A 144,179-nucleotide genomic window follows, 5' to 3' on the forward strand; every position below is an offset into this window, starting at 1 on the left:
AGATTGTGTTATAAATTGAGGATTGGGGTGGGTTTCAGCCTAAGATGTCCTCACAACATAGGAGCTAAGACATCTCCAGTTGAAAGAGTCTGTGCTTCAAACCTGAACCACCATTCTATCTCCACTCTGGTGTTCTCATATTCCCATTTTGCCCTTAATATTTGGGAACATGAAAAGTGCAAAGAGGGGACCTTTGCAACAATCTTTGACATACCAGGAGCCCCCAAATAAGGTGAGTCATGTCCATTAATATGAAGGTTCAGTCTACAAAATGACTTAGCTGTAATCTTGGTAGCTCATATCCATCTTGGTGTAATGCTCTATGTGAGTTATGATGAGCTGTAATCACCTTTACTTATAAATTGAATGGGATATAGAGACGGTTCCAAATCACAGGAGAGGCGTTTTGCAACTCTGAGCTTGCTGCCTGATATGACACTCAGAGAATTTAGAATAGGAGCTTTTGGTTCTTGTGCCATATCTTTACTGTTAATTTTTTTCTACTGGAGTTTTAAAAAGTCAAAACTGCATAGGGTGATTTGGTTGCCGCACCCCACTGAGAAGCTGAGAAAGTAAAAGGTAAGAGGGTGTAGCCTTAGGCTTGTAAGGGGGATGTGAGTGACGTGTGTCCACCCACAGCAACTGTTCCCTGAAGTTATGAATCATATTGTATTCGACTCCTAATTTCAACCCAGGAAGGGAAAGCCACTAAGCACTATTGAAATGTTTTGTTCAGAAATTTCTCAGAGAGAGGGTCCTCAAAGTGCTTTGTGGGATAATATGCATTCTAATTGGCATAGTTAAATCACTGCCATAGAATTGGCATGGTGCAACACCAGTAGGAATACATTCCATTAGAAAATAGTCCTTAGGAAAAAATGTCCACTCTAGTATCCAGTCACACAGAAATCTCTATTTGTTCTATTTAATAACCTCAGGAGAAGGGTCATTCTCACTGGATTTTCAATTGCTTGGCTAAAGAAATTAGTTGAAAAGTATAAATCCAACCTGCTGATAGTTTCTTTATCTGCCCACACCTAATAATTGGTTTGACTGATTTTCCTCTTTACATTGACAGATTATTTACACTTCTATGAATTACAATGTTGCTAGGGTCTTTCTTTGTAAAAAGAAAAATTTGGAGGTTAGAACTGTCCAGAGTCAGGCCAGAATGCAGTTCCACCAACACTATCCTTATCTGTGTAATACAAATTTCTTACAATGGCAAGGTAATGAATTATCATGGATCTTTGAAATATCATGTTGATGTAGACAATAGAGAACCATAAGGAAACGATGGCATGTTAAATAAAAAGGAGTGTGAAATTATATCCAGATGATGTGCTCTGGTTTAGATGTCCATTCCAAACTTTGGGTGAAATGTAATTACTTGCCCTTGTAACAGTTGTAAGAGCTGGGAATGTAAGAAATGATTAGTCATGAAGGCTCTACTCTCATGAATGGATAAATACCATTATCATGGGACTGGAACAGCTATCCTGGGGGGAGACTCACAACAAAAGAGAAAATGCAGCCCCCTTCTGCCCTCTTATCCTTACCATCTGTCTTCAGTTGGCTTCCTTGCCCTGATGCCATGTTATGACACAACAGTAAGAACCTCTGGAAACTGTTCTAAGCCTAAAAAATATTGGCTTTAGGATTTATAGCTTCTTGTTTGCTTTGGCAGAAGACTGCCTTCCTTTCTTTCTTTCTTTCTCTCTCTTTCTTTCTTTCTTTCTTTCTTTCTTTCTTTCTTTCTTTCTTTCTTTCCTTCTTTCTTTCCAAATACTGGGGATGGAACCCAGGGGCATTCTACCTCTGAGCTACACCCCCAACCCTATTTTTTAAAATCTTTTTTATTTTTGAAACAGGGTCTCACTGAATTGCAAAGAAACTCTCTAAGTAGCTGAGGCTGTCCACGAACTGTGATCCTCCCGTCTCTGCCTCTCGAATGCTGGTATTACAAGCATGGGCCACCACGCCCCAAGCAAGACTGCCTTTCTTGAGAGAACTGAAGATAGTGACCTCGATGCCCCCTCACTATCTAAGCTATTTTTTCCTATTTACTACACCTTTTGCTTGTTTTGCTGAGGGTGGAAAACTGCCCCAAGGAGGGAGTTGAAGATAGCAGCCTCTGCGGGCTCTTGCAAAAACTGGGAGCTAGGTAACACCTTATCTTCTAAAGCATTTCTAACACAATGCTCTACTCCTTAGTCAGAGATAGTCAACGATTTAATGACTCAATCTTAATTCTGTAAACTTGTGATAAAAAAAAAAGGCTGAGTTTTGCTTGTGGGGATGGTTTGGGTCTCTTCTTTTCCCACTCTCACCTGGTCAAAATCAGCAAAAGTCTTGAGAGCATTTTATTTTTCATCCCAACATTTCATGCCCCACTGGTATAAAGGCTGGCACCCTCACCATACTCTATGGACTTCCCAGCCTCCAGAACCATAACTCCTGTGGTTCATAAGTTACCAAGCCTGTAGTATTCTATTTAGCAGCAGAAGACAGACTAAGCCACCATGACTTCAAATGCATATACTGGGCATATATAAATGTGATTAAAGAAATAATACAGAAAAAAGAAACAAAGTTGGTTAAGATGGTAGGATTGTGAGAGTTTCCACCACACCTTTCTTTCTTTTGTTTTCTACCAAAATGCTACTAAATTACTTATGTAATAAACATGATTATGAAAGTATTCAGTTAGGTGCAAGAGAAGACATATCATGAGCCTAATGAGGTATAAGGTACAGGTTCCTTCACACACAAGGGCTCTGTGAGTGCCTGGGTTGCTAAGAGTTATAGAGAGCTCCAGGTGGAGAGAGTAAACTGAGTGATAATCAGGAAACATTCTTATGTCAGCATTTCTGGTAAATCACTTGTAGAGATCGTAGAAGAAAGGCACCTAATTCTCCAGCACTCCTGTAATTTGTCATGATATCATTTCTCATTCTAAGTAAATATTCGCTTTCATGTCTAATTCTGAATCTGTTTTTTTTTTTCTTAAAGAGGACTTCTATAATAGTACAAGTGCTGTGTCTCATGAAATTTGAAGGTGCCTTTGATTAGGTGGGTTATCAAATGCTAGCTGTGAAGTGTAAGATCTAGCACAGGTTCTCCTCCTTGACTTTTCGCCAGAACCATTGTCAATGCATTGGACAAAATGCTGCTGTATGCCATGCTTCCTACTTCACCACATTTCTCAGTTTCTATTCTGTGTCCTCCTCAGCCAGACTCATTCCCTTAAGTCAGGAGAAAAGCAGCTTGAAAGACTAGTTCAGAATCTCAGGGTAGGAAAGAACAGTAAAGGTTGCAACCAGGCCTTCTGATGGATTCTCTTGTCTTCAAGAGATCCCTGGGCCTGGGCTAGAACTCTGTGCCTGATGTAACACATTAAATCCTCTGATGTACATGATGTATATTCACCAACACATCAAAGTCAATCACTAAGCCAAACATGAGAATGAGGGAGGGGGAAGGAATTGGGGAAGGACTAAATGAGTGATGTGTGCATGTGTGCCTCCACCATCTTGTACCCCATTAAGAAGTATGACTACAATGCACCAATAGATTTTTTAAAAGGCTTTTCTTTGTCTCCAGACAAAACTGGTCTATTGCTCTTGACATTACTCTATACCCACAGGCTCAGTAGTACAAGTCAGAAACTTTCACATGAAACTGACAAAAGCAAGTAAAAAGCAAGGAACTTAAGTTGTTCCTCTACTTCCCTGACAGGCACTCTGTTAGGGGTTTTAAACATAGTATTTGATTTAATCTTCTCAATTACTTTCAGAGATAGGTATTATTAATTCTTTTTATTATTGTTATTGTTGTTACTATCTAGGGTTGCCATATTTTATAAATAAAAGTAAAGGATTCCTAGGCAAATTAGGATTTCTGATAAAACATATTTTTATGAATATTAAATGTGAAAATGTGAAATACCTTGTTCTTAAATAAGAACTACTGGACCCTCTTATTATTTCCATTTTGGAGCTGAGGAAACTGAATGTCAGAGCCCAGCAAGTAAGAGTGCTAGAATCCAAGCCCAGGTCTTTGGCTTTGAAACTCTTTTTTTGCCTGGCGTGGTGGTAGACACTTTTGATCCTAGTTCTTGGGAGGTTGAGACAGGAAGACCACAGGCTTGAAGGCAGCCTCAGCAAAAAGTTAGACTCCAATCAACCTAGCGAGACACTGTTTCAAAATAAAAATAAAATAGGAATGGCGGTGGAACTTGGAGGTAGAATACCCCTGGGTTCGATCTCCAGTGACACACACACACACACACACACACACACACACACACACACAGTTTTATGCCCTCCTACACTATATCATTTAATTATAATATATCCACCTCCCACCTATCCCAAGAAAAATAGGATATTAATCTTGTCTTAGGGAGGAGTTGCCAAAACTATAACAAAACAAATCTATTCTCAGCTGAGAGGAAAGGCCTCAGGAAACTACTGCTCCATGTATTTGACATTGTGGACAGAATTCTTGGTGAGAAACCAGAAAGATTATTAGCCTTGAATGAACACAGGAGTTGTCTTTGAGAAAGAGGTTAGAACAGGGGACCGGGAGCCCCTTCTACTAGCAGGTCAGAGCTTTGTCAGAGTGGCACTGGTGAGGAAGGGGGCTGGGACCTTAGTGCATGCCTTCGTACCTGGGTGTCCCTGGAACCTGAACCCACTCATATTTCCCATCACCTCTCCTCCCCTTCTACATGCTGCAGAACTAATTGCCCGCCTAATTGCCAAAACTAATTGCCATGATATTCATTGTTCATCTGCTCCCTTGTCTGGCTTGAGCTTGGGCAGGTGGCTCCCGTGAAGGCAAGGATGGAATCATTCCTGCTCTGGAGACAGGGTGCTTCAGAGTAATGGCCCAGTGACTGTTTTGCTCCTGAAGGTGGACAAGGGAACCAGCTTCCTCATTGCAGAGGGGATGATACTTGTTGGCAGGGGTTCACCTTCTGGTTTCAGACGGGGTTGCTTTGACTGTGAGTCAGTTAAATTGTCCTTCTCTGGGACTTTCCCCTTTTTCATTGAGAGCTTAGAATTAGAGCTGCTGATTAAGAAATTGAAATCCAGAGCTGAGTGTGGGGGCGCATGCTTGTAATCCTCGCGCTTGGGAGGCAGAGACAGGAGGACCAAAGCCAGCCTCCCTGGCTTAAGAGGCCCTGTTTCAAAATAAAAATATAAAATAGGTCTGGGAGTGTAGCCTGGAGGTAGAAAGGTTTTCAGGAACCCCAGTACCACCAAAAAAAAAAAAAAAAAAAAAAAAAAAAGAAAGAAAAGAAAGAAAGAAAGAAGCTGAAATCCAGAGATGTGAGACTGCTTCCCCCATGCCACACAGCTTTCTAGAGGCAGATCTCTATCTGGGACTCAAATTTCCCAGCTTACAGCCCATGATTACTTCTACTGCCCTATCCTGCAATCACTGCAGTTACACTAATTATTCTTTTACTTTTCTTTATAAACATGTATAGACCACTACTGAGTGGCATTTGTTTATTGGCAGCTAGAATAATACTTATTAATATTTATTGACTTGTTACAAATACTTGTTTGAATACATGTTAAGCCTTTTCTATTTTCTCCTCATGTAAGAGTGTGTGTGTGTGTGTGTGTGTGTGTGTGTGTGTGTGTGTGTGTGTTAGCAGTGCTGGGGATTCTACCTTCGAGCTACACCCCCAGCCCTACTTTTTATTTTTTATTTTGAAACAAGGTCTCACTGAGTTGCAAGGGGTCTCATTAAGTAACTGAGGCTGTTTGTGAACCTCAATCCTCCTGTCTCAGCATCCCAAGTACTGGGATTACAAGTGTTCTTCACCACACCTGGCTTCATGTAATTCTTTTTTTAAAAAAAAAATCAATATTCTTATTTTAAACGTGAGGAAACTGAGGCACAGGAAGGTTAATAACTTGCTTAGGCCTGAAGCCTGAGCCCCATCTGCTTCCTCCCCCAGGACCTTGTGGAGAATCTTTCTGACAGCTTTTGAATTCTGATATATGGAAGAACTTTTGAGGACTGTTTGAAGATTGATTCTGGGGCGACTTGAAATAATTCAACCAGATACAAAAAATATTATGTTACAACACAAGTGGATTACAACACTAACTTTCGATGAAGTCAGAGAGTTCAGAAAGAATTCATGGGATACATTAGGCAGTGGAAAAGACAGTGGGTTGGGGCAGAGACCCGAAGCTTACTTCCGCTTCCCACACTAGCTAGCTGTGCGGTCCAGGGAGGACCTCTGTGCTTCAGGTCCTTCAACTCTGAAATGAGGGGTTAGTTTCCTGGTCTCAAAGACCATCGCCATACTATGGCTCTCAGAGGTCACACCCAAGATAGAAGCACACAATGGCAGGGGCTTGGAGTGACCTTCAGGATGGTTCCAGTGCTGTAAATAAGAGTCTCATTGTTGGTTTCTTGGTCTTCCGTCCCCTCCTCCTCGTGACAGAAAGAATAATAAAAGCAGTGGCACTATTGTGTGAAATAAATGTCTTCTCATTCAGGAGAAAACTATGGTATACACAATAGTAAATCATTTGGAAGCTCAAAAAGTAATTAGTTGTATAATTAACTCATCGAACTGATAGGAATTATGATAAAGGAGGTCTAGGGGTTATAAGTAAAGGTTTAAAAAGCAAAATTTTGTTGGCTGGAAAAAGGAGCATTAAAAGGTAATTAGTGTACAGGAAAGTTATTTTAAATGGACTTATAAAGGAAGGTCTAGGCACAATTAGAAAAACTTGAGGGTAAAAGCAATACCCTCACCCCTGTCTGGGTGAGGTACTGGGAACTGAGTCCAGGGATATTTTACCCCAAAACTGGATGCCCTCCTCCCAGCCCTTTTAAAATTATTTTTTAAATTTTGAAACGGATATCACTAAATTGAAGAAATTGGTTTTGAGTCTGCTTGCAGGTATGAACCACTAAGCCTGGTTTGTCACTTCTTTGGGATAATTTTATTAGATTTTTTTCCAACCTTTCAACTTCCAAAGCTTTACATGAGAGAGGTGTGGTCAGGTGTAGATATATAAAAGTAGAAACCTTAGCAGGCTATGCTGGGCAGCCAGGTAGTGCTGGACAACTCTGGGGAAGAGGCCAGATGATGTGGAGTTGATGGTCTAATCTACTTCCTGCTACAGGATCTTGAGTCTGGTCTGCCGGAGCCAGCCGGCAAGAGTACGGGTTCTGAAGTGAGGCGTGAGGATGGAGAATTTTAAATTCTAACGAGGAGGAGCCTCCAGCCTACTATCTCTACTGGTCGAACCCTGTTTGTGGGTCAATATTTCCTACGGGTCGACAACTATGCCTGGGTCAGTATTCTCTGTTGCGCCGACACTCCTGGCCAACGCAACTTCTGGGTCAATCTCATCTTTATTGTGCCGATGCCGACGTTGTTTTTCCAGAGGTATTTATACACAGCTACAGGTCAATCAACATTCTCATGCTACCACCACCAGAATACAATAAAGACCAATACAAAATACATCATTACAGATAGGCCAATCAGTACCCTCATGTCATCACTACATCCTCTCTCAGACCTCTTTGAACTTTCCATAACCCCAAACCTTGTTGACTCTGGGCGAAGGACAGTCAGCTGAGTCAGAGACACTAATCTAGGGGAAGGCCTTAATGGCTCCCAACACTGGTCCCCTCTCCAGGACTCAGTGTCCTCCTACCTACAGGGAGCTATGGGATTAAACACATCTGATGCCTCAGTATTTGCCTTTCTAACTAACTGTAGAGCATGAGAAAAAAAAATAGTCAGTAGTTTTATGTGTAATTAGTCATTAGGGTAACACCCAGGAAATCTGTTTTAAAAACGGTGCATATTGGGTGTAACACAATCATATTTTAGCTCTGAGAATTTTTGCTTATAGAATCAATTCTAGAGTAGTTTGATGTGCTCTCATCCTCAAGAGGAAATAAATGCACATATTCTTCCACCCCTATTTCCTGTTTTGTTCATGGGAGTGCACACAGTTTTTTGGCAACTCAGAATGCTGACCACACAAAACCCAAAGTCCAAAGCCTTGGGAGCAGTAAGGATTTAGAATTCTGGAAAGACTGGCCCTTTCTCTGTCATTCAGAACTACAGGTTTTCAGGTGGCCACACAGAAGAGAAAAACATTCTGCTCCTTTTTGCAAGTTCATGAGACAAGCACAATTGCTGATCTTACCGTCTGGCAATCTGGAAGCTGGAAGGTCCAAATGGAGGTGTCAATAGGGTTGTTTCTTCTGAGGCCTTTCTCCATGGCTTGGATCGGAGTGTCTTTCCTCTGCATCTCTTTGCTTTGTCTTCCTTCTATACATGTCTAACTCTGTCCAATTCTGATTTTTTATACCAGTCTTATTGGCTTAGACATTTTTGTAACCTCATTTTAATTTGATTAATCTCTGCGAACACCCTTTCTCCAAATAAGGCTACATTCTGAGATGCTGGGAGTCAGGACATCAACATATCTTGCTTAGGGGGAACAACTCAACCATGTCCTGTAACGTGCCTTACAAAAGGGGATTTTCTATCACTGCCTGCTGCCTGGAGTCCGTTCAGGCAGCCATCATTTACCTACATGCAAAGGAGAAGACAGTTCACCCTGGGCATTTTGCTATGGCAGCAGGAAATTGCAACCACAAACCATCTGAGAAAGCACCTGCATAGTTCAGTTGTGGCTGTAAACTACATTTCTTCCCAGCACCCCCTGGCTAAGCCTCTCCATGTTGGGGATAAAGAACGTTCAGCATGGCCACAGAGAGAGCCAAGTTAGAACTCCAGCTGCAGGCTGGGTGTGCCACATGAAGTAACTGCCCAGTGGTGGGGAGCAGAAGCCGCCTATCAAAGGGAAACATCTGCTAGAGTAAAGGTCGAGGGCTCTGCCACCACCATTAACTATTATTTCAGGGGAGGAAGTACCAATTGATTCACACTGTCATGAAGGATACCGCGACATCCGGGATGGTGAGCAAAGTCCTACAGAGATAATTAGTCAAGGAATTAGTTCTGAGGGAACCAGAACGTTTGGATGGAAGGACAGCCAGTAAGGTGGACGAGGGACATGGGAATGGCTGGTCCCAATGCCTTGTCTCATTCCAGATATGCAACCTGAGATCTGCATACATGTGCATGTGTGTATGGGTGTACATGCATACTTTTGCATGTGTGTGTATGTCTGTGGGTGACTAGATAGAGAAGCATGGGGAAAGAGAAGGACAAAAGTATTAAAATCATAACCAGAAATACCTAATTACTACACAATGTCTATAGTCATCTTTTCCAAACTGCAGGTTATGGCTCAAGAATTGGTTGTAAAATAAGTTTAGTCACATAGGGGTTTTTAACCTGGGGATCATTAACAGTGCCTCCCCTACCTCCATCCCCAAGAGGTTCATGAATAGGTCTGTATTTAAATATAATTAATTTCCTTTGAAATCCTTTGGGTTTTGACTTAGCTGTTTATTTTATTTTTAAACATGTCTGTATGTATTGCATGTATGTATTTGTGCAGAACTAGGGATTGAATGCAGTGCCTTGTGCATGCTAGGCAAGCACACCAGCACTGAGCTACAAGCCCAACGCTGTTTTATGCATTTTACTTAAAGAAAGAATCTATAATTTTTACTGCATTGGGTAGAAATTGATATGCAAAAAGATTAAAAATCCCTAGGTGAAAACTAGCACCATAAAAAGGTTATTAAGATAGAAGAGGGTTAAAATGAAACACAAACATTTGAGTCCTACATACAATGAGGGTAAGTGTGGCTCTTTGAAATTTTTGTTGTGGGTGTACAAATATCTATGTGTGCATAAATATTCATATGTATGCATATCTATACATTTATATGCACATACATTTAAAACAATTGATATTTACTGACCTTCAGGCTCTTAGACATTAGGGCAAAGACTATATCATCTATTTAAAAACTTACCACTCACACTTAAGGGGGGGAGGGGCCTCTGCTCTTATGCAGGCATTTATTTGCCTTTGTACACTCCGCACAGCCACACTCCAGCCAGCCTCCCCCTGGACGGTGACCAGCTGGCCCTGAGCACAGCCCATAATGCGTTGGCTGGATGGCTCTCTGCCTTGGGGAGGCCTGAGTTAATTTGAGTGCCTCAGAGACACAGTTGATTTCTGTGGCTACCAAGCTCCAGGAAGTGTTAGGAGCAGAGGTCTTGCTTCCTGGGTGGTGTGCCTTCCAGTTATTGCTGCCAGAAGTTTGTTCTTGCATGAAAAGAGAGCAAGGCCACCTGAAGAGACAGAATGTCTCCCATGGAGGGAGACGGCAAAGGGAGAAAAGAAAAAGTGAAGACAGGGAAGCCGAGGTGAGAGGGAGCAAGAGTTCAGGGAAAGGAGAGCCAGGTCAGAGAGAAGAGAAAAGCACAAAGAAAACCAGCAAGTGTTCTGGTAAGCCGCTGACTAGGAGAAAGGCATAGCTCTGGTCTGTTAGCCACCTGCAGGACTCACAGCATCTGGGATGGTGAAACTCAAAGACAAGGAAGTCCAGCAGGAAGAGCAACACAGACAGACCTTGGAACCAGGCCATACTGCTATTAGTGTTGATCCGAGCGGGAACGTGGCTGCCCTGTTACTGAACTGTTGCTAACTTATCAACATATTGTTAAAGGAAACACATATTTCCTTGGTTAATTTAGAAAATGTAGACTTTGCTAGAGTGAGAACTTTGCTCTCCTCATTTCCTAAATTAGCACAAGTGCCATGATATGAGCTCAAAAAATATTTGCAAAGGGATGTTAGTTGATCGGAGGGTAATCGGTGTTTCAAATTACTTGAAATAATAAAAGTAACACTAGTGACAACTACATTGACGGCCACATTTAATATATTATGTTTAATAGCTTAGAAATCAATTTTGTGGATACTATCTCACTTAAACCTAGCCATTGTTACCGTCCTAATTTTAAAGATGAGCCGCTAGTCCATCGCCACTCTGTGATCAGCATCTGCAATTTTAGTCAATGTTCTCTGACACCAAAGCCAGTACAGCGATTTGCCCCTTCTGGTATGCTGCACATTTAATGTAAATTGCTTTGTAAATTTAAGTAAGTCTGTTTATTCATAGTAGGTGTGTTAATCAGCTTTGCCAAGACTATGACAAACTGTCTGAGATAATCAGCTCATAGATAGGAAAGATTTGTTTTGGCTTACAGTTTTTGGCGATTCAGTCCAGATTGGTCCTGTTGCTCTGGGGCCTGTGGCAAGATAGCACATCATGGGGAGAGTATGTGTTGGAGCGAAGCTGCTCACCTCATGGTGGTCAGGGAGCAAAGAGAAGGCAGGGTCCCACAGCCCTCTTTGAGGGCATAGTCCTAGTTACCTAAAATGTCCCATTAGACCCTGCCTCTTAATACTTCCACCACCATTTAATAGTGCCGTGGCTGGGGACTAAGCCTTTAACTTATGAGCCTTTGGGAGACACTCCAGATCCAGACAAGGCAGGAGGTATATGTATCAGTTTAGATTATCTGAGAGGCAGAGACACTAGTGGAGTTAGGAGCACATGAAGAAGAGGGGGTCACACATGTGAAAGATGAAGGAAGGTAGCAGAATGGGATAAAGGAGTGAGCTGGTACCCACGGGAAGAGGCCTGGAAGGGAGCAGAATCAAGCTAAGGACACCTCAGATTGTGATGCACATCAGGTGAAGTCTTATAATGGGAGTTCTGGGGCTAAGTCAGCCTGCAGAAGAGCCCTCCTTTGTGTAGAAATGGCCATCCATGGACCCACACATGATGCTCAGTCAGCACCTGGATCAGCCCAGGAAGTGCAGGGCCTTGGCTTGGAAGTTGAGTTTGATTCTGTTGCCGGTTTCAGCTGACCTAACTTCTTGCAGGTGAAAGGAAAGTTCTTTCTTAAAGGGAGGGGCAAGTGGGGCACCTTTGCTGGGAGGTTGTTTTGCTTAGTATATTCTGGCTTGCTAGTTAGTAAACTCTGCTCGACACAGGGACTAAATGTCTCAGTTTGAAAATACTAAATTCCTATCTTCAGGGTTAAGAGAAGAGAAAAAGATTACACTAGGCTGAGCAATTAAAATTTGTTTTTGCTGGATCAGGTCAACTGTTACAAAAACACAGGTGTTGAGACTCCATTTCTCACACCTATGGCAGACTTGGCCAATTGATCAGAACGCACTTCCTTATGAGTTGTGTTGTCTGCCTCAAAATTATCCTCAACATAGTGATTCAGACAGCCACTACCCATCTATCAATGTTGGCGCCTGAGATGAAACTAATTTATCATCTCAGCACTAGGTAATAAGGGCAGATATAGGTCTTTGAGCAGGTGTGTGTGTGTGTGTGTGTGTGTGTGTGTGTGTGTGTGTCCCAGCAAGAGCATGAATTTGAGGGAGAGTTAATGAACACTTGAATTTGTTTACCATTTAAGGAGTTATGTTTTCATTTAAAAAATTATACATCTGCTTGGATCCAAAAAAATCATTTCCCCAGAAGCCATATTGTAAATAAGGTTTATATACCAAGGCCAGCCCTTAGATCCCTACTTCCCCATATATGCATATTGGTGAAAATGCTGTGGGATCCTAACAAAACCTCAGTCGTCATTAACCTTAATGAATTGGAGTTTATTTTCTCTCTCATAGAAAGCAATCTGTAGGTGGGCAGCTGTCAGCACAGGCTCGGGGTCTCAGCAGCACGTCCCTGTGTTCTGTTGCCGTGTTCCTCATAGTTGCAGAATGGCCATTGTGGCTCTAGGCATTGATTCAGTGCTAGAAGTTGGAGGTGGGGCACCCCTACTTGTCAGGAAACAAAAGTCAAAGTAGCTTCCCCCAAAAGACGTCTACTTATATCCTATGGGCCAGAGCAACATCACATGACTGTCCTTAGTTTAAAAAAAATAGAAAAGTGCATAACTTATTTCTCAGTCTCTGGTGGGTGGGAGGAAGGGGAAAAGTGTTGGGAGTGGCTTTTGGGTAGCTGACCAGTGGTGAATGACAATTAGACCCAAAAGATAGCAGTGATGCATCCTAGATGCATTCTAGAGAGTCTAAAATGACTCTCAAGTGTTTTTGAGTCTGGACAAAAAATACCCTGTGTTCACTCTTCTATATTCATTTCTACTTTCGAGTGAAAAAAAAAAAGTCAGGCGTGGTGGTGCACACCTGTAATCCCAGTATTTGAGAGGCTAAGACAGGAGAATCATGGATTTGAGGCCAGCCTCGACAATTTAGTGAGCCTCTTAGAAATCTAGTGAGACTCTGTTTCAAAACAAAAAATAAAAAGGGCTAATGGTGTAGCTCAGAAGTAGAATGGCACTGGGTTCAACGCCCAGTACCCTCCCCCGCTATGAGCTTGAAAAAAATAATGAATGTTTCTGTACATTTGTTGAATGAGGATGAATTCTATGTATATGTGGTTTTTTGGTTTTTTTTTTTTTGGTGCTGGGGATTGAATCCAGGGGCAGTCTACCTCCAAGCTATAATCTCAGCCCTATTTTACTTCTTATTTTGAAACAGAGTCTCAATAAGTTGCTGAGGCTGATGCAAACCTGTGATCCTCATTATATATATATATATATATATATATATATATAATTTTTTTTTAACAAAGTAAATTTGTATTTTGAGTTTCAATGGAGTTAGGTTTTAAAATCTAATGAATAGATCATTTTAAGCCAAAATATTTTATTTTATTTTTATTTTTTTTTTTGTTGGTACAGGGGTTCCTGGAAGCCCTTCTACCTCTGGCCTACACTCCCAGACCTATTTTATACTTTTTTTTTATGTGGAAACAGGGTCTCTTAAGCCAGCGCGGATGGCTTCAAACCTGCGCGATCCTCCTATCTGCCTCCCAAGCGCGGGGATTACAAGTGTGCACCACCACACCTGGCCAAGCCAAAATATTTTAATACATTATTATTCACCATAGGATTAACCCAGCAACCTGCCACACACTAAATTTGAATGTAAAGTTAATGAATAATGAGCCGGGCGTGGTGGCGCACGCTTGTAATCCCCGCACTTGGGAGGCGGAGACAGGAGGATCGCGCGGGTTCAAAGCCAGCCTCACTGGCTTAAGAGACCCTGCTTCCAAATAAAAATGTATTTTAAAAAATAGGCCTGGGAGTGTAGCCTGGAGGTATAAGGGTTTTCAGGAACCCCAGTACCACCCCCCCCCAAAAGTTAATGAATAATGAGATATACTTAAAGCTAAGAGTGACAGTGTCTGAAATCTCCAGCCCACTCATCTTAGCAACATTCAAAATGTACAGCATATTTACTAAAAATTGCAAAAGTTCCAAACTATTTCTGTATCTCTGAGTCACATACCAAAATTAACAGTTCCTTGGTGATATACAGTCTTCTTAGTAGAATGCAGAATTAAGTCCTTAGTAGACTCTAATAATTTGTTAATTTTAGATAATGATACCATATTTTAGTAGTCCTTAGTAAATACTTAGTAGGTTGCTAGAAAGTAGCTCTTCATCATATGCAAAAAATAAAATCTAAGATTTGCCTATCATTTGCTTCCAAGAACTGAATAAAGGAAAGTTGGAGATCAGTTTTTAATCCATCCAAATTATAGAGTACTGGTTTGAAGCCAACAACTGGACTTGAGTTTTTAAATATACTTTTTTGTGCATTGTAATCATACAACATATTGAGGTTTAGTATGACAGAAACAGATGTGCACATAACACCTGGTACATTTCACTCTGGATCCTGCTCCATTCCTTTCCTCTTCTCATTCATAATATTACAATTGAAATGGGTATTGGTAGCTTCACAAACGCACATAGGATTGTTTGAATGGTTTTCTTCATCAAGTATTCCTTTTCTTCTCCCATCTTCTTCTCCCTCCCCAAGTCCCTTTCCACTATTTTTTTTTTTTTGGCAGTACTAAGGATGGAACCCAGGGGCATTCTACCTCTGAACTACACTCCCAGCCCTATTTTTTATTCTTTATTTTTAAACAGGGTCTTACTGAGTTGCAAGGAGCCTCACTAAATATCTGAGGCTGTCCGCAAACTGTGATCCTCCTGTCTCAGCCTCCCAAATGCTGGGATTACAAGTGTGCGCCACCACGCCTACTGGCATCTCTCTTAATTTATTTGAACTCGTTTTTTCCTTACCAGTTTCTCCCTAACTTTCACATACGGGAGAGAAAATATATGACCCTTCATTGTCTGAGACTGGCTAATCTCACTTAGCATAATATTTTCTAGTTTGACCCATTTTCTTGCAAGTGACATCACCTTGCTCTTCTTTATGTCTGAGTAAAATTTTATTGTGTATATATAACACAGTTTCATAACCCATTCACCTGGCTGACAGACGCCTAGGCTTGTTCCATAGTTTGGCTACTGTGGAATGTGTTGCTGTAAATATGAGTGTGCATGTATCACTATAATGTTCTGATTTCAGTTCCTTTGGAAAGATACCCAGGAGCTGGACCATATGGTGATTCCATACCAAGTGGGGAATTAGGAACTCTTACACACTGCTGGTGGTATTGCAAGTTAGTACAGCCACTGTGGGGATTGATGTGGAGGTTCCTCAGAAGGCTGCATATGGAAGCCCTGGACTTGGGTTTCATTCCACCCCTGACCACTTGGGGTCAGTCTCCTAAGTCCTTCCTAACCCAGTTTCCTCAGAAGACTGGAGTATAATATAGAAACACCTTTACTTACAATTAGGTTGTAAGTTAATCCATTTGTGGGGAATTCCAAAGCAGCTAAGCTTGCAGTCCCAAATGCACTTCCAGGAAGAGTAGTATGAATCACTTTCTCAAAGCTTTTACTTAAGCGTGGTAGTCTTCTTGCTCATACATGCTGTTTCACTTGTGGAAAAGAAGCCGTTTGTGAGAAAATACTTTTTCTGAAACAAGAATTATTTATTACGAAGGCAAATAGATTGTAGAAGCAAGCACAGAAATAAAAATAAACAGCCACATGACGGCATGCTATATATAGGATGTACACTCACCAAGTTGAGGTCAGTAGCATCTGGCAACATGGCTGGGAAGTCCCTGCCCACAGCCCACCACCATCTTTCCCATGGGTGAGTCCTCAGGGAGTCCTTAAGTGGGGCACCTGGACAATGCAGTCCTTAGGGTGTGTATTTTGCATGCACAGCACAAACCCTGTGAGGCTAGTTAATTCCATGTTTCCAGGGAAGTGGCCAGCTTTCCTGAAAAAGGAAAAATCGCCACCTGAAGTGTTTATAATACCAAATATCCCTAGGTTTGTTTTACAGCTGAATTCCCAGTCTTTCTTGAGGTTTTAGATGCTGAGGATTGGACAGTTTTTTAACTACTTGTTTATGCTAAGGGTTGGCCAATTTATTAACTACTCGCTTATGTCAGGGGTTGGACAGTTTATTAACTAGCCATATACCTGTTCTGTGCTACATATGTCTAGATGATAGAATAGTGTTTGGCATAGGGAAGGCACTAAAAATCTATTTCTTGAATAAGTAACATCCCCCTTCATTTTCATTTGTCTCTACTAGAAGTTCATGGAGGCAGGTAAGCGCCCTCCTTAGGGATCTCCCGGTGTTCTGGGACACTTGTCTGATGCCTAGGCACCCATGGAATTAACTTGGAGCTCTCACCCGTTCAGTGTCTAGGTGCACATCCAAGACGAGGTCTTGCACTGTGTTGCTTTGATTCCTTGCTGATATTGTCCATTGACACAAGCACAGAATGTTTATATAATGCATGGTGTTTTACCTTGAAAGCTATTTTTCCTCTTAAACAATTCATTCTACATTTACATAAAACATTCCTTCTGTTCCCAGCACTCTTTTGGTTATTCGGTTGCAGGTTAACTCTTCTTCTTATACTGCTATTAGTGCACTGCAATTATACCTCATAGTGAGGTGATATTACCATGCATGCAAACAGCTCCTGGTGTACATCCCTCCACATCCCACTTTGCTACTCTCTCCTCCTGCCCCATATATGCTAGTAAAACCAGTACTTAGACCTTTACATATTGCCAAAGCGTGACTTGAACTATTTTCTTCCTCAGTTCTTCTTTTTACATTCCTCCTCCCTTCCTCAATCCCCTTCCATTCATCTACTGGTCTCTCTCCACATTTATCATCACCTTTAATTTTTACAAATTTCTTCGGTTCCCATGGTAATCGTATATCTCAACAAAGACTTAACACTTGCTGGTTTTCTACTTCTGGGACCTGATGTGGTTAATAATGCTTGGGAAACAACTTCTCAAGTTGTGACAACTCAACGAAGTGCAGAGATAGAGAACAGTGCATTTGTAGAGTCCGAAATGCAGCAACAGCTATTCCAACATCCTTGCTGATCTCATGCATTGTACTCTACAGAGTGTTCTGCATCTACCTGTGAACATCCACAGGTCTAACACTGGTAAGCAGAACAGAACGTCTGTAACTGACTTATTTTCTGTACATGTTTGCTATTAAGATAAGATGAACTTGCCTTGTAAATTATAAAATGTTATTCAGATTTTTGTATTTTCATGAAGCATGCACTATTTCTATTGTTCCATGTTGGAGCACAAGAAGCAGATCTTTGTCCCACAGTGAAAGAGGCAAATCTTAGGTTCATTAATAGAAATACTATAATAGACTATGTGTATACATGTGACTATATACCAACATCAATCTGGGTACTTTTTTTATATTCTTTATTTTGAAACCAGGTCCTCAATTTGGGTACTCTGTATTGGGAGGGAGAGAAATGTGGAGGGGGGGCACCAAGAGCACGTGCACATATGCCATTGTTGACATGATATACTTCATGATGTGAGACTCTAATGTGCCAATGGAAGCACACATGCACAAAACAAGAAAGTGGCAACTGTAAGTTGAATCTCCTCTCCACTTCAAAATGAGCGCGTGCCCACGCACACAGGTACATGCGTATACAAACACACAAACCATGCAAGAGGGTAGAGTGTTCCTGGCTCACAGAGTAATAGAATCTTCCGCAGCAGTAAAGAGAGTCGAGGCAAAATTACTAGTTACTGAGAACTAGTGAACTCTTCACTTTTGCAAGAAGACACCTCTGGCTCTTTGCTTAATAGAGGGCACCTTTCTAGTCAATCACTTGACAAGAGCTCTGAATTGGATTCAGGAGAGACACAGGTTGAGAGTAGGGTTAGAGGTTTTTATTGCATCTCAAAGTGCCTGCATAATTACACAGTGGTGCTTTTTAGTTGAAAGCTCATCTGGATAATACATGCCAGGCTCATGTACCGGCACTGCTGAGGAAGTGGAGGTGGTGGCATATGCTATTCAAACAGTGGGTGACCAATTCTTAATGCTGAGTTTTCAAATTACACTTACAAACAACGTACACACAAGGAGGGGCCATAGAGATAACCTGTAATCCGGCAGAGGGCAGATTTTTTCTGCCAACCTTGTCTTAGTGAACAACTATCTTAGACATAGCATCGGATTTTATGAAGATATTTTCCTCTTACTTCCCTTTTATTGTGGAGAAGCCAAGTCAATGATGAGTGGGATTTGGAAGCACTAGCTCAAGAGGAGAGGAGGCTCTAGGCAAAACTGTAATATAGGTGAAATAATTGCTGTAGCCCAGGTCTTGTCGCAGAGTCTTGGCACTAAGCCCTCTTTTTACCCCCCTGGGCACACCAAATTTCTGTAGACACAAAATCCCCCACAGAAGTGGCTCCTTGCTCCTTAAACAGAGCCCTGGGATAATCTCTCTCTCTTGCTGACACCTAAAGTTTAACAGTTCTAATATTCACTCCTTTGGGGGGGGGGGATGTCTCAGCTTGTGGGAATTAATCTGTGCTAATTTACCCAGAGTTCTTATGATCTAAAATTATTATTTTCTGGGTAAGTGTTTTGCATTTTAACAATAATAAATAAATCCCTTGCTTCAAAAGAATGACATGATAGGTTTGTTAAAAATAATGCTTTCTGTCAGGCATGGTGGCGCACACTTATAATCTTAGCATTTGGGAGGCTGAGGCAGGTTCACGGACAGCCTCAGCTACTTAGTGAGGCCCTTTGCAGAGACCCTATTTCAAAATAAATAATAAAATAGGACTGGGAGTGTATCTTGGATGTAAAATGCCTCTGAGTTCCATCCCAAGTAACACACACACACACACACACACACACACACACACACACTAATGCTTCCTTCAAAAAGCTTCTCCAGCCTCCCTCCACCATGTGGGTTAGATGTTTTCAATAGTCTCAATGTACTTTCTCTGGCATGGCATTTGGCACTCATCATTGTGGTTACCTGTTTATCTGTCCCTTCCAGCTCAACTTGAGCTCTGTATGTATACGACCTCATGTGCATTTCTATACATGTACCATTGTGCTAATTCCCACCACCCCACTCTCTCATTACTCATTAAAGGATGAATGAATGAATGATGCTGAAGTCTCCAGGAACTGTAGAAAAGTGATGGGGTGAGGGAGAGGAAGGGAAGGCCGATGGCAGATGGCTTTCATGGATGCCTCCTACTTATTTTATAAGCCTAGAGAGTCCTTGGACAATACCACTTGATGATAACAGATTCCAGCTCACCTCCAAGTTCCACGGAAGCCCTCTAGGCCCTGAATGTGAACAGTTAAGGACCATAGCTTTGATCTGCTACAATCACAGGTACCATCATAGACAGAAATTGTACAGGAAACATTGTGACAGCTGTGCTTTATCGAGGGAAGGAGTTCATTGTTCAATTTGAAACCAATATTGAAATAACTTCTTCCACTCAAAGGAGCAGAACATAAAAACAAAAACAAAATATCCTCATTTCCAGAGTGATGACACCAAGTGTTCAGATAATAAAGAGAAAGAAGACTTTAGGAAACAGAAATAAGGAAGGGAAGCATTTTGAGGGCATGGCAAGTAAAGAGCGGCTGGGGTTTGGGCTGGGTGCATGGAGGGCAGGGACTCCTCCTTAGCAGCACTGTGATAAGGGCTCTCAAGGTAAAATGAACTTAGGGGAAGTGGAACACTGGGAAGAGAAGTGGCTAAGAAGAACTCTGCCTCTCCGAGTATGCGGGGACAGCTGAGCTGAATTAATACAAGACGAGAAGGAAGGTTTATCCCTGAATCGTAGATTGTTCCATTAACCTTTCCCTTGGGAGTCTTCTTGAGCTCTTAGTGAGGAGCAATCATAAGTTTATATCAGAGCTGAGCCCCGTGTAGCATGGAGTTTAGCAGTGTAACTGTGGCCAAGGCAACGGCATGACCCGAGGTCAGTACTTCTCAGAGATATGGCACTCAGGCAATTTCGGTCCCCACTATTTCGTCCTTTCTTTTCCTACCTTTCTTTTTGTTTCCTTTAAGTCTTTTCTCTTCCTTTTTTCTCTTTTTTGTCTTTATGATACTTCAAATTAAAGAACCTCTTTTGACTGCCACAGATAAATATATATGGACTAGGTGGACCAATGAATGAGGTGTTACACACAGTGGCTAAAACCTAGTAAGAGCACCTGACTTCTATAGCTCCATTTCAATCTAAGTGTTACCTGTGTTATATACACACAGTCTCACCTCACTCCCCCAGCAACTGTACTCTATAGTAATTTTATGCCAGTTTTGGATAGAAAGCAAATTCAGTCTACCAAATTAATTTGATCAATGACAGTTGGAATAGAGAACATGACTTTGAAGTTCAATAACCTGGCTCCAAAGCCTGTATTTTTCTCGTCTATTTTGGAAGATCATAGGTACTAAGTAGGTTGAAATCAATGCTGCAGTTAGTGTCTGGCTCAGATGACGATGCAATGTCCTCACTCATTATGGAGTACATTTCTCCACTCCGGATGAGACATGGCTTAAAAAACTACAAAATACAACTGAGGACACAGGAGCTAATCATGCTCAAGTTTTAAGACTCCAGTGGGATCTGGAGGAAAACACACCAATTGCTGTGCACATGTATATTTGTATCACTTTGATATAATTTGTTTGTATCATTATAATATATAAGTACAATGCACCAATTAAGATATATTTAAAAAAGAAAACAAGTCCAGTAGTTTCATTGTGGTGTTCTTTTTCCCACTGGCCTATAGCCAGTGGATGCAGTGGCCATGTTCTGTGGAGATCTCAGCTGCAGTCGCTGATCCCAAGTTGAGGTCTAGGGCTCCAAGGCTTCAGTAGGTTCCTGTAGCCCCCTGCCTACCCATGTGCCTCCACAGTGTCCCTGCCCAGGTGAAGGATGAGCTTCAGCTACCATTTCAGACACCTATCCCTCCTACTTCTCTGTCTTTGACTTACACTGTGACCTGGGACAGGATCAGAATGATGATATATTTTAATTTGCTCTTTTAGCCAAATTGGATGGTGACAATCAGTAGGTTTAGAATTCATATATGTCAACACTGTGGAGTACTTTGGACCTCACCAAGAGGGAGATATACAAGGCATTGCATTTAGAAATTGTTTAGGTGCAGCAAATGGAGGGAAGCAACATTTTGCTTTAAAAAAATCACAACCCCTTATTATGTGCAGCACACAATTTAACAGGTGTGTGATTTATTCATTTATTCACAGCCTCATGGACTAACCATTCCATCACAGCACTATTGTCTGTGAGGCAAAACACATTGACAACAAACTGAATCCACTTCTCAGAGAGACCCAATTAGACAATCTCCAGAAATCCTTTGCTTCCAGTTGAAAAAAAAAAAAAAAGGTTAATAACCACCAAAATGGTGAACATAAAGAAACTAAGCTTTACCTCAGTAAAGTACTTTCCATCTTTGGATTTCTGGGTCATCTGTAAGCCATCTGTGAGTGCTTGATATGAAAGGGAAAATACAAAGCGTGTCTGTTATTTTCATTGGCAAAGCACCAGAGTGTCTCCATTTGCAACCAGCATTGCCAGTGGCCTCCTGGGAAGGTGCTGGAGCCCTTCCCCTTTCTGCTTACACATCACTCTTGTCTTGGAAAGAAGATTATTTTACTGGTTGGTGAGGCTAGGGAAGGCTCTACACTTTGGCCACATCTCTTTTCTAGACAGAGTTAAATGTTTATAGGTCATTGTTATTTTTTTTCTAGGTATCTCAGACCCAAGCACTTAGGAGCTGTGCCTGCCCATTTCCAGTCTCCATGGGGTCATCTTGTCATGGGTAGATCCAGCTAAGTTCTTATTCTTGCTTCTCCACTTGTAGGTGAGTAATGAGCCATGTTCCAGGGGATTTCTACGTGTGAATGTGGAGCAGAAAGAAAGTAGGTGTATTTCCTGAAAGCTTTACCAAAGAGCCCCGTGCTTTCTGGCTCATTACCTATAGCTGATACCATGCTTGAAATGTGAGGTGTCATCCAATCCAGACTAACCACACGGAAGGCTGATGCCCTGCACTGATATTCTGCTTTGTTCTTACCTACATGAGAATGGAAGTTGAGGGTCAGATGACTGATTTTTATTCTGCCTCCCAAACTTCAAGAGAAGGCAATGAATCCTGAAGGTCAGGGTGGCAAGGAGCCCACAAATGGGGAAGGCAATATTGTCACAGTGGGTGTATACCTAGTGGTGCATGTGGAAAGATAGCACATTTTAATTTCTGTCTGTCTTTAATACAGACATTGTCCTAATTAACAAAATATAAAAGTTACATTAGAAAATTATCCGTAAGGCTATAATGCTATTGGCACAATGAGAAATGTACAGTTAATAAGTTGAGACAATAGCAGCCTAAAGACCTTTCAAGACATTTATACTCAGGAAAAAATGTTAGAGGTAGATATAGTCTATTGAAATACTTCCCAAGCCGGGCGTGGTGGCGCACGCTTGTGATCCCAGCATTCGGGAGGCTGACACCGGAGGATCACGGTTCGCGGACAGCCTCAGCTACTACTTAGTGAGGGCCTCTGCAACTTAGTGAGACCCTGTTTCAAAATAAAGAATAAAAAGTAGGGCAGGGGGTGTGGCTCAGAGGTTGAATGCCCCTGGGTTCCATCCCCAGATCCGCAAATAAATAAATAAATAAATAAAGTAAAATAAATACTTCCCAATCTGTGAATTTCAGGTAATTCTATTTTTCCCTTGAACAAGCATTGCGTATTTGCCTTTGATTGATAATGGCCTAGGCTGGCAAGCCCTTGACATTCAACCTGTGACTATCTTAGTATTGGGGCTGAACCAAAAGAAATTCCTGAGCAATGAAATGATTTTCACTTACCGAGACAAATTCACTTTATACTTCCTTCAGCGATTCATCAATCTAATGAGAAAAATAAAAGCTATCATAATAATGAGAATAGACTTTTAGGAGCGTGAGCCAATATCAATACTTTATTTAATAATGTAAATTATATTGCTATACATATTTGGTTTCAAACCAAATTTGGTTTTAATTAAGTTTTCTAGCTATGGAAGTCTCTCTTTTTCTTCCTTTTTTTCAACACACACACACACACACACACACACACACACACACACACACACACACCTTTTTCATAAAGCACATGATATATTCAACCAAATCCTAGTGTCATTGGACAACATTGATGATACATTCCTACCTCTAGTATCATTATCAACATATCAATAAACATTTGTGGAACATTCTGAATGCTGCTCTTGGTTGGTTTTTTATTAAGTAACTATATCACTAAAATATATTACATACAAACAATATTTATTGATATTTATCCTTAAACAATATATATTTAGTTGATATATAATATCACTAAAAAGTAATAGTGATTGAGAATACTTGCAAATACATACTTTTTTGTTGTTGTTGTTACTGGGGCATTCTATCTCTGAGCCAGCACTTCCAGCCCCATTTTATTTTTTATTTTGAAACTGGATCTTGCTATGTTGCCGAGAGTCTCACTAAATTTCTGAGGCTGGCCTACAACCTGCAATCTTCCTGTCTCAGTCTCCCAAATTTTGGGATTACAGGGATGCACCATTGTGATTGTGCCAAGATGCAAATATGTAATTTTAAGGCAACATAGTGACAAAATATATAAATAACAAAATTTATACCTGCATGACTGGAATTATATAGCAGGCCACTTTATAATAGGGCACATTTTTGCAGTACTAGGGATTAAACCCAGGGGCATTCTACCTCTGAGAGACACCCCCAACTCTAATTTTTTATTCTTTATTTTTGAAACAAGGTCTCACTGAGTTGTGAAGGGCCTTGCTAAGTAGCTGAGGCTGTCTGCAGACCACAATCCTCTGATCTCTGCCTCCCAAATGCTGGGATTACAATGGTGTGCCGCCAAGCCTGAAATAGGCCACTTTTTAAAATTTATTTTTAACTGATACATAAAGTCACAAAATACACACTGTTAATGGAATACCATGTAATGTATTGATACATACAAAAATTGTACCAAATTATCTAAACCAGCATTCCCCTGCTATAATCTATAATACCTGATCATCATAGATAACTTTTAGGAAGATTTATTTGCTCAAAGTTTCCTTGGAGATTTTGAATTCAATTCATGTGAGACAGGACCATGGAGCCAGTAAGAGGATTCTGTAGCTCCTCTATCTAGTTCAAATGTTTAAAAATTGGCTACCTCAAAAAATTAAAAATAGAATTACCATACAATCCAGCAATCTCACTACTGGATATACACCCAAAGGAAATGAAATCAGTACATAAAAGAGAAATCTGCAAGCCCATGTTCACTACATCACTGTTCACAACAGCCAAGCAAGGGGAACAGCCTAAATGTCCATTAAGAGATAAAGAAAATGTGTTACATACACACAATGGAATACTATTCAGCCACAAAAAGAACGAATCCTGTCACTGGTGACAAACACAGATCGAACCGGAGATAATTATGTTTGATGAAATAAGCCAGGCACTGGAAAACAAGTGTCACATGGTGACACACCTACGTGAACATCTAAAAAATGCCTAGCTTGAAGAAATTGAGAGTAGAATAATGCCTACCAAAGGCCAAGAAAGTGGGGATGGAGTTTAATCAGTAGGTGCAAAGTTAGTTAGAAAAAAGCCACAAGTTCGGTGTGCTATTACACTATAAGGTGTCTACAGAGAACAGTAGTGTGCTGTACATTTCTAAAAGCCTGAAGAAATAATTCTGAACATTTTCACCATCGGTGGTAAATGTTTGAGAAGATAAATATTGTTATGTATAAGTAGAGAATAACCCGTAAGAGCTGAGGGTTGATATAGCTAAGTTAGGAAGGTTGTAATCTCATCAGCAGATGAATTCATTGTGATGGATTTATCTGTGTGTGTGCCAGGGCTGCTAGGATGTGTCTGCAGAAGGTGGGCTCCTGGGGGTGCAGCCTTGGGGATTATATATGGTTCTTCCTCCCCTTTCTTGCTCTGGGCTTTGGGCTTTCTGCCTCCATGACTCCATGATGTGAGAACAAAGCTTCACACTCTCCTTCCTTCCTTCCTTCCTTCCTTCCTTCCTTCCTTCCTTCCTTCCTTCCTTCCTTTTGTGGTATTGGAGATTAAAGCCAGGGTCATTCTATCTCTGAGCTACTTCCCCAGCCTTTTTTAGTTTTTGTTTTAAAACAAGATCTTGCTAGGTTACTGAGAGTCTTGATAAATTGTTGAGGCTAGTCTTGAACCTGTGATTCTTCTGTCTCAGCCTCCTGAGTATTGGGATTACAGGTGTGTACTACCACACGTGGCTTCTTTCTTTCTTTCTTTCTTTCTTTCTTTCTTTCTTTCTTTCTTTCTTTCTTTCTTTCTCTCTTTCTTTCTCTCTTTCTCTCTCTCTCTCTTTCTTTCCTTTTTCTTTCTTCTGTAGTACTTGGGATTGAACCCAGGTGTCTCCTACCTCTGAGCTACACCCTCAGCCCTATTTTTTATTTTTTTATTTTTGGTGGTACTGGGGTTTCTGGAAGCCCTTCTACTTCTGGGATACACTCCCAGACTGATTTATACTTTTTAAATTTTTGGAAACAGTGTCTCTTAAGCCAGCGTGGCTGGCTTCGAACCTGCGCGATCCTCCTGTCTCCGCCTTCCAAGCGTGGGGATTACAAGTGTGCTCCACCATGCCCGGCAAGCCCTATTTTTATTTTCAAACAGTGTCTCACTGAGTTGCAGAGGGCTTAACTAAATTTCTGTGACTGGCCTGAAACCTGCGGTCCTCCTGTCTCAGCCTCCCATAGCTCCACTATGCCCAACCTATTTCTAGGGTAGGAGATTTTAAGCAGCAGGCATCCATAGATTTAAAAATATTATAAAATCCTTGATTTTTTCCAGTCCTGTCCACCTACCTTGAATAGGATGCTCTGGGCATCCTGTGTGTCAGCAGTAATCCCCCAGCCTCTGTATCTGTGGTTTCTGACCTGCTATTGATCTATTTCCAACTTGTTCTGCCTGTGCTTTATAGTCTCTTACTTTATATCCTCCTTTAGTCACTGGGCCAGTGACGGGGCTCTCTCAAGGCCTCTTGGCCTCTCCTCTCTGGCTGCCGTAGGAGGGATAACCAGCCCTAGCAGGCTTTAGATGTTTGTTAACCTAGTTTCTCTGCTGGGCAGATTTGAACAGTAGCAATTTCGGTCATCCACATGGTCTTTCTTTCTCCTTCTTTATCTTGCTAGAAGTATTAGGTCCCCTCAAGTTTTAGTCCTGAGTCCTACCTCCTAACTCTGTGCCCTCTCTGGGAGAAGAGAAGGTCATATTTTTTGAGTAGTTAGTGGGGGTGGTTATTAGATACTGAGAACCAGACTAAATGTTTTAAATGGACCATGCTGGTTAGTACCTCTGATAGAATTAGAAGGTTGGGAAAACTATTGTCTTCATTTTATGGAGAGGGGAAATATGGTTTAGAGTATTTGAGTCAGTTCTTCATGGTGGCACAGCAAGGAGATAGCAGAGCCGGGCTGCAAACTCAGGCAGCATCACCTCAGGACCCTGCTCTGAGTCAGGACCCTGCGTCGCCATTGGCTTGTATGGAGATATCTAGGTGATCTCTTCCACAATTAAGTTTCAAAGCATTGATTAGTCTGCCTTTTCCCTGCCTGTCCAAAGTCTGTCTCAGAAACACTTCACACTAAACACATCCAAAAGGAAACTCCACTACTTCCTGCTCTGGACATGATCCTCTTAAATGCTCCATCAGTGAAGGGAACCATAGATGATATGAGCCATACAACTGGGCATGGCCACCGGCTCCTCCACCTCCTACAGTTCTGAATCCAATTCAGTATTAAGTTGTCTCTGATATCTCTGAAGTATGGCTCAAAGCAGTCCGTTTCATTTCCAAAGTAGTGCCCATTTCCAACCCCATTGTTGAAGTTCTCAGAGAAACAGAACCAATATGATATGTGGAAATATAGAAAGCTGTGCTTTCTATATTTATTCAGGCAATAATGGGGACTCAGTTTTATGATCTGCGCTCTGCAAACTGGAGGCTCAGGACAGCCAAAGGCTGAGGGTCTGGGGACTCAGAGAGTCAATGGTGTAAGTCACTAACGGCCTGAGAATCAGGAGCACTGGAGCCTGGAGGTCAAGCAGAGAGAGCAATTTCCCTTCCCTTGGCCTTTTAGTTCTTTCGGGCTCTCAGTGGAGTGGATTGGCTCATGCCCACCCACACTGGTGAGGGTGATTTTCTTTACTTAGCCTACAGATTCAAATGCTAATTCCCTCTGGAAACAGTCTCACAGACATACTCAGAAATGTTTTATCTGAGTATTCCATAACATGAATAGAAACATGAAGAAATAACAATCAAAACCCCTAACTGGTCCTCTCACATCCAGCCCTGGTCCCTTCATTTGGTCTTTACACTGCAGCCTGAGAGGTCTTTTTTCTTTTTCCTCTTTTATTTTTTTTTTCCAGTACTGGGGATTGAACCTAAGGGCCTTCTCCCTCCGAGCCACACCCACACCCCCAGCCCTATTTTTTTTTTTTATTATTTATTTTGAAGCAGGGTCTCACTGAGTTTCAAAGGGCCTCACTAAGTAGCTGAGGCTGTCAGCGAACCATGATCCTTCTGTCTCAGCCTCCCAAATGCTGGGATGACAAGCCTGCACCACCATGCCTGGCTCCTAGACCTATGTGTTCTTTATTTTAAAACAGGGTTTCATGAAGTGAGAGCCTCACTAAGTAGCTGAGGCTGGCTGAGAACCTGTGATCCTCCTGTCTCAGCCTCCCAAATACTGGGATGACAAGCATGTGCCACCACGCCTAGCTCTGAGAGACCTTTTAAAAATGCAAGCCTGAACATATACACCCCTGCTTCAAGCCGTTAATGAGTCTCTTTGTTCCTAAAGAGCAATGTACCTAGCATACTTCCCCTCCAAGTCTGGCCTCTGCCCAGTGTTCCAGACCTCTGGGTCAGCTTCCCTTGATTTCTGCACTCACGTACTCATGCTTTCTTCCTTTTGGGAAACTTTATTCCACTGCAGGGCCTTTACACATGTGACTTCCGCTATCTGAAATGCTTTTGACTTTCAGGTCTGATAAACTTTTGCTTCTTTCTCAGTCCTTTCATCTCACTTCAGTTTGGCATGGACACCTTTTCTGGCCCCTCTCCTGGACTATGCCAAGCTCGTCTGTTATGTGCTGTCAAAACACCACGAACTCTCTGTCCAGGACAGTACAGTTTGTGATTATGCTGTTGTTTATGCGCTTATTTACTCAATGAATCTGTTTTCCAGGGAGTTCTAAATGCCACAAGGACAGGGGCAAGGTCTGTTTTTGCTGAACCATGGTATTTACTTTGAAAATCTGTGATAAATATTCAGATAACAGATTAAATGGTGACAACTAAGTGTCTTTTGGATAACAGGCCATACTCAAGTCTAGGGTGACTAGCTTTTTTTTTCTAGCTCAAAACCTCACTTTTCTAATGAGAACTTTCAAAGGTACCCCGAATACCTCATTGTAGAACAACACTCTGAATGTGTCTCTGGAAAACTCTTAATTTTCTCAGTGGAATGTGGTGAGAACCTATTCCTTGGTCCTTGTGTCGCTGGTTCTGGAACCTTGGCCCCACTGCAGAATATGGCAGTGCGAGCCAGCTGCTCTAGGTGCTGGCTGCAGACCCCCTATGCCCACCCACCATGCCGACCTGCATCTCATCAGCCCTTCCCAGTTGCCCTCTTCCACTCCAGGTCAGGACTGACGAGGTTGGGGAAATTCTTCAGACTTTTTTCCCCCTCCATCTTGGATTTTGTATCTCTGAAGCTTATTTCAGAGTGGGGATTTGAGAGGAGGGAGGTCTGTGGAGATGAGTAGGTGGTGGTGTCAATAATGATGGCTGGCTAATTTCTGGACCCTGGCAGAAGGGGAATTTGTGAAGATATGACATGACATGTAAACTGTCTGGAAGAAAGAATGAGAAGCAGTGGGGTTTGTATGGAAGGATGAGATGCTGATGTATGCTAGGGGGAGTGAGGAAATGCCAGGCCTGCTAGTTCTCATGTTCTGGGACTGGCCTAGAAGTCTGCATCTTAATGCAACCTCAGCCTATAATACAAAGACCAAGTACAAATTCTGATGTATTTGGTCTTTGTATTAATACATCAGAATTTGTACTTGGTCTTTGTATTATAGGCTGAGAAAACACTGGCATAGAAACACCTTTTAATCAAACCAAAGTTAACATTCTTGAAACAAAAAGGAACAAAAATTAAAACCCCCAAATGCCTTCTGCTCTTCTCATCTCGACTAACTTGCTTTACACAGCACAAACTCATGCCATCACGAAACTGATCCTCCAGTTCCTTCCATTAAGGTATATTAATGGGTATCATTATATTTCTGTGTTAGGAAGCATGGAGGAGGAGTTACCTGTTTTTCTTTGTGAGTCTCAAAAACATCTGTTGACTAACACCTGGGGTCCTCTGGAACAGGTGTGTGCTAGAGATAGCATTGGTGAAAAATCATATGATGTCAACCTAGATCAAAATTTGCAGCCTGTCATTCCTGCCAAATGGGTCAGTTGAGATGGGAACCATAATATGAGCAGATGTGTATTAAAAAATTTAGTGGAGTGTCACAATTTAAGAGTCCAAAATTATACAGGGGAGAGCCAGTTTTGAACTATCTGGGAACCTCATGTTTTTCTTCCTTTTCATTAGTTCTCATCCCTTTCTTACTCATCACTGATGCAATAACTATTTCCAAACATTTTATAGCAGTGATAAAAATTAGGAAGTCATATAAACAAAATAAAACAGTTGTGTAAGTGGAGGAGAGAGTAGTTGGAAGAATTTAGATTGTCATTTTATAGATGAAGAAATGGAAGCCCAAGGATATTGGCTAAGCCAGGAGATAGGCTGTGTTATCATTTATTCTTTTTAAAACTCAAAGAAGTGCTAGAGTCCAGGTTTTAGGTGTAGTTCATTATTATTTTTACACAATCACAGCATGTTCACTCAAAGAAATCAGTTCAGTGGTCAATGATATTGTTTCTATTACAATGGAAGTTGTTTGACATGGGCGCCTTACTGTGTTGTTGTCTATTGTAACATCTGTGTATAAAATAGTGCTAGACACATTCTGAGCACTTGGTAAGTCTTAAGAAGGCCTGGTGGCTTCTCCTTTTGTGCTAATGAGAAGCTTAAGCTGGCTCTTATTGTTTGAATATAGGACATCCCTTGGAAAAGCTCATGTATTGGGAATTCAAAAATATTCAGAGTTGAAATATTGAACCATAATGTCTCTAAATTCATTGGTGGTCTCATCTGTTGATGGATTAATAATCTGAATGGATTTAGAAGTAGTAATGCAAGCAGGTGGAGCATGGTTGGAGGAGGCGAGTCATTGGAGGTGTGGTCTTGGGGACTATATATGTTCAGGGCCCCCTCCTCTCTCTCTGGATTTTTGCTTCTGGACCTCCATGGTTTGAAAGCAGTGTCCCTTTATGCACCCTGCCACCACTGCCTGCTTCAGAACTGATCCTATGGACTGAAATCTCTAAAACCATTAGCCACAATAAACCTTTCTTCCTCTGAGTTGCTTCTTGTTGGGTATTTGATCACAGTGATGGTAAAACTGACTAATACACTGGCTATGAATTCTCTCTCTTTGATGGAGAGTCCATGTAAAGACACCACACAACAAGGAATACTGGGTTGAATAGTCTCTCTCCAAAATTCCTGTCTACCAGAACCTTATTTGGATCTTATTTGGTATTAGGGTCTTTGATGATGTTATTGAGTTAACATGAGTTCAGATTACAGTAGATGGGCCCAAAATCAAGTGGCTGGTTTCCTTATAAAAAGGCTAAATAAAGACACACACACACACACACACACACACACACACACACACACACACACACATACGGGAAAAAGGCCATGTGATTTCAGAGGCAGACACTGGAATAATGCTGGTACAAGCCAAGGAATGTCAAGCTGCCAGAAGCTGGAATGAGTCATGGAAGGATTCCTTCCTAGAGACTTCAAAAAGAGCAAGACCCTGCTGATGTATTGATTTTGGACTTTTAGCCTCCAAAACTGTGAGAGAATAAACACCTGATATTTCAAGATATCCAGTGTGTGGTATTTTGCTACAGGCATTCCTAGGAAGCTAATACAAAAGGAGAGCCTTGCAACTCTATGGAGAGGGGAAAAAGGCTAGCGGCCAGCATTCTAGGTGACTGTCTGACCACAGTTACGTGAAAGATCCTAAGTCAGACAGAAAGAAATGTCAAGGGGCCTCAGGCATGTGAGCATCCCAACATGTGAATGTCACAGAACCTCTAGCCCAGTCGAGCCCTCAGATGACTGCAGTCTCAGCTGTCATCTTGTGGAAGAAGTACAAGGGGCACAGGAAGACCCTGGTAGAAACTGCTACCGTGGATGCGTGACTATTTCTAAACTGGAGTGATGTGGATCTGTGGGACCTCCAGAGGTGGGTCTGGAGGATGCCACAGATGCTGGAGGTCAAGTAGCCAAGTGCCCTTTTAATGACAGGGGCCTGTGATTTGTGACAGGTAGAAATGGTCCCATATTGTTTCAAACACTACAGAAGGGCTGAGGATGATCAGAGTTGGGGAAATATCTTTATGTTTGGGAAATAAAGGCCTGGGTGAGAGATGAGAAGCAGGAAGCATATTGATACAACTAGAATCTGGGCTGGAGCATGAAGCTCAACAATAGGTGCATAGATGCAGTATCATCCTCAGATGCAAATATAAAGAGATCCAGAGACCTGCTGAACACTGGGAGGTAGAGGAAGGATGGGGACAGGAAAAGAGAAATTCATTGCTAGAATTTTATTTTATTTTATTTGGTACTGGAGATTGAGCTCAGGGACATTCTACCTCCAAGCTACCCCCTCCAGCCAAATTTTTTTTTTTTTTTTTTGAGACAGCGTCTTGCTAAGTTGCTGAGGCTGGCCTTTAATCTTCCTGTCTCAGCCTCCCAAGTATTGGTATTACAGGCATGTGCCCCTACTCTCTGCTCATTGTTAGGATTTAATGAGAATGCATTTTTGGGTTTCAGAATAATCATTTTTGATAATTCTGGGGGAAAGAATTCCAGACAAACATGGAGGTGAAATACGATACGGAAGGTGATGTTAGATGCTTAGTGGGTTTGGATGGGGGAAGAAATTGAGTTCTAGTCACCTTAATTATACACAGAGATGCTTTCATTTAAATTAAGGTTTATTTAACTAACAGGATGGAAATGAGTCTGTTAGAAGGAATCAGAACTCTTTAATAAAAAGGGAGGCAGAGGCATTGAGTAAATTTCATTAAGGGTCAGAGATTAATGTATGATTTGAAGACAACAAACATGAATTTATTCATTTAATCTCGGTATTAGATGAAAAGGGTTTTGAAATCAAGAAATAAATTCCTATAGGATAAACAAATGAGTGCTACTTTATTTAAATTCTGCATGCAAATAGATGCAAAAGGATATGCTAAGAGGACATAATACTTAATCTAAATAGATAAAGAGGATTAAGACAAGTTTGGATACATTAGTGAGTGAAAATTCATATCAGATTAATAAGGGATGATGCTTAATATTTACCTGTTTATTTTTCATTTGTATTTTATTGGGCTTAAATACTTAAGAATATGAAAGTTTATATAGTAAAAATTTGTCCTCTGGTCCTAGAAAACATGGAGATGGAGTTCTTGTGTGTCTTTTCAAAGATCTTAAGAATGCCTATTCAGAATCCAGGCATTGTGGCACATGCCTACAATCTCAGTATTTAGGAGGTTGAGACAGGAGGATCGCAGATGTAAGGACAGCCTCAGCAAGTAGTGATACTCTCATCAGGATCGCCTATCAAGATCCTATTTCCAAAAGCGTGGTGGCACACACTTGTAATCCCAGCATTTGGGAGGCTGAGACCAGAGGATCACGGTTTGCAGACAGCCTCAGTTACTTAGTGAGGCCCTCCGCAACTTAGTGAGACCTTGTTTCAAAATAAAGGATAAAAAATAGGGCAGGGGGTATAGCTCGGAGGTTGAATACCCCTGGGTTCCATTCCCAGACCCACAAAAAAAAAAAAAAATGGGGAACGAATACACACACACACACACACACACACACACACACACACTCTACATATTCAGGCAAATAGAAATATACTACTTGAAGGCTGGGTGTTTGTCTTACTTTCTTCTTTACTGCCATACCCCCCATAGTAAGACAGTTCCTGGACTATGGAAGGTGTTCAGGAAGAATAGGTGAAGCTGGGTGTGATGGCACATGCCTATAATCCCAGTACTTGGGATGTTGAGACAAGAGGATCTTAGGTTTGAGGACAGCCTCAGAAATGTAGTGAGACTCTCAGCAACCTAGCAAGACACTGCTTCAAAGACAAAATCTAAAATTAAAAGTGCTGGGGACATAGCTCAGAGGCAGACTTCTCCTCCTAGGTTCAATCCCTAGCGCTCTCGTGCACACACACACATGTGAAATGACTAAAAATAGTGACCCCCACAATTTTTAAGCAAACTTTAGCATTCTATATACCCTTGAGTAGGTGCATATTGCTTTTTTACCTTTATTGATATATCAAGATCTTGTTTATCCTTTTTTAGAGCTAAACTATGTTCTATTGTATGAATGTGCCACAATCTAGTCAACCAGTTTCTATGATGGATACTTAGCTTGTTCCTAAGCTTTCAAGATTACAAATATTAAAATTAATAATCTTGGGTGGTTTATGTATTTGTGGAACAAAGTTTCTAGAAGTGTTAAATCAGTGTTAAGATGTCATGCCCATGTCACATAATGGTGACAGAATTCTTGATCAGATGAGCCGCTAATCTGACCGACACTACAATCAGTCATTTCAGTGGGCATCGGCGTTGCCAGTGACAGGTGTCTTTGGCTTGCTTTCTTAAAAACCTGGAGAGATTTTGCAGAATGAGTAGCAGTGCAGTGTGGGAAGCAGTGACACTGATCTGTGGAATGATCACAGCAAAATCAACGGTGAGATCTCCGCTCTTGAGTGGCCACTGCTGGGTCTCCAAGCTGGCTCTTTCAGGAGAGGTTTAGGTTTTCATGCCTGTGTGTAACGATATTCATCTGTGTTTTTAATGTTTTTCAAAGGACAGTTGAGTACCCAGGCCGGTACATAATGGCTTCTTTGCCCATCTTGCTTCATCACAGCCTTTCATTTTCACCTTACCCTCGGGGCTTTGATCATATTATTTTGGTCAGACTCTGATTCTGAAGGCATCAGGCTGAAATGACAGACCCCTCTTAGTTTATCTCAGCATTGCTTCTTACAGGGGAAGGCAAAGCCGAATCTGGTATGGGTGATGGTGCTCAAAGCAAACAGTCCCCGAATCCTTAACCCAGACACACATGATTCTTTCCATGCTTTATTTCTATCTGAAATGTGGTGATAATGACATACGCCCCACACTCTTGGAGGGTGTGGTGGTGAATATTAATGACATGAGCTTCAAAATGCAGTTTGAGCTCTTTGGGCCTGCAGTCCCTTGTAAAATTGGGATACAGAGTCAGTGAGATGAAGGAGCACTTTCAAACCCTGGCTATTTTTCATTATAGACCACCTTGAGAACCTGGAAGCCTCCCATTCCAACACAGCACCTAGGACTTCCATGAGAGTGCATATGTATTTTTAGTATTCTGCTTTATCTTCCTTTGTACTAACTGCCGGGGACTGTGGCGAGCTCATTCACTCAGCATATATGATTTAAATGTTCACTCAGTTCTGGTGGAGGCGTGAGTGTCAGAGGAGCCCTGGGCTGTCAGCCAGGAGTTCTGCTTTCCTCTGACTCTACCCTCACAACCTGACTGGCCTGGAGTAGGTCACTTCTCCCGAGCCTCAGTTTCCTTTTCATTCTGGCCCATGCTTTTCTGTGGCTGAATGGGGAATTTCAATGAGCACAGATGCACAAGCATGCTCATTAAAATAAGGTCCATTAGAGATAAACTTATTAGTATTGTCTATATAGGGCACTTTCTTGAGTTGGAAAGAAAACTAAGATGGGAAACAAGGCCAGCGCACCTTGGCCACAGCTTTCTATCTTCAACTGAGCTATAGGCCAATAACACATAAAATTTCTACCACGATATATCAAATAGACTGTGCAGGCCTATATATGTATAAATTATAAGATATATTAAAATATGCACATATGGATATAAAATATAAGCTGTTGATGCTTCAGTCACAACAACAAAATCTTTTCAGCTGGCTCACATTAAATGGTGTTGGGGGAGCTGGGCGTGGTGGCGCACATTTGTAATCCCAGCATTTGGGAGGCTGAGACAGGAGAATCACGGTTCATGGACAGCCTCAGCTACTTAGTAAGGTCCTTTGCAACTCAGTGAGACCCTGTTTCAAAATAAAGAATAAAATATAGGGTTGGGGGTGTGGCTCAGAAGTAGAATGCCCCTGGGTTCCATCCTCAATACCAAAAAAAAAAAAAAAAAAAAAAAAAGTTGGTGTTGAGGGACGTGTTTTTCTGTTTCCAGGAAGAGTCAGGAAAAGTTGAAGAGCTCTGATATGAAAGGGCCCAGAGCCCTACCAGCATGCATTGGATTCCTGGGGGATAGTCCCATGGCATTAGGAAACTGGTACAGAGTTTATTTCTGGAGCTCTAGGAATGCAATGAGAGAAGAATAAGCTGTTGGTTTTTTTTTTTCCTTCTGAAAGGATGGGTAAATGGGAGCTGGTGATACTGATAGCTGTAGTGCTGACTGTAGTCCAGCAGGAAGTAGGAATTCATTAGATTCCACTCAAATGCCTACTGGGCTAAGCAGGATGGGTCAAAATGTAAAATGGGTGAGACAAACGTTCTTAGCATCCAGTATTGTTTCATTTGGTATTTAGAACTGTAACTGCCTCATTTCAGGAAGACAGTAGGGAGCGGTGAGGCCTGAAGTACAATGAAGTCCATTACTGTGTTTGATCTCATTGCCGCAGGTGGGAATCCAGGCTCTGAGTTGTGGTCTTTTACTTTTGAAGTCTGTGATTCAAATTTTTATGTGAAATTTTTCTTATTTGAATATGAGTGTGTGTACACATACTCATAAATATACAACCACAGATTGTTATATGTGACAAACTGGAGTGTTCTTGGGGATCCCTGGACCCTCTAGTGGTGGAGAGAGGTGGTATCAAGCCAGGAAAGTCACCCTAGTGGCCTTGCTCTGGGGCAATACTATCATGAGCCCCTCCTTCCCTGCTTCTCACCTGGAGCTTAGTCTGACCTCTAGCTGCTTCTGGGCCATACAATAAAAAACCTACCAGTTCTACAGACTGGTAGTTGAAGAACCCTGCTTTAGAACTGTTTTAGATTTCCTATTATGTTGTCAAATACCATGGTTCCCCTGGCCCTAAAAGAGTTAATGTGTATAATGGGACTATGCTTTGAAGTCCATGTGAGTATCTAAGTTGAACTACAGCAGCCATATTATAGGAAAGGTAAGCCCATGATGTGGAACTAATGGTTATTTCTATAGCCATAAACGCCAGTTCTTTTAATAATGAGAGGGGAAAGGTAACAGGCCCATGATTAACACCTTTGCACCTGTAAAACGGTAGCGCTGAACTATGACAGCTGAGCCACAGACCTCTCATATGAACTGGTTTGCTCCAGTTGGAAGGGTAAGTAGTACCAAGTATTTTGTTGGTTTGCTTCTTTCTCATGCTTTGCCTAAAATTTCTCAAATCCTAAGCAACAGGAGAGGTGTCAGCTAGGACAGAAACCACAGCTAGGAAGTTGGAAAGGGCATTTCAGTTCAGCTGATTACCTCACCTTCTCACCCATTAAAGGGCACAGCCATAGACAGTCTACTGTAAAAGCTGACTTAGAAACTCAAAGCTTAATTCTTCCCATTTCTCTCTCCTCATATAGAAATCACCTGCCTTCAGTTTAATCAAACCTGTTTCTGTTTTGATTAGATCAAGAGACTAATAAACCCAGGTGTGTGACCCAGGGACAGGGAGGGTGGGCAGAGGGCGGAGGTGGCGAGACTGAGCATGCTCAGAACGTCTAACAGGAGCAGCTACTCACATCCTCCAGTGTCATCCCGGCAACATCCCCACGCAGGAGGCGTTGTGACCTTCATTTTACACTGAAGGGAATCTTCTTTTTGAAGGAATGTTCCAATTACAAATCAAAACTAAAAATAAATGTGATACACAGGAAATGAGCCAAGAAAGGGAAAGGAACATCAGTTTAGCTACATTCTTAGGTGCCTTTAACTGAGCTGAGGAATCCTTGTTAATTTTCTTCCTCTGACCAGTTCTTAAGAGGAAGCATTTCCAATCCTTGGTCCTTTTCTCAGTCTCTATCTCTGAACCATCATACTCTCTCCAGGCTTGAGGTTCAGCCTCCAGGTAGACAATCCCGTCCCTGTTCCAGGTTCTGTTCTAAGCTGCCCTGGCTGCTCTCAGTTAGCTGCCATGAACACGAGTGGTGATGAGTGGTCACTACTTGGTGTGTGCTGGGGCCTGTTACTCCAGCCCCTTCCACAGTCCCAGGAGGTATAGGACGAAACAGCATCTGCTTGACCCAGAAGGTATGAGGTGAGGCTGCAGGTAGCACTTCTGAATCTGCAGTGTCGTCTTATTGTAAAGCTCCTGGGCTGCTGAATAATTTCTGATGACCATAAGAATTGTATGGCATTCTCTCCAAAATGCTGGGAATTTACCCTATATTCTTATCTACTTCCTATTTCTTTACTAGCCCAGATCCCAGGACGACCACACCTTGCTTTCATTTTCTACAATCTGTATTACCTGAGTTCCTGCCTTTGGAACCATACCAAACTCCATGCACATCCCTGATTTGCTACCACTGGGTTGAGGCTCTAAGGCTGACACTTCCTCATTCTGAACAGAAGTAAATTATGACAGCCCTTGGTAGACCTGACCTTTGTTCTGTTGTCCTTATTTAAGGAAATGGAAGCTTGGTCCATGTTCTCAGATACTCTTTTAGCTTCTGGTCAGTTTGTCCCACTATCTTTCTTCATAAGTTATCTGATACCAACTTTTGGCTAAGGTATCTGTAGCAATCTACTTGAATGTAGCTACCTGGATGTTTCCAATATACTCCACCAACATTCGGGTCCCTCCTGACTTCCCTCTTGACCTTAAATCTGGTTACATTCCTGTGTTTATTATGTAAGAAGGGTAAACAGCAGCATACATGACATAGTATAGTAGTCAGCCATGCTTCTGAAGTTTTTTGGCTGTTTCTTTGTAAAACCATGAGTGATATCTTCTGTTCCTCCCCTCCCCAGACTCACTCTCTCTCTCTCTCTCTCTCTCTCTCTCTCTCTCTCTCTCTCTCTCTCTCTCTTTCTGTCTGGAAAGTATTTCTAGCTTTTCTGCTAACTAGCTGACTTTGATAAAAAAATTTTCTTCAAACAGCTGTGAAAATTCATAATACACATATGAAATTCCTTAAAAAGGTAGGAGCCACTCAATAAAGAACAATTATAAGTTAAAAAGGTTTTTCATTATGACTAACTTGACTTACTATTGTCCTTCTATATCATGTATCATACACATTCTAGGACTCTAGAGTATGGCCTTGTGTATGTTACTTAGTTTCTCTGGATCTCACATTCATGTCTGCAAGTGGAAATCATACCTCCCACATTTGCAAACTAAAACTTTACCTGTGGTCTTACAGGTAAAGTGGGTGACTCAGAGCCTGCACACATGGTGAGCACCATTTTCATTGTGACAATCACTGTGCCTTTTTCAATGTAATTTCCTCTTTGCTGCTTTTCTTTATATTTTGAAAAGTTCTAGAAAGCCAAGCTCAACATGTTTTCTCACTGGGTTCCACTGCACATAGCTCAATATATTTTATTTTTTATTACTTTATGCCCATTTTCCTTACCCATTTTTTCTGCTTGAGTCCTTTGCCTGGCTTTCCCAGCCCTCCTTTTTATCTTCCCTCTTCTCCTAGTGTTCTTTTAACACATCTCTCTACTTGGCCACCCAGTCCCACAATGCCATTCCATAACCCAGGACTCTGCCTGGGATGACTTTTTCCTTTTTTTTTTTTTTTTTTTTTTTTTTTACTACCAGAATCTCACTCCTCTTTCAAGCGACAAATATATGAATTTTTTTATTTCTTAAAGTTAGAATTACTTCCTTTCTCTGGCTTTAATAACACTGTTTATCTATTATAAAACTTATCATTATAACATTGTGTGTGTGTGTGTGTGTGTGTTAGGGGCTGAGTAGTAGGGATGTTCTACCACGCCCCAGCTCTATTTTACTTTTTATTTTGAAGCATGGTCTCACTAAGTTGCTGAGGCTAGCCTTGAACCTGTGATCCTCCTCTCCCAGCCTCCCAAGGACTGGGATTACAGGGGTGGGCCATCATGCCAGGCTCCATTATAATTTTTTGATTATGCATTCATATCTTTCCCATTGGACTGTGAGCTCTTAGAGGGAAGGATTATGCCTCATCCATAGTTGGTTCCCTCAGCATCTGTCACTATTTTCGAAATAGAATAATTATCCATCAACTGATTGTTATATCTGTACTATATAGATGTAAGAGGCCAAGAATGTGACAGAAAGTAGCTCTCCAGATCAGCAGCACCCTTTGCAATGCGTCTGGTCTGCTGAATGTCTCCCAAGAGTGAAATGAAGAGATAGTTTAAATTTCTTACGATCTCTTTCTGCAATAAAATACCGAGGTATGAGCATAAGCAGAAGTTACCATTTAATGAGTAGGGAAGCCCAGAAAGCATAAGAGAACCAGGCAAATAGGTCAGTAAAACTAAGAAAAACCTACTAAACTTTGACTATGATTTTTAGTTGGTCTGTATAATGTAGAATTATATACATTATTGAAATTCATGGTTGTTGAAAACTGTCCAGTTTCATTGTCTGCTTAGTCAGGTCAGGGACATTTCCTGTTATCAATAGGAAGTTGCTATACAATTAAATGGATCAATGATGCAGTGAGCTAAATTAGTATTTTTATGGTCAAATAATTGGATTACTTATGCATTGTACATTATTTCAGTTGTACAAGTGTGATCTTCAAATCTATCGTGTAGGGAGATTCCTAGGCTGCCTTAGCCTATTGATTTGAGAAGCAGTAAACGAAACCGGTGATAGTTAGAAATGCAATAAAGTAATACCAATAAAATGGTTCAAGGAAAGCACATTTGACACACTGAGTAGCTTTATGGAGACTTAATGATTTTGGAGAATAATTTAAAAATCTGGCCTAATTCAATTAACACTATAATAATCTACCTTAAAATATGGTAGAATATTCTGTGATATATTTACTGTGTTTAGTTTTGATCATTAAAACATAATAATACTTGTTACTGGTGGTGTGCTGCTAGTAAACTAAACTGATTTTCTATTTTGTTTTGCTTTTGTTTTTCAAAGTGCCTATTTATAGAACTTTTCGTGTTCCATGGTATAAATTCTCTCATAATGGGCTGTTCTTAAGCTATCAATAGTTTAACTGGCCCTCAAAGTTTCTAGCAGACTCTAACACAGTATTACAAATTATTGTAAATCCTAGTGGGGACACATTGAGAAATCATGCAATTTTGGATTAGAAATATTTTAAAATATTCTAATCTTACCCTAACTTTTTTTTTTTTTTGGTGGTACTGGGGTTCCTGGAAGCCCTTCTACCTCCAGGCTATACTCCCAGACCTATTTTTACATTTTTATTTGGAAACAGGGTCTCCTAAGCCAGCGTGCACGGCTGGCTTCGAACCTGCGCGATCCTCCTGTCTCTGCCTCCCAAGCGCGGGGATTACAAGTGTGCGCCACCACACCCAGCTTACCCCTAACTTTACAGAACTGTTTTTGGTAAATGGTTTTCCCTTCTACTAACAGATTGGGTTTAGAATTGATGTGTCTAGACTCCTGGTACAGTTTTCTATGCAGAAGCCTTAACATAGGGGAGAGGGGAAGAAAAGATATTCATTGGACATGAATGAAAGCATGACTTTGCAGAAGATTAAACTTTTGATGAGTGATGTTCTAAAAGACATGCAGAAAATTATTAGCTGAGTATTGTGATATAAGAAAAATTCCATATGTGATCTCTGTCCTTGGGGTCCTGGCACAATGCTTCTTAAACCTCTGTAATCATGCCTAAACAATGGAGGCTTTGTAAAAATTCTAAATGAAGAGGTTTGGAGAGCTTCCAGGATGATAAACACATAAAAGAGCCGGGACATGATGTGCCTGAAGAGGGCATGGAAATTCTATGCCCTTCTGATACTTTTACCCCATGTACCTCATTGTCTCATTTGATTTTTTGCTGCCATAACAGAATGCCACACACTGGCTAACTTAGAAACAATAAAAGTGTATTTGGTTCATGGTTTAGGAGGTCAAGATGTTCCAGAGCGTGGTGCTGGCATCTGGCTAGGGCTTTTATGCTATGTCATAAAATGTGTGACTGAACCCTTAACCTGAGGGGTCTGCACTAACTTTTGGTAGTTAGGATCAGAATTGAATTGAATTGAATTGTTGAACAACCAGTTGGTGTTTGGAGAGTTGGATCATTGGTTATTGAACTGGAAAACCCCTATATTTTTGTGTCAGAAGTGTTAGGGGTATAAGCATTTTTTCTTTTAAGTGAAAGACCTGGCATTGGAATCAGGATGTATAGGTCTCCAGTAGGGCATTCTATAGACAGGAATGGAAGTGTCATGCACAGTCCTGATGTGGGATATGGACAGGACAGGATGAGTGGGAGGAACTGTGGACATGACATTCTCACAGGGCCGCTCTCAGCTACACTGACAACCATTTATCAATGACACACTTTGTAATTTGGGCTTACACATGGGCAAGTCACTTATTCTTCCTGGGCTTTGATTTTCTAATTTTTTTTGAATGACAGTTTTTGCTATTCATCCAGTGCCCTCAGTCATCCAGGGCACTTAATAAAAATCTCTCAAGGGCATTTGCAAGTTTGTGAGACTGAGATAGGAGGATCGAGGTTTATGGACAGCCTCAGTTATTTAGGCCCTTTGCAATTCAGTGAAATCCTGTTTCAAATTAAAAACAAAAAGTAGGGCTGGGGGTGTAGCTTGGAGGTAGAGAGCTCCTGGGTTCCATCCTCAGTTTTGAAAAAAAAAAAAAATCTCTGAGGTGGATCTTAATGTTAAGGCAATCCATAGTCCACTCTTTAAGAAACAGTACTTTATATCCTCTTTAAAGATCTCTTTAGATCTAACATTCTCTTCACTTGTTACCAGGGAAAAATATTTAAAATAATTACTTCTTAGAGTAGTTCTTATATTAACTGTATCAAAGTTACCGGAGGAGTTTCTCAGAATTTCTGCAATCCCCTCCCAATTGTCCCTGCCATACCTATTAAATAAGAACTGAGAAGAAGGGAGCTGAGAACTTGAGTATTGGGAGAACTTGAGTATTGGGTGGGGAGGAGGTAATGGGGATTGAACTCAGGGGTGTTCTACCTTTAAGCTAAACCTTTAGCCCTATTTTATTTTTTATTTTGAAAACAGGGTCTTGCTAAATTGCTGAGGCTAGCCTTAACCCTGCAATTCTCCTGACTTAACCTCCTAAGTACTAGGATTACAGATATTGCCCAGTAGATTTTGATGCGCTACCAGTTAGGAACTTCAGAGGTAGCTCTCCCAGAAAATGTTTTGCAGGGCAAGGAGACCCTAATCAGGTGTTAACTGTTACTGAATCCGAAAATCAGGTATGCAAAGGAACTCTAAGCCTAGCTAAGAACTTCTCTTGTAAGCAATGGGGAAGGGACAAGTGACAGCATCACTGTACTAACCAAAGGTCATTTGGAAAGTGTCCTTGTAGCACCTAGCGATGATGAAGGGGCAGAGAATGGAGGAGACTAAGGTAGGCCTGAAATAAGGTGCTGGAGGTAAGTCAGCAAATCACAGATTTAAACTTTGTGTATCCATCACAAAAACACAGTTATGGCAACCTAATGCTTGAGAAGTTATTATTTATGTGTTAATATGAGAATGGCCTTTGCTCTCTTTTCATCTGTGATTTAAATTCCAAAAAAGCCGGGCGTGGTGGCGCACGCTTGTAATGCCAGCATTCGGGAGGCTGAGACCGCAGGGTTTCGGTTCGCGGACAGCCTCAGCTACTTAGTGAGGCCCTCTGCAACTTATCGAGACCCGGTTTCAAAATAAAGAATAAAAAATAGGGCAGGAGGTGTATCTCAGAGGTCAAATGCCCCTGGGTTCCACCCCCAGACCTGCAAAAATAAATAAATAGATAAACATTCCAAAAAAGGGCTTGTGCAAAAATAAATCAATAGATAAATAAATTCCAAAAATGGGCTTGTTGATAAGAAGGGAAACTTAAAACTGTTTTTACTCTTTAAAATTCTATTTTACTATTTATTAAAATTCGATTTTACTTTTAAAATTCAACTTTATTTCTTTTTTATTTTAATTAATTAATTCATTTTTATTGGTATATTGTAATCATACATCTTGATGAATTCAGGGTGATAAAGGAATACATGCACACAGTACTTGCTGAGCTCTCCCCAGTTCCCACCTCACTCCCTCCTTCTTTCCACCTTACAGTGCTCAGCACATGATTGGCTTTGATAAGTTGGTGTATGGCCGTCATATCCATTGAAGTGTTTCCCTTTTCAAGTCTTCCTCCTCCCTTCCCCGCCCTCAGTTAAGTTCTCTTCTTCACTAAGAAACTAAGGTTTCTTCTTTGTCTGGAGTCTTTCCCGTGTCCCAGTTTCTCCCTAGCGTCCACATATTAGAACATCTGACTCTTCACTTTCTGTGACTAACTAATCTTACTTAGCATAATAATTCTCCAATTCCATGCATTTCTCCGCAAATGATGTAATTTTATTCTTTTTTATAGCTAAATTGAATTATATTCTGTATATATTCCATAATTTTGTGATTCATTCATCTGTTGTTGGACACCTTGGCTAGTTTCATAGTTTGGTGACTATGAATTATACAGCTATAAACATAGATAATGCATGCATTGTATGGTAGTATGGTTTCAATTTTTTTGGTAGATACCCAGGGGTGATACAGCTAGGTCATATTATGGGTTCATTTTTATTTTGGGTGGACCCTCCACACTGTTTTCCAGAATATTTGTAGTAATTTGCAATCCTACCAACAGTGTGTCAGAATTGCTGCTTCTCCACATCCTCACCAGCATTTATTGCTGTTTGTGTTTTGAATGATTGCCATTCTAATTGAGCTTATGTAAAATCTCAGGGTACTTTTGATTTGCATCTCTCTGATTAATAATGATATTGTACATTTTTCATATATTTATTGGCTGTATTTCTTCTTTTGTGATGTATTTAGTTCATTTGCCCATTTTTGGTTGGTTTTATTTTTTGGTGGTAAGTTTTTTGAGTTCTTTGTATATTAGATATAAGAATTCACTTTAAAATCAGGAACAAGACAAGAATACTCACTATCATCATTCCTTTTCAATATGGTCCTTGAGACTCTAGCCAGAGGAATAAAGCAAGAGAAGAAAATCAAAGAAATACAAATCTCTATTTACAGATGACAATATCTTATACTTAGAAGACCCAATAAACTCGACCAAATGACTTTTAGAACTGATTAAAAAGTTCAGCAATGTGTCTAGATACAAAATCAATCTAAAAAATCAGAAGCTTTTTTTTATATGTCAACCATAAATACATTGAAAAATCCAGAAAACATTTCCACTCATAACCTCAAAGTAAAACAAAATAAAATAAAATACTTAGGAATAAACCTAAAGGATAAAAAGGTAAATGATCTCTATAATGAAAATTATAAAACATTAAATAAAGAAATCACAGATCTTTCTTAGAAGGTGGAAGCATTTTGGATTAGCAAGAATAAATATCATGCTTTTATGTTATTGGATTAACAGAATAAATATCATCAAAATGGCCATTCTCTCAGGACTTCCGGGAAGATGGCGACCGAGAAAAGCGGGGCTTAAGAGCCCTGCTAACAACCAATCTCCATTACCACAAAATCAGCGCCTTTCATAACCAGAAAACACCATCACCAGAGAAACAAAACAATCACCAGGCTCCAGAGAGAAAGCAGACTGAGAACAGAGCTCAGAGCTCAGAGCCACAGAGGAGATACACCAGCCTCACGCCTGAGGACGCGGCAGCAGCGCCATACTGCCGGCGGCAGCGGCAAATTCACCAGACTGCTAGCGCAAGCCGAGGTGAGCTGCTGCGGAACAGCCAGGCAGGATCTTTCGGCACAGGGAGCATCTAAAGCTCCCAGTGGCTGAGCTCAGCACACGCTGCAGGGACTCAGAGTGGAACTCAAAACCTGAGAAGAAAAAATACGCCAGCCTCACGGCCGAGGGCATGGCAGCGGTGCCATATTGCCACCGGCAGCAGCAGCACAGCAGTGAATTCACCGAGTCCAGTACAGCTACATCTGCGTACTCAAGAACAGTGAGTCAAATTGCGGGCCACAGAGGAGAAATCCGAGTACTGTACTCCCTGGGACTTGACCCAGTGGGGGAGGGGCGGTGACAGAGATATCACACCATAGGAGAACGTGCAACCTGGCACCCCCCATAGTCTAAAGCAGCCTCTATCGACTCCCTGGGTTGGAGACTGTGTGATACATTCCAGTAAAGGAGTAGTGGGGTCTGAGATACTACAGACTCGAGATCCAGAGCACCTTAAGCGAAGTCATAGTGACCCAAGGGAAGAACCCAGAGAAGGCATAAACTTCCGAAATCATGGGAAAGAGGAATAACACTGGAGCAATGAATGCCCACAATCCCACAACATCAGAACCCGATAAAACAGAAAATCAGAGATTTCTAGAAGATCAAATCAGGAAAATAACTGTAGAAATAATAGAGGTGCTTCAAAAAGAATTCAGAGAGAGCCAAAAAGAGATAAAGGATGCAATTAATGAAATAAAGGCCTCAATTCAAAGCATGAACAACCAATTAGACCACATGGAGAACAGAATCTTGCTCTTAGAAGATGATCATTCCAAAAATGAACGCATAGTTTCTAATCTAGAAAAAAATATCCGACAGGAGGAATCTGGCATTGAAGAAATATGGGCCCATTTTAAGAGAGCTAACCTAAGAATAATTGGAATAGAGGAGGGAAAAGAAAGTGAAACCAAAGGGATCAACAATCTCTTCAAGGAAGTAATAGCAGAAAATTTTCCAAACATAGAGCAAGAGGTTGATACACAGGTCCAGGAAACTTATAGAACTCCCTTTAGTCAGGATCGGAGAAGAGGATCCCCACGCCACATAATTGTCAAAATGACCAATGTGGAAGCCAAGCAGAGAATCTTAAAGGCAACAAAAACAAAGGGCCAAGTGACATTCAGAGGCAAACCAATTAGAATCACTCCAGACTTCCCAAACCAAGTCATGAGAGCCAGAAGGGCTTGGAGTAACATATTCCAAACTCTGAAAGAAAACAACTTCCAGCCAAAAATTTCCTACCCAGCAAAACTTTCTATCAAATTAGATGGAGAAATAAGAAGCTTCCATGACAAACAGCAACTGAAGGAATTTATGTCTTCAAAACCAGTGCTAGAGAAAATACTCAAAGAGATTAACTACAAAGAAGAAATAGGTAACACACACCAGAACCAGAGAAACAAGATTTTCCATCCAACAGACAACTAAGATTGGTTATCTGTGGAGATTCATTATTTATGTTAGTCTTTTGCCTATTTCTAAATTGTACTGTTTGCCTTTATTGTTGTTAATTTTTAGGATGTCTAGTTGGAATATTAATATACCTTCAGATATAGCATTTGGAAATATTTTATCCCATTCTATTAGTAACTTTTAACTCTGTTTACATTGTCTTTGGATATACAATATTTTTTTATTTTTTAGGGAGTTTGTATACTCTTCTGTTGCCCGTGCCATTGAAATCATATCCAAGAAATCACTGCCAATTTCAATGTTGTGAGGTTTTATGACCCAGATTTTCTCCTAAAAGTTTATAGTCTTAAGATTTATATTTAGGTCTTTTATCTATTTTGAGTTAATATTTGTATATGGGATTAGGTAAGGGTCCAATTTTATTCTTTTCCATGTAAGTATTATTTTTCAACAATATTTAGTTAAAAGATTAATATTTCCACCACCAAATGTTCGTGGAAACCTTGTCAAAAATAACTTGACAATATAGGGAAGAATTTAGCTCTAGGTTTTTATTTAACTCTAATGGTTTATATATCTGCCTTTAGAACAGTATTACACTGTTTCAATTATTATAGCTCTATATGGTTTGAAATCAGAAAATATATATCTTCTAGCTTTGTTCTTTTTCAAGATTGTTTTGGGTATCTTGAGTCCATATTCCATATTAGGATAGATTTTTTCCTGAAAAATAAATATATAAATATATGATAGTTCCACCTTAAAAAAATAGAAAAAAAATTCTCTGGTAAGAAAGAAAGCAAAAGGAAATATTGAAATGTTATCTTTAAGTCATCAAAAGCTTGGTATCAGACAAATGAAACTGTTATGTGAAATTATCATTTTTAATTTTGGATAAATTGCTATAATACTAGATGTCAACCACTAAGCCAGTCATGGGAAGGAGGGATGGGGAGAGAATGGGGTGGGGATCGGGTGGGGGCTGACTGGGCGATGTGTGCATGTATGTCTACAAAAGTTTGTATCCCACTAAGATGTATAAATACAGTGCACCAATAAAAATAATAATAATACCAAAAAAAATGGCCATTCTTCCAAAAGTGATCTATAGATTCAATGCAATCCCCATTAAAATACCATGGTCACTCTTCACAGATCTAGAAAAATCATTCCTTAAATTCTATGGAAAAACAAAAAACCGAAATAGCCAAAATAGTTTTCAGCAACAAGAACCATGTAGAAGGTATCATAATACCTGACTTGAAACTATACTACAGAGCCCATAGTAAGAAAAACAGTATGGTATTGGCACAAAAGCAGATACATAGACCAATGGAACAGAATAAAAGATTCAGAAACAAATCCACACACTTACAGCCAGTTCATTTTTGACAAAAGGGACAAAAACATACACTGGAAAAAAGCCTGTTCAATTAATGGTGTTGTCAAAACTTCTATTCACATGCAGAAAAAATGGAAATAAATAACACTTTCTCACCCTGCCATAGAGTCAATTCAAGATGGATCAAATACCTTGAAATTACACCAGAAAGTTTGCAGTTATTTGAAGAGGGCATAGGACCAACACTCCAACATATAGGTCTGGGTAAAACCTTCCTCAACAAGACCACAAAGGCACAAGAAATCAAAACAAGGATTAATACATGGGATTGCATTCAATGTAAGAGCTTCTGTGCAACAACTGAAACTAAACTATCAAGAACCTCAACTGAGCCAACAGAATGGGAGAAGATCTCTGCCAGCTACTTCTCTGATAGAGGACTAATATCTATTTCTTCTTTTTAAATATAAAATTCAGGATTTGTGACTTAGTTGTTAGACACATGAAGTTTAAAATGAGATAAAGAAGCTAGGACAATGATTCTATTTTGCCACAAATAGAACTATATGTTTTAGCTATTATAATTGCAGTGTTATAATAAAGACTGCTTTAAATAGTGCGTGTGTGTGCGCGCGCACTCTGGAAATTCATCCCAAGGCTTCCTACATGCTAGGCATGCAGCACTCTACCACCCAACCCATTCTCCCCAAATCTTTTTGATTTATATAAATACTTTTAGGAGGAGAATTTGGCCTTATAATCCCAGATTGTCTACAGAATGTTCTAAATCATCAGAGTCTATTGTATTATAAAAGCACAGGGTGCTTAACAATCACAGGGGAGAGTTATGAATCAGAGTGGCATGTGTCTCTTTGTTTTCTTACGCAGACCCAATGGATCTAACAGAGTTGGAAAATGACTCCAGACCTGCATATCATTTTCACACACTCAGATACCTGAATCTTCACTTAACGTTTTTTTTTTGTGTGTGTGTGTGAGAAAAGGGACTATAATCAAACATTTGTAAAAAATAATGAAACCACATTATTTCTTGCAGATTCATAATGTAAGCCAGAAATCTTGACAATTACAAAGCTTAGCATTTATCAAATTTCCCTTATTAAATTTTTTTTGTATTTGTGTAAAACCCATGGGAATTGCTGCCCTAGATAAATCGTAGGGCAGTAAAACTTCAGTAGTCATCAAAACCTGCTCTTCTTAGTAAGTAAATAAAATGCTAAGTTTAAGTTTTGTTCAGCGGCCCACAGAATTTTATTGAGAAGATAATACTATTTCAATAAATTGATGAGCTTTTTGGTTCTAGAAGAGGCTGACTTTGGTAATAGAGCATGCCATCTTTAAGAACCATTATTTATTAAAACTTTATTTTGAAATAATTTTATACTGCTAGAAAAGTTGAAAAAGTACATTAGAATTTATATCTTCCTCACAGATTTTTAGACTCTTAGCACTTTATTGTAGTGTCCTTATTTTTTTAGAGTGACTTGTAATGATTTGTCAACTCTAGTATGTCTCACTAATTTTGTATGGAGCACAATGCTAGACTCTTACTAGTAAGATAATTGAGAAATAGCATAGAAAATTGTTTAGAAAAAAGATGAGTATTCTTTTTCCTTAATGTGCATTAATTGTACATGTTAGTAGGATATACTGTACTATCACAACTCATCTATATAACATGCACTAATCAAACCAGGGTAATTATCATTTAACTGTTACACCACACTTGTCATCCTCTTTTTCTTTCTCTGTACATGTTTGAATATATAAATACATACACACATTTTTGTTCCCCAAACTATGTGAGAGTAAGTTGCTGTCATGATGCCCCTTATACCCAAATGCAGTATTCGTAACCATATATATATATATATATATATATAGTGGGACTGGAGATGGAACCCAGGGTTATTCAACCTCCGAGCTACACCCCATGCCCTAATTTTTACTCTTTATTTTGAAAAAGGGTCTCACTAAGTTGCGGAGGTCCTCACTAAGTAGCCGAGGCTGTCAGCAAACCGCAATCCTCCTGTCTCAGCCTCACGGATGCTGGGATTACAAGCGTGCGCCACCTGCCCGGTTGAAATGATTTTAATTTTATATGTTTATACATGTATATATTATGTATTTGCATATTTGAAAAATTAAAATGCTATTTTCTAATCTAAAAGAAAAACACACATACATACACAGACATACACTTTTTTGGGGCAGGGTCCAGACTGCAGTCATCTGCTGCATTTAGTTGTCATGCTTCATTAGTTTCCTTTACTCTGGAATAGATCCTTGGTTTTTTTTTTTTTTTTTTGACCTTATCATTTTTTTGAAGAATATAGGCCATTTTGTGCAAATCTTTCAATTAAGATTTGTCTGATGTTCTATGATTAAATTCAGGTTATGAATTTTTGGCAGGAACTACATAAATGTGTGCCCTTTTCAAAAAGTATATGATATCTATTTGTTCCCATTACTGGTGATATTAACTTTGATCACTTAGTTAAAGTGGTGTCGGCCAGGTTTCTCTACTGTAGTTATAATCTTTTTTCTCTTTGGGAGTATCTTAAATATTTGAGACTATGTAAATACCCTGTTTCTCATCAGCATTCATTATTCTCACACAGACAATTTAACTACGGTCTTTGTGGTGATTTTTCAAATCCTGCATTCGTTTTACATTAGCTGCTATTTTCTTGTAATGAAGAACTTTCTTATCTCCCCATTTATTTATTCCACTTATTTATAGATATAAACCATAAGCTTGAACTTATGGTTATTCTATAGGTTGTAATTCATTACTATGATTCATGATTAATTTTGATGCTCAAATTATCCCAGGATCTAGTTGTGCTCTTTGACAAGTTCCTTATTTTCTGAAAGAGCATGACATTTTTGGCCCATTTGTGCTTCCCGTGCCCCAAGAAGAAATCAATAAAGAAATGCTTTTCTAAAAGGCTTTTTTTTTTTTTTTTTTTTTTTAGAATTTAGGCACCAACATCGGAGAGCTAGGTATTACACATAGGTTCTTGGTAGGTTGTCACTGCCTCTAAGGCCCACTCAGAACAGAACTAGAAAATATAGATGTTTATATGTGTTTATTTCTACATTTAAAATATTTATACTTTTAACCTATATAGGTTTATTATAGTAACCTTTCTATTAAAACAGTTCATACTCATGCAACAATTCCAATCCAATACCACAGGGGAAAAAATGTTAACTTTTAATTACTATCTTGAAACTATTAAAGGCACTCAATCTTAGAGTAATTAAATTCTTCAAGCTGTAGACTAGAAGCTAGAAGATGTCCTGGAATTGCATAATTCTAGTCATCTACTCATCCACTTTCTAGGTTCCTGGAAATTTTCTATGTGCTGAGCATTTGGCTAGGAACATAGAAGTGAAGATGATTTGTGCTACTCTCCAGCAGCTCCATCTTTTAGGGAAGAAGAAGAAAGAAGAAAAGAAGAAGAAAACAATTCAAATGCAGTATAAGTTTTTTATTCCAGGTGTACACAGTGTTATAGAATAAAAGACGAAGGGGTCCAAAGCCCAAAGTGAGTAACACTGGATTACTTCAGAGAAGGAAGTAAAGATAGGCTGTTCTATCCTGGAAAAGTCTTCATATTTTTGTGAATTTGCACATAATAGTGTACTTTGCTTTGGAGCAAAAATAACATTCTTAAGGGAAGCTCTGCCACAATAATAACTATGTAAATAGCCTACATAAATAAGTTCCTACAAACAAGTGTTATGTTTCACTTTTTCTTCTAGGTGCCTCCCAGTAACCAAAAAGGAAGAAGACAATTTCAGACATTCATACACTTCCTATTATCCCACTATGGATCTTTTTAATCTTTTTAGTCTAAATAAATTGGCTTGTTTGTCAATGTATTGATTGCCATCCTTTGGGGTAATAGTTTCTATACACTGATTTTATCTCCTCTGAAGTTAGAGCTTGAAGGAAAAGTGTGTGTGTGTGTGTGTGTGTGTGTGTGTGTGTGTGTCTAAAAGATTTTTTTTTTTTATAATAATGTGGGTGATCTGCTTTGTGATTCCCTAACCAGTTTTTTTCTAGTTCTGAAACTGGTACTATAACACTACTTATTTCACCAATGTAGAAATTCTAATCTAGAAAGTTCTCAGTCAGATATGGAAGTGAAGACCAGAAGCACCAGAGGCTGCATAACCTGTTGTGGCTCTTTCTGCAAAACGCTCCTGAGAAAAGCTGACACCATAGGCAAGGGCAGAATGGAGACGTGTGGATACTCTCTCCTCATTCTAGGAGTGGAGGCAAACATGACTGACTGAATGAATGGCCTTTGTCTATTAATATCCAAATATTAATAGAGATAATGAGGTTTTCTTTTTAATACTAAAAATGGTAATTCTAGGTGATGTAAAGCTAAGCAAGGGTACATAGCATGGGTTCCTGTGAAGAATCCGATCACCCGTTTGTGGCTGCCTCTGAGCACACAAGCACTATGGTCAGTGCAGAGGTGGACCAAAGAAAGAGGGCCGTCATGTGTCAATGTCCAAGTGGAGATAGCAGCAGTATCCATAGAAAGCAGGAGTCATACATATTGGCTTATGCAAGGAATGCTAAGAAAAATGAGCTTCCAGGCAGGAGTTTTAACATAGGTAATGATTAGCCAAAGCTTTTTTGAATGTGATAATTTTAATTACTTTATTAAACATATTCAATGTAAAGGCTTTAACCATTCTAATCACCATGATACAATGTGTGTGGTTATATGCAAAAAATACCCAGTGAACATGCTTTATGAGGTATAATTGTGTTTGAAAATCTAGGCAACATAAAATATAATTTGACATAAAAAAACAAATAAACTTGAAAAACAGTATGCTTTAATAAGAACCTATTGCTGCCTCTGGGATAACGGTTGCATGCATGTCCCTAGTCATGTTGGATTTCTCCTTCAGCTTTGATTGGAGTAATGTGTGTTCCACAACACCAATCCTAATGTCCATCTGAATAGTTTCTTGCTTCAGCTTTGTTAAGCTCTGTTTAATCTTCACCAAAGGAGCTGCAGGAAAAAATAGTATGGCATAAAAATGTTCATTTGGATTATCAGTTTATTATAGAATTTTATGACATTTTCCTCACTTTGTCTTAAGCCAAAAATAGGGTTAAAAACAGCCAACAACTCACTGACATTCACATGGTTTTGTGGTGGTATTTTAAATACCTGAGACTTTTAGGATGGGGAATCATGCAATATTTAATGAACTGAGGCTGAACTTTATAACTTTTCTGGAGGAAAAGATGCTAAACATATATTTAAGGATGTATTTGACACGATTTGGGGGCTAGTAGGAAAGGGAAATAGACTTATCATTGAGATATAGATAATGAGCCTATTTCATAATTTTTTTATTTGACATAGGGTGTTGCTATGCTGCCTAAGCTGGACTTGAACTTCTGGGCTCAACTGATCCTCCCACCTGAGCCTTCCAAGCATCTGGGACTATACATGCTCACCAGCGTGCCTTGTTAAGAAAGCCCATTTAAAACACATTGCAACAAATTCCCTATATATCTCACTAAGAAAGATCACTCAGAATGTATCACTAGAATAGGGCATCGAAAAGTCTTTGGTAATCACCACTGGCTCACAATAGAGGATGATTAGTAGATTATTAATTCTTCGCTATTTGACCCCTGCCTATTCAGGTTTTCTGGGAAGGAGAAAAACAAAACAAATAAATGAACAAAAAAGGTCACCGTATCATTTCCTTAAATGAAATTTGGGCATATACTTAGTGTCCTTTTGTACATAAAATAGAAAAATAAAGCTCATCTGAAGAAAACAGAAAAAAACATTTTTTAATTATCAGAAGAATGTATGTATGTAAATATTCTCCAGCTCTATCTCTGAATAAATACAACTTAAATTTAAAAATACCCTAAATTATAGTTAAAAAATTTACTATTCTTCTCAGCTGATTTCTAAGGAATACAGACATCATTATTAGACATCATTTTTAGACCATGTTTCTCTCTTGAAACAAATAATGAAGAGCTCACTTTACAAGCAGACTCCCTATTTGTTAGGAGCACACTGTTAAGCACTTGGTTAAGCAGGTTCCCCTAGGAGCAGTCCTCTCGCTCACTGCTTCCCCTTGAACAGGCCGCACTCACCGCCGTCGGTCATGCTGCTGCCCTTCTCTTCCATTTCTTGTTTTACCTTTTCCAATTCTTCTGTAACCTTTTGTTGCAAACAAAGATTTTCATGAGTGCTGAACCTTCAACATTTTTGAATAAAGTATTGAGAAAACTATTTTAGATATTATACATAAAGGAAAATAAAAATATTTGGAATACTCTGGACATAGTTCAAATAATAAGGCATGCAAGTACCCAAAGCTTTTCATTGTCTAAGAATGCTCATGATGCTTAACTTCACCAAGCTACTTTCACATTAGCTTTATCGTGTGACATTACAGAATAAAAACTAAGCTGCTTTATGCACTGAGCATGTAAACTGTGCAATTACTTCATAGCATTTGCCAAGCCATTCTCTAAAAATTAGCTATTAGTTAAAATAGTATAAGTATCCCAAAGGGATTTTTTATTTCTAAAGGTTTTCTAGGTATCTTTCTTGATATTGCAATTCTATAAAAGATTATGTCACCTTTTTTTTCTTTAGAACTCTAAAAAAAATCCTTATATCATATGGCTATATATAAAAATGTTCTATTGATCTATCCAAAGGATGAACTCCAACCTCCAAGAGGCATACTGTGCTGTGTCATATTGGCTCTTGTCTGTAGTCTCAAGATTTTACTATTATAGTCTTTATTAGCAAAATTTTGAATTAGCTTTATAATATAGGTAGAAAATATAATTTTTAAAAGTTTTCCATTTTTCATATAATTTAGAACAAAACCATAATTAGTGTGACTTAGTAGGCTTTATTTGTTATCATATTAGTGAGTAAAAACTTTCCTGGGAATAAAGTGCTCATCCAAGTACAGCAAATTAATTTCTTTCAGGCACCTGAAACATTACAACTGGGGATAACTACCTACTCCAAAAGAACTAAATGGTTCCCTGGACTCCCTTCAAGTGTTAATTTACCTAACATAAGTGAGCACTTTCCTTCCACATAACGTTTTATTTGCCTTAGAAGCGCCACAGGATTAGAATATAAATATTTCTAATGTTATATTTTGAATATTTTTAAATAAGTATTCCTAAAAATCTTATAAAGAAAGCTTAATTATTTAATACTGTCAAAATAGTACAGTTTGTAAAAATTATACTGGATTATAACTAAAGACAGTTTTATATTTTAGTTCTAAAATGGCTTCTGTCCTTGCTGCTAGATTTTTCTTGCAATAGCCTCGGGTCATGCTTTTCTTACAAGATCATGAAAATAAATGCAGTGATATTTTCAAATATTCTAGAAGTTCTTGAAATGAAGAGGTTATAAGCAACTCTGAATTCTAAGACAGGTATATCCAAGATCACACAAGAGTTATCAATTATTAAAAAATAAACCTTATATCTTACAAGTTAACATTAAATTTTGTTACAGATTCATCCTCAGTCAGGGTTGTACCTAATCTTCTATTAATGATAGCTATTATGTAAAAATAAAGATTAAAGAAGGTTATCAGTGTGCTAATGTAAGCAGTTACATTTGAAATTATTTTAATTTAATATGGTAACTTCAGGCATCTTATTAAAGCAAGAAAAGGATAAATAATTGATTCACATAAGAAAATTAGAGATTTTCGAAGCTAGCTGAAGCAATTATTGGAATATGCAGTGTCCAATGGTCCGATGGTTCTGAAGGCTGGGCCCAGCTGATGGGGAGAAGCACAGCAAGAGCTGGGTACCTCAGACAGGAGCCTGGTTCTTTCAGTTACTCCTCCATTTCCCTGCTGGTATCGCTCCTTTGCCTGAGGGGAAAAACACTTTGCTTAGTGTCATATCCAAGCCAGAGCAGATTACTTAAATATGACCTCTTGTGTTTATAATTTCTGCACATCAGTTTATGACACCCCTCCTCTTTCCTTGTTTGGGAATACATCTGTGAAAGTGACATTTAACTGTAGCTATTTTATGTCCCTAATACACACCATGTATTTAACTCAAGCACTATAAAATGATGAACTACTTTAACCTTCACATACTGACTGTGTAACTTGTATGGACATGGTTCACAATAAAAACTGTCCCTAGCTATTCCTATGTAGTTTAGAAGAGAGGCTCTTGGTCACTCTAATTTGCATGCTTTGTAGAGAAAATTAGTTTTAAAAATAGAAAATAAATCAAAGTAGAGCATTAAGCTCAGCAATTAATAAGGATTAACAAAGAGTATGACAGTACAATCAACTGAATAGATTCTTGGAAATTAATCTAACAATCAATTATTTAATATTAATGCTAGAGACATGGCAACTTTAATCAGAATTTTACAACATTTTAACATAGAACTATTCATGAATAGATGAGTATATAGAGAAATAATAAATTAAACAGATAATACAATAAAAAGTGAAAATTACTTTCTATTTGGCCTTTGAGAACTTCAAAAAGTACAGAAGTATCTCAGATTTTTCTACTTTTTCTTCTTCTAACCTTATCTGCTGAAAGAAAAAAAGATAGTCTTTCTACTGACATTTGCTAATATTCTTACTAGGCTTCAGGGAATGGCGGGCATAAATACAAAGTTGTTAGAACCCTATCACTCGGACAAAAATAAACTTTTTTCAAAGGCTAGTGGTTTTATTTTATTTTTTGGTTAAAATTCTGAAACTCTGAAAGAATGAAAATTTTGTCTCATTTCATTAATTAAGCTGCTTGCCTCTGAAGCAGTCTTGCTTTCATGTTCCTTATTATGTGGCTGTAAGCCATGATGGCAAGGACTGTCTTCCCCCTGACATGTGTACATGCATGCTATTCTTCCTCCTACGCCTACGAGTAAATTAATAACAGACTTAGACATAAAATGAAGTGGCCTGACAGACACTCTGTTCCTATTCTAAAACATGTTCTCCAACACATATACTCTTTCTTATTTAAAACAAATCAAGATGTGTGTTTAAAGACTTGTGGGGGATAACAATTTCTAATCCATATAAAACGGAAATGAGATCCATTGCCTTACTTTGTCTCCTGAAGTGAGTAGAAAATCAATGTGCTGTTGTTTGTGAAAAGCATTTCACAATTCTCAAAAGAAAAATATGTGTCAAGCTTAGGGATTAAGGTTACGAACTGGGATACATCCCTGGAAAGCATTCGTAAATTACCTCACTCAGCTGGGCTTGAGCTGCACGATATTCTTGAACCAAGTGCTCAAGTTGATTGTTGATGTACTTTTCTCGGCTGCCAATCTTTTCCAGAGTCCTGCTAATTTCATTATGGAGTTTGTCTAAAAATCCCTAGAAATTCCAAGGAATGTTAGTGGATAAAAGAACTCACACATATATTTTTCAAAAATGTTAAATGTGAGTTAAATATCTCTCAGTTCATTCTATAAATAATCAACTGCATGTGAAAAAGCACTTTTTCTTTTTTGTGGTACTGGGGTTCCTGGAAGCCCTTCTACCTCCGGACTACACTCCCAGACCTATTTTTACATTTTCATTTGGAAACAGGGTCTCCTAAGCCAGCGCGCGCAGCTGGCTTCGAACCTGCGCGATCCTCCTGTCTCTGCCTCCCATGTGCGGGGATTACAAGCGTGCGCCACCACGCCCGGCCTGAAAGAGCACTTTGTAATTTCAATAGCAAAATGTTTATGATGAGAAATCTTTTAGTCACACTTTGAAAAATGTTTAAAAAAGAACCTAATTCATTTCCCCTTATGTATATGTAAAATTTATATGATAATTAGCTTTATATAAATTTTAAAGTCAAAGTATATAAGGGAATAATATGACTTTCCTATAGTACAAAACTAATTGGAATATTCTATTTGGAAGTAGATCCCTAAACTGGGTGCTCTAGTCCAAGATGTGTAACTTCTTACTTAAGCTTTGGTTTTTTATCGTGTCTTCTAAAAGACCCTATTTTCTGGCATGGCAGAAAGCCTGGAAAAGCTGTAGGTTCTAGATAATGTGGGTCAAGTGTTCTCTTAATCCTTTGGAATTCAGGGGAAAGTGATAGAATATCTCTAAAATATCTATTTTATATATGTACATATATATATCCATAAATTACATATAATAAATATAGTATATTTAAAATATAAGTAGCTTTTATAAAAGTTAGCTTTCTTCATTTGGTTTAAGTAGTGGAATTGTGGAAATATATTATTCAATTAATAAAGGCAAGGGCTGTTATCATTTTTTCTTTTTGTTCTCCTATAATAGGTGTTTCACAGGTGAGTAAATCCATAATGATTCATCTGAAGTAACTCACATACCTTGGTCTCCTTTAGAGCAGATTCAATTCCACTCTTGTGCTGGTGCATCTGGTCAACATGGATTCTCCAATCCTGTTGGCATAAAAGCACAGAAGAACAAAGTAAAAAACTTTTCTTTTCTTTCTTTCCTTTCTTTCTTTCTTTCTTTCTTTCTTTCTTTCTTTCTTTCTTTCTTTCTTTCCTTCTTTCTTTTTCTTTCTTCTTTCTTGTGAAACCATGCCCTTTATCTTTAATAATTTGCCCTATTGCAGGTGGGAAAGTCTTACATATAGTTTGCAATCAGATTTTAAAGAAATATGTGTAGAGCACTTTAGGATAAAAGGTTCTAAATAAATGTAAATTATTCTATGTGTTCACAGAGTGAAATCTGATAATTTGAATTTAAATTATTTTTGCACTGCTGGTGGTTAATATTTATGACTACCCATCAAGATGAAAACATTCTACTTACTAGAAAAGAAATACTTGTTTAAGCAGTAACAATTATGTTTGCCAGAAGCAACTCTCAACTCAAATATCATATATCAAAGATTAGTTTATCTCTTGGAAATTAAAATGGGGCTCTCTTTTTCAGTGAGACTTTTAAGTCTTTTCCTTATAAAGGAAGTCTATAATCATTACTAGAGTTCATATAGTCTGAAATACTGTCTACTATTACTAGACTTATTTGAAATCTACACCCAAATTTATATTCCCTACAAAATATCTTCAAAATATTTCAGATTATTTTAAGTAAAAATTAAGAGAATTGAGAAATACTGATCTGTCTTCATTAAGAGAAAAATATTATGGTAAACTAAAGTAAGTGATGCAACTAAGACATTTCTGAATACCATATATCTGTTGCATGCTTTGATGCCTACCTTGCTTGCTACATTATCTTGTGAAGAGAAAAATTTACTGTGGATTACTTTCATTCTACCAATTGCTTAACTTTGAACCAGGCTAGTTGACTACAGGGTAAAACAAATCTTGGGTATTTCAAACATACCAATTATAAAGCTACAATATATTAAAGATGCAAAGGACCTTAAGAAGCATCTAGTAACTGGGCATGATAGTGCACACTTGTAATCCCAAGTGTGAGGCTGATCCAAGAGTATTGTAGGTTCATGGCCAGCTCCAGCTACTTAGTGAGACCCTGTTTCAAATTAAGGAATAAATAGTGCTGAAAGTGTAGCTTGGAGGTAGAATGTCCCTGGGTTCAATCCCCAGTACTGCCAAAAAATTAAAAAAAGAAGCATCTAGTATCATCCTTGTTGTTTTATAGAAAAGCAAACAAAGGTCTAGTGACAAAGAGGGGATGCCCAAAGCCACACACAGTGGTGTACTTGGATCAGAAGCAAATTGTACTAAATCCCACACACCACACATTGTCAGTTCAGAGTTAAGTAAAGGGCAACTGGCTACTTGACATTAGTGAGGTGTTAGGACAGGGAAGAAATCAGCACTTTCATTACCCTTGGACATTTTTCTGTCTCATGAGCACAAAGTATCTTAGAATATGAGAGCTGGAAAGGACTTTAGAGATCATCTGCTCATCCACTTAGCAATCATCTAGCACAGAGTTTACATTTTACATTTGAAGGGATCATTCACCACCTGTGACTATGACTAGACAGATTTGGCAAAGGAACAAGACCCTTCCAAATCAGCAGTCAATACTGGAAAACAGAGAATAAGCAATGGGTTGGCCTCTATGATTGGACCAAATATAGTTAAGCCTCAAATGGAAAGCTATTTAAGTTCAAGTCACCTCCTTTATGAAAGAAAAGTATCATTTAAAAATTTTCTTTTTTTCTCAATGGCAAAGTGACTGCTTTGCAGATACAGCACTTTGAGCTCGATCCCCGGTTCCAAAAAGATGAAAAAAGAACCCCTTTAAATTTCTTAAAAAAGTGCTATCCTGCTTGGTTCCAGAAAGAATTTCAGAGGGTTTAAACATCAAGCTCAAGTATTTACATGCCTTCTGTCTCCTCCTATCAGTCTGTTTGTCTTTGCCTCTTTTTCTCTCTAAATATATGTAGAAACGCACACACACACACACACACACACACACACACACACACACATACACACACATACTCATTTCTTTATTCATAGTAAGGGATCTATTTAAAATAGTTTGTGGAGCCAGCAGTAGTAGTACATGCCTACAATCCCAGTACTTAAAAGGCTGACAGAGGATTGCAGGTTCAAGGCCAGTACACAGATTTAGCAAGACCCTGTTTCAAAATGAAAAGATAAAGCCGGGCATGGTGGCGCTCGCTTGTAATCCCCGCGCTTGGGAGGCAGAGACAGGAGGATCGCACAGGTTCGAAGCCAGCCGCGCGCACTGGCTTAGGAGACCCTGTTTCCAAATAAAAATGTAAAAATAGGTCTGGGAATGTAGCCCGGAGGTAGAAGGGCTTCCAGGAACCCCAGTACCACAAAAAGTAAAAATAAATAAATAAATAAATAAATAAATAAATAAATAAATAAATAAAAAGATAAAAAGGGCTGAGTATGTAGCTCAGTGGTATACTGCTCCAGAGTTTAATACCCAGTACCATAACAAATAACTAAATGCATAAATTCGTAAATAACAAACAAATAAAATATATTAGTTTGTGGTCTAACATATTTCTATTCAATATTATACACAAATATATTTTTGCATGCACTGATAGTTGAAACATTTTGAGAGAAGCAACCATGAATGAATTATCTGTACATAACTATGATTTATAGTAATGTAAGACTCCACAGAGGAGCTGGGACATCTGTGGAGTCTTGAAACATGAATAGTACTTGAACAGGATGAAATGGAGGAAGAGAAAGAATGTAGCATAAAGAGGAAAATACACAGGGGACATGCAGCCAAGGCTGGCTAAAGTACAGCACACAAGGCTCTTGGAGTTGGGTAGTGAGGATGGATGATGAAGAATAAAGAGGAGAGGGTAGATTAAATTAGATCAAGAGACTTTCCTATAGCAACTGATGAGTGTGGATTTTTTATCACATACTCTAAAATAGGTTGCTATAAAATGTTTTTGTTTGATTTTTAAAGTTGTCTGTGTTTTGCTGGGTGTGGTGGCACACACTTGTAATCCCCGTGCTTGGGAGGCCGAGACAGGAGGATCGCGCAGGTTCAAAGCCAGCCGCACTGGCTTGAGACCCTGTTTCAAAATAAAAGAAAGTATAAAAATAGGTCTGGGAGTGTAGCCTGAAAGTAGAAGGGTTTCCAGGAACCCCAGTGCCACCACCAAAAAAAAAAAAAAAAGTTGTCTGTGTTTTGATAAAGAGAGGGACTTATTAAAAAAGTTAAGACTGAAGACAGGTTGGAGACCAGTTAGGAGGCTGTGGAATAATCCCATTAAATGAATTAGCAGGGTTTGAACTACACCAGTGCTTCTAAGAGTGGAAGGGAAAATATATTCAAGGAATATTGCAGAGACAGAACTATCAGGACTTGAAGACTAAGAGGAAATGCGAGTGTGGGGTGGCTGAAGAGTAGGTGGGGAGTAGAGAGAGAATCTTTAGGGCTTCTAATGAGGAAATGAGAGGACGGTGATACTACAGTGTGAAAAAACAAGGGAGATTTCAGGGAAGCCAAAATTATTGTGGAATTTGGTTATGAACTTTTAAATTTGATAAGCCACTGGACATTTGCGTATTCTTATAGCCCATCAAAGTGGAACACTAGTGATGATTTATAATGATTTGCCAGGCAAATCTGATCATTTACTTTATTAAAATCCTGTAGATGGACATACTTCCTGATGTACAAATATTAAAAATGTTATTACTATTTAATTCAGCATTTTCATCTCTAGAAATTATTCTCCCCAAATAAATGGGAATACTACACAAAAATTAATGTAAAAGTTTCTGTAAGATAGCAGAAAGCAAGTATATAATAGAAAACAGTTTAAATTAATGTAGAATATTCATTCCGTTACTAAAATTAATATAGTACGAAACCAGTCTTATAAAGCACAAAACCAAGTAAAGCTCAGTGATACACTGTTTGGAGACATACACATGTAAAAGTGCTTAGAAAAAAGGAAAGAAGCTAATGACAGTACCCAAACTTGAGGAGGTGGTTATTGGGGGTGGGAAGGGGCAACAGCAGAGATCATATAGACAACTTCAAAGTTTTGAAGTGGTCTAAATCTCAAGGCAGATAGTGAGCTTGTTTTATTATTGGGCTTTGAAACTGCCTATGTATTATATATTATTGTTAATATTATATGCTAAAATATTAAACTCATGCCTTTAAATATTTAATAATAAGCAAATTATATGCTTACCAACATATAGCTTCAAAAGAGTATTTGTTAAGTGCTCAATTTAGTAAAAATTATCATTTGTGTACATGTGCTATGGATGTACCTGTGTATATTTATGTATTAACACAGGGATTTGAATGTGGGATGTTTTTAAATTTCTTTATCCTTTGAAAAATCCCCAAATTTCCTACAAAGGAATTTTAATAACTTTAATTATCAGAGATAAAAGAAAAAGAAAAAGAAAAAAACCTTTTTATGATACCCAAGAAATTTTTTAAAAGGGCTCTAAGATAGCTATAGTGGAAAATAAAATCAAACAATTATTATTGTGATATTTTAAAACATGCATAAAAAGACAAAGCATATAACTTTTGAAGAACTACACAAGTGAGATGGCTAAAATCTTTGCAAAGATTTACAGTAAAAATAGAGAAATATTGGGTTTTAATGACATTTAAGAACTTGAAATTTGGATATTAGCCCTCTATCAGAGTGTTGGCTGGATATACAAAGAGCTCAAAAGACTCTACACTAGCAAAACAAGTAACCCAATCAAGAAATGGACAACTGAATTGAATAGATACTTCACAAAAGAAGAGATACAAATGGCCAATAGATACATGAAAGGATGTTCAACATCATTAGCCATCACGGAGCTGCAAATCAAAACTATACTGAGATTCCATTTAACCCCAATCAGAGTGGCAAGCATAAAGAAATCAAATAACAACAAATGCCATTGAGGATGTGGGGAAAGAGGAACTCTTTTACACTGTTGGTGGGAGTGCAAACTAGTTCAGCTACTATGGAGATCAGTGTGGAGATTCCTTAGAAAACTGGGAATGGATCTGCCATATAATCTGGCTATACCACTCCTGGGTATCTTTCCAAAGGGGTTGAAATCAGAGCACTACAGTAACATATGCATACCCATGTTCATAGCAGCACAATTTTTAACAGCCAAAATATGGAACCAACCTAAATCTCCATCAACAGATGAATGGATTGCAAAATTATGGGAAATACACACAATAGAATTCTACTCAACTATAAAGAACAGCAAAATCATGTCATTCACAAGAAGATGGAAAGACCTGGAGAACATTATGTTAAATGAGATCAGCCAAGCACAGAAAGAGAAGGGACATATGTTTTCTCTAATATGCCCAAACTACGGACCATTAGGAATACAGGAGGGACTCCGAATAATGGAGGGGAAACCTCAGCAAAGCTGGAATGAAAGGGCAGTAGATGAAGAAGGCTGAGGTTGATTAATGGAGGAGCTACATTCGAATATGTGTAAAAGTAAGAATGTAGCATGGTCAACCTGGACACTCACTGTTGCGAGGGTGGGAAGGGGGAGAGGGCATCAAGCACACTCTGAATGTATTCCATTTTCAATATGATCCACATAAAAATAAATGAATAAATAAAAATTTAATTAAAATAAATAAATTAAAAAAGAAGTTAAAATCTACCCAAATCTCTGAAATAACATTACAAGGAACTAATCAATGTCAATAGCAATACTAACACTAGGAAGAATGCATTAGGTTATGATGCACTTTTATATAACGTTCCTTGTATGAGACTCACAAAGGTTTGTTGAGGTAAGCAGATATTGTCATCCTCATTACTCACTTCTACCTTCCCTGTAAGAGAGTCACAGATTAGCTGGCTGGCTGTGGGAGGAATGCACATCCCCACTCCATCAATGCTGCTATCCTATGCTTCTCTTTAGCCAGTGGAATGATGGTGGACATTATCTACACCAGGACCATGTAGAAGCTGCAAAAGGCATCCTTCCACAAGCTCTCTTATTCTTTCTTTCAGCAACAATAAAGAGCTTTCCCTACTCAGGGGTTTTTCAGTTTGGGCCTGGGAGTAAGAAATAGGGCGCCCAGGTGGAGTAAAGGTATGGGAGAGCCACACATCAGCAGACATGTATCTTGAGTGAGGGTATGTATTATTGTTACTGTTACCCATTGTGATTTAGGGGTTGTTATGCAGAAAAATGGACTTCACATATTCATAATGATAAATAAAACTAAGAATCAGATTAGCTAAATGACTTTTTTCAAAGGCTCCTATCTCCAAAATGGAAAGCATTCCCAAACCAATACGTTTTTCACATATTTTATAATGCTCTTCATTGTGATAAAATGGACTACCAAAAAAGTTTTAAGGTAGACTGTTTTGTTATATATCAAGTGAGATCATGTGGGCCACTTGTATTTAGTAGTCACCTAAAACAAAGTGCCACATGTTCATTAAGTATCATTTCTCCCCTCTATTGAAGATGGGTGTTTCACTTAATCTTACATATTTTCTCTTAATGGAATTGAGAAGACTAATAATGACATAGATTAACTTTAGGCTTTCTATTTTTAAAATCTCATAATTCTTTCAGTTATGAAGGCAAACAGCAAAGGTATTGTTGTATACATAATCTTCCTCACCACCCCAAATTCTTTATCACGAAGTAATATTATGAATCTCCCTTTTTTGGAAGCTGGATAATTGTGATGAAATATCTATAGATGGTGATTCACAAAGCATTCCCAAAGCCAAAATCTATGAGATCTAGTTGCAGCTATTTAGGTGATTATCAGGACTCTGTTTTTTTTTTTTTTTTGAGTTTTGCTTCAACACATTATCTACCACCAGACCTGACTAGTTTCTCTTGCAGATGCAGATATATTTGGTGTTTCCTGTCTGAATCTCCAACTCAAATTTCATTCATTATTATTTATAAAATACCAAACTCCCCCTTTAAAATGCAAGCCAAGTTTGAGTTTATTTATGTGAAGATAGGCATAGTGCTAAAAGATTATTGATTAAAAAAATTAGATATCACAGTGGCAACTTTGTGGGGTTTTTTTTTGGTGGTACTGGGGGTGGAACCCAGAGGCTTTCTACCTCCAGGCTATACTCCCAGACCTTTTTTATATATTTTTATTTGGAAACAGGGTCTCACTAAGTTTCTGAAAGCCTCACTAAGTAGCTGAGGCTGGCTTTGAACCCGTGCGATCCTCCTGTCTCAGCCTCCCAGGCACGGGGATTACAAGCGTGCGCCACCACGCCCGGCTCACAGTGGCAACTTTGAAAAAAATAAAGAAGCCAAAGAAGGAATCTTCCTGTGCACTGGGATACTATTTTTCCAGGGTCAGGAAAAATGCATGCCAGAACACAGCTGATCCTAGTAGTTTACAAGGTCTACTGACACTTTTTACATCTTAAGGAGTAGAAACAGGACTCCAATGCTCTAATATATCTCAAAATCACTTTTCCATCACAAAAATGTTGTGTTCTGCCATACCTCTATCCTTTCACCTCTATTCTCATGGCCATTTCCCCAACTTGGTTTTCTGTTTTGCTATTTTATTTTAGTGAATGTAAAAATATAAGTTTTTTATTTATTTATTTATTTATTTATTTATTTATTTATTTAGGTGGTACTGGGGATGGAACCCTTCTACCTTCGGGCTATACTCCCAGGCCTATTTTATATTTTTTATTTGGAAATAGGGTCTTTTAAGTCAGCAAGGCTGGCTTCGAACCTGCGCGATCCTCCTGTCTCTGCCTCCCAAGTGGTGATTACAAGCGTGCGCCACCACGCCCGGCAATATAAGGGTTTTTTTTTTTATAGGTTCTATCCAAGCCAGCTAGTTCAAGTTATTCTCTTAGGCCTTTATTTCAACTCAGAATTCAATTTCTTTAGGAATTTTCAAGATCAGTCAAATGTATGGAGAAGTCCTATATTTTCATTTAACAGATTGGGTATCAAATTGAAGTTGTTTGATGTTTACACTGTCAATCATTAAATGAAGTGGAAACCAAATGTCCTTTTCTCACAGATTTTCTATTACATCAAGTAGACTCTTTCATTTTCTTACTTTGTCACCCAATTTCAGTAAGAAGCACAAGAAATTCTGATAACTATCAATTCAAAATTTCACAGTAAAGAAAATATTTATTATTTTAGTTGTTTTGATAAAGTATAGATGCCAGTGAAATTGCTTCTAATTTGCTACAGACAGACAATCTAGATAACCTTGGCAGATCTATCTCTAAAACAAGGATAAATAAGTCCCATTGAAGGATTCATGGGACTTGCCTATAAATAAATACATTCAGTTTTCATTGTGTGTAATACATGTTTTGGCTAGTTAGAAATACTTTCTATCTCTTTACTTTGGTATAGAATAGTATAACAATCATATTCATCTCAAAATCATTTTAAATTTAACAATGATAACTACAGTACTACCATTCATGGAATACTTATCATATGTTAGACACTAAGCTAAACACTAATTAATATATCATCACATAAAATTCTTTAAAAATTCTACTGAGCTGGGAGTGGTAGCACACACTCGTAATCTCAGTACTTGGGAGGCTGAGACAGAAGAATCGCAGGTTCTCGGCCAGCCTTAGCTACTTTGTGAGGCCTTTGCAACTTAGTGAGACTGTTTCACAATAAAGAAGAAAAATAGGGCTGGGGGTGTAACTTGGAGGTAGAATGCCCTGGGTTCAATCCCCAGTACCACAAAAAAATATAAAAATTCTACTGAGATGAAGAAATTAAGACTTAACTCTTATTAAATCGTTGGCCCAAGATCACAGAGGTAAGTTCATAGTAGAGCACAAACTTACAAGAACTACATCATAACATGAGCTGCAGTAAAAATAAATAAAAAGTTTGAAGGGATAACTATTAAAGTTAACTTTAGTTTTATTAGTGCTATGGTTTGGGTCATAAATGTTCCAAATTGTCTATGTGTTGGAGGCCTTTTCCTCAGACTAGCACTAGTGGGAGGAGGCGGAAACAAAGAAATTGGGTCTAGTTGGAGACCTTTGGGTTTGTACCTTGGAAGGAAGAGTGAGACTTGGATCTTTTCCTCTTTTTATGACCCAGTCATGGGGTGAAGCACTTTGCTTTGCCACACACTCCTCATCATGCCAAGCTACTTCATCAAGGTCCGATAGCAATACAACCAATAAACCATGGACTAAACCTCCAAAACTGTGAGCTAAAATCTTTTCTCTTCAGAGGTTGATTATCTCATATGTCTATTGTAGTAAAAGAAAGTTAACACAATTTATAATATTTGATTTTTATTAAGATGAATTTATATATTAATTGTAAAAATGAATTTAAAATATTCTTAGGATAAATATAAATAATTAAAAATGTTCTCATTAACAATTAACTAGGCCAAGATGGGCACATCAATGAATTTTCGCCAAAAGTTAAAAATAAATGATAGTTCTACACAAAATCTACCAGATAACAGGGTTGGGAGAGTGAGAGGAAAAGACAGCAACTGCCAATTTGTTTTATTAGGCCTAAATAACATTACACCAAAACCTGACGAGGATACCTAAAACCAGAAACAAAACAAAACACCTTTAAAACAAAGAAAAGATCAATACTTTTGTAAATAGTCATGTGAAAGCCTTAGACAAAAAAATAAGTGCATCAGATTCAGTCATATATATAAAGAGGATAATTTGTCACGATCAAGTTCAAGTTGCATTTATTTAAAAATGCAAGGTTGATTTAATGCTCAAAAATCAATCAGAAAAAGAGTGACATTACCAAGTTGGCTAATGAGAGGTGCCTGGCATACTTCCCTCTACACAAAGGGATCAAAATAAAGAAAAATGAGTGTTATTCTGCTAGAATGTTTGTGGAAAAGTGCCAGGGTGAGAGGGATGTGGCAGAGATGCCATTGAGCACAGAGATCCAGGACATCTTTATAAAGCAAGGAATAGGGCATGTAGCATCTGCTGTCCTATTTCCCTAGTCAAGATAAAGCCTGAAGCTGGGTGTGGTGGCCCACGCTTGTAATCCCAGCAATCGGGAGGCTGACACCGGAGGATTGTAGTTTACGGACAGCCTCAGCTAATTAGTGAGGCCCTCCACAACTTAGTGAGACCCTGTTTCAAAATAAAGAATAAAAACTAGGGCAGGAGATATAGCTCAGAGGAGAATGCTCCTGGGTTCAATCCCCAGATACACACACACACACACACACACACACACACACACACACAAAGCCCGAGCCAAGAAGGGATGCAAACAAAAGAAATGAGTTAGAAGGAGGCCCCCAGAATTCCCCACCAATGTCATGAACACTTAAGCATTTGCTAAGAAGCCTACATTCTTCAGAGGAGCTGAGCCCAATTTGGGAAGCTACTGGAGAATCTACACTATTGCGATAGAAAGAGTCCAGACAACATTGTGTTTTCTCCTCTCCCTCATTGAAATCCTGTTCATTCCTGTACTATGAAGCAGCCAGGTGGCCTTCTTGAGCGACTTGGCCTCCGAGGACCCTGGAAACAGCCATTGAGCCACCCATCTGGCGACAGCAAAGACCCCATGCAGCCCTTGGACACTGGCAGCTGCCATGCTGAGAATGATTAGTATGACCTGGACCTGTTCCCCTACGTACTGATAAACACCTTGCTTCCGTTGTCAGAAATGCTGCATCTGCCCAGGACGACAAGCATGGCCTGGCCTTCATTCATCCCTCACACACTGATGAGTAACCTTACTGAACCTACTATACCAGGCTTGCCTGGGACTCCTGAGCAGCCTCACTTCTGTGAAGTCTTCAGAAACTTCATACTCCAGCTTCATTGCTGTGCACTATGCCCAGAGCCAAATGGCAAATATGCCCTGCCTAAGAGAGCTGTATTCTAGCTGGTGGAGCAATACCATGTACTTGCAGCTTAGGCCACTGAGACACCTTTCAGGCATTGCCAACATTAATTATAGCTGAAAAATATATACAGACTACATTATTATGTCCATCTGGAACCAAAACCAAGGCACCCTACATAACTGACATCCTAGGACACATTGCCAAGAGAAATTCTTTTGCTATGAAAGTCACTTTATAAAATTCAACTGATCTACCTGATACATATATCAATATATAGACACAAGAAGCATGAAAAAGTAACAAAATGCCTCCAAAGGAACACAAAATATTTCTAGTAGAGAACACCCAAGAAAAGGAAACTGATTGTCTTATTGAAAAATAATTAAAAATAATTAATAAAAAACTCAAACTCAACATAATAAAATATAGAAGAATACATATGGAAAATTCAATAAAATAAAGAACACAATTCATAATTTGAAAGGGAAATTCAGCAAAGATAGATATAATTTAAAAAGAGCCAAAAAAGCCGGGCATGGTGGCCCATGCTTATAATCCCAGTGTGTGGGAGGCTGAGACAGGAGGATCACAGGTTTGTGGCCAGCCTCAGCAACATGTGAGGTCCTCTATAACTGAGTGAGATCCTGTTTCAAAATAAAGAATTAAAAAGAAAATTGGGCTGAAGGTGGAGCTCAGAGGTAGAACGCCCTTGGGTTCAATCTCTAGTACTGTAAAAGAAAAAAAAAAAAAAAACTTAAAAAGAGCCAAACAGACATCTTGCAGCTAAAGAATTCAATAAAATAGATTAAAATATAATGAGAGCCTCAAGAGCAGAGTAAATCATGCAAAAAAGGTAACTTCTGAACTTGAAGGAAGGTCTTCTGAAATAACTTAGTCAAAAAAATATAAAAGAGGAAAAAAACAGTTATAGGACACTATTAAGTAACAAATACTCACATTACTGATATTATAGAAAGGAAGAGATGGGAAAAGACATAGAACATACATAGAACATAGAGGGAGATAGACAGACAGACAGACAAAGTTAATTTTATAATAATAAAGCAGCCAAATGAATAAAATTCCAGAGCACCCAATTATATATAGCAAAAATTATTAATTCCAAAGGGAGAGATAGACTCTAATACTGGTACCCTATGATAGCTGGAGACTTCAGCATCCCACTTTCATCAGTGAACAATTCTTCCAGAAAAAAATAAAAAAATACAACAAGCAACAACAAAAAAACCACTGGAGGTAACCTATACTCTAAAACCACATTGGTTTACTAGACACTCACAAAACATTTCATGCAACAGATGCAAGATACATACTCTTCTCATGGCATGTGAAACAAACTACAGAGCAGGTCATATTTGAGGTCACCAAAGAAGTTTTGACATATTAAAAACAAAACAAAATTATAACAAATATCTTCTCTCAGCAAATAGAATAAAACTGGAAATAAGAGAAACTTTAAAAACTGTACAAGTATTTGGAAGTTAAAGATGCTCTTAAATGACCAGTTAACAAAGAAATTGAAGGTAAGTTAAAAAAATTCTTAGAACGAGTGAAAATAGAAACATGATAAATCGACCCCTGGAGAAACCAGGCCCAGTAAGACGCTGGGTTCTGGGCGGGGGTCGCGGGCGGGGCACGCCTAATGGGGCCCGGGTCGCGGGACTCTGGGCCCCGGCCGAACTGCGCGTAGCACGCCAGGCCCCTGGAGAAACCGGACCCAGTAAGACGCTGGGTTCTGGGCGGGGGTCGCGGGCTGGGCACGCCAGATGGGGCCCGGGTCGCGGGACTCTGGGCCCCGGCCGAACTGCGCGTAGCACGCCAGACCCCTGGAGAAACCAGACCCAGTAAGACGCTGGGTTCTGGGCGGGGGTCAAGGGCTGGGCACGCCAGATGGGGCCCGGGTCTTGGGACTCTGGGCCCCAGGCCGAACTGTGCATAGCACGCCAGACCCCTGGAGAAACCAGGCCAAGTAAGACGCTGGGTTCTGGGCTGGGGTCGCGGGCTGGCACGCCAGATGGGGCCCGGGTCGCGGGACTCTGGGCCCCAGGCCGAACTGCGAGTAGCACGCCAGACCCCTGGAGAAACCGGACCCAGTAAGACGCTGAGTTCTGGGCGGGGGTCGCGGGCTGGGCACGCCAGATGGGGCCCGGGTCGCGGGACTCTGGGCCCCTGCCGAACTGCGCGTAGCACGCCAGACCCCTGGAGAAACCAGACCCAGTAAGACGCTGGGTTCTGGGCTGGGGTCAAGGGCTGGGCACGCCAGATGGGGCCCGGGTCGCGGGACTCTGGGCCCCGGCCGAACTGCGCGTAGCACGCCAGGCCCCTGGAGAAACCGGACCCAGTAAGACGCTGGGTTCTGGGCTGGGGTCGCGGGCTGGGCACGCCAGATGGGGCCCGGGTCGCGGGACTCTGGGCCCCTGCCGAACTGCGCGTAGCACGCCAGACCCCTGGAGAAACCAGACCCAGTAAGACGCTGGGTTCTGGGCGGGGGTCAAGGGCTGGGCACGCCAGATGGGGCCCGGGTCGTGGGACTCTGGGCCCCAGGCCGAACTGTGCATAGCACGCCAGACCCCTGGAGAAACCAGGCCAAGTAAGACGCTGGGTTCTGGGCTGGGGTCGCGGGCTGGGCACGCCAGATGGGGCCCGGGTCGCGGGACTCTGGGCCCCAGGCCGAACTGCGAGTAGCACGCCAGACCCCCGGAGAAACCGGGCCCAGTAAGACGCTGGGTTCTGGGCAGGGGTCGCGCGCGGCGCACTAAAGCCGGGGCCTGGGTCGCGGGACCCTGAGCCCCGGGCCGAACTGCGCGTAGCACGCCAGACCCCTGGAGAAACCAGGCCCAGTAAGACGCTGGGTTCTGGGCGGGGGTCGAGCACAGGGCACGCCAGCTGGGGCCCGGATCGCGGGACTCTGGGTCCAGGCCGAACTGCGAGTAGCACGCCAGACCCCTGGAGAAACCGGGCCCAGAACAGAAAAAGATAAAGAAAAATATCGGAGAGGTGGTAAGAAAGCCGTTATGGATGCCAGGACACTGGAGATGCAGACAAAACTTATCTAAATGCACTGGAACTTATGGAAAAATTCTCCGTGAAAGAGGACTGCTATTTCTCTATACTGTTAAGAATCTCAGACATCACATATAAGGAGAGAGTTTAGCGGAGACCAAGGAGAAATGCGGTGTTGAAAGAGTTCTTCGCGATGGTGGTGGAGACTTGTATTCAGGAGAAGCAGAAACCGGATCTTACCAACTTTATATTTTTTTGGAGAAATTACACCAAATGTCGAATGCTACCATCACGCATGCTTAGGAACACTGGACAACATTCAGAGTGGAAAAAGAGCCTGGGAAGGATTTGAAACGGTGGAGGCAGTGGCAATGCCAGTGGCCAATATTCGGGGGAGGCAGAGATCTGATATACTACAACTAGAACCTTTGAAATAATAACCACAGAGACAGTGATCGGAACCTGCTGAGGGGTTAGGCGGGCGCCGGGGCCAGTGGCCGACATCGGAGCTTGCTGTGAGGCAAGGCCACTACTGAGGCCTCCTTGGCCGGGATTGGAACCTGCAGAGGGGTTAGACCGATGCTGGGGCCAGTGAGGCCGGCATCGGAGCCTGCCTTGAGGCAAGGCCGGTACTGGGGCCTCGAGGCCAGGATAAGAGCCTGCCGAGGGGTTAGGCCGGTGCTGGGGCCAGCGAGGCCGGCATCGGAGCCTGCCGTGAGGCAAGGCCGGTACTGGGGCCTCCGAGGCCAGGATAAGAGCCTGCTGAGGGGTTAGGCCAGTGCTGGGGCCAGCGAGGCCGGCATCGGAGCCTGCCTTGAGGCAAGGCCGGTACTGGGGCCTCGAGGCCAGGATAAGAGCCTGCCGAGGGGTTAGGCCGGTGCTGGGGCCAACGAGGCCGGCAGCGGAGCCTGCCGTGAGGCATGACCAGTGCTGGGACCTCCGAGGCCAGGATCGGAGCCTGCCGAGGGGTTAGGCCGCTGCTGGGGCCAGCGAGGCCGGCATCGAAGCCTGCCTTGAGGCAAGGCCGGTACTGGGGCCTCTGAGGCCGGGATCGGAGCCTGCCTTGAGGCATGACCAGTGCTGGGACCTCCGAGGCCGGGATCGGAGCCTGCCGAAGTGTTAGGCCGCTGCTGGGGCCAGCGAGGCCGGCATCGGAGCCTGCCGTGAGGCAAGGCCGGTACTGGGGCCTCTGAGGCCGGGATCGGAGCCTGTCGAGGGGTTAGGCTGCTGCTGGGCCAGTGAGGCCGGCATCGGAGCCTGCCGTGAGGCAAGGCCGGTACTGGGGCCTCTGAGGCCAGGATAAGAGCCTGCTGAGGGGTTAGGCCGGTGCTGGGGCCAGCGAGGCCGGCATCGGAGCCTGCCTTGAGGCAAGGCCGGTACTGGGGCCTCGAGGCCAGGATAAGAGCCTGCCGAGGGGTTAGGCCGGTGCTGGGGCCAGCGAGGCCGGCATCGGAGCCTGCCGTGAGGCAAGGCCGGTACTGGGGCCTCCGAGGCCAGGATAAGAGCTTGCCAAGGGGTTAGGCCGGTGCTGGGGCCAGCGAGGCCGGCAGCGGAGCCTGCCGTGAGGCATGACCAGTGCTGGGGCCTCCGAGGCCAGGATAAGAGCTTGCCAAGGGGTTAGGCCGGTGCTGGGGCCAGCGAGGCCGGCAGCGGAGCCTGCCGTGAGGCAAGGCCGGTACTGGGGCCTCCGAGGCCAGGATAAGAGCTTGCCAAGGGGTTAGGCCGGTGCTGGGGCCAACGAGGCCGGCAGCGGAGCCTGCCGTGAGGCATGACCAGTGCTGGGGCCTCCGAGGCCGGGATCGGAGCATGCCGAGGGGTTAGGCCGGTGCTGGGGCCAGCGAGGCCGGCATCGGAGCCTGCCGTGAGGCAAAGCCGGTACTGGGGCCTCCGAGGCCAGGATAAGAGCCTGCCGAGGGGTTAGGCCGGTGCTGGGGCCAGCGAGGCCGGCATCGGAGCCTGCCTTGAGGCATGACCAGTGCTGGGGCCTCCGAGGCCGGGATCGGAGCCTGCCAAGGGGTTAGGCCGGTGCTGGGGCCAGCGAGGCCGGCATCGGAGCCTGCCTTGAGGCATGACCAGTGCTGGGGCCTCCGAGGCCGGGATCGGAGCCTGTCAAGGGGTGAGGCCGGTGCTGGGGCCAGCGAGGCCGGCATCGGAGCCTGCCATGAGGCATTACCAGTGTTGGGGCCTCCGAGGCCGGGATTGGAATCCTGCCAAGGGGTTAGACCGGTGCAGGGGCCAATGGCCAGCATCGGAGCCTGGCGTGAGGCAAGTTCACTCCTGCGGCCTCCAAGGTCGGGACCAAAGCCAGCTTAGGGGTTTGACCGGTTCAGGGGCCAGCGAGACCAGAACTGGGTCCTCCTATGAAGCAAGGCCACTGCGTGAACCAGCGAGGTCTGGATCAGTCCACTGAGTAGCCAGGCCACTACTGGGACCATCAAGAGTGAGATTGGTACTTGCAACGCAGCATGCACAGAGAAATATCGCAGAAAATATAAATCAGACGTTTCTCTTAATCAGCAATAACTAGGAGGAAAAGGGCAACAGGAAGAGGTTGAGCTATAGAAAGGGCCCTATAGTGAAGCAACTAATGTGACCAATCAGAGGGTATGTAATACTGGAGGACGGAGCCTCTTTAAAATGCAGGAGGTACATAAACAAATGTATCAAAGTAAATCACCAAAGAAGCGTGGGATGGAGGGAGGGGGAGGGAATGGGACGGGGGCTGGAGGAGGGCTAATTGGATGATGTGTGCTTGTATATCCTCTCAAGTCTTGTACTCCAATGTGATTGATATATGACTACAATGCACCAATTTAAAAAAATAAATTAATTTAAAAAAAAAAGAAACATGATAAATCAAAACTTATAAAATATACCAAAAGTAGCGATAAAAAGAATTTATAGCAATACATGCTCACAGTTAAAAAACACAAAATTTTGCTGGGTGTGGTAGCGCACGCTTGTAATCCCTACACTTGGGAGGTGGAAGACAGGAGGATCGTGCAGGTTTGAAGCCAGCCTCACTGGCTTAAGAGACCCTGTTTCCAAATAAAAATATTTAATAAATAGGTGTCTGGGAGTGTAGCCCAGAGGTAGAAGAGTTTCCAGGAACCCCAGTACCACCAAAAAATTAAAAAAATGTAAAAACCCACAAAATTTTAAATAAGAAACTTAATAATTTAACACAAGGAACTAGAAAATCAGAACAAGCTAATCCCAATATTAACAGAAGGAAAGAAATAACAAAGACCAGAGGAGAAATAAATATAAAACTAAAATAATACAAAAGACACATAAAGCAAAGACTTGTTTGTTAAAAACACAAACAAAATCAACAAATCTTTAGCTGGACTAACAAAGAGAAAAGACACATAAATAAAACCAGTGTTGAAAAAGAAGAAACTGCAATTCACACCACAGAAATAAGGATCAATACAGACTATTATGAAAAATTATACACCGACACACTGGAAAACCTACATTGATTTCCAAACTTATTGGCTAATCACACCCTTTTCAGAATAAAACAAATGGCTTGGCATGCCCCTGGGTCCTTCTTCTGCTCTGTTATTTTTATTCAGTGTCCTCTGATTGTACTTGAAACTACTTCTACCCACCAAATAATTTCAGAGACCAACCCGCCCCAGGAGGTGGTACCACTGACTGTGGAAATCTATGAATGGACTGGGTAAATTTCTAGACACATATAACCTGCCAGAATTGAATCATGAAAACACAGAAAATACAAACAAACTAATAATAAGTAACAAAATTGAATCAGTTCTTAAAAGATTCCTCATTAAGAAAAGCCCAGGAGTAGATGGATTCATGGCTGAATTTTATCAAACTTCTAAACAAGAATTAACCCAATTCCTCTCCAACTATACCCTCCCCAAATTGAAAGGGCCAGAAGCCCTTCAAATATCATTTTACAAGGCTATAATTATCCTGATAACAAAGTCAGATGAAGATAAAACAATAAAAATGAAAACTACAGAGCAATATACCTGACAAACATAGATACAAAAATTTCTCAATAAAATATTAGCAAATTAAATCTAATAGCACAAAAAAGAATATATACTATAAGCAAGGATTATGCAAAGAATAGTTTAATATATAAAATCAATAAAAGTAATATATTACATCAACACAATAAAAGACAAAAACATTATGTCAATAGATGCAGAAAAAAGCATTAAAATTCAGCATCCCTTTGTGATAAAAACTTCAACAAATTAGACATAGAAGGAAGTTACTGAGGAACAATAAAGGGTATCTATGACACACCCACATCCCATATCATACTTAATGGAAAAAACTGAAAGCATTTTCTCTGAGAGTTGGAATCAGATAAGAATGTCTGCTTTCATGACTCTTATTCAACATAGCACTAGACATCTGAGCTAGAGCAACTAATTGAGATAAAGGAACAAAAGGAATCCAAATAAGAAGAGAGGATGTCTCAGTCAATATTTTTACTGCTATAATCCAAGACAATCACACAACTTAGAGGAAGGAAAATTTATTTGCTCACAGGTTTTTTTTTGGTGTGTATATATGTGTGTGTGTGTGTGTGTGTGTGTGTGTGTGTGTGTGTGTGTGTGTGTGTGAAGCAGCTAGGAAACAAAAAGAGAGACAGGAAGGAGCTGGGGTCCTAATAACATTTCAAGGCATTCCCAGGTGACCAAACTGCCTCCCACTAGATCTCACCTCATAAATGTTCCACTATATGTCAATAGTGCCACAGGCTGGAAACCATGCTTTTAACACATGAGCCTTTGGGGAAATATTTAAGAGCCAAACTATATCAGATATCATCTCACTTCAGCTAAAATGGCTATCATAAAAAAGACAAAAATAACAAATCTTGATAAGAATGCAGAGAAAGGTCGTTGACACACTATAGGTGTAGATGTCAATTAGTCCAACATTATAGTAAATAGTATGAAGGTACATCAAAAAATGAGAAATAGAACTACCTTTGCCTCAGCAATCCCACTACTGCATATATGTCCAAAGGAAATAAAACCAGTGTGTTGAAGAGACATCTGTACTTGCATGTTTATTGCAGCACTATCCACAATCACACACAACAGAATGAAACACAGCTACTAGAGTCCTGACATTTGCAGCAACATTGGTTAAATGGAAGATATAATTATGTTAAGTGAATTAAAGCAGCCACAGAGGGATAAATATCACATGTTCTCACTTATATGTAGAAAATAAAAAAAGTTGACTTAATAGAAGTAGACAGGTGAGTCATGGTCAATTGAGAGAGAACCTATACAGGGGATAAGATGACTTTAGATGATGTGTGCCAAAATGCAGTGATACAAGAGGAACATATTTTAGTGTTATATGGTATAGTAGAATGACTTTATTTAGAAAAGATTATTATATATTTTATAAAGAAATGGAAGACTTTGAAGGTTTCCAACAGAAATGATACATGTTTGAAGAGATGGAAATGCTTAATTATCCCAATTTGATTATTACATTATAGATTGTATCAAATTATCATAGTATATGTAGTATGCATAATTATTATGTATAAGTTAAAGATATAAACATCAATCAATATAATTCACTATAAGAAGGGAAAAAATTAATTGTATTTAATTGTATGATCATATCAACAAATGAAGAAAAATTCATTTGGAAAAAAACTGAAAATCCTTTCACAGTAAAACTTCCTCAGTAAGACCTCCAAAGCTCAGGTAATTAAAACAAGAATAAATGGGATGGCATTAAACTAAAAAGTTTCTGCTCATCAAAGGAAACCATCAAGAATCTAAAGAGAGAGCCAATAGAATGGCAGAAGATCTTTGCCAGCTATCCCTCTGATAGAGTACTAATAACTAATAGTCAAGAAATGGGCAAATGGACTAAATAAACACTTCACAAAAGAAAAAACAGAAATGACCAATAAATATGTTCAACATCATTAGGAATCAGGGAGATCCAAATCAAAGCTACACTGAGATTTCATCTAACCTCAATCAAAATGGTAATCATAAAAAAGTCAAACAACAATAAAGCTGGCCAGGATGTAGGGAAATAGTAACTTTTCTACACTGTTGGTGGGATTGTAAATTATTACAGCTGGAGATCAGTGTGGTGATTACACAGAAAACTGGGAATGGATCCACCATATGATCCAGCTCTACCACTCCTGGGTATCTTTCCAAAAAGACTGAAGTTAGATTATAGTAATACATGCATATATATGTTTATAGCAGCATAATTCACAATAGCCAAATTATACAACCAACCTAGGTGTCTTTCAACAGATGAATGGATTGCAAAATTATGGGATATACACACAATGGAATTTGAATCAGCAATAAAAAAAATAAAATTATGTCACCTGCAAAAAAAATTGATGTACTTGAAGAACATTATGTTAAGTGAATTTACCCAGTTACAGAAAGTGAAGGGTCATATATCTCTCATATGCAGAAACTAGGGAGTAATCAGGATACCAAAGGGACTACAGATAATGAAGGGGAAAATCCAGTAAAGCCAGGAAAGTATCTAGGGGACGGGGAAAAGGATCAATGAAGGAATCACTTTCATTAACATTATCTACATATGTGAGAATACCAGTGTCAATCTCTATATCCTATATGAAGAAGGGGGTGGGGAAAAGTTGGGAAAGCCCACCAAATGTTGCATGCATGTATGTCACTATCATAATAAACTAAATTATGATCTGAGACTATAATGTACCAATAAAAATATAAAAAAGGAAAAAATTCTGAGGAGCAAAAAAGAACTTTCTTAATCTACTATAAGATATTTATAGAAGTCATAACACTAACATCATACCAGTAAAGATAAAATATTGAAAGATTCTACGCAGCTAATACTAGTTATATTCAGCATAAGACCAGGATTTATTAACTAGTATATTAGGCAGGATAAAATGAAAAGGTATAAGGCTTGCAAAGTAAAAAATAAGACTGATGATGATTACAGACTGCATAATTATAAATGCAGAAAAGGCAAACTATCTATGGGCCTACTATTTTATTAACTTAGTGACTCTGGTAGATAGACAGATATAAATCTATTTTAAAAAACTACTTCTATATACCAGCAACAGATAAAGCAGAAAACAAAATCTAAAGGATGCCATTTTTATTACTGCACTGCAAGAAATAACCTAATGAAACAGGTTTGCACTGAGTTTCAAAGGGCCTCACTAAGTAACTGAGGCTGTTCATGAATTGCAATCCTCCTGTCTCAGGGAAAAAAATAAGAAAGAAAAAGAAAAAGAAATAGACTAATGAAGACTCCTGACTTATAACAAAGCAGCACACTGTGAAAAGACAATATTTTCAACAAATTGTTGGGTCACTTGCATATACACCCAAAAACAAATAAATCTTGAGTTCTACCTTAAATCATATACAAAAACCCAAATTTAGGTGGTGCCATAGTTTGGACCTGTGTGTCTCCAAAGTCTCATGTGTTGAAGACATGATCTCCAATGCAGTAACACTGAGAAGTGAGGCTTTGGGGAAGTGTTCATTCAGGTGGGCTTAACCGCATCAATGGTTAACCCACTGATGGATTCATAGCTGAATAGGTTATTCTGAGGTAATGAAAACTGTAGGAAGTGGAATCTAGTTGAAAGGAGTTGGTTTTTTTTTTTTTTTTTTTTTTTTTTGCAGGTCTGGGGATGGAACCCAGGGGCATTTGACCTCCAAGCTATACCCCCTGCCCTATTTTTTATTCTTTATTTTGAAACCGGCTCTCACTGAGTTGCAAAGGGCCTCACTAAATAGCTGAGGCTGTCAGCAGTCCCCCGGGTCAGCCTCCCAAATGCTGGGATTACAAGTGTGAGCCACCACGCCCGGCTAGGAGTGGGTTCTTAAAGGCATACTTTTGGAGACCATATCTTGTTCTTCCTCCCTGTGCTTCCTGGCTGCCATGAGGTAAGCAGCTTTCCTCCACTAAATCCTCCTGCCAAAATGTTATGCCTCAACTACACCCAAATCAACAGAGTCAGCTAACCATGGACTAAAGCCTCTGAAACTGAGCCAAAATAAATATTTCTTCCTTTAAGTTGTTTTTCTAAGGTTTTCTGTCATACATTTGAAAAGCTGACTAACAAATGGATTGCAGATCTCAACATAAAAGGCAAAGCAGTTTAAAGAACACTGGGGTAAACAATGATTTATGAAGCTAGTAGCTATACTTATCCCCCAAAAGATCATTTTGAGCATTAAAATTAAACCAGTGTTTATAATAGGATTCAAAGAAAGTAATAAAAAAAGAAGTTAAAGAGTTTGTATTTGCAGTATATATGTATCTGACAAGGGACTAATATACAGAATATAAAGAACTAAAAATTGAAAGAAAAAGCACATCACACAAATATCAAAAGACAAAACGGGGTACCAAAATGTCAAATAAACATATAAAAACAATTTCAATGTTGTTAGTAAACACAGAAGTGCAAATTTAAAAAATGATACTAAGGTATCACAATATACCTACCCTAAAAATAAAATAAGAAAGACTACTGAATATTAATAAATTTCTGAAGTAACTGGAACTTTGGGGGATATATAACTTTTTATAACCACTCTCAAAATGTATTTTGCAGAGTACTAAATCTGAACATAAACATACATCATTGATCTAGTAATTCTACTTCTAGTCAAAATTCTAGTAAAAATGTTAACATAATTCTACCAAAAGACATGTAGAAGGATATTAATAAGAGCAGTCTTTCTAGTATTCCTAAAGTAGAAACATTTCACATATGTGATGCTGCATGCCATTATGGGAAGGAGGAGACACTGCATTAGGTAGTTCTTTGGAAATGGAAGGAGAAGATAGCCTCCATCTGTCTGCTGACTACACCTTCTGCAGTTGGGGAGCAAGTCTTTGCTTGTGAGGGGATTTGGGCAACATACCTGTTTCAACCACAGAGAGGAAGATTTATTTAATAAAATTATAGTTGTAGCTGCAGTGGTAAAGGGGTAAAGATGAGTGTGAGCTATCGTCCAAAAGTAATCAGCCTCAAGACTTCTATGTGGAATGTTAATGTTCCTGTGGCACATTAAAAAACCCATCCATAATCAGTGACAGAATTCTTTGCAAATGTCGTGGCAGAAACCAGATTAAGAAAAGAGGCAAGGAAGATAGTTTGATATAAGGATGTGCATATGTATAAGTTCAATGAAGCAAGTATTTCTGGAACAAGTCTATCATACTTTCTGAGGAATATGAGCAGAAAGTATCCTTCTTCTATAGACAGAAATCCTTTCTCCAATGCGAGAACATACCTGCATTCTGCATTCCCTTTTCACCATTTTCACAAGCAGATATGTCATCTTTTCTTTTTATTCTCATTGTCATACTTCCCCCTTTAACCACTACCTACATTTATGTATATATTTGTGTGTGAATAAGAAAAAAAAGAGATTTCATCCATTCAATTAAATAGCCTTTTCATGATATTGAATGACTTTTTTTAAAATGAAAAATACCCATCAGGCTGAAGGAAAATTACACAATGTAGATTTTCTGAATTTTTAAATGTGACAGGTTTTTTTCTATTGCCAAAAGCTTGTCATAGCCCCTGTGGTGTGAAAGCATGATTCTTCTTTTTATGTGAGTAAAGAAGTACACATGAGACATAAGAAGAGTTACCCACTTATCTATGGCTTTGCTTTCCTCAGTTTCAGTTACCTGGGGTCAACTGAAAATACTAAATGGAAAGTCCCAGAAATAAATCGTGAGCCATTTTGAATTATATGATGAAATCTTGTGCCATTCTGTTTCATCCTGCCTGTATGTGAAGCATCTTTTTGTCCAAAGTAATTACACTGGATATGATACTTGTCTCCTTATATCTTAGCTGGCCTGCTAGTCATTTGGTAGCCTTTGGTTGGCTATAGATTGACTGTCAGAATTGCAGTGCTTGTGATTAAGTAACCCTAGTAAACATAAGCAACATAATTCACCTTACTTCATCTCATTGCAAAGTCATTGTAACACCTCACATCATCATACATAGGGTAAGTATAAACATAAAAATAAACAATGTGCCTAGTAAGCAAGCAAGGCTGTCATAACAATCACTGGCATTCTCATACCTGCCTATAACTGAAATGATACTGGAGATCTACTATCTCTAATTATAATACCTTATTAATTAAATAGTTGCACTTATAATGTATATTCAGAGATTATCTGTACTGACTACCATCTGCTGCTAAAGGAGTTTCCATATGTTGATTCTGCCTGGTTATTGATGTTAACTCCATTCACATTCCTTTTGTATGGCCCCTCAGGTGTTTCCAGAGAGGATTTCCAGGTTTTAGAAGGAGTTAAAGCTCAGAAAAGAGATTTGGGAATGTAGACACTCATAAGTCAAATCAGAAATAATTTATTTCACAGGATGCTGCCTATAGAGAGCTGGACCAGATATCCTTGACCATCACTTCTAACTTAAGGAAACTACTAATCAAAACTTGGATCTCAGACTGCCATGTTGGCACCTGTATATATTCTCAGTACTTGGGAGGCTGAGACAAGAGGATCACAGGTTTGAGGAAAGGTTTAGCAAATAGTGAGACTCTCATGAACCTAGCAAAAACCTGTTTCAAAATAAAAATAAAAAATAGAGTCAGGAGTGTATCTCAGAGGTATAATTGTGTTCAATCTCTAGTAGCACAAAACAAAAACTTGGATCTCATATGAATAGTCAGTGTTCCTTCACCAGATAAAAGCAAACAAAAACAATAAACAGAATTTTATCTGTATATTTAAAGAACCAAGGGACACAAATTGTTACTTTGGTATAAAAATCATATATGTTTTATATGGCATAAAAACCAATGGATATAAATTTTCGCAAATATTAAGAGACTTTAAATAAAACTCAGTGAGAGTAAGAACTATTGTCATATGGTTGATTGGAAAAATAAGTCAAGTCATTAAAAAGTACATTTTATAGTAAGGTCCATATAATGAATGTTTTCTGCTTCAATTCATATTCTATATTAAGTAATTTAAAGGAAACATTAAATCATACTTTGCAATAATGAAATATTTAGGCAGTCTAGACATTTTAATTATAATCAATGTGTAATAATTCACTGCTCTCAATCACAAATGTCTATTTAAAGTATCTCAGCAGTGAGGCATTAGTTACTTTCGTGTGCAGTACTTACAAAATATGTGGTCTCTATTGCATTTCTTTAAAATCTACCGCTACTGTTGATGTTCTTTAGTTATAGCTGATGACAATCTCTAAAGCAAGGATATTGTTCTCCTATTTTAATTTGTGAGAAATGAAGCCTTTCCCCAGTCCAATTGAAACAGTGATCATTCTCATAATAAACTGAAAAGAAGGCATCATCAACTATCTTCAAACACAGAATATCCTGAATATTAAACAAGACTGTGACAGAAACAACAGAAAATTATTTCTGTTTTTTTAGGGATGGCTGTTTTTTTTCCTTCCATTCATTTGCTGTATTTTTGCAGTATAATTTTAAGCACACTATTCTTTCCCACAACCCTGATATCTATCCATGACTCACATGCAACAAAGCCAAAAACAGTTGACCTTGCAAGTCTAACTTTAAGCCCACAAACAAAATCTTGCTTAAAAATAATACAATAGCCAAAAAGAATATTCTGCTTCTGTGTAGTTTCTTTTAAAGAAAGCCTGTTATAAAAGTCCACCAGCGAGTATTTTCCTCTTTCTGGAATGACGTGGCAGTTGAGTAATCATGCAGGCTGCTCTAAAAATGTATGTGTGTCTAGTTAATTTAGGCAGTTTATTTTGATAGCATTCACCTCTTCTGATTATAGCAGGTGTTTCAAGGATAAATTTTCTGAAAATTGTATTTTGTTTAAACAACAGCAGCATGTACATTTATGGCCTTGCTATATTAAAAAGCATTTATTGTCTGGCAGCAATAGGTACAATTACAAACATTTGTGACAGTAATTGGAGCTATTACTCCTGCATGGAGCCTCATGGAGACCAACTTAGTGCCACCTGTATTTACATTTGTTACTGGTAATTGTAAAAACTGAGTTTTTATTTGGCTCCTTACTTTTCCTTAAATTATGTGAACATTTTTTAACAGAAAGTCTGTCTACCAGAAAATCTATAAGAATTACAAATGTAGTTTCTCCATTATTCAAGTAACAGGCAGAATCTCATTTTAATAACTTACATACATAAAATATATTCCTGTATCCCAAGCCCATATATTATAACTTTTGGCTTAGAGATGCAAGAATTCTATTAATATATCCTATCAACAATCAAATTATAAGTCTCAAGAAATGCTCTTTATTCCCAAACAATAGTAATTTATAAATCCCTGCTGGCCAGAAATATTTAGAAAAACTGTATTTATTAATACCTTCTGATATTACATCCAAATATAGTGATGGCAGAAGGTCAAAGCAAGTCGTTCTCTCCACTGCTTTGGAATAAGAAAAATACCTTCTACTGCTCCCAGACAGATTTGTCTACAATAATAAAAAGAGAAAGCTTACCACTGTAACTTTCCACAGGATTTGGCTTTCAATTCAAAGAGACTTAGATCTAATATAGCAATTCTGTGGTCCCTCCAGGTTCATTTAAATGGAATTCTACCTGCTGATTAACGAATGCCTTTCTCCTCCCTCCTATGCTTTAGCTCTCACAGTGACTAGACAGAGCCCAAGGGCTCAAAGACTATTGCAAGGATTTCATCCTTAGCACAATGACTCTTCCCAAAAGGTTTCCTGCTGTACATTACCTGAGGCAACACCTGTATGGTTTATTTACGTTAAAATAACATCCAACTGCTTGGAGTTGAAATTTAAAGTTCTTTTTAGACTGCATTCTGAGAAAGACAATCCAGGACAGAAAAGAATGTAAAAAACAGCAGTGAATCAAAGGTTTGAAATAATTAAACACATGCTGTAATACTTCTAAATCCTTTAAAAATAATCTCTTTATCTAAATTCCTTGTAATGAACCTGAAGATTTACATAATTACTAGAGACATTTGGTGGAATAAATGGGGAACCTACGCAACTATCTCTTTAAAAAAAGGGCAAGAAACATTTAATTATAATTTGGAAAAAATATAATTAAGCCATTAATAAAAATTTAATTGCAATATCCAAAGGGCATTAAATCATGTTAGAACATTTGTTCATTGCATTAAATACCTAATATTAAATCATTATACTGTATATTTTAGAAATAAGCACTGTATAATTCAGGGTCTATATTAAAATTTAGTTTAAAACATATATCTGTTTTTATGTTTGAGGAAGAAGAATAAATATTACTAGTGTTTACTTTGTTTCTATTGTAATAAAAGCCCTTTATATGAAAAAAATCTTTCTCTTGATGAAGACTAATATAATTGATGATTCTATGAAGCCAGTTTCCTTGGGTCAATGCACAAAGTTGAGAGAGTGGATATACAAATGGATAACAGACAATAACAGCCTATACACCATCAGAATTCTGATCCACAACTTTCAGCAACTAGTCCATGAAGCTAAACCACAACCTCTTTGGCAATCAGTCCCAAATAGAACTCATTCAGCAACAGCCAGCTTTCCCATTTCTGCCTGGCACCCACTTCAATTAAGGAGTAACCCTCAGACAAAGATAACTAATAACATAGGATGGTCTACTTCTGGCTAAGCTCCTCTCTATGTATCTAGACATGACTGAACATATCTGAAGCCTTCCCTTTGTTCTGATAAAAAAACATCTTTTAAATTACCTTTCCTGTCTTTGAGTCTCTGCCAAATGAAAATGAAAGCACTGACTCTCTTGCTATAGCACTCTCTGAATAAATAGCCTTTCTTATTCTCATTTGAGTAGTCTCCATTTATCTAGACAAAGTCAAATAAAGGTTTACTTTATATAGTAAATAGAATGGGATGGGAGTTGGGTAAGGGCTAATTGGGTGATGTGTGCATGTATGCCTCTACCATCTTGTACTCCAAAAAATAGGGATGTGGGTATAGCTTAGAGGTACAATGTCCCTGGGTTTCATCTCCAGTACTGCAGGGGAAAAAAAAGATGTACAACTACAATACTACAATGCACCAATAAAAAATTAAAAAAATAAATAACACTGTTATTTAGACAATAAATAAATTAAATACAGTAAAGATAGAGATATATAAAGTAAATATGAAAAATAAACAAATTAGTAAATAGAAAACTCAAAAAGTAGAATATTTTCCCTTCAAAACCATATAATTTACTTTTTACTTATTTTAAAAAATTTATTAGTGCATTATAATCATATACCATTATGAGGTAAAGAATTATAGAGACATATATGCCCACATGACACATTTAGCCCTTCCCCAATTCCCACCCCATTCCCTCCTGCCTCCCTCCTTCTCCAGTTCAGCTTTTCTAGTGACTGACTGATATATTTGTAAATATATATCATGTACATTAGGGTACACTTCTCTCTTCCTCTATCCCATCTTACCCAGTTAGGTCACCTTCTTTACTCATCTAGAGATTCAAAATTAATTGATTATACAAAAAATGAAAATTTATATGAATATTCATCCAGGTCTTCTATTTCCCAAGAAATATGGGGCATGTAGAATTCTTTGGCAGCTCAGCTTTAACCACACTTACATTCAACTCAGCAACTGTCAACTGATTCATTTAAAAAATTTAAAAATAGATGTTACTATTATGTAATTAAAAATTTTTCAGTCATTTTGGAAGACATTAGCCTTTAATAACAGTCATAAAGTACCCTGAAAGAGAGCGCTCACATAAACTAAAAAGAGATAATAGCAGCAACAATCTACAGATTGGTCTGACTGTATACTGTGGAGGCAATAAGTAGAGAAAATTTATAAATCTAGTTTTCTATTTAACTTCATCTCTGTTTCCTTCCTTCCATAGTTTGCTTTTCAGTGGGACATTCACCTTCAATAACTACTTGTTTCTCTAAAATAATTAATTGGCACTATCCATTTTTTGCTACTCATCTGTGCTTTCAGAACTTATGATCCATGTCCTTATCTATGTTTTGTCCTATAGCTCATGTATAATTCTGTCCTGCTATTTCTCCTCCCAGATAATCTGACTCAATCTGCTGAGTTTAGCCATGCCATTTCTACTACCTGGCACTCAGCTAGGTAGAAATGGTAACCTCCAAAACCACAGATTGGTATTAAAGTTATTGTTTATAATTTTTAGTGATATGTGACAATGCTCATGATAAAATATTAAAATTTAAAAGAGGAATAGTCGCAATTGTATAAATAAAAAAATCACAGAAATAAAGCCAACATATAGTAAGAGCTTCTTCATAAACCATTCTAAGGGCTTTAGATATGCCCAATTACTTAACCCTTTAATAACTCATTGAAGATGTTATATAAATTTCATTTTACAAATGAAGAAACAGAGGTACAGAGTGGCTGAGTAATTTATCTACAAGATCCAACTGCTGAGCCAGGCGTGGTGGCGCACGCTTGTAATCCCAGCATTCGGGAGGCTGAGACCTGGAGGATCGTGGTTCGCAGACAGCCTCAGCTACTTAGTGAGGCCCTCTGCAACTCAGTGAGAGCCGGTTTCAAAATAAAGAATAAAAAATAGGGCAGGGGGTGTAGCTCAGAGGTCAAATGCCTCTGGGTTCCACCCCCAGACCCGCAAAAAAAAAAAAAAAAAAAAAAAAGATCCAACTGCTATTAAGTCTTAGAGCCAGGATTTGTATTTAAGCAACCTGGGTTCAGAATTTATGCTTTTAACCAAACACTACATTGCTTCTAATTGAATCATATAAATGAACAACAACAACAAAAGACTGGGTTGTCACTTCAAGTACCATATCTATCATTTTCTTTTTTCATGTTTTTAAAAATACTTTTGTTAGTGTACTGTAATTGCATAACATCATGAGATTCAAAGTGATATATTCATGCATGGACACCATTTCCCTCCACATCCCATTCCACTTTCTGATTCTGTCCCCATATGTGTTATGACATTATTTGAACTGTTTTCTTCTTTTTGCCCTCCCCTGTAATATCCCCCAGTCCACTTCTATTATGCTACTGGTTTATTAATTTATCTCAAGTCCTTTTTGTTTCCTATTTACTGTGTGTGTGTGTGTGTGTGTGTGTGTGTGTGTGTGTGTATCTGGGGATGGAACCCAGGGGCATTTGAGCTACATCCCCTGTCCTATTTTTTATTCTTTAAGACAGGGTCTCAAAGTTGCGGAGGGCTCACTAAGTAACTGAGGCTGTCAGCGAACCGTGATCCTCCAGTCTCAGCCTCCCAAATGTTGGGATTACAAGCGTGCACCACCACGCCAGGCTGTTTCCTATTTTCTGTTGATCTTCCACATATGAGAGAAAACATGACCTTTGATTTTCTTAGACTGGCTATAATATTCTGTAGTTCCATTCATTTTCCTGAAAATGACATAATTTTGTTCTTCTTTATGCTTGAGTAAAATTCCAGTGAGTATACAATCACATTTTCTTTATTCATCTGTTAATGGACACCTAGGTTGGTTCCATAATTCCTCTATTGTGAATTGTGCTGATATGAACATAGATATACACATGTCACTATAGTACTCTGACTTTAATTCTTTTGGAAAGACACTGAGAAATGGTATAGCTGGCCATATGGTGGCTCCTTTCCTAGTCTTTTGAGGAACCTCAATACTGATATCCATGGTGGTTATACTAATTTATAATCCCACCAACAGTGTCACATCCTCCCCAGCATTTATTGTTGTTTTTACTCTTTGTATTTTATTTATTTATTTATTTAATTTATTTATTTGGTGGTACTGGGGTTCCTGGAAGCCCTTCTACCTCCGGGCTACACTCCCCGACCTATTTTTATACTTTTTAAATTTGGAAACAGGGTCTCTTAAGCCAGCGCGGCCGGCTTCGAACCTGCGCGATCCTCCTGTCTCCGCCTCCCAAGCGCGGGGATTACAAGCATGCACCACCACGCCCGGCTGTATTTATTTATTTTAATACTGGTGGTGAAACTAGAAGCATTCTATCTCTGAGCTACATCTCTAGCCCTATTATTTTTGAAACAGGGTCTCACTAAATTGCTGACGGATCTAGTTGAGTTGCTTTGGCTGGCTTCAAGTCTCGCAAGTTTGGGGATTACAGGTGTGTGGCACTACACCTGGCTTGTCTATATTATTACTGATTGCCATAATAACTGGAATAAGAATAAATCTCAGTGTAGTTTTGATTTGCATTTCCCTGATTGCTAATAATTCTGAGTATTTTTCATATATTTATTGCCCATTTTTATTTCTTTTTTGAGAAATGTCTATTCAGTTCAATTGCATATTTTGATTGGATTATTTGTTTGGTAAGTGTTTATTATTTTTGAGTTATTTACACTAGATATTTCAAAGGCAAGTAAAGACAAATTCCTTAACTTCTTTGGTTTCAGGTTCCTTATCTATGGTAAGAGATATATGTATCTTATAGGTGGCAGAAAGAAATTAGTTAATACATGTGAAAGTGCTAAGATTAGAGCTTTTAAAATAGTATTTAGTAAATTCCAGTTATTTAATATTATCATTATATTATTTGTATGTTTTATAGAAAAAAACTGGAACGATTTACCAAAGTGATAGTTATATGAATCTTGATTATGGTTTTATTGTTTGGATATAAGGCTGATGTTAATAAATATTACTTAAATTATTAAAACATTACTGTAAAAATTTTGAAAATTATTTATGAAGACTAATATAGGCACTAAGTAAAAAGAGACTATTATAGAACACAATAATAATAAGATGCAAATATTAACTTATTAGGTATTATGTGTCAGATACTGTTCTCAGTGTTTTACAATTTTGTGAGGTAATATAATTAGTTCTATTTTACAGAAAAGGATGAACAGTGTGGGAAAATAGCCTATCCTGGGTCACAAAATAAGTGCTATAAATATGAACTATGGGGGGTGTCACAGGAAGGTATATGAGATGGGCTCACCTACTGCAAAACTTCATAGCTATCACTATTCTGCCAGGTTTCTGAAACTGTGCCTCAATAAATCAGAAACTGAGAAGAAAGCAAGCTTCTATTTTTAAATATGCTTTTAATGGTATATTATGTCTCACATATATGCACACAGCACTTCTAGCTTCTAATCCATAGCATATTGATTTCTTCCTTGAAATATTGCTTCTACATTATTTTATAATTTAAAACAAAATTACTTCCACTCAGGACAACCCACACACACACACACAAAATAAAATACTTAGGAATAAACCTAACCAAGAAGGTAAAAAATCTCCACAAAGAAAATTATAAATCACTGAAAAAAGAAATCGAAGAAGTCTTATAAGATGGGAAGATCTTCAATGTTCTTGGATAAGCAGAATAAATACCAAAATGGCCATTCTTCCAACAATGATCTACAAAGGAATACCCATTAAATTACCAAAGTCATTCATTCCTCACAGACATAGAAAAAAATCAGTCCTTAAATTCATTTGAAACAACAAAAACCCCAGAATCACCAAAGTAGTCTCAGCAACAAAAACCATGCAGGAGGCATCACAATACCTGACTTAAAACTATACTGCAAAGCCATAGTCATAAAAACAGCATGGTACTGGCACAAAAACAGATACATAGACCAATGGAGCAGAATAGAAGACTCAGAAACAAATCCACACCCTTATGATCAACTGATATTTTACAAAGGAGCCAAAAACATACACTAGACAAAAGATAGCTTCTTCTTGATCTCAACAAACGGTGTTGGCAAAACTGGTTAACCATATGCAGAAAAAGTAGGTAAACCGTACTTTCTTTCCCTGCACAAGAGTCAATTCAAGATGGGTGAGACATTGAAATCAGACCAGACCTTGCAGCCTGAAAAGGGCATAGGTCAAATATTCAACACACAGACACAGGTAAAAACTTTCTCAAGAAGACACCAAAGGCACAAGAAACCAAAAGGTAGATCAATACGTTGGGATTGCATTAAACTGAAGGGCTTCAGTACAGCATAGGAAACTATCAAGAACTTCAACAGAAAGAGGACAGAATGGGAGAAAATTCTTGCCAATTATTCCTATGATAAAGGACTAATATCTAGAATATACAGAGAACTCAAGAAATTCAGCACTAAAAAAACAAATAACCCAAACTGAGTGTGGTGGTGCATATTTGTAATCCCAGTACTTGGGAGGCTGAGACAGGAGGATCACAGGTTCGCAGCCAGCCTCAGCTACTTAGTGAAGCCCCCCATAACTTAGTGAAACCCTGTTTCAAAATAAAGAATAAAAAATAGGGCTGGAGGTGTAGCTTGAGGGTAGAATGCCCCTGGGTTGCTGGGCATGGTGGCGCATGCTTGTAATCCCTGCGCTTGGGAGGCTGAGACAGGAGGATCGCTCAGGTTCGAAGCCAGCCTAAGCTGGCTTAAGAGACCCTGTTTCCAAATAAAATATAAAATAGGTCTGAGAGTGTAGCCTGGAGGTAGAAGGCCCCTAGATTACATCCCCAGTACCACCAAAAGTAAATAAATAAATAAATAAATAAATAAATAAATAAATAAATAGAATGTACCTGGGTTCCATCTCAGTATAGCAAAAAAAAGAAAGAAAACAAATAAACCAATAAAAAATGGGCAAGTGAACTAAATAGATACTTCACAAAAGAAGAAGAAATTCAAATGGCCAATAAATGTATGAAAAAATGCTCAAAATCATTAACAATAAGAGAGGTACAAATCAAAACTATTCCAAGATTTCACCTAATTCCAACTAGATGGCAATCATTAAAAACATAAACAAAAACAAATGCTGGTGAGGATATAGAGAAGTGGGTACTTTACGTTGTTGGTGGGATTGCAAATTAGTACAACCACTTTGGAAAACAGTTTGAGGATTCTCAGAAGAATGGAAACAAACTTCCCATATGATCCAGCAATACCACTCCTGTGTATCTACCTCCAAAAGTGGAAACCAAAATACCAAACTAATGCAAGGGTGTCTATGTTCATAGCTACACAATTCACAATTTCCAAACTATGGAGCCAGCCAAGATGTTCATTAAAAAAAAACAAAAAAAAAACCAGAATATCCAAAGTAGCTGAATGGATTACAAAACTTGGGATATGTACACAATGGAATTTTACTCAGCCATAACAAAGAAATGGATGGAACTAGAGAACATTATTCTTAGTGAGATTAGTCAGTCACAAAACGTAAGAAATTGGATCTTCTCCCTAATATGCAGAAGCTAAGGAGAAAAAGGATCCTAGGATAAATTCTATAATAAGGAAGAAAAACCATAGATGAACAAATAAGGAAGCCTAACTGGATGTGGTGGGAGAGGAAAAGAGGGAAATCCCCGAATGTACTTGATGTTCATTCACAAACATACCAAAGTTAATCCCAAAGCCAAACATGAGAAGAAGAGAGAGAGGAGGGAATGGGGTAGGAGTTGGGGAAAGGCTAAATCAGTGTTGTGTGCGTGTATGCCTGTACCATCTTGTGCCCCATGAAGATGTACGACTATAATGCACCAATAAATTTTTTTAAAATCACATTTTAAAAAGACTCAGAGGTTAGGATAACTCTTAACTGGGTATAGATCTATATCTAGCTTGAATATAATCACAGATGCTATTTTCTTTAATTTAGCTTTAAATTCACTGGAGAAGTTGTGTACCAGTTGTTGGCACCACTGTTTGGACTCATAAAGATAATGAAAAAGAGAGGAATACAAATTCTCCAGAAAAGGGAAAGAGAAAGAATGAAAATAAATGAGACAAAAATATAAAATGTAGAGTCACAGTGTACCAATAACACTCTTAAATTATTTTAGGAGATAATGATGTCTAGGTTGGCTATCCTTAGACTTAAAAAATTGGCCCCTGAGCCTTACCCATTTGGTAATGATTAAGGCATTACTATAGTGGCATAATCTAGGATTTGGCTGAATTTATTGATTCTTGGCAGAACATCTAATTGTATATTTAGGTATTTTATTCCAACTTGGAGCAGATATGAGTTGGCCTTTGGGCACATAAATACCCTAGAAGTCATCACCAGAAGCATTCTCTATAATCAGTGTTAAAAGAGAACTACTAATATAGTGCATTTGAATCAGCATATGACAAAAATTCATTATCTTCAGCCATGCAGCATAATATTTATATTTTGGCAACATTCATTTTCCTAATTCTATTTTGTTTAAGCTAATATTAAAATTAGTTTTCATTCTTTGAAAACTGGCAATAGTAGCAAGTGGTATCAGACAATAATAAACCAGTTTACAATAAAAACCTGATGGCAACATTATAGAGAATGCTCAAAACACTAGCATATGATAGGATTTAATGAAAACATATATAATATGTAATAAGAACAAAAAGGGTGATTTCCTTCTTTTTTTTTTTTTCTAAAATTTCCTGAAGAAAACATCAGATGAATAAACTGGGCTTATGAGAGAGAAAAAAAAAGCAAAACAAATATTTGACCCAGTGCCAAATAAATATGGGACTTATTTACTAATAATGAAAGACCAGTTTAAAGAAATTTATAGTGGAATTAAATGATGAAGTCCTTTATTAATTAATTCTATCTCTAACCTATTTAGAAATTAATCCAATAAAATAAATATAAATAAAATAAAAGACCAGTAAAATTCATTGATCCCCAAATAATTCATTCTTTCTTCCTTGAACATAAAATAGAAATCTCCAAATATCTTAAATAGCCTCTGTTGAGTAAAAAGTTGTGTATTTGCCAAAAATAAAGGAAATGCTGTGGTTAAGCATCAGGAGCTAAGGAAGAATGGGATCTATCAATGCTAGAGTCAATTTCTTCTGATGAAGGAAGAAAATAAATCGATCAGAAAAAGACTCAAATGTGATCAAATTATTTTATTGTTAATTCTGGGAAATGAGAAATATTTCTCGGTTCATTGACCTCTTATTTTCCAAGGCCAATGTATAGTTTTATCTTTTTAAGTATGGAGAATAAAAAACTGGCTATAAAATCTGTGTACATGTCTATAATATCTGTACTTGGGAGACTGAGAAAAGAGGATCATAGGTTCCAGGCCAGTGTGTGGTAGCTTAGCAAGACCCTGTTTCAAAAAAAAGGGGTGGGGGAGGAGGGGGAGTTGGGGATGTAGCTTGGAGATAGAATACCCCTGGCTTCTATACCCAGTATCACAAAAAAATAAAGAAAACAACATTGACCTTAAAGCTGTATTTCCCCTGTGGTATATCTGAAAGGCTTAAAAACATTAAAAAAGAAAAGTTTACGTAATACTAGATACAAAGATCAAATTATATAGAGAAATATTCTAAAAAGAGCAATCAAGTATGACTTTAGTTCAGTATGTTTTTCCATAAAAATCTAAATTCAGTATGATAGTCACATATTCTAAAAAAATATTGAAAAAAGAATTTTATCTGATTTTTAGTATATTGTTAATAAACTTGATGGTATAATTACTTTGGCACAGTATATCCTCATAAAATTAAGGCTAATAGAATGGTGTGAGAAAGTCCAACTTTCAAGTAGTTAACGCTTCCCTACATCAGGAGAACATTGATTCTTCACAAACCCAGGAATTTTTCTATTACAGTACTGGTCTATTGAAGAACTTGACCTGCACTTAGTTTTGCAAAACAGTATGTTTGTTAGCAGTTACATTTATATTCTTTCTTTATTAAGTTATTTCTATTATGTGGAAATCAATGACTGTGCTAAAAAATAAACCCCATTAGGTTCTAAATGAGATGTTCGACTTGAAGAGTTTATTTAGCTTAAAAATAAACAAATTAAACTTGCTTCCATCTGGGATTAAACTGTACTTGAGAGTTCTCACACAATTGTTTTATCTAGAATCACAATAATAGTGATTTTTCATTTTATTAAGAGAATTTGTTCTGATAAAAATCAAAGAATAGAACATTACAGTTTGCAAAAGAATCACTTTTTTGAAAATTAAGACTTCTGGAAGAGATCTATTCAATGAATAAATTTTATTAATATATTTACATATGAAGAATATGCCAATAGATAATTCACTTGTAATATACTCAACAAATAGCTGTCTTCCATAATTTAACATGCAAAAACATGCTCAAAAGGCTGCAGAATTTGTAAATTTACCTGGGATGGAATTTGTTCCACAGCTATTCATAGTCTAGTAAGAATTCTTTCATCCTCATCCTCTTCTAAGACTATTCTAATAGTCTAGACTAATTCTTATCTACTCTAGGATACACTGAAGGAATAAATTAGTTTTGAAGACTCTAAAATCAGCTTTTGTAAGGGTCAGATACAGGACCATGGTTTTCAGAGAGACAAGCTTCCATAAAATCCTATTTCATAATCCTAAGGGTGTATATCCAGCCTCCAAAAATGAAAATGCTTCTTTAGTTTTCTCACCTAGTTGACTCACTAGGCTATCTTGTAGAGATAATTAGACTGCTAAGGAGAACAGCATTGTCTAATCATCTACTTGGTTGTTCTGAGGTCATTACATACATAGTTGCATGTAGAAAAGGAGGCAGAAACTTTGATACAGTATCTAGCTCAACTGAACTCAAGAGCATTCTACCTCTGAATCCAGGCCTGTTTTATTTTGAAACTAGGAGGGTCCCACTAAATTGCAAAGGGCCTAAATTGCTGAGGCTTGCAGTGAACCTGTGATCCTGCTGTCTCAGCCTCCCAAGTACAGGGATTATAGACATGTGTCATCATATCCAGCTATGATTCCTTGATTATCTTTTTAATATTTAACTATTAATCATATATACTAAATATATCATCTAAGGCAACTTCCAGGTTGCCTTTGGTTTTTCCATTAAGTAAAGTTCTAAAGCATTTTCTAGCTCTAATCAGTTGGTATAGTCATGAAATTCCTCTTATCTCAACAAAATATGACTTCCAAGAAAACACATTGAAAGGTACTGAGAAAATATTCCTCAGTCCCAGTAAAACATGATGTCTTTCAAATCATTCTTTCAAAGATATAATCTTTGCTTTTTGGACCATATTACATTATTTGTTTATTTAACAACTTGTTAAGTACCTATTAAGACAAAACACTGGAAACTGAATCCTACTGCCCTTCTCTAATTTACATAATTTTAGAGTACTTCTTTCCTAAAATCGACACATTAATTTTTTTTTGAACAAAATGCTTCTCCCTTTGATACCTTATTATCAGTCCTAATCGTGACTTTCAGTTGTGGTAGTACACGTTCAACTTCTAGACTCCATTCTGCAGCATCTGTTGTGGATTCCAAAATATCTTCTTGTTTGGCAGACTCGTTCATATCCTAAGAAAGGAAAGATATCACAAGACTGAGAGTTTATAAAAAGAAATGGTAAAAATCTTGAGACATTTTAGCAGCACTGCACAATTTAAATCAAGGATGGTAATGTTAAAATTATAGTGGCAGTAGAAATTCTTTTCTGTCCTCTTACCTATATGGAAAGAAAACAATGCACCAACCTGGTAGAACAGAAAAATAAGTATTAAGAAGCAAATATGTGATTCATTTTTAAGATAGCAGATGAACTCAGTAAGAATACTATCAAATGGACAAGTCATTTAGGTAACTGGTAACAGTAGAGAAATACAAAAACTCATTTTTGGTAAGAACATATTGTTTGGTTAGATTTTATTATACAGAAACACAAATCCCAAATCTGAAATACAAAAAGATAAAAATATCAGAGGCAAATGTTCATTATTTACAAATTTACATTCATAATTAAGGTGATACTTTGGTTAGGTCAAAATATACTTGAACTTAAATTTCTACATTGTTTCTACCCCTAAGTAATGAAATCATAAGTGTTTTCAAATCACAAAAGGCAATCCTTTTTCTCTCTAACCTTTCACATTTTAGCATTAAATATAGATGGACTTGAAAACATAGAAAATGTACAAATTAAAGATTTCAAGAAAGTCTAAAGCATTAATTTTAGTAGCAATTTTCCGCTTTAAACTCCCTTGATAAATTATGTAAACAAATCTAAAAAATATATAAATATTTATATAGGAAAAAAGAAAACAAGAGATATAAACAGCCAAATACAATGTGTGGACCTTACATGAATTCTAATTTGAACAAATAATTTATAAAAAGATATTTTTGATAATTAGGAAAATGTGAATACGGAAGAGTACTGGATGATGCTAGGAAATTATTATTAATCTTGGCAATTACATTAAAAACACCTTACACATCAGAAATAAATGCCAAATATTTACAGGCAAACTGACATGATGTCTGAAATTTGCTTAAAAGTTCTATGGGAAAAAGAAAAAGAGAAGGGTGAATTTAGATGAAACATGATTGACAAAATATTAATAACTGTTGAGACCAAGCATTGGTGCCTTAGTGTTCATTATCTTTTTCTCTATAATTTTGTTGTTTGAAATGCTCCATAATACAAAATTCAAAGTTAAAGGAATTTGTAAACATAAAGCGACTGTCCAAACATCATAATGAAGTTACATTCTCAATGTGAATTTATCACTAAAAGACATCTGTTAAATGAGCCATACTAGTCTTTCCAATCCAGTTTAACACTAAGTAAATTACCTTCCACTGGGATTTGAATTTTTGTGGGAGCTTGAGGTCTTTAGTGACTGAACTCACTTGTGAGACTCTGGAGCAATGCTGACATCAGAAAGTCTCTCCTACATCCCAGATGATTATTAGCAAGTTCTAAATAGACTCAGAGCCTTAAAGGGAATATACACTGCTTTTTGTTCAGGATTTTGGGGTACTATATTTATAACTATATTGTTTGAAGATGGATAACTAATATAATGTGCTTTTACATTTTAAAATATATGGCATGAATTTCTTCAGTTATATTTCATTTCGAAAACCCCAAAGGATAAAAAACCACGTGCATTAATTTAAGTAAAATGTAGAAAATCTAAGTGGAAACTCTCAAAATATTCTATTTTAGACATTAAAGAGCTCATTTAAATATAGAAACATTGAATTATTTTATGTACTTAATAGAATGCTGTCTTCTATTTAAATTGAATCCAGGTTAGCAAAAAAGCATATAGCTAGGGAGGAGGTGCAGTACTCACAAAGCAGACATGGGTGAAGTTCTATGAGAGTATATGTGAGAGCAAGGAGATAATGGGTCTCCCTGCTTAAATGCAAATCAATGGGAAAGGTTCTCTGTCATGCAAATTTGCACTGGCAAGCCATAACACATACCATAGAAAGAGCTACGCATGCACTCACTTGCATAGTACATCTGTGTATTGGCTTGGGCTGTGGGAGGCCCAAATTTGGCTAGCTCATTTTCTATATCAAATAGGGTACGGTGGGAGTGGTGGTAGTGAGGATGTATGCACAGCCAGAAAATGTAAGTATGTGAGCTCTGACATTTGGGCCACATGTGTGGGTAAACACAAGCTTGCTCCTGCTTGTTCGAGGCCCTCACCTCCCAGTTCTGAAGAGGTAGAACCAAGAAGGCATATCCTCTCAGAAGTAGTTTTTGCATGATTCTTAACAAAATGTAGATGCTCTGGTTCAGTTAATGATTTAAAAATAAGTTTGACTTATAGAGCCACCATTTAGGTGAACTGAGTCTAGATACTATTGAATCTCAGAGCCAGTGTTGTTTAACACCATCCCCTCATATTCCTCCTTCTCCCCCTCTTTACAAGAGGTTCAAATCCAGAATGACCAAACAAGACCAGATGGACATTTATCCACAGTGTCATTTTCTTTAGGCCCAGATGTAGTATTGTTCTAGCTGTGAATAATATACTCAACTTTTTTTTTTTTTTTTTTTTACTCAAGGAAGGGAATGTTTCTCTAATTTTCACAAAGGCAAATGTGTTTACACTGGCCCTGTTTGAATAAGGCCCAGCATCGGAGTTAATAGAGTACATGAAGATCAAACACTGCATTAGGATATCCCAAGTGCTGGACCTTTTAGTAAGCGGCTTACTAGCTTATTATTTAGTTCTGTTTGAACATGAATTGAAAACTCCTATGTCCAATTCTAAATGACTTAATGTAGAAGCCCAAAAAGTTTCATTCACTTGGAGACATATTTAATATACCAGAGGAAATGGCCTACTTACTAAATGAAGAAAGGGCAAAATAGAGAACATTAGGTTTGGTTGAACAGCATCAACTTATTTAAACTATACAGTATCTTTCTACTTCCATATTTGTGCATCTATTTCATAACCTCATTTCCTACTCAGAAATTCTTAGTGCCTATTAACTGGATGCATTAACTGAGCAAGCCCTGTATAGAAAGTATAAATCATCTTAAAGCTTTGTACTGTGCCTTGTTTATAATACTTCTGAGAAAACCTTTTCTTCTTGGTTGTTTCTCCATTTAACAAATAATATTTTATGTGGGGCTATTAGTAAAAGAGAGATAAACCACGTTTTTCATTTAATCAAAATTTTATATCATCCTGAAAAAGTCTCTCTCTAAAACAACTTTAAGATCAGGCACAGTTCTTGGGAAATTGGATTTTCCAGTTACTGCTGCTGAAGAGAACATTAGAAACTCAGTAAGACACAAGCTATCTAGTCTCATTTGTAATTAATTAATTTAACCAATATGCCATTTTTTAAGCTCCTACAACAATCAAGGTAAGAATCTAGGTTTTGTGCTTGGTTGGAAAGATAAAAAAATTTAATCTCCACCTTTAAAAAGTTTATAGCCTATTAAAAAGACTTTGAGGTCAGTTAATGCGAGCAGTTTGGTCTTAGGTAAAAGAAGAAACCAATTAGATGAGAACTGATCTTAAGATAGTCAAGGGAAGGGATGAAGATAATTGTCTAAACCATCCCATAAAGTAACTCTGGGCTCATATAGTGGAACAAACCATCAAAGTCATTTCGAGGATCAAGCATACTATGTTAAAAACCTGTTTAGAATCTTGTTCCAGTGGGTAATCTCTCCTCCCACATAATATTAACAGAATGGCTAAGCATTTAGAGACCATATTCTCTGTGTGTGTGTGTGTGTGTGTGTGTGTGTGTGTGTGTGTGTGTGTGTGTGGTATAAGCCCCTGGAAAGTCTAGACAAAATTTTGTTTTATAATCTATGTAAATGGACCAGCAGTCAGAGAAAAGCTTTAAAAGTTATTGAATTCCAAAGTAACTTGATAAAAATCATGTCTTGGTAAGTCAGATATAGGAGCCCGGTAAAACCATTTTGGAAAAGGGTGGGAGTGGGAAAGATGAGAAGAGAATACCATTTGGGACATTACTGTTATAAAGTCCAGACAGGCAATGAAAAGACCTGGCCATGAAAGACAGATGAATCGATGAATATTTCAAAGGCCTCACCCACAGGTGTATAAACTACTTTGATGTCCTGGATTAAAATGAATCAGCCCTATTCTTAAAGCACTAACACTGCCAGGGGAAGGTGACAAGTGGTGACGAGGCATGGGAGTGGGTAGGTTTAAAAAATATAGGAGTATAGAACACTAAACAGACATGTACATTCTGTGTATGGATCTAATAGACAAAATTATGTAATTGATATCTGCTATTAATGTTGATTCAGGAAATGTAACCTATTTATAGAATGACAGTTTGCCAATGATATTTGAAAAAAAATCATTATATTACTTTCCATTAAGTTCCCCTCAGTCATTTCTGTAGAAGACACCTTATATGACAGAACATTTGGTCTAATGGGCTTTATAAAAATCCATGTGACAGACTATGAAAATAAAGCTATGACGTCACTATCATCATCTCTCTTGGCTCCTAAGTTACACTGAAATGCAAGCTCCTTGATGATTTGTATCTTATTTAAGCTTCTTACTCAAAAATACTCATGGCAATCTAGGGGCTTATTTGTTGAGGGATTAAGGCCTTTTCTAGTCTCCTCCTGCATATAAAAATGTTGGTAACTAATTCCAGTCTCTAGGAAAGATGACAGATCATACAAAATAAGAAGTGGGGAACAAATTCACATTTTAATGCCAGCACCATGTCAAGTGCTGTTCGTGTTAGGTTACTTTGCACTCAAAACAAGCCTAGGTATAATTAATTGTGTCCCCATATTTCAGATAAGGCAGAACCATAGAGAAGTTAATTAACTTGCTATGGTCGTATAGTTAAGTGAGATAGTTAGGATTTTGTTTCAGGCTGTTCTTTTGGCCATAACATCTACTTTGCAGGTCTACGGACTTGGATCTAGAAGGGACCTTGGGAAGTCCTTGCTTCCTATTCCATATTACACCCACCATGAAATAAGGATCTCTTTTATTTCAAGTGTAGATTAAAAAGCTACACTAAAGATAAAGCAAAACTGCCCTTTATACCCCATGAGCTCTGCTGTTAGTGCCTCCTTAGAGCAGGGAGATCCAGAGCTTTTTTCTCTAGTCCACATGTCCTATTCACCTCCAGATGTATAACTTATGGGTGGAAGTGCAGGGTGGTTACCAGAGAAATAAAAGAATTTATTCAGTCATAACGTGTTCCAAAACACTCAAACATGAGGCGTTTGAGTAATTTCTCCTGTGAAATACCAACTATAGCCTCTCTCAACACACACAGGTGTCCTAACCACTAACATATTTTTAAAAGGGAGAAGAAAAAACATGTTTCCCAAGCAAGAATCAGAATTGATGGTAATCTATAGAGCAAGCAATAATGTAAAACAGTCCCCTCCCACCCCCTATATTACTCAGAAAGGACATTTTTGTCTAGAAAGTATAAATCTTATGTAAAAAGGAAGAAAAAGTGTTTAATATATTAATCCAAGCAGAACCATCTTCTTCCCTTCTTTGATTACAATATTGAAAGCTTGCCTAGATGACATTCCAAAACTGAAGTGACATTTTATTCTAAGCACTTATTTTTATTTCTTTTCAGCTTTTGCTTTTGAAGCTAAAAAAGTCTCTCATTCTTGGTACAATGAGTTTTGAGAGGTTTTTTTTTTTTTTTTGCTAAGTAATTAAAAACCAATTGTGTTTAAAACCTTTTGAAATACTTGGTTTTATGCTGTATAACTCAGGATTTGGTTTCTAAAACCTCAAATTTAGCATCTCAAGGAAGAATAGTATCTATGGCATGTTTGAAAAAATGTTTTGAAATGAAGTGATGGGCACTTAAAAATAGAATTCAGAAGGCGCACAGCTCCCTCTCATCTTTTTTTTTTTTTTACTGGGGAGAATGACACATCTGCGGTATGCTGCCAGAACACTTGCTGTGATTCTGTTGAGTTTCACAATGGAGAGGGGAGCCACAAAGACCACTCACAATATAGCAGAGGCACAGGAATGCACTGGCAGTTGTCCCAATTGATATACTCTACTTGGAAATGACCATCTTGCAAAGACCTTGCCACCAGAGCCTCCTTTCCTCTCAATCCTACCCCTATCTCTGAGTGTCTTACAGTACCCCTAACCATCACAAGTCCTGCCTGATTGCTAGAGCTTTAATTTAGCAATGGGATCAACCCCAGGCCACTCTCCAGGTAACTTTGGTTAAATTTCAGATTTCAGGAACACAGAGGTATTAGAGAAGTATACAGAATGTAATTCTGTGGGCTAGCCTTGAAGTCTAGTATCCATTCATGTCCTCCTTCTATCAAAGACTCTCAAAATTTAAATAATTAACCTACAGATGAAATTCTGGAAGAAGATAAAATTCACATTAATTGCAGTTGTTTCCTGAAAAGTATTATGTTTGACAAAATCATAATTGGGGTAGAAAAATTATAGGAGAAAATCACACAATAAGAAATGGTTTCAAATATATATTTTTCAATCTCAAATTAAATGAATGTTCTGAAAAGAACCTATTTCCAAAACAAACCAATTTCGTCACTGTAAGCTTTGGTGAACAACAGGAAGAACCTTCTTTTTTTTATCATAGCTCATAAAACACCACTATATCTATGTTGCAGTCTGCTAGGTTGTCATTTAAAAGTTTAATCACGTTTCTTCACAAATTTTTCAAAGTAGTAGTTATAGGCTTCAAATATCCTGTAGTATTAAAGAAGATGGCTCATCAGGTCCTGTTTCGAGGAAGAACTTGCTGCCAGGTTGCAGTGAATGTGACCCGCAGACAGCTTCCTGTTGTCAGCTCCCTCAGGGCCTCTCACCTGCAAGTGTGCTTCCCCAGGTATCCTGCTTCCAGGAACTGTGCACAGCAGGCAATACTTACTCCAGAGCTCCTCGCCAGCTCGGCTAAGTCTTTGCCAGGCCTGCCTCACAACTCTGGTCAACCTCTGCCCAATCCTGCTTTTTATCCCCTTCCTTTCACAGGTGTCTATTTCCTAACTAAATGTCTGAGCCCTAACTAAATGTCTGTTTCCAGAGAACACAACCTGTGACAGGTCTTTTTCATTTGTATTTGTCTTGTTTCATTTTATCACATCTCAGGAAAATTCTTGTATACACCAGACTCCTGGAATTATCATGGTATTTGAGAGCATACTTTTCAGGGTCTAGATTTCACTTTATATAATAAAAGAAGAAATTTTTGCAGAATTTCCCCCGTGTCTTCTACATGATACATAGAAGAGGAAATAATTATTGTCAAAAAGTTATTTTCTCTGTGAAGATTAAGCTACATATTCCCTATAAAATAACAAATATAGAATAGCATACATTCAGGCACATGTGAAAAAAGCAGCAAAAAAAATCTCCTGCTCTAGAGAAGTTTGCATTCTGTCACTGGAGACACACAATAAAAAGATCAGTAATTAATGCAATACAATCTAATACCAGGGTATGTGTAGCAGAGTACAGCAGGTAAGAGGAGAGTCAACAGAAACAGCCACTGTTTTAAAAGCAATTAGGAAAGGACCACTGCAATCCACAGGCTGGGCTTGCACAGTCACATACGCGTTTAGTAAGTCAGTTTCCATGACAGTATGCATCATCTTGCTCTAGTGAAGAATTTATCACGTTCAATTTTACTAAAATGAGAATTCTTCTGCATTGAGTCCACCTGCTGCATGAAACAAAATTTTAAATCTACCTAACCTATATAGCAATTCTGTCTTGGGGAAAGAGCAGCCTGAGCCATCATAAGCTGGAGTCAGACACAGCTGTCTCAGGCAGATGGCTTTAGTGGGCAATATTATAAACCTGCCAGACTTTTTAAAATATGAAAGGTTTTTCTGTCTCATTAGTACTTCATGGTTGACCATCCACAAACACCTGGTATCCAGATTTCATCCTCTTGTGAAAATGTAACCAGTTTTCACTCTTAAGGCTATATATTATGTAATCTTTGTCCAAAGTATCCAATACTTAGATTATCTATAAAGGCACATGTAGGAAGAAAATCTTTGCCCAGATATCTGAATTGAGATGAAAAACTGAAATCAGGACCAACAGGGACTTGCAATTGTAGTAGAGACAAATCAGATAACTTAAGTCCTTTCCAATACCCATACTGCTTTGTCCACAGGGAATCCCAGACCTTCAAAAATCTCTATTATACCATCAATAGAGGAGTTAATAAAACAAATGACAGTCTCTTTCTGAGAAGAACGGTGGATGCATTTCTCTTCTGTTTTTCTTGTCATACTTTAGGAGCAATTTGTCACCATCACCTTCAATACATATATGAACCTAACACCACAGTATACTTGTTCAAGAGATGAATCAAACCATATGTACCTTGTCATACCATTATTATGAAGTAGAGAAAAGAACAAAGACCAATAGATTTGGAGTATGGAGAGAGAGTTCAAATTGAAGAATTATAATTTATTAGCTTTTAAAAAGATTAAGCTGATTGTCGGGGGTGGTGGCGCACGCTTGTAATCCCCGCGCTTGGAAGGCAAAGACAGGAGGATCGTGCAGGTTCGAAGCTAGCCGTGCTGGCTTAAGAGACCCTGTTTCCAAATAAAAAAGTATAAAAATAGGTTTAGGAGTGTAGCACGGAGGTAGAAGGGTTTCCAAGAACCCCAGTACCACCAAAAAACAAACAAACAAACAAAAAACATTAAGCTGTTCCAAGATTATAAATTTTAGTGTTTATATTTGCAGGAAAGAGATAATATCCAAATACCTCACAAAATCAGTAAAAGGAAGTGTTTTAAAGTAATTCGAAAACTACAAAATGATCTGCAAAGTAAGGTATTGCTGGCTGGGATTTGTTTGGATTTATTTATTTATTTAATTTATTTTTGTATTTTTTGGTGGTACTGGGGATAGAACCCTTCTACCTCCAGGCAACACTCCCAGATCTTTTTTCTAAGTAACAGATTTTATAATTCTTCACATGTAATAACTTCTTTAATCTTTAAAAATTTATGAAAAGGGTAATATTTTATTTCATTTTACAGATAAGAGATTATGAAGGCATAAGAAGTTTTTAAACTTTGCCAAGGTTGGAATCCTGATAAATATTAAATTTGAGTCATACATTAGCAAGTTAGCTACAATGTCACATTCATCTCATGCTGGGGAATGGCCACACACACAACTAACAACAACTAATAAATATTAAAAATATTAAGGCAGTAAACAAATAAAGAAATCTTGAAGTAGGGTAGTCAAAGATGTCTTCATGATATAAAACCAAAACTATATCCAAAGTTATGTTTTAAGAATTCAGGCAAGAAATACTAAATAAGGGGCAAATAAGAAGATATTATATATGTACTGTTTTGAGAGTGCATAGGTATATACTTTATTGAAACATGGTATAGACATAGAAAAGTGCAAATATCCCATATGTACATTTCAAATATCTCACTGGAAGTGTCCTCTTCTATAGATTGGATTTGTTTCATAATTTTAAAATGAAGCAGCTAGGCATGGTGTCGCACACTTGTACTCCCAGCATTTGTAAAGCTGAACAGAAGGATCAGGGTTTGCAGGCAGCCTCAGCTACTTAGTGAAGCCCTTTGCAACACAGTGAGACCCTGTTTCAAAATAAAGAATAAAAAATAGGGCTGAGGGTGTAGCTCAGAGGTAGAATGTCCCTGGGTTCCATCCCTATACTGCCAAAAAAATAAGAAAATAAACAATTTTTTTAAAAATGAAGCAAAAAATAAAAACTGTCTTAAAGGAATATCTGACTACCTATTCATTTATCAGCCTTAATATGATCTAGTAAAATAATTACAATTTAAATATTTTCCTATAGTTAAGATGACTCAATTCTGGTCTATCTGAACAGAAAATAACTTGAAATGGAATAACTTAATGTCTTTCCATAATAAAAATGCCACAAGGCAAATGAATGATTTTCATTTTCCATGAGAGGCACTGTCTTGACTTTCCATGGTACAGACTGAAGCTGCCTCATTTGTCCCTCTGGGTTTTTATATTTGCTATAATCATAACATTTTATACATAGGGAAACAATTTTCAGAGCTACTTTTCAAGTAACACACAAAATAGCATCTGACAATGGTTTCTACTCATTTAAATTTCCAGCAGAATACATGCTTCTTGGTCTTGTACGTATCCAATGAAACTTACCATACGATAGGTCTGGGCCTTTAAAACGTTGAGATCAATAAAGTTTTCTTCATTATCTGTCTCCTCTTCCTTAGGAAAAAAAATTGACAAAAAATTATAACTTAATAATATATTTCCAGCTTTCACGTACTAAGCTATAAGCTTGATACAAAGACTAACACAGTAAAGCCTATGTAAAAACCTTACAAACACATGAGTAAAGTAGGCCACAATATTAAGAGCTCATGTGTTCTTTTCATTTTAGTTTTGATGATGCCTTTTTTTTAAACAGGTCCGAGGATGAATCCAGGGCATTTGGCCTCCAAGCTACACCCCCTGCCCTATTGTTATTCTTTATTTTGAAACAGGGTCTCACTAAGTTGTGGAGGGCTTCACTAAGTAGCTGAGGCTGTCCGCCAACTGTGATCCTCCGGTCTCAGCCTCCCGAATGCTGGGATTACAAGCGTGCGCCACCACGCCTGGCTTGATGATGACATTTAAATAGGATCGTCTTTGCAGCTACTGAGAAAAAAATAAAAAAGGGAGGGGAAGGAAAGCAGCCATTGTTGATGAACTATGAATAAACATAAAAAGAGAAGAAACGGCTCCAAGTGGAACATCCAAAATAAGTAGTGAAGGGAGTTTTGGGAAATTTGAGCAACATAACTGAAATGGATGAAAATGAATGGCTGACAAAAATAAAATGGTCTCACTTGCTCTGGGGACTAATCACGCTGATGTGTATTCTTTCTATTTCTTATATGCCCAAGCTTGACAAGAGAGTGTTACCAGGCCCCTGGATTTTACATCTATTTAACAGGATATTTCAGATGAATTTCAGGCTGGTCCTGATCTTGATGAACTGATTCTGGGGACTGTGGGTATGAAGAGACCTTTTGTGAGGCTGTCTCTTCCCTAAGATATATGGGGTCTCAGCTGATTGTATGAGGGTATAGAAGAAACCATGAGCTTCCTTTTTCCTTTAAATGTCTCTGTGGTGATAAGTGACATAGTAGGTAAAATAATTTTAACAAGAATATTCTAATCTTAAGGACATGGAAATAAAGCCAATAGAACTTGTTCCTACTAGTCCTACAATACTGTAAATATATAAACAAACCAATATTAGTTTGCATATGTAGAACTGCTCAAAGCTGCGGTGATAGATTTCAAAGATAATCCTCACCTTCAAAACTTTACAAACATGTCAAACAGTGTTTCTCAAGGTGTGGTTCTGAGACCATCAGCAGTAGCAGGATCCCCTGAGATCTTGTGAGATTACAAATTCTAAGGGTTTGTCCCAGGGCTCTTCAGAAACTCTTGAAGTGGAGCCACTAAAGTAAGATGCGAGAGCTAGACTAAGCCTTGGAGTACTGGGACAATTTTAGTGAAATATGAAAAAATATAAATGAAGATCCTATATTCAAGTGACATTTGTTTTTCTTAGGATGGGGAATCATAGGGCACAAGGTGCAGACAAAACTGATCTGGTTACATTTTAAGTCTGAAGCATATATTCACAATTTTGAAAAGTGGCTTATTCTATTCTGTTTTGTACTACTCAACAACCAAAGTAAATGATTAAAATGCCAATGGCTCAATGCCTATGAAAAAAGTTTATGCTTTCTTTATAATAACCTAATCAGTACTATTTGCATAAATGATCAATAAAATAATTGTTAAATTGCATTGCATAGTAATAAGCAAAAAGCTTTAATAGCAGGCATTAGAATGAATCAGAATCTAATATATTGTGTTGTTTCTCTCATAGCCAGGATTCATGGATCCAGAAATCAAAGGATGGAAATGGGAATGACACCACTCCCTATTCCTAGTAGCCCACTAGCAAAACTTTTACTTCCTTTCCAGTGACCTTGTTTTCTGCTGGCCTAGATGTCTTAGTTTCACATGGAAGAATGCTTCCACTAGGGGATAAACAGTGACTCCACTGAACTAGAAGTGAACACTGCTACCTGGCTTCTTAGAGTTCCTTACACCTTTGCAACAACAGAGAGGGGAATTACTGGGCAGGCTGGCATTCCTTATCTAGAGACCAAGGGAAAAGTGGACTACTATTCTATAATGTAGGTAAGAAGTGTACAGTTGAAATACAGGAGATCCTTTAGTGTCCCTTAGGATTACCATCCCTTGTGATTAAAGACAATGAAAAACTGCATCCCAATCTAAGCAAGATTTCTAATGGCTCAAACCCTTCAAGAATGGGATTCCCCACCTAGCAAAGAACCAAATCACCTGAGGTATCTGCTGAAGGCAAAGGAAATACAGAATGAGTAGTGAAAGAAGGTAGTTATAAATATTAGCTAAACAATGTCACCAGTTAAAGAAATAAGGATTATCTGAGTATTTCCTGACTTTGTTATGAATATTATTTGTATGCAAATACTTTTGCTTTATTCCTTCTCCTATATTTTCATAATGTAACATAAGATATATTGATTTTATATCACAGTACTTAAATGTTGATAATTTTACAATGTGGGTGGGCCTCATTTAATCAGGTAAAAGTCTAAATAGAACAAAATACTAAGAGAGAATTGCTCTTTCTACAAGTCTTTGAAACTAGAAATTAGTCTTGACTTAAGAGTCACACTGAAGCTTACTTATATCATCAGCTTGGCTCTCCTGGTTCTAAAGTCTTCCTATCCAAACTTGAACTGCACCATCAGCTCCTCTGGGCTTACAGCTTGACAAATTCAGATCTTGAGATTTCTCCACCTCCATAACCACATGAGCCAATTATTTACAATCACTCTACATAGACTGTATGTGTGTGTGCTTGTGCATGTGTGTGCATGTACATATGCGTGTATGTGTGTCCTTTTGCCTCTGTGTCTCTGGAGAACCCAGACTAATACAAAGGAAAAAGATTTAAGTTACTATCAGTAAAAGAGCACTCAAAATGAGTCCAGACACAAACAGGCTAGAAAAATGTCTAATCTCAGTAATTCAGAAGGCACAATTTTCTGCCATTTCTTTTTCTAATTTGCATTTCCATACTTCTATTACTGCCAATTACTAAGGATATAATAACATAAAGCAGGTGAAAATATTCCTTGTCATGACTTCTTTTACTATTTTACATTTATCAGTGTATCTCATTTTGATTTGACCAGTTTAAAACTGAGAGTTTCTAGATGACCATAGTAGAACTTTGACTGCTAGAAATGATCTTCACCAGCCAGGCTGGTGGTGCAGGTTTGTAATCCCAGCATTTGGGAGATTGAGACCAGAGGATTGTGGTTTGCGGACAACCTCAGCTACTTGGTGAGGCCCTCTGCAACTTAATGAGACCCTGTTTTAAAATAAAGAATAAAAAATAGGGCAGGGAGTGTAGCTCGGAGGTCAAATGCCCCTGAATTCCATCCCCAGAACCCCCATCCCCCTCCAAAAAAAAAAAAAAAGAATCTTCACCACCCTTGAGCCACCTGACAGACTCTGGCAACTGGGTCAATATGCCACCATCAAAAGGCTCTTTGGCACTAAATCAGATCACTTTACAAGAAGAATGGGAGAAGAGAGAGCCTCTTGGAATAAAATGATAGGAAGAAAGAACATAAAAAATTCAAAAGACATGACACAAAGGAACAAAGAGCTGTAGTGGCAACTCCTTTGAGGAAGGCCTTCATCTTGGTCTTATGGTAAGTATTTCATGGCTGGGAAATGTTAAAAGGTTTCTTTCTAGTTCTCTAAATTTATAGATCCAATAATGCTGTGTTGAACTTTTATAGTTTTATTGGTGCACTGGTAAAGATGTGGGGAAATAGAAACTCGTATACACTATTGGCAGGATTTCAAATTTGTACTAATTTGGAAATCATTGTAGAGATTCCCAAACTGGGAATGGGTCTATCATATGATCCAGCTAGACCACTCCCAGTTATCTTTCCAAAGGAACTGAAATCAGAAAACTATAGTAATATATACATATCCATGTTTATAGCAACATAATTCACAATAGCCAAATTATGGAACCAACCTAGGTGTCCATCAACAAATGAATGAATTACAAAATTGTGGGATATACGTACAATATAATTCTCTTCAGCTATGAAGAAGAACAAAATTGTGTCCTTTCTAAGAAAGTGGAAGGACCTGGAGAACATGTTAAGTGAGATTAGCCAGTCACAGAAAGTGAAGGGTTATATGTTTTCTCTCATATGCTGAAGCTAGGGAGTTATTAGGATACCACAGAGACTTTAGATAATAGAGGAGAAACCCTGGTGGAGCCAGAGAAATGGTCTAGGGGAAGATGGGGTGCAGAGGGAGGATCAGGGGAGGAATCGGTTCCGTGGACATTATGTACATGTGGTAATACCAATGACAATCTCAATGCCCTATTTGGACTTTAAAGAATTCCTAGTAAGAAAATATCTATAATTTCTAAAAGTTACATACCAACATATTGACAGATTTAATGAAAATGTTTAATGAAAGCCTACTATGTACCAGAACCTGCACAATAAACTGAAGATACACAGCAAAATTAGACATGCTTTCTGCCCTCACAGATTCTTTTCCCACAAATGAGCAGGTATTTTTCCTACCCCCTAACTAGTACTTTTGAGTTGCATGTCTTTGAAATTAAATGTTGGTGTACTAGGAACAGGTGTCTGTCAATATAGTTTTTGCTCTGACATTCTAAAACACATTAAAAATATATCTTTTAAACTAACCAGCTCCATAATGGTCTTTTTCCTTCTATAATTATGTCATCATCTTTATGCATGGTATACTGCTTTAAAATACTTGTTAAGCATTTTGAATTGTTGAAAAGTCATCCATAATGCATTTATTTATTTATTTATTTATTTATTTATTTATTTATTTATTGCAGTACTGGGGGTGGAACCCAGAGACATTCTACCTTCGAGCTACAGCCCCAGCCCTATTTTTTATTCTTTATTTTGAAACAGGGTCTCACTGAATTGCAAAGTAGTAGCTGAGGCTGTCTTTGAACCTGGATCCTCCTGTCTCAGACTCCCAAATGCTGGGATTACAAGTGTGAGCCACAACTCCTGGCCCCATTTATGATTAATGTTATCTATTGGTATTATTTTAATTTTTAAATATTTTACATAGTTGAGATCATGATAAATTTATAATCTTTTTCTCAGTTAATTTTATAACAAAGTAAAATATAAATTATCAGCCCAAATTACTAATGTTTCTTTGTAAATAACCTTTAATGGCTAGATACTATCCTATTTGGATATAGTCTAATTAATCTTATGGTTATTTTTAGCATTTTATATTAAAATAATTCAGTGGTTAACACTTTGGTAGTACCTACTAATTTAAGCTGAAATACAGAATACATTTATTATCTATTAACTTAAAAATGACCTAAAAATTTCAATTGTTTTTTTGTAGCAAAATACTACATAAAGTTGCTTTTTCCACTACCTCTGTTTCAGATTAGAAGTATACCTGCTAAAACATTGGGGTCAATCCATTTCTAGTTCTGATAATTTTCTTGGGTAAAAGCTCTTTTGTGCATTTCATCTTATTAGCCTAATCTGTTGTAGACACTTGATCATTTAGCTTCTACAATGGATAGGATGTTAAGCATAGAAAAGGTGCAGACAGCCGGGCGTGGTGGTAATCCCTGCGCTTAGGAGGCGGCGACAGAAGTATTGGGCAGGTTCGAAGCCAGTCGTGCTGGCTTAAGAGACCCTGTTTCCAAATAAAAAAAAGTATAAAAATAGGTCTGGGAGTGTAACCCGGAGGTAGAAGGGTTTCCAGGAACCCCAGTACCACACACACACACACACACAAAAGGTGCAGACACTGCAGAACAAATAATGTTGGTTACTCAAAAGCATTTAAAAGAAAATTCCTGTAGATAGTACTCAGCCTAATTGGTGAAACAAAGGGATTTCTTGGAAATGAATGATATTATTATGAAGTGGAATGTATTAATACTAAATTATTATTCTGTTTTAAAGTCTGTTAGTCATAGTCTAATCAAGATCCCGAATGGTTGTTAATAATATATTGACTCATATAAGTAGTGGTATACGCTCCCCTTTACATTTTAGAACCTCTGCTAAGACACAGAACATCAAGAGCTACATATTTTCTCTCATATGTGAAAGCAAGAGAGAAAACAGGAAAGAAAAGGGACCTCATGAAAAGACAGATCATTAGAGTAGTGGAAGGGATTGGGAAGGAGGAAGAGAGGAAAAGGGAGTTTTGAGGGAGGAAATAGACCAAATAATATTATGTGCATATATGAATATATCACTATGACTCTCATGATCATGAACGGAGAAGGAAGAGGCAGGGAAGGAATGTAGTGTGGGGAAGGAAATAAACCAAGTGATAATGAGTGCATATATGAATATACTACTATAAATTTCACATGATATATAATTACAACGCATTGATAAAAAAAAATTTAAAAAAGAACCTCTGCTACAATTCATTAGAGAATACTTAACCAAAGGTTCAAATAAGTAACTTAGCACTGTAGTTGAAAGATTTTTTTCCTCTAGAAACAATAAAAACTATATTTCAGAAAATGAAAGTCTGAGAGACTGAAGAGAAAGGATGGAACCCAAAGGTGAAAATGAACAGAAATTTCAGTCTTATACATACCACAAATTCTTCATCCACTTTATTTAATGTTAATTCTGCATCATCTTCTGGGACAGTTTCTTCTTCTAATTCTTCCATTGGGTATGATGGCCTAAAATAATAAGGCTCAATATGAGAGTTTTTAAAAAATTTTAGTAAGATAAGGTATTATGGAAATATTCAAGATTTCTTCCACATGAGAGCTTGTCTTTTTTGCCCTGCTTCCATATTCATTGTTAAATGTTTCATGTATTTATTTATTTATATAAAAATGTGTTTATTTATATAAACTTTATGTGTAAAAAAGCAACGTTGTTTATATTCAAACTTACAAAAATTAGCTTAGTTATGCTTAAAAAACGAGACATTATACATATTGTCATCCAACCTACATTCCTCACCTACCAATACACCACATTTAAGTACACATGTCTTTCTTTTACACATCTGCGCTATATTCCAGGGAACAGAAGTACCACAATTAAACTGGCTATGACTTAACAGACTGACTGTTTCTACTAGAAAATATTTTATCTACTAGATAAGTTTTTTAGTAGACAATATTAAAAATCATCTTTGTATATTTATCCTTATGTTTATCATTTATAATAAATTTGTATATGTAGAATGGCTGTATCAACCACTTTTCAAATGTTATTGTTTTGCTAGATATTGCCAAAATTGGCTTCCAAAATGTTACCCTAATTTACACTCCCAACAATAGTAAAGGACAATATCTCTGTTGCCATATGTTTATCAACATAATATAAACATTTTAATCTTTTCCAATCAACCAAGTGCAAAAACTGTCATTCTTGTCTTTTTAATTGCATTTCTTTGGCATAAGAGTGGTAGAACATGTTTTCATATTTTGATTGGCTATTCTGTTTTTTTCCTTCAGTGAAATACCCAATTATGCTCTTTGCCCTTTTCCTCTGTATAAATTAAGAAAATGAATGTTTTGCCTAATTGTGTTAAAATAGCATCTTTAGTTTATTATTTATAATCTTGGCCACTCCAGACTGTTATATTTATTAGATAAATTTGCCAATCTTCTCTTGAACAGATTCAAGATTTAACATAATACACGTGAGACATTCCTTCAGACTGCATCCTTTAAAAACCTATGGTCTTTTAGTATTCCTAATTTTATTTTTCACACATTCATTCTTTGATCAATTTGAAGTTTACTCTTATATAGATAATGAGGTTTAGCCTTACATCCAAAATCTAATTAATGGTTCTAACACTAAGCACTAAAAAATTATTTCTCCAAGACCAGTAACATGCATTTTCCCTATTAAAATATTCAAAAATATTTGGGGTTACTTCTGGCAACTTATTTTGAAAATCCATACCTCAGGCATGTTAAATAATATAAAAATTAGTATTAATGAAGAAAAGTGACTTAAAATAAATCAGTCTTAAAGGATAAATTTCCTAATTTTTCATAATTAGAAGAGGTCACAAAGCAATACTTTTCTAGGATTTGTTTGGCATATTTAGATGTGTAACTCTATGTAATTTATATATTTAGCTAATACATTCTCTAACATTTATTAGTTTTTAACACTCTCCCCTGCTTTCTCTTATCTGTGTATACACAGTCTTTGTGAATTATCCAGGTCATGTGCCTAGACCAGAAATAAAATATGCCAAGAAACGAAGGACATGCAAATTCAAATAGTAGTCGATATACAAAAGCTTCTGGTAAAGTTCAAAGACACCTGACTATAGACTTAGTAATTTGTAAGAAATGTCAAACAGAGCAGCACATCTTATAACTTATCTTTTCTTGTAATAGTAAAGTACTATTATGGATCATGTAGCTATTCCTTATATTGTACTAAGTGGTACAATGGATATCAATAATTTCATATGATTCAACCATATGAAAACCTAAGTCAAGAAAGTTTTTAAAGTATGTACTAGCCAGGCCTGGTGGTGCACACTTGTAATCCCCACACTTGGGAGGTGGAGACAGGAGGATGGTTCGTAGTCAGCCTTGCTGGCTTAAGAGACTCTGTTTCCAAATAAATAAAAAATATAAAATAGGTCTGGGAGTGTAGCCCGGAGGTAGAAGGGCTTCCAGGAACCCCAGTACCACAAAAAAAAGTATGTACTAAAGGAAGTAGATCATTTACATGAAAAATATAATTAAATATATATTAAAATATTAACAGGAAGTAATATATACCTCCCTTTCTTTCTTTCTTTCTTTCTTTCTTTCTTTCCTTCTTTTTCTTTCTTTTTTTTTTTTTTTAGTGGTACTAGGTGTGGAACCCAGGAGATTTTCTACCTCCAGGCTATACTCCCAGACCTATTTTATATTTTATTTGGAAACAGGGTCTCACTAAATTGCTAAGAGCCTCACTAAGTAGCTGAGGCTGGCTTTGAACCTGTGCGATCCTCCTGTCTTAGCCTCCCAAGTGCTGGGAGTACAAACATTTGCCAACATGCCCAGCTTATATATACCTCTTTCTATAGAAGGTACTTCTAGTCCAAAACTCACTGCTTGCTTTATTACATAATTGTCTTCCTGATTCTAATCTATCAATATTCCTATTCCTCAATGTTGAAATTTATATCTTCTGATTATAACCTACATAAGTTGGCAGTTTCCAATTTTATTTACTCTGTATATTCAGTTGAACATCTATGATATAACAAGTGTCATGTTAATTGCTATAGAGTACATATGAAATCTGCAGGGTTTCTAGCAAGAATATCTTAGAAATACAAACAAATCTTTCAGTCATAGAAAGAAGCAATAAACAATGTCTAGGAGAATGTCAGGTGACTTCTTTAGTATTATGCTTCCTAGCCACATAGTAAAGGATAAAAATCCTATTTAAAGAACTATATTAATTTCTAGTTTTCCCTTATATCTGTAGCTATCAGTTATTTGTATGCAGGCACCAATAAAATATGCACAAAGACTTTGAAAATTTTTCCTAAATTGAAAGAGATACACTATCACAGTTAAACCTTTAATAATTATACATTCGAATATGGAAAAGGCAAAACAGTATTCACACTGCTTTAAAACTGGTTTTGAAGACAGACATTCTAATTTTGTCTATAATGACTTTTCTTAATCACCTGTGGAATTTTCAATTTAGAACAGTCAATTCTTATCAATTCAATTAAATAGCTCTACACTTGCAGAGTAAATGCTATGCACATAAAATTTTTATTGTCATGGTAAAGTAATAGTTACCTTTTCCAGGTGAAACCAATGTATTTTAATGCTTCTTCGGCTAAACAATCAAGAACATAGCATACATGTTCTCCATAACCTGACTTTAACTTTGAAGGGGGAAAATCTGCAGTTCTTCCCTAAAAAAAAAAAAAAAAAAAAAAGATAATAGGGTATTATTTTGTTAGCAAAAAACTGCCCAATACATGGGTCACTTTTCTATTTTTCTAATGATTTGAAATCATTGTAATTATACTATTTCTTAGAAATCTATCCAACATTAGGAAAAAAGAAGTAAAATGAAGACTTTTATTGTTCAAAGTACTAAATTAAAAGACATTGATCATGTTAAAAAACAGTGAAACTACTAGCTTGGTAATTTTTCTTTGTAACAACCTTGTGAAGGACAGAGTAATTCACTTGTCAAAAATTATAATTGGTAACATTTATGTCAGAAATATCTTATTGCCAGTCCCCAAGAAAAGTCAGAAAGGAAAAGTATAACTGATATTATAGTCTATTAAATCAAAGTCCTTTTAAAAATACAGAATGTTTCAACTTCATAGATTTTTTTTCTTTTAAAGGAAGAACTAACCACACATACATTTAACTCTAAACTTACCATGATTAACAAAAACATTGCTTTGTCTATAAAGAGTATATACTAAATATTTTCAGAAGTGGCATTAATGTTATAATATCAATCATTCTGAGGTTTCTGAAAACAAACTCAGAGATAATTATATATATTCACAGAGGAGTCATCTGAATGGCTAGTATTTGTTAATGACTTGACAATATGAGAATTCCTAAGTTGAGAATATGCAGACAGCAGAGTGTTTACACTTACAAGTGACCGAAGCTCAGATAATATGTTAGATATTGTAGCATTGGGGTCATCATATTCTTGAGGCTGTTCAAAGGGATGTCCTGCTTTGTTAATCAGCCAAGCAGCAAGAGTACAAAACATGTAGAACTGTTCACCAGGGTTGGTAGGAAGAGCAAAATAATGTCTGTTTCAAAACAAGGGAGGACAGAAGAATGTGGAAGAATGCAAATAAGTCTATAATAACTGTCAGGACCAAGGGCAAAATTATCAAAGAATTCCCACTTTCCGAATGACTTTCAAATCAAAAGACATCGATAATTTACTTCTTGAAGTTTCTTGAAGCACATGTTAGAAAACAAAGAATGTAAACTTGCCAATATCACTTTAGTGGTTAATAATTAATGAGTAACCCCTGAAAATGGTATATTGGAATTATGAGAATCTCAGTTTTAAAAAGACCTTAAAGATTATTTTTACTGTTTCTAACCTACTAGCTATGTTAAATGGTTGTTTTCATTTTGGTTGCATATTCAAATAACTGAGGAGCCTATAAAAATATTGCTCCTTGGTCAAACACTGCTAATTCCCTCATCAATGAATTAAATAATTTTTAGGTGTGAAGAACAAGCATATGTATATTTCAAAAGCTTCCTAAACGATTCTAGGGTGTAGGATTAAGAACCTCTGTTACATTCCCAGTTTAACAAACAGTTGTTGACTTTGACTTTTGCTAAATCCTTTACTAAACACAGTCCTATGAGGATCAGTAGGATTTATTCCAATAAATGGTACAGAGAAAACTTGTTAGCAACAACACTCAAGTCATTTTGATTAAAGATCTTATTTTGCTTTTTTCAGTCACCACTGTTATGTTTATAAAGTATTTGTAGCAATTATAGCAATTATAACCACTATCTAAATAATCAGTGGTCAATATTCCTTCGTGTTTCCCATACTTTCTCCTAAAACTAAATATTTTAGAGATAACAAGAAGCTGGGGGGGAAAAGGGCCACTTAGTCCTTCCAGGTATATGCTCATCATGTTTTTAAAGCACTCATCTACCAGCAACTTTTCCTTATCAATTAATACTCCTGGAGGACGCAGGAATGGATGCTGATAGATACTGCAGACCTAGGACAGTAGGTTCTCAAACATTCATGTTCACCAAAATCATCTAAAAAAGGCTTGATAAATTTTGTTTCTAAATTTTCACAGAAGTCTGATGCTGCTGGTCTGGTGATCACACTTTGGACTGGGAAGAAATAACACAGAGATGATATCAACAGTATCTTAATGTCATTTTCTTTTTTAGTTGGACAAAAATAATGCATTTTGGAAAAAATACATTTTTCTTAACACAGAAAATGTTGGCTGTCTGTATTTTCATAGCTAATTCACTTTTAGTAATAATCCCAATCATACCATTCCTATCATGTATTAAACTGAACTATTTTCTCCTCTCTTTTCCTAGTATGGGCTAATGTAGCAGTGTGGACAGTTTACATAAAGCCTACATATCTTGCAATTCAAGTTATTGGAAAAGAGCAATGAGATTAAAATTGTCCAGGAAAATTATTTGAGCCTACCGTTAGACATTTGAAAAAGTACTGTAGATTACTATCTTAATTGTCTCTTGCAGAATTAAATAAACAAAAGTATTAAAGTGAAGGAAAAGCAATGAAGTTTATCTGGCTATCGCTAAGCTAGTCACTGCAGTACAAAGTGCTAGCGGCTCATTACCCTGAGCAACAAATGGCACTTCTTCAGGCTGTTAGGAACTTTTTCCCACCAGAACAAGCGCAGAAGCGCAGGTTCCAAGACAATTCCAACAGTTGTCATTTCATGTTTCTCCACTTCTCAATTTCTAAGAGTGCAGCTAGTGCCAAGGCAGAAGTCTTTTAAACCGTAGCAATTACTCCACACGTTTACTAACTACACATTGTTTACTAGACCTTTCCGCCGCCCCAAAACTTGTTTACTTTCTGAGCTCCGCGCCCTCCCGCTATGGCTCGCATTCGGGGTGAGGAGCCCTCCTGGCCTAGGGAGAGGCAGGAAGGACGCACTAATCCCCGGGGTGGCCTGGCTGGCAGGGCTGGCAGGACCGCAGCCCCAGGCCCGGGCACCCACCTGGACGGGGGCTTCATGTTGCTTTTCCGGAGCAGTTCCTCCTCGTAGCGGAGCAGCTTCAGCTTCTCTACCAAGTCTTCCATCACCACGAACATGTGGTAGGCCGCGCCAGGCCCGCGCTCCACGACCGCTTCCCCGGCCCCTTCGCCGCGAGACCTAGACACCCCATCCTCCAAACCCGACGGCGTGACCACTGCGGCGGCGGCAGCCATGGCGGGACACACGCAAAGAGCCCAGCCGGGGCTCGGCCACAGACCTCCGAGGCCTACGCCGCCCGCGCTGCCGCAGCCGGGACCGCCGCCGCGACCCGTTACTAGGCGACCGCCAGGCAACCGGTCACCAGGGAAACTAGGCCCCGCCTCCTTCCCGCCCTCACGTTTCTTCTAAGTTCCCTCCAACCCGGAGGGCTCACTGGGTGACGTCGCCTCTATCTCCGCCCTGACCCCGCCTCCCGGGAGGAGGTTCCAGCGATAAGCCCCGCCTACCAGGGGGCGGGGCGTTCCGCTCTGCCCTGCTACCCTGACTCCTCTGCTGCTTAAAGGCATAGAAGCGGCGGCTGGGGTTCTGCTGATCTTGCCTGGTGGTATTGGCCAACGTGAGGCTGCTGGACCTGGTGGTTGTGGGCAGCTGAGCGGACATCTGGGTCTAGTGGCAGCAGTTTAAATATTAAAGGCAGTTGAAGACATGCAATATGGCTAAGCTAGTCCACTGATTTCTTTTTCTTTCTTTCTTTCTTTTTTTTTTTGGGTGGGGGGGTGATGGGATTTCACACCAGGAACTAGCTACACTCCTAGCCCCTATTTTAACAGGATCTCACCAAGTTGCTGAGGCTAGCCTTGAACCTGAAGTCTTCTTTTTTATTTTCTCAAAATTGAATGTTTTTATCGTTGTAGTGATCGTCGATATCATTAGTTTCACTTTCACTTCAGGGTGAAAACTTTTCTCAGGTGAGAAGCCCCCCTCCCCCCGGAGAGTTTTTGTTTTATTTAATCGCTCATAAGGTAAAGCTGTATTTAATAATATATCATGAAGTTTGAAGTATCACAGTGTGTTCCGCTATTAATCCAGTACTAGGAAAGTGGTAGGGATGGAATGGGGAAGACAAGAGAGTACAAGCAAGAAATTAGGTGGTCAGGTGAGGGATTCTGAAGGATTTGTTCTTCAAAAACAAGCATACTAAACTCACATCCCGCTGCTTTAATCTGTTTCAAGCCCGATGTTTATAGGATAAAGTTTGGGGGCACTTCCTTATATCCAACAAAATAGAGACCATCTTGAAAGGAATTTCTCTGTGCTGTGCATTGTGTGTGGCTGAAGACCAGTTTTTACTCCCGTATTCTGCAGCTGTTGGTCTAGAAAAATGCAAGAAAGGGGACATAACTGACCACAGATGGACCCAGCTTTACAGTTATAAAAAAAAAAAAAAACTGTATAGCAAGCATTTTTCCTAACAACTACATAAAAAACACGAGATAAGTGGTAGATGTTGTTTCCTGGAAGAAGATAACTTAAGGCAGGAGGGTGAACATATGTTTGTATTTTTATCATGACTTTTAAGGGATCTCTCATCCCTTGTCTGTGCCTCTAATAAATATGGAAGTCACGTTTTTATATTACTGAAATTTAAACGCACCTGAAATATGTATTTTTGTTAGAAAAATTAGAACATATTTTTCTTTTTAATGGGTCTACAACTAATTTATTTTCGATACTAATGAAGATATTTAAATGAACAACAGAAAAAATAACATTTCCTATTCATTAATAGGAAATAGGATATCCTATATTTTTATGTATAAAAGGATATGTATAAAACTACTGATTTATGTAGAAAAGGAAGCCAAGCCTGGTGTTGCACATTTGTAATCCCAGTATTTAATAGAATGAGACAGGAGGACCGCAGGTTCTCGACAAGCCTCAGTTACTTAGTAGGCCCTCTACAACTTAGTGAGAGCCTGTTTCAAAAATAAAGAATAAAATATAGGACTCGGGGTGTAGCCCAGAGAAAAAAATAACCCTGGGTTCTGTGGGGAGTACTACAGAAGGAAAAACAAAAGAAAGAAGGAAGGAAGGAAGGAAGAAAAGAAAGAAAGGAGGCAGGAAGAAAGGGAGAGATAGAAGGAAGGAAGGGAGTACAAAAGAAGAAAAAGAAAGAAGGAAGGAAGGAAAGAAATACCGCAATGGGGAAGCCCACTAATTGCTTTCTGAATAAATAACATTGTTTGACTTCAACAAGTCATTAGCTAGTAAAGATGTAATCGGAAGGGAGCAAGTAGGGAGGCATGGGGGGGGGGAATAAAAATGAATAAATAAAAAGGACTAGTTAAAAAAAGAAAGCAACAAAAATAAGAATGAAAGCCAAAGATGGTAGTATGACAAAAGGCCTTGTGCTTACTTCTCTGGTGGGATTACAGGTAATAGACTCTTCTTTATTTTGGTCTGAATTCCTCACATTTTCTACAAAGGAATGTAGTATATATTTTAAGAAGAAATAAGAAACTAAGGGAAATAGTACAGAGAGTTAGGAAATCTTGGGCTATACTCAGAAGGTACCTCATGACACTGCCAACCTCCCATTCTTTTTTTTTTTTTTTTTTTGTGGTACTAGGGTTCCTGGAAGCCCTTCTACCTCCAGGCTACACTCCCAGACCTATTTTTACATTTTTATTTGGAAACAGGGTCTCCTAAGCCAGTGCGCGCAGCTGGCTTCAAACCTGCACGATCCTCCTGTCTCCGCCTCCCAAGCGCCGGGATTACAAGCATGCGCTGCCACTCCCGGCCTAATCTCCCATTCTTAAGACAGAACCCTTCCCAATGAGACAACAAGCCAATCCTGGGTCTGCACCCTGTAGACTCTCACTTGCATTAGTCTCCCGAACCACTTAGCACTGTAGCTAATACACAGGCTCTTTGGATTCACTTTGGATTCAATCTCCTGTGGATGCAATTTATTGTCAAAATCAATATGTTCCATTAAAAAATGAATAAGTAACATTGTTTGCCTTCAACAACTCATTAGCTGGTAAAGATGAATGAGGAAATTGAGTTTGATTCTACCCACTGCCATGTTGGTTTTTTCTTAGCCATCTTAGCAATTCTCTCACACACATCTATACCACAACTTGCACATGTGGAGGTCAAAGGTATTATAATACATCTATTTGTATAACTTTCAGGGTACAAAATAGACATATCGCTTTATAGGATTAAAAAAGGAGGAAAATTTACACATATGTTTTGGAGTACTTACTGAGTCAACAAACAACCTGTGGCTTTTTAAATATCTCTTAAGTGTCCCCAGAATAATTAAAGTAAGAATACTATAGTGATATATGCATGTCCATGTTTTAGCAGCACAATTCACAAGAGCCAGTTATGGAATCAATGTGGCTATAGATGAATGGATAATGAAAATGAGGTATACATACACAATAGACTTTTTCTCAGCCATAAAAAAGAACAAAATGATGTTATTTTCAGGGAAATGGTTGGAAAGAGAATATATAATGCTAAATGAGATCAGTCAGTTGCAGAAAGTCAAAGGTTATATGTTTTCTCACATATGTTGTGGGAGCTACAGAGAAAATAAAAGGGACTTTAGATACACTGAGAGAGAGAGAGAGAGAGAGAGAAAGAGAGAGAGAGAGAGAGAGAGGGAGAGAGGGAGAGAGAGAGAGAAATTGAACAGTAGGAAATGATTGGGAGAGGGAAACATTTCAAACAATGCTATGTTCATATATGCAGGTGTCACTACCATCTCACTAATACATATGGGGAGGGGTGGGTAGAAGAGCGGAACCTGTAAGGAAGCACATCGAGCTCGTATTCATGTGTGTCTGTATCAGTTTGGACCTCACTACCATGTATAATTATGTTGCACAGATAAAAGTATAAAAATTGAAAAAAAAGGAAATAAAAAAGGCTCTCAGACTTTAGAGATGAATTGGTTATGTCTATCAATCTCCCAGATAGATGTCCACGAAGGACATGCTGCTTACATAAGCCATTCTGATGGCTGCAGAGAGTTATATAACACAACAGTATGAAAAAGTAAAATGCTGCTTTTTGGCTTGCAACAAAGACTCTAAGAATGTGTATGTATTTTGATTTGAGAGGAAATAAAATATCTCCCAGAACCTAGCCATATCCTTCCCAGGTGCACTACTGACTCAGTCTGGCTTGGAAGCAGTATATAGAATTATGTTTTCCCCTTAAGTGTGAAGGAGAAAAAAACAAAGACTAAAACATAACATGTCCCCAGTAAGTTTGGCACAAAGAGAATGAAAGAAAAGCCAACTGTTCAGCACTGCATGTTTTCTCACAGGGGGTATAATGGAAAAGAATACTGAAATGTCATTCATTTTCTTGTAAGGCTCATGAATTATTTTTGCTGATTCCTTATTTAAACCGTAATAGATGGTAACACATCAAAAGGTCTTTTCCTCAATGGAAGTAGCTTCTTTCATATGTGAGAATGCACAGCCAATCTTCCCCTAGTTGTCCAAGATACTGGGAGCTTTGAGTACATTAATAACTGTTTTTACAGGATTATATCATTGTTGACTAAGGATGAGAGCTTGAGCAGAATGGAATGTTAAGGTATGTCCAAGTCCTCCTTTAAATAACCTCAAATTTATTTCTGTCAATTCCATATTGACCATGATTTATTGCAAAGCTTCTTTCTGAATTTCACTTTTATTTCTTGAAAGCCATCTTTGGAATGACTGATGGTAGTTTTTAAGATTCTTAAAAGTTTTTCTGTGAATGAGCTAATCTCTGAAATCTAAAAAGACTCTTAATCAAAGCTGACTCATGCTAAATGGTTTCTCTGAAAGGTGCTGACCAAGGCTGGGGAAGAAAAAGAGGCAAGTTCAAAGGTGGAGGAAGGAAGGCTTTCTAGCTGCATGCTTACATATAAAATAGCAAGTCCTCCAAAAGGATTGGACAGGCTTAAAGAACAAACTGCTGCTTTGATTTGAATATAGTTGTTCCCACCCAAACGCATGTTAAATCCAATATGACAGTGTTGAGATATAGGGCCCGGTGGGTGGTGTTTGGGTCATGGGAGCAGAGCCCTCAGGAGTATATTACTGATTTTCTCTGGAAATAGGTTAGCTCTAGTAGGAGTTTGACCCTCTTTTCTGTCTTCCACATGCATCTGATATCCTTCTGCTTTTTGCCAAGAGTTGATGTAGCTCAAGGCCCTCACGAGAAGCTGGGTAGATGCTGTTGGACTTCCCAGCCTCCACAACCACGCGTCCAAATGAGCTTCTTTATAAATAACCAAGTCTCAGAATAGCAAAAAAACAAATGAAGATAGCTGCTTTGCTTATAAATGACTTAGTACCACCCATTTGGGATGTGAAATGGACTCTTATGAATCTATAAAGAAGATAAAACTTTTCTTTTAGCCTTTTCAGTTCTGTAGCTAGGCCTGAGAATTAAATTGACAACATACTTTTCTTTTTTTAATTTTGGTGGTACTGGGGGTAGAACCCAGGGGCTTTTCTACCTCCGGGCTATACACCCAGAACTATTTTATATTTTATGTGGAAACAGAATTTCAGTAAGTTGCTGAGAGCCTCACTCAGTAGCTGAGGCTGGCTTTAAACCTGTGCAATCCTCCTGTTTCATCCTCCCAAGCGTGGGGATTACAAGTGTGCTCCACCATGCCCAACCATAAGATACTTTAGTAGGAGAAAAGCATCCAAATTTATTTTGTGTGTAGTCTGGGGATGGAACCTGGGGGCATTTGACCTCCAAGCTACACCCCTTGCCCTATTTTGTATTTTTATTTTGAAACAGGGTCTCAGTAAGTTGCAGAGGGCCTCACTAAGTAGCTGGGGCTGTCCATGAACCACGGTCTTCCAGTTTCAGCCTCCTGAATGCTGGGATTAAAAGCGTGCACCACCATGCCAGGCGCAAATTTTATTTAATATTTTTACATGAAAATAGGATCTTTCATAGGGTAAATAAAGATGCAGAGAAGCTTCTAGGACTGAAAGCTTATATATTTATTATGCTTTTAATACAAAGAATGGTATAATTGTAGAGAAGTGACAAGATACAGTATAAGCTTCTAAGAATGATAAACTGGAAAAATGACTAGGAAATATGTGGTTGAAATTAATGGAATATATGATTATTTTAATAGGTTTGTTAACAATCCCATTTTAGCCTCAACTCTGTGTCCAGTGAGAAAATGTTATTCTCTTCCTGTTACAAGGAGGATACTTTTCTTGTGGGAAATCGGTAACAGCTTTTAGATAGAAAGGAAGCAGTCAGAGAATATTTCCTGAATCTTTTCTTTCTCAAGTACCATTAGCTCAAAACTGTCAATATGCCACAGTATATTTTGAATGGGATGTTCTAAACCCCTTCAATCTAATAAAAAGTACCTGCCAAAATTCTAGAAAGTCATATTTAAATGGGAAATATTAGAGGGATGCCTTTTATTTTTTTATTGGTGCATTTTAGTCTCACATAATAATGAAGACCATGTTGACAATAACATAAATTCGCACAGTCCTTAGTGCCCTCCCCCTCCCCCAGCTCCCCATTTCCTTCCCTCTCAATACCAAGTGTCCATGTTAGCAATGTTATATTAATATGTATGGACATAGTCACAGGTAGCATTTCCATTAATGAACCTCAGCCTTCTTCCTTCCTACCCTTCCTTCCTGGTTCCACTGAGAATTTCCTCCATTATCTGGCATCCCTCTGGTATCCCAAATACTCACTAGCTTGAACATATTAGAGGAAACATTGTCCCTTCTCTTTCTGTGCTTGGCTGATCTCACTTAACATAATGTTTTCTAGGTCTTTCCATCTTCTTATGAATGACGTAATTTTGTTCTTCTTTACTGCTGAGTAGAATTCCATTGTGTGTGTTTCCCATGATTTTGTAATCCATTTATCTGCTGATGGACACCTAGGTTGGTTTCATAGTTTGGTTACTATGAATCATGCTGCTATGAACAAGGGTTTACATATATTACTATAGTTCTAAGATACCCAGTAGTGGTATTGCTGGATTGTATGGTGGATCCAGGCCTTTTAAAGCAAGAAAAAAAAAATACCCACTCTTCACAGCTATACTAGAGATCAGAACCAGTACACTGAGACAAGCAAAGTAAATATTGCAGGAGAAGACACTATTACAAGTATATGATTAAGTAAAAAAGTCCAAGGGAACCTAGAGATAAGCTATTAAGGTAACTCAGCAAGTTTGCCATACATCATACACAAACTGAAGAAAAGCTACTGTAGATATCCAGAAAAAGAAATAATAAATGCAGTAAAAATAATACATAGCTCCCAGGGATACATTTATCACCTTTATGGGGAAATTGTTAAATTCACTAAAAGTTGTGGGAAAATTCAAATACAAGTATAACTTTTTATGAAAGAGAAAGTATCTTCACTCAAATTTACAAACTCAGTGTAGTTTTGACTCTCATTCCAGGAGGGCTAATCCTAAAATTCATATACAATAATAAATTTTCAAGAAATACGAGGAAGGAATCATGACATTAGATAGCAAAATTCCTAATGAAAGTATAACTTAGTGATATCACAGGAATAAATAAGAAATAAAGAGCCTGAAAACAGATGAGAATTTATATGAAAATTCAATATACAACAGGGTTGATATTACCAATTAGTGGAGAAAGATGAACTATTTACAATATGTTATTAAAGCTATGTGCTGTCCATATGGAACTAAAATTACATTTCTGATTCCCATCACATAAACTCCAGATGGACTGAAGACATAACTGTGAAATGTTTATAATATGTTTAGAAGAAAACAAAATAGAGAATCTTTTACCTCAGTATAGGGAAGTCAATAAATACCAAATCGTAAAAAAAGAATTCATCAAAATTTAGTATCCCAGGCACAAAATATGACTATATACATGATAACTAGTGAAGAAAAAAGAACTCTGTGACCCATTTAATTTCAGTTGATTGAATGAGTCTCTAGGATACAGGAATAGATCATCACGAAGTCTCTGTGCCATGCTAGAGCATTTTAGGCATGTTCCTCTAGGCCAGAGTTTCTCATACTCAGTACATTTGACCCTTTTCAGAATATGGGGAAGCTTTTCTGTGCATTGTAGGATGTTTAACAACGTCCTTATCCAGTAGCACCACCTCTGTTTGTGACAACTGAAAATGTCTCCAGACATTTCCAAGTGGATAATAGGGGCAAAATCACCTGTGGTGACCCAGAGGCATTCTGCCTCTGAGCTACACCTCCAGACCTTTTTATTTTTCTATTATTTTTTTTTAATTTGATAAAGAGTCTCACTAGGTTGCTGAGAGCCTTAATAAATTGCTGGGGCTGTCCTTGAGCTTGCAATCCTCCTGTCTCAGCCTCCAAGTACTGGGGTTACGGGCATGCCCAACTACACTCATCTAAAAACACATGAATTATTCTTTAATATAATTAGTTATTACTGCTATGGGTTTGATTTTCATCATTACTATACTTAGCATCACAACTTTAGAGGATTAAAATTACTTAACCTGGGGAAAAAATCATCATCCTAACCTAAGACTGTAAAGTTTTCCATTCAATGTAACAAGAGATTTCTGGGCTATACATAGAAGTGATTCTTTCCCAAAATACCAATGGTACCCATTAAGTCTTAACTTGCCGTAACTAGCTCCATAACTTACAAAAGAAAGTGGTTTTATAACCTATTCTCCTGGATTTACTTCATTCTCCAGTTGTTTGCTACTAGTGGAAGTCTTCTAATCTCATGGGAATTATAGTTAACTGTATCAACTAACTTTAGTTCTCAGGGTACATAAACACCATCCAAATATGTTGCACATATTTCAAGGCTTTGACTGGCTCCATGATCTTAATTTCCTGGGAGAGAAATGAAGTACAGGTGTGAGATGATTTTATTTTGTAAGCCTCGTTTAGGTGATGGGGATGATTACTGAAGGAATTCAAGTAGATACATGTGTTGGGAAGAGGGGGATAAGGTGGCCAATATTCCAAAGTTGCATTTTATTGTTGTGGCGATAACATAGATAAGGGACTATTGGAAGACACACATTGATTCAGAAGACAATTTGAATGCTTTGGTAAAAGATGGTTCTAAGAGGAGATGAGAGCAATGATAATGGTATATATGACAGTTAACAGATTTTTGGAAGTAGCATCATCAGAACTTGCTAAAGCTGGCATCATGAGATGTGTGCTAGGATGTAAGTGGTACCACAAAGTTGGCCTGTTTGGATGCAAGCAAGCTGGTCTCCATGCTCTTGTGCTGGAAGCAGTAAGATTCCCCAGACATCTGTGGGTGAGGAGACTCCTATTGACAAGGATAATTTTCTCAAGACAGATACAGCTGTGAACATGCAATACTTTAACAGCTGATAGCAGTATCAGCCTGGTAAAAGTAGGATCTGGGCAGTCCTCAGCAACATTTACTACAAGGGATGACATTTAAAATGCAACTCTTCTGAATTTCCTGGTAAGGGGTCTGTCCCATCATACATCTTAGTAACACTTTGATTTGATACGTTATATACTAACAAAAGGGATTGATATGATCTGTCAGAGTTTTGAAGGTTAAGTAGAAATTGCTTTATTTTTCAAGGGCTAAAAGATTCAATTTATTTTATAGTCTAGGACAGCATTTCCCCCTAAGGAAAAATTTAATTTAAAGCAGAGTAAATAGTAAATGTGATAGACAACGATATCTTAATGGGGTTTCTTAGAATCTGACTCGAGAAAAATCTGCTAGATTCTACCTCAGGTGGAAGTAGTATACATTTACGGATCTCAATGCACAGTATGCTAGATTTTCTGATTGTCTTTTTTTCTCAAATGGTGGTTGCATCTTGTTTTAAGGGTTTAGAACCTATTGCTCAAATTTTTACATGACAATAAAATGTTAAATCCAAATGCTTTATTTTTATTCCTGGCTTTTTTAGTGGAAATGAAGTTTTACCCCATACCTATACATTTTGCTTTATAAATAGGAAAAATAACACATTCTGACTTTGCTTGTAGTGACATTTTGGCAATAAGAGAACATTTTTTTCTTCTTAAGATGTGGATTTAAAAAGCTCAAATTAATAATAGATCTAGAGATCACTTTTTTACTTTTTGAGACCAACAGAGAATAATTTTTAAAGATTTTTTTGCACAGCAATGATATGAGTACACATAAAGTGTTAAGCGCTGGACTTGAGCAGTATGCAGACTCGTGAGCTGGTCTTGGTGTTCACGTAGCTCCTGCTCTAATGCTGAGATGCATGTAGGTGGGAACTGTAACTCCAGTAGTATACTGAGAAGTGAAGAGAGTTTTAGAAAATAAAGCTCTCCAGACATTTCTTTTCTCTCTACAAAACAAAGTTGGCTGTTCTTCCTTTGTACTTCCATATCCTATGGCACTATCTCCCTCAGGGTTCCCATTTTCCTTCTAGGATCCAAAGGGTCTAGAAGAATTAGATGGGGAAAATTAGTAGGAGAAGCGATCTTTTGAGGCAGATCTCTTGCATAAAAAGCCAAAATTTTACAGGAAAAGTGATGGCTCCCATCCTCTTTGTCCAGCATAGAGGTTGATGCTTTTTAACCTTTGGCTTAGATGTGCAGGGGCACAAATTGACCTCTTTCGCCTAGAAATTTTAGTAAGGAGTCTGCCATATCATATTATATATTTCCAGAATCTAGCAACAACACGCACCTGTGACCTGGCCACTAGGAATTCAATAGGGAGGCATTTAAGTGCATTCTAAAGAATTCACCCTAAAACAGCTCGAAATCAAGAGCATAAACTAAACACTCCTTTTATAACTTTCTAACTAATTGTGATTGTCGTTTTTAATGAGGTCTTTTGTTTGATCTACATGCCTAGCATACATTAAAGAAGAAGAAAAAGAGGAATACTTGTAAGCTCTGTAGGAGATTTTTCTCTCCTTTGCCTAGTATCCCAAGGCAGGAAAACTTTCTAAGGAAAGTAGATAATTATTTGTATATAAACTGTGTGATCATTTAAGCCCCCAGGAAGAAGGGGATTGATGATTTTTCCTTCACCTCAGAGCTAAGAGAAAATAGCTAACCATATACTAGCTCATTCTTTTTCTATTAATATGAAATGTTTACCCTAACTTTGTATGTTTCTAGATTTCAATCTTCAAACCAACTTCAGTGGATCTCTTGGCTTAGTCTCATGCCCGTAAAACAGGGTTTTTGTTTTTTATTTTGTGGCTTTAAAATAATCCACATCTTAAGTTCTCTCAGTCTTCTTGATTCATCCAGATTAACTCTATGTTTATTGAATGTTAAATACATAATCATTATATGTGCTTTTTAAAAAAAACAATATTGAATTTTCCATCTAGTGATACAGCATGCTATCTGACTCTCTTATTAGATAGAAAAGGTCAACTGAAAAAATTCTGTTTTTAAACCGACAGAACATTTTAAAACAGAAATGCTTGATATTTTCCTTACGATAGTAAAGTAGTACTATTGAGTATGAAAACTTCATATTTTGCTTTCAGATGGCAAGGGCAGACTGTTACACTGTGAAAATTTTTAATGTGCTCAGCTTCTTGGAGGAAGAATAATACTCCTGAAATGGGTAGAGGAGGGAGGAGAGCTTTTATAAGTAAAATTGGAAATGCTTCAGAGGATCTACCTTTTTCAAAGGAAATACCAGTTCCTTTTGTAAAATAGAAAGCAAAAGGTCTTTATGCTTGCTTGAAATGCAGTGATGGCTTCCTTATAGTCTTCCCTACATTCCGATCATCTTTCAGTCTTTTGTCTACATTGTTCCCACAGTAATCTTTCTACTAATGCAAATGTGGACATGCTACTATCCTACTTGACCTTTTTACATGGTTGCTCTATTGGGGACAACATCCAAATTTTTCAGCTTGCTCTATAAACCTCCAGGAACATATTCAGGCTTTGTGAAGGGAGCTAAAGCTTATGCAATTGGTATGTGTGGGGGGGAGGAGTCATTTTCCAACAGAAGAAATAGAAAGTTTTGAATTTGAATTTATCTTCAGGACCACAGATTAGACCATGAAAATGAGAATCCCTGAAGGGTAAATTTTACTAATCTTCTGGTATATCTGCCTCTGTTAAGGAAATCGTCTTATCTCAAGTGAGTTGAGGTTACCAGATCAATTAATAATGAGTAAGAAAATCTCTAACTGGGATCAAGACTTAGGTGGTTCTTTCCATCAAGACAGACCTGCTAAACCTGTGTTATAGTCACCATGATAAAGAGAGTAAGACATGGTTTTCAGACTAGATTGGTTTCAAATAGGTTCAAGTTTGATCATCAGATTATGTAAATAAAATTAGTTAAATTACCGTCCTATAATTTACTATTGCAACTCTCAACTCAGCCAGCCACTAACTTCCTTTACTAACCCTTCCCTATCTGGTTGAAATATTTAACAGTTTTTCTGTCCTGCCGAACTACAATTCTTAGTAATATTGTAATAGTGAATGATGGAATTCTGCATCTCCTTTTCCATGGTCTGGCTCTGTAGTCAATGTAACTAATCTGTGCTGTGGGCACCTATGATTAGCTTCCTCACACCTTATAAGGGGTCTGTTCTTACCCAGTTAAGACTGTAGAGGATTTAATGAGAGGAACTTCTATACATACTTGTTGTCATTTTCCTTCCCTATATAATCTTTCTCCCTTCATTCTGTAAATTCTGTTCTCTTTTTCTTTCCTTTATATACATTCACAAACATATCAAAGTCCATCACTAAGGCAAATGGGAGAAGGACGGAGGGGGAGGGAAAAGGGTGGGAATTGGGGAAGAATTAAATGAGTGATGTGTGCATGTATGCCTCTACCATCTTGTACCCCATTAAGATGTATGACTATAATGCACCAATAAAAAAAATTAAAAACTAAATAAAGAGATTCAGGTCTTGTCATCAGAGTATGTGCAAGGCTAATACTGAAGAATCCAAGAACCTTATTAAGCTATATTCCTGGGATAGAAAATGGGGAAAGGAGTTGTTAAAGACTGTGATGCAGTCAGATGCTGGTGCAAGACTGACTCCAAAGAACAAAGGGAAGGAAGGCTGGATGAAAGCACTCGCTCTAGAGTGCCATGCATTCTAAGCACCCCAGCTAAGCAGCTAGCCTTTTGTATTGTCCTGCATACATACCAGATCAATATGCCTAGGTTTGGTATGCTTTGCCTCCAAAAGCCAGTGAGGTCTTTTGGTTGCTGTACTTCCTTCTTTGTGTAGGGAATGCCAAGTCCAATGTTTTGCCTTGGAGAAGTTGTCCCATCATGACCCTAATCATTGGGTGCTCAAAACTTCACTAAAGTGACTGGTATCTAACAGTGTGCAACTTAACAGGGTCTACAGCGTCCTAATCACATCTTGGTCCCACTCAGTCACCATTATGTCATGGATGCAATGGATTGATGTGATGTTCTATGGAATATCTCAGAGGTTCTGATCTCTTCTATCATGACAGAAGACAGAACAGTTAACATAATTTGAGAAGATTTTTAAAATAAATATTATTGTCCACCCATGTGAACACAAACTGTTTCTGATCCTCTTTTCTGATTCAGATGGAATAGAATAAATTCATTAGATTGTTGGCTACATATTATAAAGTTGAGACTACATTAATTTGTTATATACCCTATATGATGTCTAGCCCAGCAGCTATACTCTAGTATACTTTTTTTATGACATGTGATTATCTATAGTCATTTTCCAGAATGCATCTAGTTCAAAGATCTGGAGTGGCAAATTAAAGAGACAAGTGATAGGAAACAACTTCAAATATTTAATCCTGGCATACATTTTTACCACACCCATGGAATACTATATGTTATTTTTAATTTACAGTCTAAGGGAACAGTTTTTTAGATTTCTATTTGGCTGCTCCCAGTATAAGAGCTTTTACTCCACAGGCTGGGGATATAGAGTATGGACCACTCCACCTATCAAATATATCAATATGAATCATGCATATAGAGACTGTATTGTCATGATACATGGCTGTCATGGTGGGACAGAGTCCTACCTTCTAGCTCTTCTTTAGTCAGTAGGTTACAGATAGGAAGATTCATTATGTTTTGGGAATTGAGCAAGTGGTAACTGCTGTCAGCATCCTGCTCCTCCATTCTTGTCTTCATTTGGTCATATTTAAGCAGCATCCTTGTTAGCTGCCAATTTATTTTGTCCCTAGAGACATCAAGCTCTATTAGCCAGATTTACAACTCCCTATAGGCCAAGAAGTCTTGACTACCCCTTGACTTTCCAGTCATTGTGGTAATTGCGGCCTCTGGGATCATGGAGAACAAGTGCTACCATATGGCTTCAGTTATTACTTAAATGCTCCATCATTTTAGCATTTAATCCATCTCAGCAATGTGGCTTGTTCTAGTATCATTGCCTCTGGCCAGTAGAGGGAGCCATCACAGACCCTCTAAGGGTGCTGGAGCTTCTACCACTACTGCATATCTTAAATTCTTGAGCAGTGTACTTTGTTTTGTTTCTGAGAAACAAATCTTCTGGTGGGTCTTTTGGCCTTATGTCATAAATTCATTCCACAGGCCTGTTTTCCTCATTTTTTTTTTTTTTACGATACTGGGAATGGAGCACAGGGGCATTCTACCTCTGAGCTGCACCCCAAGTCCTATTTTTTTATTCTTTATTTTGAAACCAGGTCTCACTGAGTTGCAAAGGGCCTAACTAAGTAGCTGAGGCGGTCTGCAAACCACAGCCATGATTCTCTGGTCTCAGCTTCCCGAAAGCTGGGATTACAAGTGTGCACCACCACACCAGGCCTGTTATCCTCATTCTTTTTAACTCCTTTATTTATTTTATGCTAAGGCACCTTGGATATTTCTACTTTATTATTTAGAATTGTCCTGGCTTCTAGGAACGACCCCAACTGTGAGTTTACCTGCTCCATGGGGTCCTTCCTAGGGCATTAAATCAGAAGGGTTAGGGAAGTGTCCCCACATCAATATGTTTTGCTTGTGTAGTATACATTCTGGTCCCCTTGATCAAGTACTTTTAAACTCCATTCCTAGAAATAATTTCCTGAATCCTACTCAGATATGCTAGATCATGCATAGAATTCTTTCATTATAAAGTCTTTTTGTTGTTTCTGAGCTCTATTGCCATTCCTCATGACACTCTTCAACTGATGTTTTAATTACCTGTTTTCTTCTGTTTAAGCCTTCTGCTTTCTGCTATACTTGACACATAGGTGCTTAATAGGCATTCAATTAAATCTTAAATTTGCTTTTGGTACAAAAATCATGCATTATAGTACAAATAAAAGTTCATATGATTCAAATAGCACAATAAGAGCTGCTTTTGTGGTGTGTCATCTGAATTTACTCCAAGTTGATGAAAAAGTAGAAATAATCCAAATAAAATATTGGGAGCCATTTTAGGATCTCTCTCTCTCTCTCTTTTCTTTTTTTGGAGTGGTTGATTAACGTTTTAACCACAGTCTGACATATAATTTCAAAATAATAAAACCCAAACTTGTCTTTAAAAATGGCCTTTCTGAAATGGGAATTAGGGAAATGAGTTCATCTTCAAAAGCAATTAAATGGCCTCTAATAGGTAGCTAATGGTTTTAGAAGGGCTTCCTCAGTGTATTGAAGAGCAATGTTCTTACTCCCTGTAAGAACTGGAAAGACTGATTGTACTTTGTCCTGAAGGACACTCAGAACAGTTCTTCAGCCTTTCGCTAGTCATATCTCCCTTTAAAAAACCTTAACAAAATATAAATGAACACTAGATAATAAAATGGATTAATGCTTTTAATTTCTGTCTGTGCAGTGGAGAAACAAAAGGAAATGGATGAGATCAAATCAAAACACATCTTATGACTCCGTGTCAAATTACCCTTGAGTTTGCTTAATCTCTGTGTGATTTATATTTGAAGAGCTAGCTAATTTGTGATATTGTTTGGAGAACTCAGAGGTATCAGAGTGAAGCCAGTTTTTCCAAAGTAAAATTAGTTGTGAAGATAAGAAAATCTACCATTTAAAATAAATTGGCTTAGGGACTAGCTAAAACTCAGCACAAAGCTATGTCACAAATGAAATCCATATTGGAAACTTAGCTACCACTTATCAGTAAAATATAAATCAAAATCCTCATTTTAGCTTTGGGAAGCAATGGATAAGAGTTATTTACAATTTTGATTTTGGCTGTGACAATTTGTATAACTTGGTAATTTAAGAAATTTACTAAATTTCAAACAGAAAATAAGTATCCGTTTAAAATTTCAAAACAGCATTCTTACCAATGCTTGTTTTTTTTATCATTGATTTAATAAAGCAATAGGTTTGTCTTGAATTGTACAGAATGTATTTATTGGACTCAGGCCTTTCTTGAATATTGATAGGATTGCATCTTTATTTTCTTGTTTTCCTCTTATTTTGGTGGTCAGAGTAGAGCAAAGTGGCCTACTTTTCCCAAGGTCTCCTGGCACATAGCTCTTTATTGCTTTACCACCAACTTTACTCGATTGGAAGCTTAAAATATTTAGTGAAAAGTATTATGAGTTTAAAAAATATTGTTGGGTAGCTACATCCTGATCAGAGACCAAATAAAGCACTTAGGACGAAAGAGGAAGCAGGATAGCTACATTTGACATCCATCACATCTACACAAAAAAGAGAAGATTCTTTCAATTTGAGAAATGTCTCAGCTTTTCTGAGTCTCAAGATAACATAATCATTTAATGTATATTCAGAAATACTTGTGTGTTCTGATACCTATATACTATAAATATTCCCTGGCTCTCAAGTTGGTGCAATGAACTGAGAATTGAGCCTTTAAAGTACCAATGCTGACATTTGATGGCCATCTTTACCAATTTTTATCCATTGTCTTAAATTTATGATAAGAGTGATCCTGGTCTAGTGAAACCTGGTTCAGCCAACAGCAGTGGTGCTGCTCTGCAGATGCCCATCCCTGCCAACAAGCACACTCTGATTTACTGTGTTTGGATGGAGCTGGTACATGTTAAAAATTTCTACAGTTGAATCTGAAATGCAGCTAGGAGTTATATCATCCTCCCTCTAAGGAGAATTACTGCTTCTATCTTGCATCTTGTTGCAACAGATAAGAAATCAGGACTACCTTCTTATTCACAAATACTGCTCGTCAGATTATTTACACTGCCCTGCGATATTTTACAATGTGAATTTTCCTCCCTTACTTATTACTTCAATCCATCTTGAGCTTCAACTTCATATTAATACTTATCTACTTTACGGTAAAGATTTTTCTCCTTTATGGAAAATGAGATAAAACCAAAATAAAGCAGTTCTGCCTTCTTTCATTTGATATTAAAAATAACAGTATTCATCAAGAGGTGGGGGTCTATTCTTGCCTTTATTGTTGTCTTCTGCAAACCTGGTTTTAATTTCCTGATGTGGTCCTTTACTATTTTGGGGAAAAATTGATCACCTAATCTATAATATTTTATTTTTCTATATTCTTTTAGGCTGGTGGTATAACTCAATGGTAGAACTCTTGCCTAGCATGTGACAGGCCTCAAGTTTTATCCCTAGAAACACAAGAACAAAAACAAACCTAAACACTTCTCTCTCTGTGTAACCTTCTAAGTGATTCTGGTGCTAGAGTTTAGTTAGTCTCCTATAAGGCCTCAACCATTTTTCACAACAATAGACTATCTGGCATTGGAATGCTCTGAATGTTTTGAAATAAGCTTTCTTAAATATCTGGCACACTTCTCACAATGTATTTGACATTATTTTTCTTGGTTGTAATAGATTTTGAGGTGTTTGCACTTTCTCCCAAATTTTTTATTACTTCTAGTTCAAAAGGCACTAATTTATGGTCATAGTAAAATTAATTCAAGGGGAACATATACTTTCTTCCAAAAGAGCAGCTTCTTAAAAATACTGCTTTATCCTTTTCAGAACGATTTGTCAGGCAAATCAAAAATTTTAAGTATATTCTTTTTCTCAATATTCCATCCATACAAAATATTCCTCTCTCAAAGTCAATTCAGACAGTTTTATGTAAATAGAATTTTCTATTAGTTTTTTACAATAGAAAAGTAATTGGAATCAACTAGCATGTCCAGTGCTACATGGTTAATATTTCATTGTATATACTGGTGCTTATTTAGGCGATGTTGAAAAAGATGTCTTAAGATATTTAATGACATGGAAAAATACTCCATGCAATCAAAAAATAGGTCTGAAAATTGTGTAAACAGCATAATATCAGTATTCTAAAAATACATGCAATCCCTAAAAATCAGATTGATCATTATGTTAACAATAGTTGTTCTGATGGCATTGTTTCTTTTTTAATTTTTCAAAGTCCTTATAACCATATTCTACTTTAAAATAAGAAAAAAATACTAAATCATTTTAGTATACATGCACTAAATATATTAAATATCAAGAAGTACGTAGTATATAATTCTGTGGATACGTACTTAGTTGAGCTTTTCTTTCATTTTTATACCTTGTTTTATAATATGTTTAATCATCACTTATTCAGTATAATGCAGAGAGCAGAAGTTGTTCTGAATCCCCTTCTTGATAGCTAGCTAACATTTGAGTACTTACTGCATGCTGGGCACAGTGCCACGGGGTTAGAGCATACCATTTCTTATGTATTAAATTTAGGTACTACCTTGTGTAAGACTTAAAATAAGCCTGGTGTTTTGTAGATGAGGACACTAAGACTCAGATTGTTCTAGACAACACAGCTGGTGTGTGGTGGGCTATATTTGACACAAGGTCTCTAATGACAAAGCCATAATATCTCTACTACAGAGTGAACAGTGTCATTCTTCTTCCATAGTAATTGAATAATATAGCATCCCCTAACAGAATAAAGTGTATATACAACAAGACTCCATTCCCTAATATTTCAATGAGTTTTGTTTTCTTTATAGAATTATACTTTATATTTTAAGATTACAGGTTCACATGTAGTTGTAAAGAAGCAGTACAGAGATTCAGTGTACCCTTTTATCTAGTATACTCCAGTGGTAACATCTTGCAAGAGTGTGATGCATCTCATCACTAGGACGCTGACATCCTACAGTCAAGATATAGAACATTTCAATCTTGAGAGATTCTTAATGTAGACCTTTGATGGTCACATCCACTTCTCTCAACACCCCAGTTAACCCCTGGCTACTATCATAAATCTGTTCTCTACTTGTATAATTTGTCATTTAAATAGTGTGATATAAATAAAATGTAAATATAAGTATAACATGTAACCTTTTGGGATTGGCTTTTAAAGCAAGGAAGTTCTCTGGAGATTCATTCAGGTTTTTATATAGCCACAGTTGCTTTCTTTTATTGCTGAGTAGTACTCTATGGTATACAAGTACCACTGTTCACTTAACCATTCACTGATTGAAGGATATCTAGGTTGTTTCCAGTTTGGGGTTATTATTAATAAATCTGCTATGAACATTATTGTATGGTTTTTATGTAACTATAAATTACTGTTTTCTGGGATAAATGTTCAGGTATGCAATTTCTGAGTTGTATGGTAGTTTTCTCATGTTCTGTTTTGAAAGAAACTGCCAAACTGGAGTGGTAGCTATATCATTTTACATTCCCATCAGCAACGTACAAGTGATTCAGTTTTTCTACATTCTTATCAGTATTTGGTATTTTCATTAGTTTTTATTGTAGTAATTATGATTGGCATATAATGATATCTCATTATTGTTTTAATTTGCATTTCCATAGTGTCTAATAATGTTGAACATCTTCCCATGAGATTATTTATTATCTAAATGTCCTCTTTGAAGCAATGTTTTATAATGCCTTTTGTCCATTACCTTATTATATTATTTCCTTTTTTTCTGCGGTACTGGGGATGGAACTCAGGGGCATTCTACCTCTAAGCTACACCCCCAGCCATATTTTTTATTCTTTAATTTGAAACAGGGTCTCACTGAGTTGCAAAGGGCCTCTCTAAATAGCTGAGGCTGTCCGTGAACCGTGATCCTCCTCTGCCAGCCTCCCAAATGCTGGGATTACAAGTGTGTGCTACCACACAGCTCAGCTTATTCTTTGTTTTATTATTGGTGAGATTTGATGTTCAAAATACTAGTTCTCTGCCAGATATGGCTTACAATTATTTTCTTTCAGTCTGTAGATTAGATTGTCTTTTCATTCCCTTAATATAGTCTTTCCTAAAGCAAAAGTTTTAAATTTTGATGAGGTCCAATTATTTATTTATTTATTTATTTATTTATGGTGGTACTGGGGTTCCTGGAAACCCTTCTACCTCCGGGTTACACTCCCAGACCTATTTTATATTTTAATTTGGAAACAGGGTCTCTTAAACCAGCGAGGCTGGCTTGAACCAGCGTGATCCTCCTGTCTTTGCCTCCCAAGCATGGGAATTACAAGCATGCACCACCATGCCCTGCAAGCCCAATTTATAAACATTTTCTTTTGTGGAACATGCTTTTAGCATAAAATCTAAGAAACTTTTGCTTAGCTATAGTTCTCAAAGATTTTCTGCCTAAAAGTTTTATGGTTTTACATTTTATACAGCAATGCATCATTTAATGATGAGGATACCATCTGAGGAATCTATTAGGCAATTTCATTATTGTGCAAACATCATAAAATATATTTACACAACCCTAAATGGTATAGTCCACCATATACACCTAGACTATGTGGTATAGCCTATTGCTTCTAGGCTATAAAACTGTGCAGCATGCTACTGCACTGAATACTGTAGCCAATTGCAACATAATAATAATTGTTGGGGCATTGATACCAAAAAGTACACAAAAATATCATATAAAAGATAAATGATATACCTCACAGGCACTTCCCAGGAAGGAAGCTTGAAAGACATGACGTTATTTGGGTGAGTCAGTGAGTGCTAAGAGCCTGGGACATTACTGTACACGACTATAGACTTCATAAATGCTGTATGCTTAGACTACTCTAAATGTACAAAGAACTGTTCAATAATAAACTAAGCATACTAAACTTTTTTTACTTTATAAACTCTTAATTTTTTAACCTTTTAACTCTTACAACAGTGAAAACACATTGTACAGTTATGCATTTTTAATTTTTTATTCTAAAAGCTTCTTTCATTTTTAAATTTTAATTTTTTCTTATTAAACTCTTTTGTTAAAAACTAAGACAAAATCACACATTAGGCTATGCCTTCACAAGGTTAGGATCAACACTATCACCTTCTTCTACATCCATATTTTGTCTCACAGGAAGGTTTGAAAGGGCCATACTATGTGTAGAGCTGTCATCTCTTATAGTAAAAATGCCTTCTTATAGAACCTCCTAAAGGACCTGCCTGAGGCTATTTTATGTTACCTTTTTGTTGTTGTTCTTTTTACTAAGTAGAAGTACACTCTAAAAATAGAATGTATAGTGTAATAACTACTTAAACTAGTAGCAGTTTTTTATTATTATGATCAGAGATTGAATGCTGCATGTAATGGTGGTGTGTGCTATACTTTGACATGACTGAAAACACAGTAGATTTTTTACACCAGCACCAATGTAAGCATATGAGTAGTGCATTGACCTATACAAACAATGGAGACATAATGGCAATGATGATGTCATGGGAGAAGAGACAATTCTGTGAAGAGTTCTGAGGAGTTCCCAGTGGTGGAGGGAGGGGAACAGAACTCAGGACTCATAAGGTTATGTGACAGAAAAGAATTTTAGCACTCAGACCAGCCAGAGAAACAAACAGATTTCTTTAGGAAAACAAGAAATTCACATTCAAGGGAGAATGTGGACCATCTCCAAAGTGAAAAAAGCATCTGGGTGTCCATGTCTCTTCTTTTATAGGAGAATTTCATGAGGAGGAGGTATGTGAGGATGGCATACCTCAGTCCAGTAATCATAAGATGATTTAGGGTGTTTTGGTCATCCTTTGGTTTGGATAGAGCCTTCATTATCTTACCAATAGGCATTTCTCGTATTTAACCCATTTATTTGATGGTTAATAATGTCCAAGGAGAATACTCTCTGTTGTTTGATCAAAATATATCTCTCCTGCTTAACTTCTCCTAAGTTGGATAAATAATAGTGCAAAATATTTTGTGAATGAATTTCCGGTATGGCATTCAGTCAATTTTCTGGATCTTTTGTGTGGTCTCTATTGTATGTTCAATAGATACATCTTTGAGAATAGTCAACAACATTTAGGGTAATTAGTAAAGAATTTTTTTTGTGTGTGTGTGGGTTTGGGGATGGCACCCAGAGGCATTTGACCTCCGAGCTACACCCCCTGCCCAATTTTTTATTCTTTATTTTGAAACAGGATCTCACTGAGTTGCAGAGGGCCTCACTAAGTAGCTGAGGCTGTCTGCGAACCAAATCCTCCGGTCTCAGCCTCCTGAATGCTGGGATTACAAGCGTGCGCCACCACGCCTGACTAGTAAAGATTTATAAGTGCCCCAGAAATTTGGTATTAACAGGTCTGGCTAGGATTGAGGGTAATAGAACTGACCCGAGGAGTAAGGATATTGAGGAATTTTGCCACAAGCTTCCTTATTAAAGTTACATTTTCCTAGTTTCTCTTTTACGTCTCCTTTTCCCCTATTTATTCCTCTATTCTCCCTCAGTATCATTAGGTAATAGGAATTTTCAACTTCATTATAATATCATGGGACCACCATTATATAGGCAATCTATCATTGACTGAAACATTGTTAGGCAACTATGATTGTATTCGAGTCCAGGCTTATCTTGAGTATTTCCTGCCCCAGTAACTAGAATCTGCCATTTCTATGGAACCTTGGTTGCTTTTATTAGAGAATGATATTGGAAACCAAGACCTAGGTGCTAGGTGTGCTGGCTGCTATTATGTTATCATTGCTTCTTGGTTCCTTCAGCTGACTGAGGAAAGAGATATGTTATAGTAATCTATATGCTGAAGTTTCATATATGTATCTATTGATATTTTCATATGCAAGCATCTGTGTCTATATTAATCTAAATGAGTTCAGATGGGTGTCTCCAACTTTAATCGCTAACCATATGGATTACTATAGACTCCTCCTTGTTTACTTGCAAATTTCCAGTGATGAGACACCTTGCTCCTGCTATCCACCATCTATTCACTCAATTATTCAATTCCAGTGTATGTGTATAGTGTTATCAGAATTATTAACCTGTAGTCTGGTGGGAAACAACTTTGCACTTTAAGTACAATTCTTATGTGATTTCTTTTCATTTAGAATCAGAGATGCCACTCATTTGCAAAGTTACCTAGGTCAGCATCTATTTCCCACTGTCTTCAGTGAAATTATTTCATACATTTGCACTATGATTAGATTGTTTTATTACATTCTGCATCCCATCCTGGGATTTCAGACCTTCTAAATGATTTTTTAAAATTTGCATACGTCATATTCTTTGTGCTATAAAGTTGTGTGGGTTTTGACAAATGTAATGTTATGTATACACAATTGCAATTATCATAGAGAATGTGCACTTTTAAAAAGATCCCTTGTGCTGTGCCTGTTCAACCTTCTCCTTTTTTCCCGACAACCTCTAATCTTTTTATGTTCTGTGGTTTCATCTTTTCCACAATGTCAGAAAACTGGCATCACGCAGCACACAGCCTTTTCAGACTCATTCTTTTTCTTTGCCATATGCATTTAAGATTAATCCATACCATTGTGTGGTTTGATAACTCCATTTTGTTTATTGCTGATGAATATTCCATTGTATGGACACACCACAGTTTGTTTACCCAATAAGCCATTGAGGGCCATTTTGGTTGCTTTTAGTTTTTGGTAACTATGTATAAAGCTACTATAGATATTCACATGCATATTTTTGTGTAAATATGAATTTGCAACTGAGTTCGGTAATACCTATGAGCATGATGGATTATATGTAAAGATTATGTTTAACTTCTTAAGAAATTGTCACACTGCCTTTCAAAATGACTGTACTTTTCTGCATTCTCAGCAGCACTTGGTATTTTCTGTTTTTTTTTTTTAGTCATTATAAACCAATGGATAGTACTTAGTTATAGTTTTATTCTTAAAATCTACTGAATTGGTTTTGGAAATGCACAAAATTAAAGGTAAAGAGTGTCCATCTACTTATAACCAGTCACTTGGTCTACTTCTCACAGAATGGGGATTGACCTTACTGCTAAGGAAGGTCATGTTTATAAATAGTCCCTTAAATCAACAGTTCTCAACCCTACA

General features: G+C 38.0%; 1 protein-coding gene across 1 annotated transcript; it reads right to left on the bottom strand.

The window, feature by feature from the left end:
* Window positions 1-53,238: 53,238 nt before the first annotated feature.
* IFT57 (intraflagellar transport 57) lies at window positions 53,239-120,293 on the bottom strand (the record flags this gene model as incomplete). Its single annotated transcript, XM_080696138.1, has 11 exons — window positions 119,950-120,293; window positions 117,843-118,005; window positions 117,014-117,132; window positions 113,815-113,905; window positions 107,218-107,286; window positions 96,956-97,078; window positions 58,767-58,838; window positions 57,652-57,783; window positions 56,236-56,298; window positions 54,533-54,599; window positions 53,239-53,417 (listed from the first exon to the last, which is right to left on the bottom strand). The coding sequence occupies exons 1-11, from the start codon at window positions 120,159-120,161 to the stop codon at window positions 53,239-53,241; spliced, it is 1,290 nt and encodes a 429-aa protein (XP_080552264.1). The 5' UTR covers window positions 120,162-120,293.
* Window positions 120,294-144,179: the final 23,886 nt, after the last annotated feature.

The sequence above is a fragment of the Muscardinus avellanarius genome, assembly GCF_963383645.1.
Source record: "Muscardinus avellanarius genome assembly, chromosome: 5".
Taxonomy (NCBI): domain Eukaryota; kingdom Metazoa; phylum Chordata; class Mammalia; order Rodentia; family Gliridae; genus Muscardinus; species Muscardinus avellanarius.